The sequence below is a fragment of the Mustelus asterias genome, chromosome 22 (assembly GCF_964213995.1).
Source record: "Mustelus asterias chromosome 22, sMusAst1.hap1.1, whole genome shotgun sequence".
Taxonomy (NCBI): Eukaryota; Metazoa; Chordata; class Chondrichthyes; order Carcharhiniformes; family Triakidae; genus Mustelus; species Mustelus asterias.
In genome coordinates this window covers 61,003,724-61,147,902 of record NC_135822.1, presented here as the reverse complement: position 1 = coordinate 61,147,902, position 144,179 = coordinate 61,003,724, and the positions used below count along the sequence as shown (strand labels likewise).

At 45.3% G+C, this 144,179-nt stretch overlaps 1 protein-coding gene across 1 annotated transcript; it reads left to right on the top strand.

Annotated features, from left to right (window-relative positions):
- The first annotated feature begins 47,257 nt into the window (after positions 1–47,257).
- LOC144509713 (scavenger receptor cysteine-rich domain-containing protein DMBT1-like) lies at positions 47,258–136,738 on the top strand. Its single transcript, XM_078238494.1, has 20 exons — positions 47,258–47,426; positions 89,108–89,140; positions 91,843–92,151; positions 92,634–92,942; positions 102,849–103,157; positions 103,644–103,952; positions 104,435–104,743; positions 105,055–105,297; positions 110,756–111,064; positions 111,547–111,855; positions 112,343–112,651; positions 113,133–113,441; positions 113,925–114,233; positions 114,716–115,024; positions 121,813–122,127; positions 122,448–122,567; positions 132,696–132,842; positions 135,119–135,433; positions 136,223–136,540; positions 136,626–136,738. Exons 1-20 carry the CDS (start codon positions 47,258–47,260, stop codon positions 136,736–136,738), a joined length of 5,172 nt encoding a protein of 1,723 aa, XP_078094620.1.
- Positions 136,739–144,179: the final 7,441 nt, after the last annotated feature.

Here is a 144,179-nt window from a genome sequence, read left to right as displayed (position 1 = left end):
TAACAGCCACATTTATGTCTTAAAAGAAAGCCTAATCTCAATCGTAAAGGTACCAACAGAAGATAGAAGAAAACTAGCAAAGAAGACAGAAGGTCCCGGAAGATGACAAACCTGATTGAAATTTGAGAGTGACTAAAAATTATATATTTTTTGTTAACAAGTGGGAATTGTATCTATGTAAACAGCATTCCATTAGAATAGTGTTTTATTTGGGTTGTTAATAGTTTAGTTAACCTGTTTACTGTTAGTTAGATAAATAAAATGTTACTTGTTGCTTTACAGAGGGAATCTCAGGAACTAAAAGCTGTTGAAATGCAGACAATCCCCCTTCTCACCCACACTTTAACAGATTAGAAGGGAGGTTCTTCTCTGAGTGGTTGAGTTTTAGTTCTCAGAGAAGAGATCGACCCTCTGCTTTGTAATGGGAACTACAACAACGCGACGACAACGGATGAATGAACACCGCTCAACAATCACCAGGCAAGATTGTTCTCTTCCTGTGGGGGAGCACTTCAGCAGTCATGGGCATTCAGCCTTGGATCTTCAGGTAAGCGTTCTCCAAGGCGGCCTTCACGACACATGACAGCGCAGAGTCGCTGAGCAGAAACTGATAGCCAAGTTCCGCACACATGAGGACGGCCTAAACCGGGATGTTGGATTTATGTCACATTATCAGTAACCCCCACAGCTTGCCTCCTGGGCTTGTAGAATCTCACTAGCTGTTCTGTCTGGAGACAATACACATCTCTTTAACCTGTGTTGAACGCTCCCTCCACCCACATTGTCTGTACCTTTAAGACCTGGCTGGTTGGAGAGATTCGCATTCTAATTAGTATTCTGTATTAACTTGATTTCTGTGTCTGTGCACTGTTTGAGAGCAGATATCCACTCCATCTGACGAACGAGCAGTGCTCCAAAAGCTTATGGTATTTGCTACCAAGTAAACCTGTTGGACTTTAACCTGGTGTTGTGAGACTTCTTATTGCAATGGGAAAACAGTGGTCTTTTAAGTCTCTTCCCTATTGGTAGTTGGGTTTGAATCCAATCCAAACGGAAGACTCCTTTCTGATATACAAGCTCTTACTAAGCAACAAGTCAGGTCATTCAGTGCATTTTGCTGCTTGAAACTCTGGCTTCTTGGTACCAGGCTTCTTCGATCCAAGCCCAGAGTGTTAACAAGCTGGAGAAATTAGTGGCCTGTTTGAGGAAAATGACCTCGCTACAATGTACATTAGAAGAACGTCATTTCATACAAGTCTCATGACTCCAAGGAAATCTGTAGAACTGGATGGGGATCCATCTGGCCAGTCTCAGTGCTGCATCCGTTGATTCCTCTCATTCAATCGTTTTCTCCAACAATTTCCACTTTGTTCAGGCATCAACCCTCACTTTGATGGATCCATTCCGTCGTGATGTTCCTGATACATCAGGTAACATTCCAGATGCTGCCCCAGTGGTAGACAGACAACACCCCCACCAGAAGCCTTTGAAACCCATGTCAGTCAGTAGTGAGAGAAGGTCAAGATGATGTTGGAAATGTTGAAAGCTCTCCCTGGTGCTGCGTGCGTGCAATCGCGGAACCAATCACTTGCTTAATCTTGATGACAGTATCTTGGCTGCATGTTTAGAACCAGAGTGCTTTTAATGCTTTTGATATTCAGGTGTTTTATAAATTCAAAAGGATAATGTTTTTGTGAAGAGCTATTTTAATAATAAATTATGGCTACCAGCAATATGCTTGGAACTTATGTCTTGTGATTTTCTGTCTCTGTTGATTTTGGCACACTAAAGGTACAAATCCTCTCCTGTCAAAGGTAGGTGATGGGAAGCAATGGTGGGAATGATTAACATGCTGTTAATAGCGTGTCTCAGTATTTTGATGCAATAAAATTGGAAGTCCTATTTTATTGAATGTATCGTGTTACGCTTGTTGAAAGTGTCCTGAATGGCATCAGGTCTTTGCCAGTGACAGTTCGTATGGGCTAGAATGCTGCCCTTTACGGTCTCATCCTGCAACTTTTGCCAGCAATCTGTTAAACCTACCAAATAACTCTGTCTCAAATAAAATCAGTACGAATGTTAATTTAACTTTTTCTTCTTTGGACAAGAACGCTGAGGCCAGATGGATATCCCAGTTGCAAACTAGCTGCAAATTGGTAAATTCAGCAGAGTCATTGAATTTATCAGAATGTCTGGTCGGTACTTTTTTGGTACTCAGAGCAAGAACTGGCTGAACCTTTAGGCAATTGAATCTATTTTGCAGAACTGTGAAGAATATTGTCAATTAATAGCTCCAATCATTTAGTTTTGTGCGCGGAGTTCTGAAGCAGATTAGGAGACAGATACCCTGGACCACTTGTCTGGTCACTCTCCCTCGCATGGAGAGGTGTTTCCATTTCCAGCCTCTCCCAGTCGCTCCACAAGGAGGGGGTGGAACCTGACGTCAGTTGCTTTTACAAGAAGGATTTCAGCCAGAATTTCAATTGAAGTCTTTTCTTGCTGGGTAAACAGATGAACCGGGGAAGATGGAAAATCTTTTTAAATATCAGGACCGTGGCACTATCTGTGCATGACCGTGACACCATCAGTTATTTATCCGATGGCTCTGATGTTAGTTTGTTATGATCTGGATTTTTTTGATTACTTGGAATGCCTTTGTCCTCTGCCTAAAACAAACCGCTTCTCAAGACAGTAAAACGTGAGAGTGGCAAAAGCTCAGTTACTATCTGAGGGACAATCAGACCAATTCCTGCTTTGGGCAAGGACATTGCAGTATAATGGATAACATAGAAAGCTGACAGACATATCAGTACATAAAGTAAACTGGGTGAGGTGTCTTTTTTATAATATAAAAAACTGAAAATGTTGGAGAAACACTGCAGGGCTGGCAGCATCTGTGGAGAGAGAAATAGTTTTGAATGATACACCGGTAGCATTTTCTTTTTAGTTTCAATTTTTAAAAAGAAATGTTTGTGGGTTGTGGGCATTTGGATACTCATTCATCTGCTGCCCTTGCTTTTTTAGGTAACAGAGGTCGCAGGTTTGATAGGTGCTGCTGAAGGACCTGAGCCTAAGATAACTGCATATCTTCTGGTGAAAAAGATAGGTTAGCAAAGTTTGCGGTCAGATGAAGTGTAATATAAAGAAATGGGAAGTGATATGTTTCAGGAGGATGAATGAGAGGGCATGTGCACTGTATAAAAGAAACATTAAATAGAACACAGAGGGTGAAATTTTATGAGAAACATTCTAAGTGTCCAGCTAGTGTGAAAATGGGAGAGTTGCAGATCCATCTTTACTCCCAATCTTTTGCACTTAGTACATGAAAAAATGGGCTAGACTGTTTCTAACTACCAGAGGCAGTGGGCAGGACTTAATTTTCCAGCCAGTTTGCTCCAGCAGTAGAGGGAGCTATTGCGCATTTGCAGACTTCTGTGGTAGGGCGAGCCAGTAAAATCATGGGGGTTCAAAAATACAAATCTTTAAACCTAGGCATTGTGTCTGGGCTTGATGGTGGCCAGAAAATCAAGGCTCATGACAGATCTCACTCTTTGTTTGGATGCAGAAGTGGCATTTTGACTCCAAGTTAAAGTTCGCAGCCAGTGTGAAATGAGTTTAGGAAGACAGAAGGTTACTTTTTTTTAACTTGACAATAATGTTCTAACATATAAGCATACCCGAAAAATATTCCCTTCAGGCATGTGTCTGGTGGCTCTGCAGTTAGCAAGTTTGGATAGGATCTGAAAGGTACTGGGTTCAAGTCCAAGATTATAGCCGGAGATAGAATAGGATAGATTAATTTAATTGTGGCGTTAGTGAACTTAGTGCTGTGTAAGATCAAGTGCAAACTCAAAGATAACTGTAGGGGTGCCACCAGAGGCTGCTGGTTTTACTGAAATTCACAACAAAAATATTCCAAAACAAATCACTAAATCCCATTCAGCGGCTATTGTGGGATTTGAACACAAGCTAAGTGGCTTTGCAGGTTATTGCTCTACCACTTTACCACCAAACCTTTTACTTGCAAATGTTTCTGGAACATATACTTAACACTTAGTAGCACAGGTGGTTTATCACAAGATGTATATACTCAGAGAGACTCAGAATGCTGCAGGACCCAATGGTCAAATGGGTAGAGCACTTGCAAAATGGTCAGTGGAGTCCTGGCCCCAAAGTCAATGGTTCAAATCTTTGCTTGTTGCAAATAATATTTTGTACTTTTTAATCAATTATAATATTAAATCATTTCAATTATAAATCATTATAATTAAATTGGCAGTTAAAATAATGAGTTACTCCAATTTAGAGTTATGCCTGTTGGAACATTCAATGCTCCAGTTTTTGTGCACGGACATTATCATTGAGTGAATCATGGACATCAGCAGAATATTTGGCCTCACAGGATCAAGATAAAACATTAATGGAGAACTTGACTTACACTGAAGTGAGCTGAAAGCTTCCCATTTCACCAGATGCAATAGGCAAGCATCCACACAATGCTTTTTATTCAATGGGCCAACATCATTTTGGTTATGCCTCTCTCTTTCTCTGGCCAGGGCTCACTGTGGCTATAGTTGGGGATTGGAATGACTCGATGTTCTGTGCTGCTGCCATTCATTCTCATGGCTGTGACACAGGCTCAGCACAATCCTACAATTCTGCTGCTGGCCACATGACGACCGACTGCTGGAGAACTTGTGAGGAGGCATCAGCCATGTTTGCCCTATTTAAAATCCAAGGATGTCTGTGACATGGAGGAGGCCATTCTGCCCCTTGTTCACCTGCTTGAATAAAATGATCAGGTCAATTCCAACAAGGGGACAAGAACTGTAGCTTGGGGCCAAGGTAAAATCAGTGTGGGATTGGCAGAATACAACAGGATAAGACCATTTGGCCCATTCTGCCTGTGCTGGTTCTGTCAAAGATAGCCTTATTAGACCCAAACAATCTCTAAGCTCAGGTAACTTGATCATTTGGCCTGCACACCATCCAAGGCTAAAATATAGGCAATGTTCGTCCCATTTTCTGTTCTTTCCCTACATCCCTGCAAGTTATTCCTCCTTGCATTTAACCAATTTCCCTTTGAAAGAGATGACGGAATCTGGATCCATTCCCCTGTTGGGGAATTCGAAATCCTGAGCCCATGATGTAAAGAATTAGAGGGAGCAGGTTATTCTTTACAATCGGCTTCTGGGTATCTGCTTCTACACAAACATTACAATAAATTGCATGCAAGATAAAACAAAATAAGAAAAAAGAAATCTACAACAGCCTGGGACATGATATCCGGCCAATATTAAGTGCCAAGACATCTACTGGTCAGACAGGCCTGTCTGTGCACCATGAATGCAAGAAAACAATCATCTATCCTCCTGACTGCTGAAGATTGATGGGGAATACGTAGGAGCTCCCAAATCCCATTTCTATTCCACACGCACCCCGGGCATACTCTCTTCCACCTTCTTCCATCAGGAAAAAGATCCATAAGTCTGAGATCACGTCCCAACAGACTCAAGAATCGCTTCTTCCCTGCTGCCATCAGATCTTTGACTGGACTTACCTTATATTAAGCTGATCTTTACACCCTATCTGTGACTGTAACCCTATATCCTGCACCCTCTCCTTTCCTTCCACCTTATGTACTCTATGAACGGTATGTTTTGTCTACATGGCACGCAAGAAACAATACTTTTCACTTCATCCCAATTCACGTGACAAGAATAAATCAAATCAAAATACTGAGTTAGAATGGGTAATCCACTCCAACATGGTGAGATTAACTCAAATGAGAGGAGGTTCATTCAGAGCATATTCACCACCAAGAGCTATTTGCCCTGAATATGAACTCTCCCATGGATGACATATTATTGGCCAACAAGTGCAGTTTTTCCAAAAGGGTCAAGTCCTCCCAGTGTCATGGCAAATATCTTTACAACTAACATTTGCCTCTTTGTGGGACCTTTCTTTGGATAGATGCCATGTCTGCAAACTGTGTCTTTATAAGTTCTGTTTGTGAACAGAATTCTCACTCACCTGAAGAAGGGGCTCAGAGCCTCGAAAGCTTGTGTGGCTTTTGCTACCAAATAAACCTGTTGGACTTTAACCTGGTGTTGTTAAACTTCTTACTGTGCAAACAAAACAACAGTGATAATATTTTCCAAAGACTTCACCAAAAGGCTGACTTTGTATTTCCTGGGACAGTGATAACTAAAAGAATGCTGGTTCATTGACTGACAACAGTATTCCTGCTTGGCTGGACACGCAGTCAACATTAGTTTAGATGTCATTCAATGTATTTTATTCTTACATGCACATTTGTAACATCTTGAAGGCTTTACTGCCTGATAATCATGCAAACTAGTACATGATATTCTCATTCAGCAACAGCAGTCGAAAACTAACACCAAACATGTTACTTTCTAGAGATATCGTAGAATCCCTGCAGTTTAGAAAGAGGCCATTCAGCTCATCGAGTCTATAGCGACCACAATCCCATCCAGGCCCTATCCCCATAACCCATGCATCTACCCTGCTAATCTCCTGACACTAGGGTCAATTTAGCATGACCAATCCACCTAACCTGCGCATCTTTGGAGTATATTGAAATATTTTGAGACATCAGCATTATTCGCACTTCACAACAGGGAAAGAGAAAGGCAAAGCTATTAAAACAATTCTAATCATTCCATCTCTTCATTGCAATGTTAAGTAAGACTCTATTTCCTTATTTTCCGCATTGTCCCTGCATATAATCTGATACAGTTGCGGACCAAGTGTTGTAGCACAAGAACAAAGTTCCCTATAAACTGCCTCTTCGAGCATGCCTTGGTTAGATTCACCACAGGAAAAGACTCAGTCAAGTGTCATGTTATCTCTACCCCAATATTGCATCTTACCTGGCGGGGGTGAAACCATGATCAGGCAGGGAACGAGGCTAGCCCATTGCACTTGGGATGTTGCCTGTTGTGGTGGTTTGCCCAGGCTCGAGTGGAGTAAAGGATCGGTTAAACCGAGACTTTACCTGATGCAATTTTTCAAAACCATCTCGGCCTTTTGGCTAAGATGGAGCATTAGATCAAGCCCGGGATGGGGTGCAATGCCTCATCCCGAGAGCTTGGATCTTGTTTGTCCCTCATGTGGGGGACCAGGATTTAATTTGAATTGGCTTTTTGATTAGAATTAAAATATATGTACATTGCATCTTAGGATCAATCTGGAAAGTATGTATCCAACTAAACAATTTTCCATTTGTGAGAAAATATTTTGAACATGTGTGTGACAGGAAATAAAGAGGGCAAGACCTTGGTGGGATTTGAAAACAAGGATGACAATCTTAAAATGGAGGTATTACTTAATTTCCATATGTCAAGAAGCACAGTGGTGTTGGGTGAAGTAGACAAAGAGATAAGATGCAAGTAAGATTTATTTCGACCTAATCGAGGTATTCAACATCATGAGGGACCCAGACAAAGTAGATGGTGAAAAGCTCTTCCTATTATTGTTTTCACTCTGAATGACTTCATTCAGAGTCCTATAGCGATAGTAAATCATCTTAAACTCCTCTGTGAGTTTGTTTGGCTACTTGGGGGGCGGGGGGTGGGGGCGGTGGGGAAACAATAGTTTTAAATGTAACAAAAAAAACATCGCAAGAGCCCTGTAACAATGTCTACACTTGCACCCAGGTGATTTAGATTCAATGAGGCTCAAACCCAAGACTCAAACCCATGTCTTTCTCCCCCTCTCCCTGATAATATTCCCCCAAAATCACCAATACAGGAGGATGTGACGATTGCGTATGGACACTGGATGAAGTAGGGGACCTTGAAATGAGATATACACACCTCTAGCATTGCTTGTCTTTTGACATAGCTTAGGGAATTGGGCATCATAGTGTGGATTGTGTCAGATATTGTCTGATTTGCTAACATACCAATTCAAATATTACTTTCCTTCCGATAACTCCCAATGCTGCGTGGGCATTAGAATAGGAAATTTCCTTCTTAGAAGACAGGGCGGGAGAGAATGGAGAAAGGATCCAGAAGAATGGATCAGTATTTGCATGGGATCATTTTGAGGAGGAAAGATATATCCCCCCACCTGGTAGGACAGAGTACTTGATGAAGCCAGATCTCCTCTATGTCTGCTTCATACAATATAACGGTGTGTCTGTAAACAGGTCAACAGATTTCCCAAAATGAGAATGATTGCAAACACCATGTGCATGTTAACTGCTGTTGTTCTTAATATACAGATAGATATTGTATTTCGGAAAATGTATCTGGAATTAAGAGTCTACTGATGACCTTGAAACCATTGTCAATTGTCGGAAGAACCCATCTACTTCACTAATGTCCTTTTGGAAAGGAAATCTGTCGTCCTTACCTGGTCTGGCCTACATCTGATTCCAGAGCCACATCAATGTGGTTGACTCTCAAATACCCTGTGGTGACTGGGGATGGGCAATAAATGCTCGTCAGCCAGCGACACTCATGTACCACGAATGAATTTAAAAAAGGAATGGTGGAACAAGCTACAAGGGCTCACTGGCCTATTTTACTGATCCTATTTCTTATGTTCTTGTGCAGTATCATTAACTTGCTAGTGATGTTTTCTGAACCTCAAACAACCATGCCAGCCTGTAAAGAATTCTATCAAACCTCTCCATTTTGACATGCAACTTCCGAACTACAATTTTCTAGCTTATAAACTGGTTTCAAGAAACACAGACTTTACACTCCTCACATTGGCTCTCGATTCTACAGGCACTTGCAATTAAAAACCGTAGCCAACAAGATTTGTCCTCCCTCAGATCACGATCAAAGATTCCAAGATTTGAAAGGGTAAAAATTCTGCATTGTGTTAAATATGAGGGCAAGTGACTGGAAATATCTTGGCTAAATGGGTTAAACAATAAGGATGGGTTTCAGGTGTTTAAGATGATTAAGGTATTTGATAAAGTAGATAAGACCATAAGACATAGGTGCAGAATTAGGTCACTCGGCCCATCGAGTCTTCTCCACCATTCAATCATGGCTGATATTTTTCTCATCCTCATTCTCCTGCCTTATCCCCATAACCCCTGATCCCCTTATTAAACAATACCTTATCTACCTCTGTCTTAAAGACACTCAATGACCTGGCCTCCACAGCCTTCTGTGGCAAAGAGTTCCACAGATTCACCTCTGGCTGAAGAAATTCCTCCTCATCTCTGTTTTAAAAAATCGTCACTTTAGCCTGAGGTTGTGCCCTCTGGTTCTAGTTTTTCCTACTCGTGGAAACATCCTCTCCACATCCACTCTATCTAGGCCTCAGTATCCTGTAAGTTTCAATAAGATTCCCCCTCATCCTTCTAAACTCCAATGAGTACAGACCCAGAGTCCTCTACCGTTCCTCATACGACAAGCTCTTCATTGCAGGGATCATTCTTGTGAACCTCCTCTGGACCTTTTCCAAGGTCAGCACATCCTTCCTTAGATACGGACTCAAAACTGCTCATAATTATCCAAATGGGGTCTGACAAGAGCCTTATACAGCCTCAGAAGTACATCCCTGCTCTTATATTCTAGCCCTCTCGACATGAATGCTGACATTGTATTTGCCTTCCTAACTGCTGACTGAACCTGTATGTTAACCTTACATACTGCCTAAAGCTGCACCTCTTCAAGGGGCTCAGTAGCACAATGGTTAGCACTGCTGCTTCATAGCGCCAGGGACCTGGGTTTGATTCCTGGCTTGGGTCACTGTCTGTGTGGAGTCTGCACGTTCTCCCTGTGTCTGCGTGGGTTTCCTCCGGGTGCTCCGATTTCCTCCCACAGTCTGAAAGACGTGCTGGTTTGGTGCGTTAACCCAAACAGGCGCCGGAGTGTGGCAACTAAGGGAATTTCACAGTAACTTCATTACATTGTTAATGTAAGACTTACTTGTGATGAATAGATAAACTTTACTTCATTACAAACAGAGGATAGAAGTTAGAAGGAAGCACCCAATAAAATAAAGACAGGCTCACATGCGACTTGTGACTCAACTGAGACACGGTTATCAAATTCTGGGAGCACACAGAATCCATTCCAAGTCCTGTTACAGTGACAGCAAATGCAAAGCAATTGTGGAATCTTAGGAAACACTTCCAATTGTCAAAGCTACCAATATTGTGGCAAAGGCCAAGGTGAGATGAATTGCCACATTCTGTGCTGGAAGATTTTGAGAAGGATTCTGGCACAGTAAAATTGCAGTGAGTCACCGATACAGGTTTTTGTAATCCTTGGGTCACATCAATGGGTTTAGAAACTTCTGCTGCAAAGAAATGCACTGAGGAACTGCTTAGAATTCACATTCCAATCTCAAACATGGACTTTTTGGTATACAGAAACTGCAAACAGGCCTCATGAGAGCATGTTGAACTGTAACATAGCGTATTCATCAGAGGACTGAACTCATCAGCCACATTCTGCCCAATGGACCATTTTCATAATTTCTTGATCTATTGACATTCCAATATTGGTGGTTTCTCATTCGACCCTCCGACCTCCCTCGATTGAAAGCCAGGTCATTGGCCATCCCTCCCAAAGCAGCGGCTGCTGAAATCTGTCCCTTGTTGGAAATCCCCTTCTTGGGCTGGTGCCCTGGATTGGATTGAGACTTCCCTGGTGTCTGGGACTCGGATTTTCTTTCACAAGGGTGATATCCTTCAAGTTACCAACAAGGAGGGTCACTGACAAGTTCTATCTCATGATGGAACATCTGAAAGAAAATAAAAAGGTACTCATCAGTTTGAAGTTAAATTAAAACGTTCATTTTTCAGTTCATTTTGATGATCAATTTCCTTTCCAAATTATGTTCCACCAAGAGATACATCAGAGAGACGTTGCTGTCGAAAAGTATCCTGTGTCATTCCCAATAATATATTTTTCCAGATTCATAGAATCCCTACAGTACTGAAGGAGGCCATTTAGCCCATTGAATCTGTACCGATCACAATTCCACCAAGGCCTTATTCCGTAACCCCACACATTTACCCTGCTAATCCCCCTGATACTAAGGGGCAACTTTAGCATAGCCAATGGATCTAACCCACACATCTTTGGACTGTGGGAGGAAACCTGGGCACCCGGAGGAAACTCACGCAGACACGGGGAGAACGTGCAAACTCCACACAGACAGTGACCGAGTCAGGAATTGAACCTGGGTCCCTGGCGCTGTGAGGCAGCAGTGCTAATCACTGTGCCACTGTGCTAGAATTGCTTCTCCATCTCACCTCCCCAAAGAAGCCCAATACTTCATTTTTTTTTGTATCTTGAACCTAGCTTTAGTGCAATAGTAGTGCGGCACGGTGGCACAGTGGTTAGCACTGCTGCCTCACATCGCCAGGGACCCACGTTCAATTCCCGCTTGGGTCACTGTCTGTGCAGTCTGCACATTCTCTCAGTGTCTGTGTGGGTTTCATCCTGTAGCGGGATCCCTCTTTTTAACTCCACTGGGCTTATTTTAGGTTTGGTTCTCCATCACCCAAACCCCACCAATGCCCGAGTGATTCTCTCTCTCGCCGATGGAACAATGGCCACCTTGCGTCTACTTCACTAGAGTAGCGCTCCCAAGAGAGAGAAAAGGAAACTGCTGCCTATCCACTACCTGGCAGCCTTTCCTGAGTGGGCGGTTTTGAAGCACCCAGGGTACCCTCAGTTCTAGACTCCGGAATTATGGTAAGGAATATTTATATTGTGACTTAGTCAGAGATCATTGGTGAGAAATTGAAAAGATCAAAACGGACTCCAACGGAAGTCAAAGATGTATATATGTATATATATATATTAAAACATCAAGGTCAAAGGTCACCAAACACCAGGAAAACAACACACCATGCCTTATGCTCTATAAGACTATAGACGGACACAACGGAATTCTTACTTTATGCAAGTTTACCACGTCTTAAACTATGAAAGGTACATGCAAAAGCCCCCCCCTTTCCCCAAAGCCTCATCCACTATGATGATCTTGGGGAACTTCGTGAATTACCGGAGGGTACTCACAATCCTAGTTTAAATTGCTCAGTGGGCTTCAGGCTGCGTGCTGGAGACGACCGAGAGGCAGGAACAGGAGGAGAGTGGAGAGTGCTGTCATGCTGGTCCAAAGAGAAAAGAGAGAAATGGCCGGCCTGACCATCCTTTTATATTGTAAAACTTGAATTCTTTTCCTGCCAACTCCGCCCCCCTTCCAACCGGCAGTTCCACAGACAAAGGCTTGCTAGTGTTATCTGCAGCTGCGATCTTACAGTCCATAGAGACCAGATGGTCCCATCCCAGGTGATAGGTCTCTTGCTGTCCTTTATTGTTCCATCGGAGATCATTTAATTGTTTTCTCATTAGGGAAATGGGCTTCTCCTCGCTCTGGGACAAGGCCATTATCAGCTGTATTGAGTCCAGACCAGGTGTATTGTCTTGCTGCCGGCCTAGTCTGGTGAGGTCGTCAGGTCCTTTTTGTGCTGCTGATAACCTAATCAGCAGTCTGTCTGGTTTCTGGCTGCTTGCAATTTTTGGACTGGGCCCTTTCACACACACACACACAGGCTGGCTGGGCTCCCTGGGACATTTTTGGTCAAGTCCTGCAGCCAAGTGTGGCCACTTTCACAGTTCTTTAGGGTTCAAGTCCTTTTCCCAGCTCAGAAAAAAAGGCCTGAGTTGCCCGAAAAACTTACATCTCCGGGTGCTCCGGTTCCCTGCCACAGTCGGAAAGACGTGCTGGTTAGGTGCACTGACCGTGCTAAATTCTCCCTCAGTGTATCCAAACAGGAGTGTGGTGACGGGGGGATTTTCTCAGTAACGTCATTGCACTGTTAATATATGCCTGCTTTTGATACTAATAAATAAACTGAAACTTAGTAAGCTCAGTGGATCAGCTTAGCATCTTAAAATTGGGCTCATATTCTGATGTGGAAGATAGCATTAGAGGAGAATGAATCACTGTTGAACTGAGTGTGTGCTCGTTTGATTACCCTGCTATTCACCATTGTTTTCCATCCTACTTAACATGGAGGGCTTTATCTGTTAAAGCAGTCCCAGCCTTTCCTCTGTTTCCAATGTGGACAGTGACTACACCCTATCAGGTTCATTTAGCTCAACATGCCGAGCTTGCAGCCAGAATTTGGGCTGTATCCTGGACCTAAATATTGATCTGATAGTTTGAATGGACTTTCATCGTGTGATATCTGCCTGTACTGCTTAACTGGCAATGTGGAGAAGGGAGGGATTCTGTGCCTCTAAATGGCTACTTTTGCACCAACATGTCAACTGAATTCTCCCATCTCAATTCACATTTTTGCAGAATAATCCAGATTGGCGCAGAGTTCATGTTGTATCTGATTTCAATGTTATAAGTTTGTCATCAGACAAGACTCAGTCTTCAGCAAGGCTGAATCCAGCATCCATCATCAGTTTGCGATGATCTGTGCTCACGGCCGCCCTCCTGTGGCTACCGACGGTATCTGCAGGTTGATTCACCGAAAACTCGAGTTCTGCTTCATCATTTTAAAAACACTCGCTGTCAATGTCCGAAATCCATTTTCATAAACTTAGAACATCTGCATTATTTTCCTTTTAGCACTCTAGAGATTTTCTGTTTCAGGAAATTGATGGCGAGTGTTTGTAAAATAGTGAATCAGAACAAATTATGTCCATCAACCTGCGGTTACCACTATTGTCCACTGGAGGACGACCGTGAGCACAGACCGCCTTTGGCGACGGAGGTTCTGACAATGAAGTCAGCCTTGTTGACTAATCATAGAATCTCTTCAGTGCCGAAGGAGGCCCTTCGGCCCATCGAGTCTGTACCGACCACAATCTCACCCAGGCCCTATTCCCGTAACCCCATGCATTTACTCTGCTAATCCCCCTGACACTAGGGCCAATTTTGCATGGCCAATCAACCTAACCCGCACATCTTTGGAGTGTAGGAGGAAACCAGAGCACCCGGAGGGATCCCACGCAGACACAGGGACAGAATGTGCAAACTCCACACAGACAGTGACCTGAGGCTGGAATTGAACCTGGGACCCTGGCGCTGTGAGGCAGGGTCACCGTGACACCCCTGTTGTTTGATTATACATATATTACACTTCATTAAAAATGACATTAATTCTGCATGAATCAGGATAATAATACAAATATAGTAGAAATGAATGTATTTGGGAGATGCCAATAGACAGTACCGGACCGAGCTAGAGTCCCAGGCTAGCCACACACACACCCACTGACTATGGCAAGGTCTGCACGGCATAACAAGTTATCCCTCCCGATGAGCTCAACGCATTCTATGCCTGTCCCGGAAGCCTCAACCGAACTGGTATTGGAGGTCACCATCGCAGACATCAGATCAACCTCCTTCAAAGTTAACCCACGTAAAGTGACTGACCCGGATGGGGTACCCGGATGAGCACTCAGATCCTGTGTGACCTAGCTAGCGGTAATATTCACACACATCTTTAACCTCTTTTTACATTGAGGGCGGCATGGTGGCACAGTGGTTGGCACAGTGGTTAGCACTGCTGCCTCACAGCACGAGGGACCCAGGTTCAATTCCCGGCTTGGGTCACTGTCTGTGCGGAGTCTGCACGTTCTCCCCATGTCTGCGTGGGTTTCCTCCAGGTGCTCCGGTTTCCTCCTAAAGTCCAAAGATGTGTGGATTAGGTGGATTGGCCATGCTAAATTGCCCCTTAGTGTCAGGGGGACTAGCTGGGGTAAATGCATGGGGTTATGAGGCCTGGGTGAAATTGTGGTCGGTGCAGACTTGATGGGCCGAATGGCCTCCTTCTGCACTCTAGGATTCTATGATGCATTTATCAGAGGTCTCTACGTGCTTCAAGAAGACGACCATCATCCCTGTACCAAAGAAAAATCAGGCAGCGTGCCTTAATGACTATCGTCCGGTGGCTCTGACATCCATCATTATGAAGTGCTTCGAAAGGTTAGTCATGGCACAAATCAATTCCGGCCTCCCAGGTTGCCGGGATTTACTACAGTTCACCGACCGCTGCAACAGGCCCAGAGCAGACGCCGTCTCCCTGGCCCTACATTCAACCCCACCTGGATAACAAAGACACTTATATCAGACTCCTATTTTTATTGACGACAGCTCAGCCTTCAACACCATTCTTCCGACAGAACTCTTCTCCAAACTTCGTCGCCTGGGGCTTGGCTCCTCCCTCTGTGACTGGATCCTAAACTTCCTAAGTCATAGACCACAAGCAGTAAGGATAGGCAACAACACCTTCTGCCAAAACCATCCTCAATTCTGGTCCCGCACAAAGCTGTGTTCTCAGCCCTCTACTATACTCCTTATACACTTAAGACTGTGTAGCTAAATTCCACTGGACTCCATTTTCAAGTTTGCTGATGACACCAACGGAGTGGGTATCATCTTAAATAATGATGAGACAAAGTATAGGAAATAGATAGAGAACCTGGTGAAATGGTTTGATGACAGTAATCTCTCCTTCAATATCAGTAAAATGAAGGAGATAGTCATCAACTTCAGGAAGCCTAGTGGAGGACATCCCCTGTCTACATCAACAGGAATCATAGAATCGTAGAACCCTATGGTGCAGAAGGAGGCCGTTCGGCCATCAGGTCTGCATCTTCTACAATCCTACCCAGGCCCTATCCCCATAACCCCTTGCATTTACCCTAGCTAGTCCCCCTAACACTAAGGGACAACTTAGCAAGGCCAATCCACCTAACCCACACATATTTGGACAGTGGGAGGAAACCAGAACACCAGGAGGAAACCCACGCAGACACGAGGAGAACGTGCAAACTCCACACAGACAGTGACCGAGGCAGGAATTGAACCTGGGTCACTAGCGCTGTGAGGCAGCAGTGCTAATCACTGTGCCACTGTGCTAGAATTGCTTCTCCATCTCACCTCCACAAAAAAGCCCAATACTTAATTTTTTTGAATCTTGAACCTAGCCTTAGTGCAATAGTAGGGTGGCACGGTGGCACAGTGGTTAGCACTGCTGCCTCACATCGCCAGGGACCCACGTTCAATTCTCGGCTTGGGTCACTGTCTGTGCAGAGTCTGCACATTCTCTCAGTGTCTGTGTGGGTTTCCTCCGGGTGCTCCGGTTCACTCCCACAGTCTGAAAGACGTGCTGGTTAGGTGCATTGACCGTGCTAAATTCTCCCTCAGTGTATCCAAACAGGTGCTGGAGTGTGGTGACTGGGGGATTTTCGCAGTAACTTCATTGCACTGTTAATATATGCCTGCTTTTGATACTAATAAATAAACTGAAACTTAGTAAGCTCAGTGGACCAGCTGAGCATCTTAAAATTGGGCTCAAATTCTGATGTGGAAGATAGCATTAGAGGAGAATGAATCACTGTTGAACTGAGTGTGTGCTCGTTTGATTACCCTGCTATTCACCATTGTTTTCCATCCTACTTAACATGGAGGGCTTTATCTGTTAAAGCAGTCCCAGCCTTTCCTCTGTTTCCAATGTGGACAGTGACTACACCCTATCAGGTTCATTTAGCTCAACATACCGAGCTTGCAGCCAGAATTTGGGCTGTATCCTGGACCTAAATATTGATCTGATAGTTTGAATGGACTTTCATCGTGTGATATCTGCCTGTACTGCTTAACTGGCAATGTGGAGAAGGGAGGGATTCTGTGCCTCTAAATGGCTACTTTTGCACCAACATGTCAACTGAATTCTCCCATCTCAATTCACATTTTTGCAGAATAATCCAGATTGGCGCAGAGTTCATGTTGTATCTGATTTCAATGTTATAAGTTTGTCATCAGACAAGACTCAGTCTTCAGCAAGGCTGAATCCAGCATCCATCATCAGTTTGCGATGATCTGTGCTCACGGCCGCCCTCCTGTGGCTACCGACGGTATCTGCAGGTTGATTCACCGAAAACTCGAGTTCTGCTTCATCATTTTAAAAACACTCGCTGTCAATGTCCGAAATCCATTTTCATAAACTTAGAACATCTGCATTATTTTCCTTTTAGCACTCTAGAGATTTTCTGTTTCAGGAAATTGATGGCGAGTGTTTGTAAAATAGTGAATCAGAACAAATTATGTCCATCAACCTGCGGTTACCACTATTGTCCACTGGAGGACGACCGTGAGCACAGACCGCCTTTGGCGACGGAGGTTCTGACAATGAAGTCAGCCTTGTTGACTAATCATAGAATCTCTTCAGTGCCGAAGGAGGCCCTTCGGCCCATCGAGTCTGTACCGACCACAATCTCACCCAGGCCCTATTCCCGTAACCCCATGCATTTACTCTGCTAATCCCCCTGACACTAGGGCCAATTTTGCATGGCCAATCAACCTAACCCGCACATCTTTGGAGTGTAGGAGGAAACCAGAGCACCCGGAGGGATCCCACGCAGACACAGGGACAGAATGTGCAAACTCCACACAGACAGTGACCTGAGGCTGGAATTGAACCTGGGACCCTGGCGCTGTGAGGCAGGGTCACCGTGACACCCCTGTTGTTTGATTATACATATATTACACTTCATTAAAAATGACATTAATTCTGCATGAATCAGGATAATAATACAAATATAGTAGAAATGAATGTATTTGGGAGATGCCAATAGACAGTACCGGACCGAGCTAGAGTCCCAGGCTAGCCACACACACACCCACTGACTATGGCAAGGTCTGCACGGCATAACAAGTTATCCCTCCCGATGAGCTCAACGCATTCTATGCCTGTCCCGGAAGCCTCAACCGAACTGGTATTGGAGGTCACCATCGCAGACATCAGATCAACCTCCTTCAAAGTTAACCCACGTAAAGTGACTGACCCGGATGGGGTACCCGGATGAGCACTCAGATCCTGTGTGACCTAGCTAGCGGTAATATTCACACACATCTTTAACCTCTTTTTACATTGAGGGCGGCATGGTGGCACAGTGGTTGGCACAGTGGTTAGCACTGCTGCCTCACAGCACGAGGGACCCAGGTTCAATTCCCGGCTTGGGTCACTGTCTGTGCGGAGTCTGCACGTTCTCCCCATGTCTGCGTGGGTTTCCTCCAGGTGCTCCGGTTTCCTCCTAAAGTCCAAAGATGTGTGGATTAGGTGGATTGGCCATGCTAAATTGCCCCTTAGTGTCAGGGGGACTAGCTGGGGTAAATGCATGGGGTTATGAGGCCTGGGTGAAATTGTGGTCGGTGCAGACTTGATGGGCCGAATGGCCTCCTTCTGCACTCTAGGATTCTATGATGCATTTATCAGAGGTCTCTACGTGCTTCAAGAAGACGACCATCATCCCTGTACCAAAGAAAAATCAGGCAGCGTGCCTTAATGACTATCGTCCGGTGGCTCTGACATCCATCATTATGAAGTGCTTCGAAAGGTTAGTCATGGCACAAATCAATTCCGGCCTCCCAGGTTGCCGGGATTTACTACAGTTCACCGACCGCTGCAACAGGCCCAGAGCAGACGCCGTCTCCCTGGCCCTACATTCAACCCCACCTGGATAACAAAGACACTTATATCAGACTCCTATTTTTATTGACGACAGCTCAGCCTTCAACACCATTCTTCCGACAGAACTCTTCTCCAAACTTCGTCGCCTGGGGCTTGGCTCCTCCCTCTGTGACTGGATCCTAAACTTCCTAAGTCATAGACCACAAGCAGTAAGGATAGGCAACAACACCTTCTGCCAAAACCATCCTCAATTCTGGTCCCGCACAAAGCTGTGTTCTCAGCCCTCTACTATACTCCTTATACACTTAAGACTGTGTAGCTAAATTCCACTGGACTCCATTTTCAAGTTTGCTGATGACACCAACGGAGTGGGTATCATCTTAAATAATGATGAGACAAAGTATAGGAAATAGATAGAGAACCTGGTGAAATGGTTTGATGACAATAATCTCTCCTTCAATATCAGTAAAATGAAGGAGATAGTCATCAACTTCAGGAAGCCTAGTGGAGGACATCCCCTGTCTACATCAACAGGAATCATAGAATCGTAGAACCCTATGGTGCAGAAGGAGGCCGTTCGGCCATCAGGTCTGCATCTTCTACAATCCTACCCAGGCCCTATCCCCATAACCCCTTGCATTTACCCTAGCTAGTCCCCCTAACACTAAGGGACAACTTAGCAAGGCCAATCCACCTAACCCACACATATTTGGACAGTGGGAGGAAACCAGAACACCAGGAGGAAACCCACGCAGACACGAGGAGAACGTGCAAACTCCACACAGACAGTGACCGAGGCAGGAATTGAACCTGGGTCACTAGCGCTGTGAGGCAGCAGTGCTAATCACTGTGCCACTGTGCTAGAATTGCTTCTCCATCTCACCTCCACAAAAAAGCCCAATACTTAATTTTTTTGAATCTTGAACCTAGCCTTAGTGCAATAGTAGGGTGGCACGGTGGCACAGTGGTTAGCACTGCTGCCTCACATCGCCAGGGACCCACGTTCAATTCTCGGCTTGGGTCACTGTCTGTGCAGAGTCTGCACATTCTCTCAGTGTCTGTGTGGGTTTCCTCCGGGTGCTCCGGTTCACTCCCACAGTCTGAAAGACGTGCTGGTTAGGTGCATTGACCGTGCTAAATTCTCCCTCAGTGTATCCAAACAGGTGCTGGAGCGTGGTGACTGGGGGATTTTCGCAGTAACTTCATTGCACTGTTAATATATGCCTGCTTTTGATACTAATAAATAAACTGAAACTTAGTAAGCTCAGTGGACCAGCTGAGCATCTTAAAATTGGGCTCAAATTCTGATGTGGAAGATAGCATTAGAGGAGAATGAATCACTGTTGAACTGAGTGTGTGCTCGTTTGATTACCCTGCTATTCACCATTGTTTTCCATCCTACTTAACATGGAGGGCTTTATCTGTTAAAGCAGTCCCAGCCTTTCCTCTGTTTCCAATGTGGACAGTGACTACACCCTATCAGGTTCATTTAGCTCAACATGCCGAGCTTGCAGCCAGAATTTGGGCTGTATCCTGTACCTAAATATTGATCTGATAGTTTGAATGGACTTTCATCGTGTGATATCTGCCTGTACTGCTTAACTGGCAATGTGGAGAAGGGTGGGATTCTGTGCCTCTAAATGGCTACTTTTGCACCAACATGTCAACTGAATTCTCCCATCTCAATTCACATTTTTGCAGAATAATCCAGATTGGCGCAGAGTTCATGTTGTATCTGATTTCAATGTTATAAGTTTGTCATCAGACAAGACTCAGTCTTCAGCAAGGCTGAATCCAGCATCCATCATCAGTTTGCGATGACCTGTGCTCACGGCCGCCCCCCTGTGGCTACGGACGGTATCTGCAGGTTGATTCACCGAAAACTCGAGTTCTGCTTCATCATTTTAAAAACACTCACAAAGAACAAACAAAGAACAAAGAACAGTACAGCACAGGAAACAGGCCCTTCGGCCCTCCAAGCCTGTGCCGCTCCTTGGTCCAACTAGACCAATCGTTTGTATCCCTCACTGTCAATGTCCGGAATCCCTTTTTATAAACTTAGAACATCTGCATTATTTTCCTTTTAGCACTCTAGAGATTTTCTGTTTCAGGAAATTGATGGCGAGTGTTTGTAAAATAGTGAATCAGAACAAATTATGTCCATCAACCTGCGGCTACCACTATTGTCCACTGGAGGACAACCGTGAGCACAGACCGCCTTTGGCGACGGAGGTTCTGACAATGAAGTCAGCCTTGTTGACCAATCATAGAATCTCTTCAGTGCCGAAGGAGGCCCTTCGGCCCATCGAGTCTGCACCGACCACAATCTCACCCAGGCCCTATTCCCGTAACCCCATGCATTTACTCTGCTAATCCCCCTGACACTAGGGCCAATTTTGCATGGCCAATCAAGCTAACCCGCACATCTTTGGAGTGTATGAGGGGGAGGTGCCGGATGATTGGAGGGTGGCTCATGTTGTTCCGTTGTTTAAAAAAGGTGCCAAAAGAAATCCGGGAAATTATCGGCCAGTAAGATTGACGTCGGTGGTGGGCAAGTTATTGGAAGGTGTGATAAGGGATAGGATCTACAAATATTTGGATAGACAGGGACTTATTAGGGAGAGTCAACATGGCTTTGTGCGTGGTAGGTCATGTTTGACCAATCTATTAGAGTTTTTCGAGGAGGTTACCAGGAAAGTGGATGAAGGGAAGGCGGTGGATGTTGTCTACCTGGATTTCAGCAAGGCCTTTGACAAGGTCCCTCATGGGAGGTTAGTTAGGAAGGTTCAGTCGCTGGGTATACATGGGGAGGTAGTAAATTGGATAAGACACTGGCTCAATGGAAGAAGCCAGAGAGTGGTTGTGGAGGATTGCTTCTCTGAGTGGAGGCCTGTGACTAGTGGTGTGCCGCAGGGATCGGTGTTGGGTCCATTGTTGTTTGTCATCTATATCAATGATCTGGATGATAATGTGGTCAATTGGATCAGCAAGTTTGCTGATGATACAAAGATTGGAGGTGTAGTGGACAGTGAGGAAGGTTTTCAAAGCTTGCAGAGGGATTTGGACCAACTAGAAAAATGGGCTGAAAAATGGCAAATGGAATTTAACGCAGACAAGTGTGAGATATTGCACTTTGGAAGGACAAACCAAAGAAGAACGTACAGGGTAAATGGTAGGACTCTGAAGAGTGCAGTTGAACAGAGGGATCTGGGAATACAGGTACAGAGTTCCCTAAAAGTGACATCACAGGTGGATAGGGTCGTAAAGAGTGCCTTTGGTACATTGGCCTTTATAAATCGGAGTATCGAGTATAAAAGTTGGAGTGTTATGGTAAGGTTATATAAGGCATTGGTGAGGCCGAATTTGGAGTATTGTGTACAGTTTTGGTCACCTAGTTACAGGAAGGATGTAAATAAGATTGAAAGAGTGCAGAGAAGGTTCACAAGGATGTTGCCAGGACTTGAGAAGCTGAGTTACAGAGAGAGATTGAATAGGTTGGGACTTTATTCCCTGGAGCGTAGAAGATTGAGGGGAGATTTGATAGAGGTGTATAAGATTTTGATGGGTATAGATAGAGTGAATGCGAGCAGGCTTTTTCCGCTGAGGCTAGGGGAGAAAAAAACCAGAGGGCATGGGTTAAGGGTGAAAGGAGAAAAGTTTAAAGGGAATATTAGGGGGGGCTTCTTCACGCAGAGAGTGGTGGGAGTGTGGAATGAGCTGCCGGATAAAGTGGTAAATGCGGGGTCACTTTTAACATTTAAGAAAAACTTGGACGGGTTCATGGATGAGGGGGGTGTGGAGGGATATGGTCCAAGTGCAGGTCAGTGGGACTAGGCATAAAATGGTTCGGCACAGACAAGAAGGGCCAAAAGGCCTGTTTCTGAGCTGTAATTTTCTATGGTTCTATGGTTCTAAACCAGAGCACCCGGAGGGATCCCATGCAGACACAGGGAGAGACTGTGCAAACTCCACACAGACAGTGACCTGAGGCTGGAATTGAACCTGGGACCCTGGCGCTGTGAGGCAGGGTCACCGTGCCACCCCTGTTGTTTGATTATAAATTTATTACACTTCATTAAAAACGACATTAATTCTGCATGAATCAGGATAATAATACAAATATAGTAGAAATGAATTTATTTGGGAGATGCCAATAGACAGTACCGGACCAAGCTAGAGTCCCAGGCTAGCCACACAGACACCCACTGACTATGGCAAGGTCTGCACGGCATAACAGGTTATCCCTCCCGATGAGCTCAATGCATTCTATGCCTGTCCCAGAAGCCTCAACCGAACTGGTATTGGAGGTCACCATCGCAGACATCAGATCAACCTCCTTCAAAGTTAACTCACGTAAAGTGACTGACCCGGATGGGGTACCCGGATGAGCACTCAGATCCTGCATGAACTAGCTAGCGGTAATATTCACACACATCTTTAACCTCTTTTTACATTGAGGGCGGCATGGTGGCACAGTGGTTGGCACAGTGGTTAGCACTGCTGCCTCACAGCACGAGGGACCCAGGTTCAATTCCCGGCTTGGGTCACTGTCTGTGCGGAGTCTGCACGTTCTCCCCATGTCTGCGTGGGTTTCCTCCAGGTGCTCCGGTTTCCTCCTAAAGTCCAAAGATGTGTGGATTAGGTGGATTGGCCATGCTAAATTGCCCCTTAGTGTCAGGGGGAATGAGCTGGGATAAATGCATGGGGTTATGAGGATAGGGCCTGCGTGAGATTGTGGTCGGTGTAGACTCAATGGGCCGAGTGGCCTGTTTCTATGATGCATTTATCAGAGGTCTCTACGTGCTTCAAGAAGACGACCATCATCCCTGTACCAAAGAAAAATCAGGCAGCGTGCCTTAATGACTATCGTCCGGTGGCTCTGACATCCATCATTATGAAGTGCGTCGAAAGGTTAGTCATGGCACAAATCAATTCCGGCCTCCCAGGTTGCCGGGATTTACTACAGTTCGCCGACCGCTGCAACAGGCCCAGAGCAGACGCCATCTCCCTGGCCCTACATTCAACCCCACCTGGATAACAAAGACACTTATATCAGACTCCTATTTTTATTGACGACAGCTCAGCCTTCAACACCATTCTTCTGACAAAACTCTTCTCCAAACTTCGTCGCCTGGGGCTTGGCTCCTCCCTCTGTGACTGGATCCTAAATTTCCTAACTCATAGACCACAATCAGTAAGGATAGGCAACAACACCTTCTGCCAAAACCATCCTCAATTCTGGTCTCGCACAAGGCTGTGTTCTCAGCCCTCTACTATACTCCTTATACACTTAAGACTGTGTAGCTAAATTCCACTGGACTCCATTTTCAAGTTTGCTGATGACACCAACGTAGTGGGTATCATCTTAAATAATGATGAGACAAAGTATAGGAAATAGATAGAGAACCTGGTGAAATGGTTTGATGACAATAATCTCTCCTTCAATATCAGTAAAATGAAGGAGATAGTCATCAACTTCAGGAAGCCTAGTGGAGGACATGCCCCTGTCTACATCAACATGAATCAAAGAATCGTAGAACCCCATGGTGCAGAAGGAGACCGTTCGGCCATCAGGTCTGCATCTTCTACAATCCTACCCAGGCCCTATCCCCATAACCCCCTGCATTTACCCTAGCTAGTCCCCCTAACACTGAGGGACAACTTAGCAAGGCCAATCCACCTAACCCACACATATTTGGACTGTGGGAGGAAACCAGAACACCCGGAGGAAACCCACGCAGACACGGGGAGAACGTGCAATCTCCACACAGACAGTTACCGAGGCAGGAATTGAACCTGGGTCCCTCGCGCTGAGGCAGCAGTGCTAATCACTGTGCCACTGTGCTAGATTTGCTTCTCCATCTCACCTCCACAAAAAAGCCCAATACTTCATTTTTTTGTATCTTGAACCTAGCATAGGGGAATAGTAGGGCGGCACGGCGGCACAGTGGTTAGCACTGCTGCCTCACATCGCCAGGGACCCACGTTCAATTCACGGCTTGGGTCACTGTCTGGGCAGAGTCTGCACATTCTCTCAGTGTCTGTGTGGGTTTCCTCCGGGTGCTCCGGTTCACTCCCACAGTCTGAAAGACGTGCTGGTTAGGTGCATTGACCGTGCTAAATTCTCCCTCAGTGTATCCAAACAGGTGCTGGAGTGTGGTGACTGGGGATTTTCTCAGTAACGTCATTGCACTGTTAATATAAGCCTGCTTTTGATACTAATAAATAAACTGAAACTTAGTAAGCTCAGTGGATCAGCTTAGCATCTTAAAATTGGGCTCAAATTCTGATGTGGAAGATAGCATTAGAGGAGAATGAATCACTGTTGAACTCAGTGTGTGCTCGTTTGATTACCCTGCTATTCACCATTGTTTTCCATCCTACTTAACATGGAGGGCTTTATCTGTTAAAGCAGTCCCAGCCTTTCCTCTGTTTCCAATGTGGACAGTGACTACACCCTATCAGGTTCATTTAGCTCAACATGCCGAGCTTGCAGCCAGAATTTGGGCTGTATCCTGTACCTAAATATTGATCTGATAGTTTGAATGGACTTTCATCGTGTGATATCTGCCTGTACTGCTTAATTGGCAATGTGGAGAAGGGTGGGATTCTGTACCTCTAAATGGCTACTTTTGCACCAACATGTCAACTGAATTCTCCCATCTCAATTCACATTTTTGCAGAATAATCCAGATTGGCGCAGAGTTCATGTTGTATCTGATTTCAATGTTATAAGTTTGTCATCAGACAAGACTCAGTCTTCAGCAAGGCTGAATCCAGCATCCATCATCAGTTTGCGATAATCTGTGCTCACGGCCGCCCTCCTGTGGCTACCGACGGTTTGTGCAGGTTGATTCACCGAAAACTTCAGTTCTGCTTCATCATTTTAAAAACACTCACTGTCAATGTCCGAAATCCCTTTTTATAAACTTAGAACATCTGCATTATTTTCCTTTTAGCACTGTAGAGATTTTCTGTTTCAGGAAATTGATGGCGAGTGTTTGTAAAATAGTGAATCAGCACAAATTATGTCCATCAACCTGCGGTTACCATTATTGCCCACTGGAGGACAACCGTGAGCACAGACCGCCTTTGGCGACGGAGGTTCTGACAATGAAGTCAGCCTTGTTGACTCATCATAGAATCTCTTCAGTGCCGAAGGAGGCCCTTCGGCCCATCGAGTCTGTACCGAACACAATCTCACCCAGGCCCTATTCCCGTAACCCCATGCATTTACTCTGCTAATCCCCCTGACACTAGGGTCAATTTAGCATGGCCAATCAACGTAACCCCGGTCAGTGCAGACTTGATGGGCCGAATGGCCTCCTTCTGCACTATAGGATTCTATGATTCATTTATCAGAGGTCTCTACGTGCTTCAAGAAGACGACCATCATCCCTGTACCAAAGGAAAACCAGGCAGCGTGCCTTAATGACTATCATCCGGTGGCTCTGACATCCATCATTATGAAGTGCTTCGAAAGGTTAGTCATGGCATAAATCAATTCCGGCCTCCCAGGTTGCCGGGGTTTACTACAGTTCGCCGACCGCTGCAACAGGCCCACAGCAGACGCCATCTTCCTGGCCCTACATTCAACACAGTAAGAAGTCTCACAACACCAGGTTAAAGTCCAACAAGTTTATTTGGTAGCAAATGCTATAAGCTTTCGGAGCGCTGCTCCTTAGTCAGATGGAGTGGAAATGTGCTCTCAAACAGTGCACAGAGACACAAAATCAAGTTGCAGAATACTGATTAGAATGCGAATCCCTAAAGCCAGCCAGGTCTTAAAGGTACAGACAATGTGGGTGGACGGAGCATTAAACACAGGTTAAAGAGATGTGTATTGTCTCCAGACAGAACAGCTAGTGAGATTCTGCAAGCCCAGGAGGCAAGCTGTGGGGGTTACTGATAATGTGACATAAATCCAACATCCTGGTTTAGGCCGTCCTCATGTGTGCGGAACTTGGCTATCAGTTTCTGCTCAGCGACTCTGCGCTGTCATGTGTCGTGAAGGCCGCCTTGGAGAACGCTTACCTGAAGATCCAAGGCTGAATGCCCGTGACTGCTGAAGTGCTCCCCCACAGGAAGAGAACAGTCTTGCCTGGTGATTGTCAAGCAGTGTTCATTCATCCGTTGACGTAGCGTCTGCATGGTTTCGCCAATGTACCATGCCTCGGGACATCCTTTCCTGCAGCGTATCAGGTAGACAATGTTGGCCGAGTTGCAAGAATAGGTACCGTGTACCTGGTAGATGGTGTTCTCACGTTCTCCAAGGCGGCCTTCATGACACACGACAGCGCAGAGTCGCTGAGCAGAAACTGATTTGGTAGATCCTAACTTTTATTATTTGTTTAGATCTGTCAATGGTAGCTACTGAACTGTCAGTAGAAGTCAGCTGATGAACTGATAGAAGAATAAAACATTTATTAAACAAGCAAAGATTAACTATATTTACTCTACTCCATCACCTTAACTATACCATTACAGAATATGTATGGGTGGCACGCTGGCACAGCGGTTAGCACTGTTGCCTCACAGCACCAGGGCTCCAGGTTCAATTCTAGCCTTGGGTGACTGTCTGTGTGGAGTTTGCACATTCTTGGGTTTCCTCCGGGTGCTCTGGTTTCCTCCCACACTCCAAAGATGTGCAGGTTAGGTGGATTGGCTATGATAAATTGCCCCTTAGTGTCAGGGAGATTGACAGGGTAAATATGTGGGTTACGAGGATAAGGCCTGGATGGGATTGTTGTCGCTGCAGACTCAATGGGCCCAATGGCCTCTTTTTGCACTGTGGGGATTCTATGATTTGTACAGATTTGTGAGGATAATGCAAGATACAAAATCTTATACTCTTATGTTCTTCGTTAGTACACAATCCATGCAAAGCGAGAGACAACTATAGTCAGACACCCAATACTCTGAAACCAAGTGGCAGATCCCATCCAAACAATTCTATGAATTTCTCAGCAATTCCCCTAGATGTGAGCCAACTAGTCTGACTGAAACGATATCTTCCACACAACAGTTTCCAATCTCCGCCCTTGAAGAATCTTCCCAAGACGATGGTTTCTCCTGGGTGGCTTCACCAAGGATCAATCTTATGCTTTGAAACTTTTCTTCTGGTATTCCTCTGTTCTGGATCACCACGTGCATTCAAACTTTCTTTCCACACAATGTCTCAGATTGAAGTTTTAGCTTAATTTATATTTCTACCGTTGTGTGTTAAGAACAATTCAGTTGTGGTTTCACTTGTAAAAAGTTACTTGCAATTCTGTGGGTTTATTTAGATATCTGCATTTTACAATCAGATTTTACAACCCTAAAGCAAAGGCAGGCTATAAAACTGTCTCAGATACCAGTCTGTGCCAGCAGAACACCACTGGTTCAAAGACCTCTAGTAATATTTCTGGTTTCTCTCAAGCCCACTTCACTTTCCATCTGCTTTCTGCAGCTTTGCCATTTTTGGAGTCTCTCGCTCTCTCCTCCTTCACTGAACAGAACCTTTTCCTCAGATTCCTGTTCCTTGGCTTCACGTCTTCTTGGAACTTCTTTCTGTCCCATTCCCTGGTTTCTGGAACCTCTGTTCTTTAGCTTTACACTTGTTCTTTGCAGTCTGTCTTCATGTCCTTGTTCCAGCAGACTCTGTACAAGGCTCCTTACTTCTTGGTTACTTTCTTTCAATTGAACGCAAACTGCTACTGCTCCCCTGTGGCCTCTCTGTTACTAAGCAACAGCTCAGTTGTTTTATACCTGTGTTTGCTTTAGGGTTTAAAACCCTCATTAAATTGCAAGTATCTAAATAACCCTACTTGCAGGTAACTTTTTAAAAGTGAAACCACAACTGAATTGTTCTTAACGTACAGCTGTAGAAATATAAATTAAGCTGAAACTTCAAGCTATTGGTTATGCCCAATACACATGAATGCAAATAAAAATGACCTAAAACTATTTCTATATCCTAACAATAATTAGAATAGCCACATGATTAGCCTATAGGCTAGATTAAGTAAGCTTGCACAATAGTACAAATTGAGTTTTAAGCTGTAATAGCAATTTCAAAAGGCAATATTATATGTACTTGAAAAGAAGAGGAATTGAAGGAATCAAAAGAGAAAATGCTGGAAAATCTCAGCAGGTCCGGCAGCATCTGTAAGGAGAGAAAAGAGCTGATGTTTCGAGTCCAGGTGACCCTTTGTCAAAGCTAAAATGCATAGAATGTGGGAGATATTAATATTGTAGAGTGAGGGAATAAAAGATGATTCATAGCCACAAAAACAAGGCGGCTGCAAATGGCAGTCCAAATTTCATTTCCTCACCCTACAGTATAGGCATCTCCCATTTTCTATGCATTTTAGCTTTGACAAAGTGTCGTCTGGACTCGAAACATCAGCTCTTTTCTCTCCTTACAGATGCTGCCAGACTGGCTGAGACTTTACAGTATTTTCTCTTTTGGTTTCAGATTTCAGCATCTGCAGTAATTTGCTTTTATCATCCAGGAATTGCAGGACAATGGGAAAAGAGGAGGGAAGAAGAATAGCTCTTGTAAAAAAATGACCCAGCCATGACCGACCTATTGGCTTTCTCTTATGTTGTAAGATTTGATCATAATTGTACCCACATCCCATCCACTCATTAAATAGGTTGTGCTTATTCAATTAAGTTGAATTAGTGCCATAAATACGCAAAGTAGTCATAGGTGCTGTGGTTCTGAATGAGTATTGACCACTAGATGTAAAAACTGGAAAAGCTCAATGGTGCCACTGGCGAATTTCCATTTTTCTGCTCTAACAGTACAACCGGCACTCAGATCCTGTACTAATACTGATTGTGGGGAGGGCGAGACGGCATACACTAAACAGAGTGAAGAAGCCCCGAACAAATCCATCTCCATTCTTCAAGATGCATGTAGATCAATAGGGACGAAGTAGAAAGGGTCAAGAGCTTCATGTTTTTAGGTGTCCAGATCACCAACAACCTGTCCTGATCCCCCCATGCTGACACTATTGTTACGAAAGACCACCAATGCCTCTACTTTCTCAGAAGAGTAAAGAAATTTGGCATGTCAGCTATGACTCTCACCAACTTTGGTACATACCAAGCAGCTTACAACCTGAAGCATTCTTTCTGGTTGTATCACAGCTTGGTATGGCTTCTGCACTGTCCAAGACTGCAAGGAACTACAAAAGGATGTGAATCTAGCCCAATCCATCGCGCAAACCAGCCTCTCATCCATTGACTCTGTCTGCACTTCCCGCTGCCTCGGCAAAGCAGCCAGCATAATTAAGGACCCCATGCACCCCGGACATCTTCCACCTTCTTCCTTCGGGAAAAAGATATAAAAGTCTGAGGTCACGTATCAACTGACTCAAGAACAGCTTCTTCCCTGCTGCTGTCAGACCTTTGAATGGACTTACATTGCATTAAGTTGATCTTTCTCTACACCCTAGCTATGAGTGTAACACTACATTCTGCACTCTCTCATTTCCTCCTCTATGAATGGTATGTTTTGTCTGTATAGTGCGCAAAAAACAATACTTTTCACTGTATGTTAACACATGTGACAATAATAAATCAAATCAAAAAAGATGAAAGATAGAGAATGGGACAGTTTTTTTGTTATATTTCCATTCAGCCAATAGTTTAGTTTTAGAGAAAGACAGCACATGTTACCTCAGATACACCTCACTGAAATTGGTGAAGTCATTACAAATTGAGGCTGCTTGTTTGCAACGGAAAGAATTGGGAAGAAATATAAAACGTAATGGCAAAATGATAAAGATTCTAACAAACAGACTTAACTTGTTCATGGTCTATTTCTGTGCTGTGAATACAACATAATTGGATACAACAGCAAGTCCACTTACTTAGTGAGCAGGACTCAATGAGACCCTCGCCTCTAAGCCAGCACCACCAAATCAAGTCCCATTCCAGGACTGGCTGACCCATGGAACGAGTGTTCATGACGAGGACCAAGCAGCTTAATATTCAGGCGGCTAACTTTTCCTCACTATTCCCCTGTGGGAAGGAAGTGTGTGAAGTACCAAACAAACGTGCAATATATTTGCCTGTTTGAACCCCCTGAATCACAGAAGAAGTAAACAAGAGACATGAAGAACTATATAGCTACCTGGGTACATGAGATCCAAAATTCATAGTCAGTGTGACCTTATTCAATACCAGTTGCGCACACAGCAACAGGAGACCACGAAACCATCACTGCTCTCACTATGAATGCTGAAATCTAAGTGCGTACCTTTTCTTTTTCACACAAAGTTGTGATCTGGAAGTTTCTCAAAAGATTCTAGATGCTGAAATAATTGGAGCTTTCAATGTTGAAATAGAATTTTGCGAGGCAGTGCAATCATTGGGCGAACTAGGCGATTGCCCAGAACAGCAAGATCTGAGGGGGGGGGGTCATAAAATAGAATTAACGATATACAAAGCTTCATAAATAAACAAACAGCAATGGGAATGAAAGGCTTAGATCTATTGATACATGTTGACATATGCCGACACACAGATTTACATGTATTTACATGCCCTCTTTCCCAACATGTCAATTTATATCCTCCTCATTCAGGTTTGACAACAGTTTTACAAATTTGTATGATTACTTGACTATTCCAAAACTACGAACCAGTAAATGATATCAAAGAACGTAATTTAATTAACATAGCCCACACAATGTTAATGATTATGTAAATTGGCCACTAAATGATCTAGTAACTGTTGCAGGAATAAAGAACAAAGAAAATTACAGCACAGGAACAGGCCCTTCAGCCCCCCAAGTCTGTACTGACCATGCTGCTCATCTGAACTAAAACCCCCTACCCTTCTGGGGACCATATGGTACCTGCTTCCACTACCTCCTCTGGCAGCGAGTTCCAGGCACGCAGCACCCTGTTTAAAAAACTTCCTTCGTACATCTCCTTTAAACCTTGCCCCTCGCACCTTAAACCTATGCCCCCTAGTAATTGACTCTCCCACCCTGGGAAAAAGCTTCTGACTAACCACTCTGTCCATGCCCCTCATAATCATGTAGAATTCTATCAGGTCACCCCGCAACCTCTGTTGTTCCAGTGAGAATAAACCAAGTTTCTCCAACCTCTCCTCATAGCTAATGTCTTCCATACTCGGCAACACCCTGGTAAATCTTTTCTGTACCTTCTCCAAAGCCTCCACATCCTTCTGGTAGTGTGGCGACTAGAATTGAACACTATTTTACAAGTGCAGCCAAACTAAGGTTCTATAATGCTGCAGCATGACTTACCAATTTTTAAAGTCAATGTCCCGGCTGCTGAAAGCAAGCATGCCATTTGCCTTCTTGACTACCTTCTCTACCTGCGTTGCCACTTTCAGTGACCTGTGTACCTGTATACCTAGATCCCTCTGCCTATCAATACTCTTAAAGGTTCTGCCATTTACTATATATTTCCCATCCGTATTAGACCTTCCAAAATGCATTGGCACACATTTGTCTGCATTAAACTCCATCTGCCATCTCTCTGCCCAAGTCTCCCACCAATCTATGCCCTGCTGTATCCTCCAATGGTCCTCATCGCTGTCTGCAATTCCACCAACTTTGTGTCGTCAGCAAACATACGAAGCAAATCAGTTACCTTTTCCTTCAAATCATTTACATATATTACAAACTGTAAAGGTCCCAGCACTGATCCCTGACGAATGCCACTAGTCCATTCAGAAATGCACCCTTCCACTGCTACCCTCTGTCTTCTATGACCGAGCCAGTTCTGTATCCATCTTGCCAGCTCACCTCTGATCCCATACGACTTCACCTTCTGTACCACACTGCCATGAGGGATCTTGTCAAAGGCCTGACTGAAGTCAAGGAAGATAACATCCACTGTCCGACCATCATCAATCATCTCAGAGACTTCCTCGAAAAACTCGATTAAGTTAGTGAGACATGATCTCCCCTTCAAAAAACTTTGTTGCCTCTCACTAATATGACCACTTATTTACAAGTGGGAGTAAATCCTGTCTCGAAGAATCCTCTCCAATAATTTCACTGCCATTGACGTAAGGCTCACGGGCTTGTAATTACATGGATAATCCTTGCTACCCTTCTTAAACAAAGGAACAACGTTGGCTATTCTCTAATAGTCTGGGACCTCCCCCGTAGCCAGTGAGGTTACAAAAATTTCTCTCAAGGCCCCAGCAACTTCCTCCCTTGCCTCTCTCAGTATTCTGGGGTATATTGCATCAGGCCCCTGGGGAACTTGCCTACCTTAATGTTCTTCAAGACCCCCAATACATCCTCCTTTTTGATCTCAACATGGCCCAAGCTATCGGCACAGCCTTTCCCAGACTCATCGTTCACCAGCTAACTCTTTTTGATGAATACTGAAGCAAAGTATTTATTTAATACTTCACCCATTCCCTCTGGCTTCATGCATTGATTCCCTCCCCTGTCTTTGAATGTACAAACCCTCTCCCTGGCTATCCTCTTGCTCTTTATATATGTACAAAAAGCCTTGGGATTTTCCTTAATCCTGCTGGCCAATGACTTTTCGTGACTCCTCCTGAGTCCTTGCTTAAGTTTCTTTTGCCTTTCCTTGTATTCCGCACTTGCTTCATGTGTTCCTAAACTCCTAGCCTTGACAAATGCTTCCTTTTTCTCTTCAACTAGGCTCACAATATTTCTCGCTATTCTAGGTTCCAGAAACATGCCATACTTATCATTCATCCTTACAGGAACATGTGGCCCTGAATTCCTATCAATGTACACTTGAAAGCCTCAGTATTACACCATGTGAGCCATATTACTCACTATTAAATGCATTTCTTCCAGTGCGCATTCAGTAACAAGTGTAGGACAATGAGAATACTTCATGTAAAATCATTCTGGAATTATCAATGCAGAACTTTTATTCACACTAAATGCACAATATTCGTTTTCAAAAATTAATAGTAAGTGTATGTGTCGGGGGGGGGGGGGGTGAAGGAAGATGGGCACAAGGCTGGTGGTTCACCTGGGGTGCCCCATGCTCATGTATGAGGGATATGAGACAAGCAAATTGAAGGGAAAAATCAGGATGTAAATCAATGGCAGAGCAAGCTCTGGGGCTTATTCTTATTCCTACGCCCTGAACTGAATGAAAAATTGAACATCTTAAATTGCTAAAAGCCTGCGCCATTTGTCTTCACCCACCTGCTGGCTCTCCGACACCATCTTTTTCCAAGTTGGTCCACTTCCAGACCCGCATTGCGCACGCTCCGACAAGAGCCCACACCGCGCATGCTCTGACAAGGGCCCACACTGCGCATGCTCCGACAAGGGCCCACACTGCGCATGCTCCGACAAGAGCCCACATTGCGCACCTCCGACTAGAGCCCGCACTGCGCATGCACCGAAAGGCGCCCACACTGCGTAGGCTTCGACAAGAGCACACACTGCGCATGCTCCGACGAGAGCCCACGCTGCGTCTGCTCCAAACAAAGTTCGTACTGCTTCTCTCAGCCACACCCGAGCGCGGGGATGCGCCTTTCCGATGGATAGCGCGTATTCTGCCCCTTTTCGATGCTGGGTAACCGCACCTCCATTAATGGCGCTGTTGTTGAATATAAATTCATGTTTTGTGATCCACTTAATGTTCCAGAGATGCATGCCAGACCTAGTGCATGGAACCTGCGGCGTAATTCTATTCTGGATGTGATTAATAGCAGAAAAAGCTCAACGTCAGATGCTAAATAATGGTCTGTAAAATGCTTGCCGAGCTTGAGACAAGCCGTCAGATCTACTTTGCAGTGAAATATGTGTCAAGATTGAACAAATCATGCAGATTTATTGAGACATCCACCTTACACAAAGTTAACAGCAGAAATATCTAACTTCACAACTTATTACATCATACAAGTATAGCTTTCTTCGTTCACAATTACAAATGTCATATTATATAATTACAATGATTTAACAAAAACAAAGTCTACAACTTTAACAAGAATCTATACATGGTAACATTAGCATACTCAATTATTGTGTTTCTTTTTCTTCTGATTTCCAGTTTCGAATTCAGGAAATAATTTAATTTAAGGGTACAGAGCGATTGTCCTTTTTGTCACTTGTAGGCATAGTTCCATTCTCAAGCTCACTTTACAAATTCCCGAAGTAAATTTGCACTTCAATTTACCACAGTCAAAATGTGATTTTTCTTCTCTTGTCAAAATGTATCTTAGTTGTTTCAAGAATATTGTTAAGATGTTTCTGATGTTCACTTAAAATAATACCATACTCTTGCATTGTTTATTCTTTGAATTTTTGTGATCTTGTTGTTTCTCCCAACCCATTTCAAATGAGTTATTTCCCAATTCAGTTTCAGCCGTGTCAATTACTTCCACTCTTTGAGCTTTCATAGTTCGTTCTAATCCTTCAACGTTTTTTCACATAAGTTCAAAACCATCTCAGCCCATTCCTCAGTAGAGTTTAAATGTTCTTTGGCAAACTATTCACTTGTTTTTCTTCCAACTACTACACCTTGTGTAGTATCACCGACAAGCATTTTTAAATGTCTCTGGTCATTGACTCTGAAGAATCACTTTGCAATTTCAGTGCTTATGGTTGACAAATCGTAATTTTCAATTTAGCAAGTGCTTCAATTGTTTCCTCGTTGTCCATTAGTGACTTTGATACATCAGTAATATTACTTGGATCAGTTCTTTGCTCAACTGTATCAGTACTCCACAACGAGTTTTTTATTCCCCGGAACAACTTTCAAAGAACAAAGAAAAGTACAGCACAGGAACAGGCCCTTCGGCCCTCCAAGCCTTTGCCGAAGATGATGCCCTACTGAACTATAAAAGAATCTTCTGCCCTTATTTGGTCTTTATCGCTCTATTCCCTTCCTATTCACGTGCCTATCCAGTTGCCTCTTAAATGTTGCAACCACCTCCTCTGGCAGCGCATTCCAGGCACCCACCACTCTTTGTGTGAAAAACCTCTCCCTACATCTTTCAAATTTCAGTCTGTACCATCCATCTTCTCCTTCATTTTTCCAAGTTTGCTTTGAAGTTCTCTTCACAAAGTTCTACCAGTTCATTAGTTTTGCTTTTTTATTCTGCATTCAACCAATTATTCTGGTTCATCAGAACCTCCTTTTCTTGTTCAAGGCATTTTCGATGACACTTCATAGGTACTTCTGATTCTTGAAGTTCACCAAGTTTTAATTGAAGATCAACACTCAATTTGCTGTTCAAAGTTGATCCCTTAGACAGTTGAAATCCTCAATCAATCAAATGTTCCACTTTTCCTGACTGATTTTCAATTGTTCGCATCAGTTCTCTTTTTTTATAAATACCTCTTTCATAAGTGAAAATTGATTTTCTGTGTTAATCTGGTTTTCTTTCAATTGCGTGTTACCTGCAACAAGTGTCTAATTTTCTCCACAGTAGTCTTCAAAAGTTTAAGATCGTCATGATCAACTGCCTGTTGCAATACAGTTGTCATCACATTACTGTCTCCAGCAAGCCAAATAATTATCTAGGATGAAATCTATTTCTCCAATAGAGAATTTAAGAATATTTCCCACTGTAACAATTCCATTTACAAAATTACTTCTCAAATTAACTTCACAAAAAGAAATAGGTTGATCGCTCCCATTACTAACTTTTATTAACACTTTTTCCTTCATAAACCTTCCTGAAATACAAATCGTATCATCAGCAATCACCAGTGATTCCTCTGCTCCCGTATCTCCCAAAACTTTGGAGTTGGAATTCCCTACTTACTTATTCTGTTGGACAACTAAGGGAAAACTTCTCCCTTTGAAGCAAAACGTTCTGAGTCTTCAATAGCCTGACTTTCTTCACCTATACTCAATAAATTCTCTGAACTATGTTGAGAACTATATCCCTTTCACATTGATTCTGAAAAAATACGTTTTAACTGTACCACTGCTACAGTTTTAACAGCCATTTATTTTTCAGATGCTTCCTTTCCTACTACTACAACTAATCTTCAATGCAATTTACAAGAATCTGCCTTATTGTGTCCCCACTTTGTTTCACAGGAAACACTTGGTCCACCTCCATCCTCAGGAACTTCCTTTTTGATCTGAGGTGAAATTTCCTGACCATTCCCAACTGTTCTATCTTTCTCTTGACTATTTCTTTTCTTTTGCCTCCACCTCTATTCTTCTCATGTTTCAAAGAATTATGGGGAAAGGGTTTGTCTCTATGGACAAGCTAACTCTGCTGCCTGTCTTGCAGTTTTATCTTTGTTCCTCATCTTGCATCCTAATAATCAATGGAAGTGAATCTTTCAATTATTTTTAGAAGGATCAGCTCTCTACATATGTTTTTTCATATGTTTTCATATGTTTTTTCTATCTTTAATGCCTGGATCCAATGGTGAAAATTATATTGCTTCACCCCTCAAATTCAACATGAGTTTGTCCTGGCTGCTTTCTTGAATTACATAATTCTGCCAGTATGCCTCGGGAACCAACCAAGGCTAGATCTTTTTTGCATCAAAATCTACAGATACCTCTTCCAGCAATGATGCATACACCACACTAGCTCTAACTATCAGTCTACTTTGCAAAAGTAATCCAAGTTTCTTTTGGCCATTTCATCTGTTTAGCTACCTTTTCAAAAGAAATAAAGAATATTTCCACATCCTTTCTCTCAAATTTTGGAAGAACTTGTATACATTTAAACACTTCCCCACTAGATTCACATATGGAACTATTTCCTTCATCTACATGTTCTAGTGTCTCTTTAACTGCCAGCATTTTAAGCTGAAATTCTCTCTTTTTCATTCATTGCTAACTTCTCCATTTCCAATTCCCTCTGAAAAGCTCTCACTTCGTCTCTTTGCTCTCTTTCCCTTTCTTTTTGCTTTTCTTGCATCTCTACTTCAAGATTTTTCACTTCTATTTCTTTTGCTTTTTCTTTTCCCTGCATTTGTAATTATTTCATTCGTAATTGAATTTTAGCTCATTCAATTTCCTCACTTTTTGGAGTACCCACTCTATCTGGCATCTCTAGCATTTTTAAAAATGTTTCGCTATGCTTCCAGTAATGTCAGCTTTCCTTAACCCTGCAGGTAATCCCAACTCCAATTCATCTGCCAATTCAGCTCACTTATTTATTTCCTGCAAACCAGTCAAAGTTGCATCTTCCATCTTTAGGAAACTCCTCACAATTTCCCCTGGCATTTTGGATGACAACCTGTGCAATATACCTCACAGTAACTCCAATGCCTTTGTCCAGTACCTCAGTACCCACTTACTCTTTTTTAATGATTCACAGATACCACTATTTAACAATAAATCTGCGAACAAGATTTATTATTCAGTATCCAGTAACTTGCTTTCCATGGTTCTCCACACCAGTGGTGTTCCGCAGGGCTCTGTACTGGGACCTCTGCTATTTGTGATATATATAAATGATTTGGAAGAAGGTGTAACTGGTGTAATCAGCAAGTTTGCGGATGACATGAAGATGGCTGGACTTGCGGATAGCGAAGAACATTGTCGGGCAATACAGCAGGATATAAATAGGCTGGAAAATTGGGCGGAGAGGTGGCAGATGGAGTTTTATCCGGATAAATGCGAAGTGATGCATTTTGGAAGAAATAATGTAGGGAGGAGTTATACAATAAATGGCAGAGTCATCAGGAGTATAGAAACACAGAGGGACCTAGGTGTGCAAGTCCACAAATCCGTGAAGGTGGCAACACAGGTGGAGAAGGTGGTGAAGAAGGCATATGGTATGCTTGCCTTTATAGGACGGGGTAGAGAGTATAAAAGCTGGAGTCTGATGATGCAGCTGTATAGAATGCTGGTTAAGCCACATTTGGAGTACTGCGTCCAGTTCTGGTCGCCGCACTACCAGAAGGACGTGGAGGCGTTAGAGAAAGTGCAGAGAAGGTTTACCAGGATGTTGCCTGGTATGGAGGGTCTTAGCTATGAGGAGAGATTGGGTAGACTGGGGTTGTTCTCCTTGGAAAGACGGAGAATGAGGGGAGATCTAATAGAGGTGTACAAGATTATGAAGGGTATAGATAGGGTGAACAGTGGGAAGCTTTTTCCCAGGTCGGAGGTGACGATCACGAGGGGTCACGGGCTCAAGCTGAGAGGGGCGAAGTATAACTCAGATATCAGAGGGACGTTTTTTACACAGAGGGCGGTGGGGGCCTGGAATGCGCTGCCAAGTAGGGTGATGGAGGCAGGCACGCTGACATCGTTTAAGACTTACCTGGATAGTCACATGAGCAGCCTGGGAATGGAGGGATACAAACGATTGGTCTAGTTGGACCAAGGAGCGGCACAGGCTTGGAGGGCCGAAGGGCCTGTTTCCTGTGCTGTACTGTTCTTTGTTCTTTGTTCTAAGTATCCCAACACATTATTACTAGCCAGTATCCAATAACCCTTTCTCCATGCTCTGAAATCCCACAAGAGCCTAGACTTTTGTTATGATCCCAGTTGATGTTGTAACTGGACAGGAAGGTCAAAGAGTGGAACCATGGCTCAAAAGACTGTAACTCTTAACATGGAGGAACAGAGTCACAGGACTGCTAATTATTTTTAACAACAAGGAGAAAAGCATTTATTAAACATGAAAAGTTGGATTATTATATAATGGGGGGAAGGGGAACAGAACATTGAATTCAATGATCAGCCATGATCAAGATGAATGGCGGAGCAGGCTCGAAGGACCAAAAGGCCTATTCCTGCTTCTAGTTTCTATGCATCTATATTTAATGTTATTATACAATACTACTTTACTCCCCCTTAGCTATTCTGTGTAAAAGGAGTCAAAATCTCCATAGGCATCTCTATCAAGGAATGTCGGTCTGGATGATCTACAAAAAGTATGGGAAAGAAAAAAAGGAAGACTAGGCAATGGGCACACAAATATATGAAGGTATGAATTCGGAGCAGGAGTAGGCCACTCGGCCCCTTGAGTCTCCACCACCATTCAATAAGTCCGGGTTTATCTGGATATAACTTCAATCCCAGAGTCCTGGATACCCCTGAAGTTTTCAGCCTTTGTTAATCAAGAATCTATCTTAGCTCTGCCTTAAAAAGATTTAAAGACTCTGCTTCCACTGCCTTTTAAGGAAGAGTTCCAGACAGTCATGACCCTCTGAGAGAAACAATAATTCTCCTCATCCCTATCTTAAATAAGTGACTCTTTATTTTTAAACAGTGACCACTAATCTAGATCCTCTGACAAGAGGAAACATCCTGTCCACATTCACCCTGTCAGTACCCTTTAGGATATTAAAGGTTTTGATCAAGTCACCTCTTCTAAACTCCAGTGGATAAAACTCTAACCTCTCTAACCCTTCCTCATGAGGTAACCCAACCATTCCTGGTATTAGTCTAGTAAGCCTTCACTGAAATGGTTCTAAAGCATTTTCATCTTGTCTTAAATAAGTAGATAAATACTATATATAGGACTCCAAATGTGGCCTTATCAGTGCCCTGAACAACTGAAGCACAATATCTCTGCTCTTGTATTCAATTCCTCTCACAATAAATGAAAACATTCTATCAGCTTTCCTAATTACTTGCTGTAGCTGTGTACTAGACTTATATGATTCATGTGCTAAAATAACCAAATCCCTCTGCACATCAGAGCTTTGTAATCTCCCACCATTTATAAAATAAACTTTTTCATTCTTCCTGTCAAAATACATAATTTCACATTTGCCCACATTATACTCCATTTGCCAGAATTTTGCCCACTCACTTAGCCTATCTGTGTCACTTTATAACCTCCTTATGACCTCTTCACAAATTATTTTCCTACTGCTCTTTGTGTCATCAACAAAGCTGGCAACCATACCTTCGGTCCATTCGTCCAAGCCATTTGTAAAAGATTGAGGCCGCAGCACTGACCCCTGTGACACACCACTCATCAAATCCTGCAAACCAGAACAATATCCATTTATGCCAGCTCTCTGTTATCTGATAGCTAGCCAATCCTCAATTCATGTCAATATGTTATCCCTTACACCATGAGCATGTATGTGTGCGTATTTGTGTCCATGTTTGTGTGTGTGAGAGAGATTGTTTGTGTGTGCGCATATGAGTGTTTGATTGCGTATGTTTGTATATGTGTAAAGGTGTGTGTTTGTGAGTGCACATATGAGTGTGTGTGTGTGTGCGAGAGAGGGATAGAGAGAGAGAGAGAAGAGAGAAAGAGAGAGATTTTCCAGTCCCTGGAATGGGAAATGCATTTTATTCTTCCCATCAAAATACATAATTTCACATTTGCCCACACTATACTCCATTTGTCAGAATTTTGCCCACTCACTTAACTTAGCTGTGTCCTATTCACAACTTATTTTCCTACCTATCTTTGTCCCATCAGCAAATTTAGCAACCGTACCTTCAGTTCCTTCAACCATGCATGTGTACGTGCGTGTGTATGTGTGTGTATGTATGTATGTGTGTGTGTGTTTGTGTGAGAGAGAGAGAGAGATTTTTTACAGAAAGTCCCTGGAATGAGAAATGTATTTTTAAAATTCATTCCAAAGACATGGGGTTTGCTGGCTGGTCAGCATTTATTGCATCAAAGGATGACTACCATTTTCACAGGGTTCATAGAGTGTCACTGTATTTATATAGTTTATTGCCAATATTGATAGGTATATCGTGTGATTCCATTAAGGTTGGCAGGACGATTGGGATGTACAAATGGTGGTGGGTAATTCTGGAGTCTGTCAGTTTCTTAAAAGCATTTTCTTAGTAAGACAGTGTACTTAGAGGGACCCTCAGAATTATTATACTTGTGGAATGATTTCGGGAATGTATTTTTAGCTGGTAACAAATGGAATGAACCAAGGTTTGCAATTAACCTTGGGAAATGTCTCATGGCTTACAGGGAAGTTACTATTATTTCAAAAATGTTACTGAATGGTTTTCAGTAAATACTGAATGTTTCAACGTTAGTATCAGTATGTATAGAAAGTTTGTTTAGTAACTCACCATTATTACAGAATGTACATGATTGGGATTTCAGTATTGCTGTGGGTTTCTGAGTGAATTTTATTAACGTGGGTTCTCCAAGAAATTCTGAGGATTCCCCGAGTGTGTGCCAATAATCTGTAATGTTCCTGAGGTAGTGAGAATGCAGAAATGTTCCTGTTTTCAGTTGTTACTTGTTTGCGAATTAACTGTTACTATTTATTGGACTAAATGAGTGTCCCAACATTACAGATTTCTCAGTGTGTCTTATTCAACATGATGTTCCTGGGGTGGGTGTCACAGAAAGGTTTCTTTTTGCTGTATATAAGAGACTCCCTCAATAGCCCATATTTTCAGTTGGAGTATTTAGTACTAGCAGGGATTACCAGCTCCACAGTGAAGACAATACTGGATCGGACGCTGACATCAATTAATTGGAGTCTCCCAAAAATGGATCTGCAATTGGGTGCAATAGAATGGAATAACACAGCAATGTACTTTCGCAATCAACAATCAGCAGATTTGTGGACACTAACAGTGCTTCATAACATTCAAAAGATTTATTATCCGCTCCTCGCTGCCATTTGTGTCATTGGTATGTCTCTACATCCTGCTCTCAATTCGATAAACCTTATTTAACTGCATTATTGTTTGTCTTTCATACTTACATCCATAAAGCTATTGGGCTTTTGGGCAAATCTCAAGTAATTATACAATTTATGTTTCTCTGTAATATTGTTATTTGCTGCCATTTGGATAGCTGGAATGGGACTTACATGCATTTGTCCTGAAAATGGATAATGTCGGATTAGTGATTCTGCTGAATACCCTGTGGAGTGAGATACATTGGCAGAGAATGCCAAAGAACATGAATATACGTTCACCAGTCACCCTGGGATGGAATACATATTTAAAATTCTCCTGGAGACATTTAACAGACAGTCGCTGAAATCGGAAATGCATTGACAAGGCATGACTGGAAAGTAAGATATATTTACAGGCAGTCCTGGAATGTGAAAAAAATATCAAAAGGGATCAATAAGACAGGCGATATATGAATCAGATCGGGAGATGCATTGATTGTGATCACTATCAAGGAGATGGGGTAACATGGGATGCTACATGGGGAAATCAAACTAATTTGCAGTTAGATGCTGCAAATGTGAAAGAAGCGAGAATTTCTGGTAAAACACAGGAGATCTCGCAACCATTGGTTGACAGGGAAACATTCAATGGAACTGGAAAAAGCTGAAGAAGGCAATAGGGTTGAAGCAAGTATATCGACAGGGAAAGAGGAGGGTGGATTAAATGAAAGGAGAAGTCGATGCTAGTATGGAAGGAAGAAAGTTTCTGACAAAAGGTGCTGGTAGTGGGACATGTAAAGAGACAAAGATGGAGCCCAGAGGAGGTCTAAAGAGAAATCCTACCTGCAGTTACCTGCAGTTCTAAAATAATAAAAAATGGGAATTGTGGATAGGATCTGAAATTTTTGAAGTTGATCTTGAGTCCAGAAGACTGTCCTGGTCTTGGACAAAAGATATGGTGCTGAACCTTGACAGTTAGCCAAACTTCACTGGAACAATTTAGGAGGCCACGATCAGTGAGTTTGATGTAGGAGTGCAGTGGATAATGAAAATCTAGATGATCCACAGTTTAGGGAAACATTTGTGCACTGAATGTATTCTTCCAGATTGAATCTAAATTACACCTTTTCATATTCCAGCCCTTTAGGTAAGATCGGTATTGCATTAACATTTAAATTGACTTTTGTAAGTCACATCTTACTTATGAGTTCAGTATTTGATTTTCCAAATCTCAAAGCTCATTCACTATTTCTGATTTGTCAGGAGAGAGAAAACAGTTTCAATCTGTGCCTGGCTTCGAGCATAGAATTGTCTCTACGAGAAATTCAGACACTCCAAATGCTTGAGGCAGATTCAAACACAAAACCTATATAGGCACTGGCAGCGACATGCTGCATCAAAAGTCATAGCGAGCGCCGGACATGGATTGTGTTTGCAAAGAGCAAATCAATAACTATATTAGATCTAAATAATGTATTAATGATTGCAAGGGAATTCAGAGTTCTTGTCTAAAAGAGAAATCCAAGAATCCTACAAACATTTACAAAAAGGTATGGAATACGACACCAAAACCTATAGGGGTATAAAATATTTACCCGGTGATCTCATTAAGGGGCAGCACTGTGGCATAGTGGTTAATACGGCTGCCTCACAGTGCCAGCGACCCAAGTTCAATTCCGGCCTTGGGTAAACTGTCTGTGTGGAGTTTGCATGTTCTCCACGTGTCTATGTGGGTTTTCTCTCAGAGCTCTGGTTTCCGCCCACACTTCAAAGATCTGTGGGTTACGTTGATTGGCTATGGTAAGTTTTCCCTTAATGTTGGGGGATTAGTAGGATAAATACGTGGGATTACGGAGATAGGGCCTGGGTGGGATTGTTGTCAGTGCAGGTTTGATGGGCTAAATGACCTCCTTCTGTACTGTAGGAATTCTATCTAATAATGATGGTTGTGAACCCATTGTCAATTATTGTAAAAACCTGGCTGGTTCACTGATGTCCTTTAGGGAAAAAAATCTGCCATCCTTACCTGATCTGGCCTACATGTGACTCCAGATGCACAGCAATGAGGTTGACTCTCAAATGCCCACTGAAATGGAGGGCAGTTAGGGATGGGCAATAAATGCTGACCCAGCCAGCGATGCCTACATCCTGTAAAATGAATTGAAAAATTACCATCCCAGTATTAGTGATGTTTAATTTCATCCCTTTCCAGATGATTCTTTTGGTTTTGACTTACATATTTTCTCAAACGAAAACCCTCTGTCATGGGTATAATAATTGAATCCCAACATTGAATGTAGCAATTAAGCCATAAATTTGAAAAGAAGCTATCAAACCACTTGCTTTTCTCCAAGGCTGATGTATATTTTCCCTGTTTATTTTCCTTCCAAACAGGTAATTTACTGGTGATTTTGATGCTGTATCGGGAAAAGTGTGGTCTCTCCAAACATATCAGTCGGTACCTGATGGCTATGACAGTGGCAGATTTACTGGTAATTTTCTCTGATCTGATATTAAGGCATATTCCTACACATTATGAGAGTCAATTTAGTTTCATGTACTCCATCCCCCTGTGTAACAACCATGCCATACTGCTTAATGCAGCCACAGATTGTTCTGTCTGGTTCACAGTCGCTTTTATTTTTGATCAATTTGTGACCATTGGTTGGCAGAATCTGAAAACGGAATATTGCACTGATAAAACAGCGGTTCTGGTTTTAGGAGCAATGGTTTCACTGTTTAGCTTGTTGAACACCATCTGGTATTTTATGTTGGCCGATACTTATCAATTTCGGAATGTGCCTTTGTTTTGTGATGAAAGGGACGCAGCTTTGGATTCAACCGTGTGGGGTGCAGTTGTAATTATTCATTATATTCTGTCACCCGGAATCCCATTTGTTCTGATCCTGTTGCTCAATGCTTTAACCATCAGACATATTATCTTGACCAACAGAGAATCGCAGAATGCCAGCATTGAGGAGCATCCAAGGGATCATGAGATCGAAAGTCAAAGAAAAAGCATTAATTTTCTGTTTGCTTTGTCAGGGAATTTTATGCTGCTGTGGTTCATGTATATGTTGTATTCTATATGGAACCAGATTTCTTGGTTGGGAAATATGCCAAGATATCTCCCTCGGTTTGTTAGGGAAATAGGCTTCATGCTTCAGCTCCTGAGTTACTGCACAAAGATCTGCATTTATATTGTAATTCTGGATAAGTTCAGAGAAGACATGATATATGTGACTAAATATCCGTTTACTGTAATTGTTCAATTCTTTAATGACCAGAAGAACTGAAGATTTTCAGCATCACACTTCAGTTCCAACTTACGTTCAATCCAACTTAGTCTCACTCCAGAGTCGGTCTACTTTTAAACTAAACTCCAAAGCATGAAACATGTCAAATATAAACAAACACCCACCCACTACCAATTTGCTAGCCTACAAGATACCCAAGTCAACATGACCTGTGAAATATAGAGAAATGAAGAAAACTGCAACACAAAACACATTAGATATGATTCTCAAATATTACAACATTCCTAAAGAGCTCTAATAAGAATGTTTATGTAATCTAATGTAAGCACAGACATAGTGCAAGGTAAACCCTTTCATTATTAAAAGTCTCTTCACGATCTTCGGCAGTCAGCTTGTGAGCCACCATTATCTTTGTGCGACCAACGAAGGACAATTTCACACCTATCTTTGGGGCAATTTCAACAGAAAGGAAATAGATATGAACTGCTGGGCGATTAAGATTCCATCGGCGCTGAAGGCTGATAAATGAAAAAGAATCTGCCAGAGGAAACTCTGTCAAATGTTATTGGATAATGAGATATAAATACTTCAAACTAGCCTTCAAAATCAAATTACTCTTGATTTAATGGCTGGGGTGAGATGATGCGGTAGATATTACATGTTCTGTAATAATTAATAATCTGTGTGTACCAATGTTAAGTGCACCTGGCAGAATATGAAGCTGGGAATAGCTACAAGCCTTGGGTTGTATATTTAACTTTGGTACCAAATATATTTGTGAGCTGACATTGTGACAATAACTGATCCTGTGTTATATGGTTAAGGAAACAATTAATAACATTCCTTTTTGACAATTCATTGATCAACTTGTTTAATTTTGTTGTTATTATCCCTTCACAGCAAACTGTTGAGTTATTATTTCAGCAGAAACCCGTGTCTGAGAAATATCCCCTATCATACATATACAGAAATTAGTATTTAGACTGGTGCATTCAGATTAATATCAAATTCTTGCCTGCCTAGAATTGTTAGTTCTCTCACTCGAGCGTTCCAGCTAAAAAAAGGACCATTTATCAAACGATTTTCTGAGACCCCAAATAAATGCAACACTATCTAAGTGTTCACTCCTCCACACTGAATGAGCGTCCTAAATGACATCTTATTGAGGAAGTATCTCAGTTCACAAAAAGGCCCAATCTGAATCCACAAACAGCAAGAACAATTAAAAATAATCCCATCGGCTCAAAGGGACTCGGGACCGCATCCACTTCAACATAGTAAATAAAAAGAATCTCCAAAGAGAGGAAGCTGCAAAAAGCAACGTGAATCCTATGCACCTGACATTGGGAGAATTAAGAATCATATTCATTGATATACCAAATTAACCAAATACAAATCTGACGCTCTCCAGAGTCTTTCAAAACTAATGGCTTATTATTGAACAGAGTTCATGGTTTTATTCATTTATGGGATGTGGGAGTCACTGGCTGGACTCACATTTATTGCCCATCTCTAACTGCCCTCCATTTCATAGAGCATTTGAGAGATAACCAACATGGCTGTGACTCTGGGGTCACATATAGGCCTGACTAGGTAAGCACGGTAGATATCCTTCCCTCAAGAACATTGGCGAATCATATGGGTTTTTGCGACAATGGTTTCATGGTCATGATTAGACTTTTAATTCCAGATTTTTATTGTATTCAAATATCACCATCTGCCATGCTTGGATTTGAACACAGATCCCCAGATCTTGTCTGGGTGATAATACCGCGATGCCACTGCCTCCCCTGACACAGCTCATGAACAGACAAGGCAGTCGAGGGAGCACTTGACCACAAGTGGCAGAAAGCCAGAACTCAGTGACCCAATCCTCGAACTAAATTGGCAATATCCACGGCCTCAAACTAACCTTCACGCCTGGGAAGCACCACAGGCTCATTCAATATAAGATCATCCAGAGGTTGAACGGCAATAACTCAGAAAGCATCACAAGCCAATGCAGCACCTATAGTTGCTCAGTTCCTCATCGAAACAATGGGGGCGATTCTCCCATCCCAACGTGCACGTTATTTTGGCGTGGGATGGGAAAGTCACGTGTCAGCCATTGTGCAGGATACGTGCATGCGTTCCCAATGCATGCATGTCTCCCACAGCCAGAAAATAGGCGCAGTCAGGACCGCGCTGGAAACCGGTGAGAAGAGAAGTAAGTCATTTAAATCTTTTTAAAATATATTTTAAATGGCATGGAATTCTCCGGGCCAAATAGCATCTCCCACCCCGCTTGGAGTATTTCACTCTGGTGGAGCTTAGAGAAGCTCCCCTCTTGCGGGGAATTAGCGGGAGACACTGCTGGAGTGAAGGGGCGGCAATCGGGGCTCCCCAGGGGGCCGGGCAGTGGGGGGGTGGTGCCTCTAGGCATGGGCACCCTGGCAGTGCCAGCTTGTGCCCCCTCGCACTGCCCAAGGGGCAAAGTGCCCATGCCCAGGGGGCACCTAGGCACTGCCCACCAGGTATTGGGCGGTGCCAAGGGGGCGGGGCCAAGGGAGTGGGATGTAGGGCCTGGATCTGGGAAGGGGGCGGGGCCAAGGGGCCGAGGGGCCAAGGGTGGGGGGGGGGGGGTTCTGCTCCCACTCTGCACTGGGATCGGTCGGGGCTGGAGGGAGGCCAGCGATTCGGATGGGCTGGGCGGGTGGTCAGCCGGGTGGGGGGGTCTGCCTCACGGGGGGTGGTCTGCCGGGGAGGGTCTGCCTCTTGGGGGGGGGGGGGAGTCAGCAGGGGGCATCTGCCGGGATGGGGGGGGGCGGGTATGGGGATCGCCACTGCTGGGGGCAGGCTGGAGATCGGGCGCTCCGGGACGGAGAGGGGGTCGGGGCTGGCCCGGGAAATGCTTATGCGCAGTGATCGGGCCGTGTGGGGTGGGTGGGGGAGGGGGGTGGGGGGGAGGGGGAGGAAGGTGGGGGGCTGGTTGGCCAGCAGTGTGAAGGTCCTGGGCTGACCAGCGAGCGAGTTGGCCAGCAAACGGCGGGACTGACAGATCAGGGCCATTGCACATACGCAGAGGCCCGGAACTGTCAGACTTCAATGTGAATAGACCCTACCCCCTCGAGCTTTTAATGATATTCATGATTGTCACCTCTGCATTGCAGAGTGGGGAGATTCGGGTCTGATGTTGAGCTGAAAAAACAGTCATGATGTACACCAGTTTTCTCGCCAATTCTGCACATTTGGGAGAATCGCCTCCAACATTTCCAACGTATATCACTCTCCCTTACTCAAGTAGCATTCCCAAACCTGACTATCCCGACCCAACTGACCTTCAGTGTATCACAGCACCTCGTTATAAATCCAATGAACATAACTCAACACCAAACACCAATCTAAATTACCATCCAGAAACTCGATCACAGAAGAAACCGGGATCAAAATTTCCAAATATCTGCTACATAAAACAACAGCTGGCGAGTCAACCAATGCGCACACATTATCCAACACCCTGTAAGGAAACCTGACCTCCTCCCCTGTTCAATGCTTGCAAAGTGACGCACTGTGCTTAAAATTGTCCAAGATCCATAAACTGACCTCTTGCTAATAAAGTGATGCAGCACTTGCAGGCGAGTCCGACACCCACAAACTGATCTAGTCCATATGCAACGTTCCAGAATCCTGAAGCTAACACTTGTAAAAGGGCAAGGTGACCATCATCTGATATAACGACTGAAAACCAATCGCATATTTTCCAGTCGAGCCATCAGCCATGATAAGACTCCACAACCAACATTATTCATCGGCTATACACTGAACTAACAGAAAAGGGTGTTAATTGCCAACCTTATTCACCGATTAAGCGCTGAATTAGCTCCAACAAATAGTGCAGTGTGCCCGGTAAATGAACTTAAAATAAAAATTGGACTCAGTGTCCAACAACAACTTAAAATTGCATAGCATCTTTAATATACTAAAACATTCCGTTGCGCTCACACATGAACAATGAATGATAAATTGACAGAAAGCCATAGAAGGAGGCAGTAGGATAGGTTGCGAAAAACTTGGTCAGATATAGGTTTTAAGCAGTGCCCCGAAGAAGGAGACAAATGTGGAGGCGATGAGATCGAAGGATGGAACTTCAAATCTTATGGCTAAACAGGTGAGGCGACTGGCATCAAAGATGGCCCAAAGGAAATCAGGGATGCAGAAGACACCAGAATTGGAGGAACGCAGAGTTATAGGATGTAATAGGACTATGAGAAGTCAGTGCATGGTCTGACCACCATGCTAATACATAGAGACGAATCGTCCAAATAGATCAAACAAACAAGAAGAACAATAAACTAACTGCCATTCATAAACTGAATCCAGAACTGCACACTGATTCTACTTCCATAACTCACAGTATCCATCACCTACAAGCTGGACCCTGGACCACCTATACCTACAGTCCAACTCATTTCACAGAAAATGTTCCACTATCTAATAATTGGCTACCTAATAGAAAACGCCCATACTGGAATTACTGCTTCCCAGTCTTGGGGAGACTTAATTCATGAATGGCCTGCAGACCACAACGTCCGGAAGATCAGAGGAAACACATCGGACCATAGACATTTCTCCTCGTGTCTGCAAGGGTTTCCTCTGGGGGACCCAGTTTCCTCTCACACTCCAAAGATATGCAAGTTAGGTTGATTGGCCATTCGAAATTGCCTCTGAGTGTTAGGGGGACTAACAGGATATTGATGGGGTTAAGGGGATAGGGCCTGGATGGAATTGTGGTGGGTGCAGACTTAAAGGGCCATATGGCCTCCTTCTAAACTGAAGGGATTCTATGATTCTATGAGAAAGAGAAAGAAAGGGCAGCTTAGTGGCATGGCTGGTAGTACTGCTGCCTCACAGCTCTAGGGAATTGGGTTGGATTCCTGACTTGGGCCACTGTCTGTGCGGAGTTTGCACATTCTCCCCGTGTCTGTGTGGGTTTTGTCCAGGTCCTCTGGTTTCCTCACACACTCTGAAGATGTGCGGGATAGGTTGATTGACCGTGCTAAATTATCCCTTAGCGTCCAGGGATGCGTAGGTTAGAGGGATTAGTGGGGTAGATATGTGGGGTTACGGGGATAAGGCCTGGGTGGGATTGTTGTCGGTGCAGAATCGAAGGGCCGAATAGCCTCTTTCTGCACTGTAGGGATTCTATGATTCTATGATTTGAAAAGTGGCAGAGGATTAAGTCCGTTTCATGCTTATCAAAAAAGCTTTGTATCCTGCACACTATCACTCTGCACCCTATCACATGAACCAGCCAGTCTTGGTTCACGCCGCCATTCTGTAAACGCCATAAAACATATTTTCTATAAAAAACAGAGCTGAATTAACATAAATAGAGATCAATTTGGATTCCAGTCGGAAAGAGTGAGCATGTAAATTGTAACTATTGTTTCCAGAAGTAAATTCACTTGGTGAAATGTACTTTAGTTTATGACGCTCCTGCCTTAAATAAATCAACATTGCTTCTGAATGTATTATGTTACCGCAATGTTGAACCCTACCCCCACCCCACACACCTAATAAAAATCAAAGCTAAGAGTTGTGAAACTTTGACAATGCTCATAGAAATTGTCTTAAGGAAATTAACTGTCACCGGGATGATACAGTAACACCTGATGCATGAACTGACACCGTGATTACACACTAAAGCAGTGACCATAAAATAATGGGACACTTCAAAACGAACCGATCAAATGATCCACAGCCTGAATCCCTACAGAAATATAGTGAATTGGCGCAACTGAACAAAAATTGAGATGTTACCCTGGTCTCAAATTGATTGAGCATCCAGAAATTGTCACTCTACTAATAAACTGTTCCAACGATACATCCAATGATGTTAAAATGGTTGATTACCTCCAAACTGACACAGAGCCCATAAACTACCCTTTAGCTAACCCACCAACCATAAATTACCTCACTCCCTTAAACTAACCCAATGACTATAAACTAACCCACTGCCTTTAAAATAACCTATCAATAATAAACTACTTCACTAGTCCAAAGATGCGCGGGTTAGATGCATTTGCTGTGCTAAGTTGCCCCTTAGCGTCCTGGGATGTGAAGGTTAGAGGGACTAGTGGGGTTATGGGGATAGGGCCGAGGTGGGATTGTTGTTGGTGCAGACTCAATGGGCCAAATAGCCTCCATCTGCACTGTAGGGTTTCTATGAACTACCCTTTAACTAACCAACCAACCATAAAGTATCCCATTGCCTTAACCTAACCCAATGACCATAAACTGACGCTCCCCTTAAGTTAATCTACCAACCATAAACTATCGTCCTCCCTTAATAGGACGGGGCATAGAGTATAAAAGTTGGGGTCTGATGTTGCAGATGTATAGAACGTTGGTTCGGCCGCATTTGGAATACTGCATCCAGTTCTGGTCGCCACACTACCAGAAGGACGTGGAGGCTTTGGAGAGAGTACAGAGGAGGTTTACCAGGATGTTGCCTGGTATGGAGGGGCTTAGTTCTGAGGAGAGATTGGGTAAACTGGGGTTGTTCTCCCTGGAAAGACGGAGAATGAGGGGAGACTTAATAGAGGTGTATAAAATTATGAAAGGCATAGATAGGGTGAACGGTGGGAAGCTTTTCCCCAGGTCGGTGGTGACGTTCACGAGGGGTCATAGGTTCAAGGTGAAGGGGGGGAGGTTTTACACAGATATCAGAAGGACATATTTTACACAGAGGGTGGTGGGGGCCTGGAATGCTGCCAGGCAAGGTGGTGGAGGTGGACACACTGGGAACGTTTAAGACTTATCTAGACAGCCATATGAACGGAGTGGGAATGAAGGGATACAAAAGAATGGTCTAGTTTGGACCAGGGAGCGGCACGGGCTTGGAGGGCCCAAGGGCCTGTTCCTGTGCTGTATTGTTCTTTGTTCTTTGTTCTTAAACTAACCCACCAGAATTAACTACCTCACTACCCTGAAACTAACCCACTACCCATAAAGTACCCCATTATCCTTAAATTAACCCAGTGACCATAAACTAACCCAGTACCCTTAAATTAACTTACCAACAATAATTTACCTCATTACCCTGAAAATGCCAACCATATCCTAACCATTAATCCACCATCATACAGCCACCAACTACCTTTAAACTACCCCACAATCCTTAAACTAATCCACCAGCCCTCAATTATGTCACCACCTTAAACAACCTTCCAAACATACAGTAACCCATTTCCCTTAAACTCAGCAATCAGCCACAAACTAACGCACTACCATTCAATAAACCCATTACCCACAAACTAATCCACCAACCATGCATTAACCCATTACCCTTAAGCTAAATCACTAACCATTAACTAACCCACTACATTTAAACCACTCCACTATCCTTGAATTAACCCACAACCTGTACACTAATCCACTATCATTAATCTAACCCATCCTCACTGAAATGTAATTCTGTTTGAGATCCAGAAAGGGAGGCGAGTCTATCAAATTGAGAGAGTATTGGATATATCTGTAGCGACTAAGGGGTGGTTGTCAGTGACCTGAAGGGCATTATCCTGTTTCAATCTATTTCCTGTCCGTTCACAATACATTTTATGGAATTCTTCAGTGAAAAGTGCATTTATTGCACGTTTCGTAGCATTTTTGGTACCTTTCGGTAATTTCATTCGAATAAAAAAAGCCAAATTCAAATTAAGTCCAATCATTGTCCCCACATGAGGGAAAAACTGGATTCAAGCTGACAAGACATTGCACCCCATCTTGGACTTGATCAAACCAGATCCAAGGATGAGGCACTTCACCCCTTCACGGGCTTGATTCACTCCTTCATCTTGGCCAAAAGGCCCAGATCGCTTTAAATAATTGAATCAGGTAAAGTCTCGATTTAACCTCATTGGTTACCCTGACCCTTTACTCTCCCCGAGCCTGGGCAAAAAAACCATAGCAGGTGTCAGCACACACCAAGTGCAATGGACTAACCTCGTCCCCTGCCTGATCATGGTTTCACTCTTGTCAGGTAATCGGGACATGAATCTTTTGAAGGCTTTGAACTCCCGGTAACTTTATAGTGGCACCTCAGCAGTTTATTGATCTTTATTAAATCCTCAGACCCATGTATTTCTCCAGATTTACTTATACTGCGGGAAAAATCAGGCTGCCAGTAACATTTACTTGTTCTGGCACAGTGGGCAAAGTATGGGGCCAACAAGCTGTCTTCAGACCCTGCCTTCAGGCGGAATCACAGGAAGTTAACTGGCAGATTCAGGGTGTGATTGAATAACAGCGAGTTAGCCATTTATATTCAGACAGACTCACTCCTCCTAATTTTCTATCTGATTCCGTACCGATTGATTACATTAAGGGCAACACGATGGCACAGTGGTTAGCACAGCTGTCTCACAGCGCCAGGGAGTCGAGTTCAATTCCGGCGTTGGGTCATCCTGTCTGCGTGGGTTTCCTCCGGGTGCTGGGGTATCATCCAAAGATGTGCAGGTTAGGTGGATTGGCCAAGCTAAATTGTCCCCCAGTGTCCAAAAATGGGTAAGTTAGGTGGATTAGCCATGGCAAATGCAATGGGCTACGGTGACAGGGGGATGGCCCTGGGTGGGATGCTCTTTCGGAGAGTCAATGCAGACTTCATGGGCGGGACTTTACGTTCGCGCGCCGGTGAGACCAGAAATTCTGGTCCGAGGTCAACGGAGATTTCCGTCGTCGGACCCTCGCCCGCGCCGATTCCTTGGCGGGCGCGGCGGTAGAGTTCCAGCCAAACCGAATGGCCTCCTTCTGCACTGTCGGGATTCTTTTCTAGATACAGAAACGACGTGGCTTATTTCACTTCACTTTGAAAGGACATGGAGAATTGATGTGTCATTGATTTTGCCGATTGATTTGGACTCAGAGACTTGGGTTCTGGCCTGTTGATAATTTTTGTTACATATGCGGCAAAGTATAGACAGATGATGGTAATTTTGTCCTGTGACTCAGTCCTTGTTGTCAAGCACAAGTTTATTTGCAAGCGGTAAACTTTCATATATTTGCAGTGATATTAATGATATTGCCCAAATATATTATGCTACATTTGTTGCTACATTTGTTGCTAGAGATGTTGCTACATTTCCCTGCTGCATTTTAGGCCACCGGATTTCACAATCCAAAATGAAATATCCAGCAACATCACACTAATATTATGGGTGAGCTGCCATCAAAACAAGAAACTGGAAATCCCCACAGCGCCAGATGTTTCCTGTTCGGTCAACAGAACACTAAAACACGCAGTGACTGTTCTGAGGCTCTGCAGACTGTGAGCTGGTTTTCATGTATTCGAATTCATGGGAGTCTTTCTTGATTCCAAGCGATAGCCTCCTATAAACCGTGCTCCTGGATGTAAACAAGGGACACAGCAACTCTCTAATTCCGGGTTAAACACGGCGAAAATTAATGTGGCTGTGCGGCTTGCTTCTCACTGAGTGTTCACATGTTTGGCAAGCTGCTCTAAAAAGTGACGTAGCGCAGAAATGTTCTGCAATTCCGCAGCAGTTCTGACAGTCCCGGTTCTGACAGTCCGCTGCTCGACAATGGACAATGAAGAAAAACGGGGCTACTCAATCAGTGGTCCTGGATTACGGGTAATGTTGACAATGGTGACTGGCCTCACAGCAGCGTCTGAACACGTCTGCCACCAAGGGGTGGGGGGTGCTCTCCTGATTTCAGCATGATCCCAGTTGCCAGTATCTCCACAGCTCTACACACATTTGGTCTATTCACCATCAATTGCATATCACTTCTTTATTTATCGACCATAATGCATTCTTTAAAAGGCAAAATACTGTGGATTCTGGAATATCAGCAGACAATACCAGAACTACTTAGCAGACCAGGCAGCATGTATAGAGAGATTAATAGTCCAGCGATCATACTACGAGGCGATGGATTAATCCAGAAATTCAGCTAATGTTCTGGGGACGTGGGTTTCTTTTAAAAAACCAATCAGATTCACTAATGTCCTTTAGGGAAGGAAAGCTGCTGTCCTTACCTGGTCTGGCCTACAAGTGACTCCGGAGCCTTAGCAATGTGGTTGACTCTCAACTGCCCTCTGAAATGGCCTAGCAAGCCACTCAGTTCAAGGACACCTAGGGATGGCAATAAATGCTGGCCAGCCAGCGACACCGATTGTCCCATGAATGTATAAAAACATAGAAAAGGAATACCATTTCAGGCCATTTCGTGAGATTTGGGGAAAATGATCCACGGTATTTAAGTCAGAATTTAGGCAGTGGAAGGGAAAAGGGGGAAGGGGTGAAATAGTAAATAGGAACTCTGTGATAAGTCTGCCACAGTAAGAAGTTTAACAACACCAGGTTAAAGTCCAACAGGTTTATTTGGTAGCAAAAGCCACACAAGCTTTCGGAGCTCTAAGCCCCTTCTTCAGGTGAGTGGGAATTCTGTTCACAAACAGAGCATATAAAGACACAGACTCAATTTACATGAATAATGGTTGGAATGCGAATACTTACAACTAATCAAGTCTTTAAGAAACAAAACAATGTGAGTGGAGAGAGCATCAAGACAGGCTAAAAAGATGTGTATTCTCTCCAGACAAGACAGCCAGTGAAACTCTGCAGGTCCACGCAACTGTGGGGGTTACAAATAGTGTGACATGAACCCAATATCCCGGTTGAGGCCGTCCTCGTGTGTGCGGAACTTGGCTATCAGTTTCTGCTCAGCGACTCTGCGCTGTCGTGTGTCGCGAAGGCCGCCTTGGAGAACGCTTACCCGAATATCAGAGGCCGAATGCCTGTGACCGCTGAAGTGCTCCCCAACAGGAAGAGAACAGTCTTGCCTGGTGATTGTCGAGCGGTGTTCATTCATCCGTTGTCGCAGCGTCTGCATAGTTTCCCCAATGTAACATGCCTCGGGACATCCTTTCTTGCAGCGTATCAGGTAGACAACGTTGGCCGAATTGCAAGAGTATGTACCGTGTACCTGGTGGATGGTGTTCTCACGTGAGATGATGGCATCTGTGTTGATGATCCGGCACGTCTTGCAGAGGTTGCTGTGGCAGGGTTGTGTGGTGTCATGGTCACTGTTCTCCTGAAGGCTGGGTAGTTTGCTGCGGACAATGGTCTGTTTGAGGTTGTGCGGTTGTTTGAAGGCAAGAAGTGGGGGTGTGGGGATGGCCTTGGCGAGATGTTCGTCTTCATCAATGACATGTTGAAGGCTCCGGAGGAGATGCCGTAGCTTCTCCGCTCCGGGGAAGTACTGGACGACGAAGGGTACTCTGTCCACTGTGTCCCGTGTTTGTCGTCTGAGGAGGTCGGTGCGGTTTTTCACTGTGGCGCATTGGAACTGTTGATCAATGAGTCAAGCGCCATATCCTGTTCTTATGAGGGCATCTTTCAGCGTCTGGAGGTGTCTGTTGCGATCCTCCTCATCCGAGCAGATCCTGTGTATACGGAGGGCTTGTCTGTAGGGGATGGCTTCTTTAACGTGTTTAGGGTGGAAGCTGGAGAAGTGGAGCATCGTGAGGTTATCCGTGGGCTTGCGGTACAGTGAGGTGCTGAGGTGACCGTCCTTAATGGAGATGCGTGTGTCCAAGAATGCAACCGATTCCGGAGAGTAGTCTATGGTGAGTCTGATGGTGGGATGGAACTTGTTGATGTCATCATAGAGTTGTTTCAGTGATTGTTCACCATGAGTCCAAAGGAAGAAAATGTAATCGATGTATCTAGTGTATAGCATCAGTTGAAGGTCCCGGGCGGTGAAGAAGTCTTGTTCGAACCTGTGCATGAAGATGTTGGCATATTGAGGTGCGAATCTGGTCCCCATGGCTGTTCCGTGTGTCTGGATCAAGAACTGGTTGTTGAAGGTGAAGATATTGTGGTCTAGGATGAAGCGGATGAGATGTAAAATTGCATCTGGAAACTGCCAGTTTCCAGATGCAATTTTACATCTCATCCGCTTCATCCTAGACCACAATATCTTCACCTTCAACAACCAGTTCTTGATCCAGACACACGGAACAGCCATGGGGACCAGATTCGCACCTCAATATGCCAACATCTTCATGCACAGGTTCGAACAAGACTTCTTCACCGCCCGGGACCTTCAACTGATGCTATACACTAGATACATCGATTACATTTTCTTCCTTTGGACTCATGGTGAACAATCACTGAAACAACTCTATGATGACATCAACAAGTTCCATCCCACCATCAGACTCACCATAGACTACTCTCCGGAATCGGTTGCATTCTTGGACACACGCATCTCCATTAAGGACGGTCACCTCAGCACCTCACTGTACCGCAAGCCCACGGATAACCTCACGATGCTCCACTTCTCCAGCTTCCACCCTAAACACGTTAAAGAAGCCATCCCCTACAGACAAGCCCTCCATATACACAGGATCTGCTCGGATGAGGAGGATCGCAACAGACACCTCCAGACGCTGAAAGATGCCCTCATAAGAACAGGATATGGCGCTCGACTCATTGATCAACAGTTCCAATGCGCCACAGTGAAAAACCGCACCGACCTCCTCAGACGACAAACACGGGACACAGTGGACAGAGTACCCTTCGTCGTCCAGTACTTCCCCGGAGCGGAGAAGCTACGGCATCTCCTCCGGAGCCTTCAACATGTCATTGATGAAGACGAACATCTCGCCAAGGCCATCCCCACACCCCCACTTCTTGCCTTCAAACAACCGCACAACCTCAAACAGACCATTGTCCGCAGCAAACTACCCAGCCTTCAGGAGAACAGTGACCATGACACCACACAACCCTGCCACAGCAACCTCTGCAAGACGTGCCGGATCATCAACACAGATGCCATCATCTCACGTGAGAACACCATCCACCAGGTACACGGTACATACTCTTGCAATTCGGCCAACGTTGTCTACCTGATACGCTGCAAGAAAGGATGTCCCGAGGCATGTTACATTGGGGAAACTATGCAGACGCTGCGACAACGGATGAATGAACACCGCTCGACAATCACCAGGCAAGACTGTTCTCTTCCTGTTGGGGAGCACTTCAGCGGTCACAGGCATTCGGCCTCTGATATTCGGGTAAGCGTTCTCCAAGGCGGCCTTCGCGACACACGACAGCGCAGAGTCGCTGAGCAGAAACTGATAGCCAAGTTCCGCACACACGAGGACGGCCTCAACCGGGATATTGGGTTCATGTCACACTATTTGTAACCCCCACAGTTGCGTGGACCTGCAGAGTTTCACTGGCTGTCTTGTCTGGAGAGAATACACATCTTTTTAGCCTGTCTTGATGCTCTCTCCACTCACATTGTTTTGTTTCTTAAAGACTTGATTAGTTGTAAGTATTCGCATTCCAACCATTATTCATGTAAATTGAGTCTGTGTCTTTATATGCTCTGTTTGTGAACAGAATTCCCACTCACCTGAAGAAGGGGCTTAGAGCTCCGAAAGCTTGTGTGGCTTTTGCAACCAAATAAACCTGTTGGACTTTAACCTGGTGTTGTTAAACTTCTTACTGTGTTTACCCCAGTCCAACGTCGGCATCTCCACATCATAAGTCTGCCAGTCAGAAGTGCATTCCAGCAGCAATAAAATGGACGGAGTCATGAGGACCTCATTCCTTTGAAGTAGACTGAATTCCAAAATTAGTAAACTGTCTAATTGGAAGATGAGGCGCTATTCCTCGACCTTCATCTGAGCTGAATTGTAACAGTGCCGGAGATCGAGAGAGACACATCAGGGTGGGAGAGGGACAGAGAATGGGATGAAAAACTGACTGAAAGTTAGGACCTCGTTTGCAACTTTGAGGGAGGCGCTCAGCAAAGCAATGGTGGAGAAGTGCGTCAAGACTAGTTGTGGGGAATTGTACCTTGAAATTCTATAAAGGGAGAGCAGGAGTGAAGATATCGATTAGGAATATGGTACTGTAGGTGATGGGAATGGTAGAATTTGATTCCTTGAAGGTGAAGGCTGGTGGCAGTGGATATTGGTGAGAAGGGAATCCATATTATAGTTAGCAGAGGAATGGGAAGGTGTTAAACTTGAAATGTGTGCAATGGGATAGATATGCTCGAGGGCTCCCAGCAACCATGGTGCAAACGGATTCTAAATTGAGGCAAAGGAAAGTAGATCAGTGGAAGGCAGGGTTGTCCGAATGGAAATCACAGAGATACAGAATCGAAGAGAATGGAATAGAGTCCGTAGAAGTGTCAGGATGTGAGAAAGTATAACTAAGGGAACTATAGGAATCAAAGTTCTTGGAGGATAATTGATTGACATGGTTAACATTGATTAGAATGAGTCACTATTTCTGAGGCCCAGACTCTTGATTTATATTTGGGAGAATGAACAATTGTTTGAAACTGAGTTTCAATCATACTCATCTCTAGGTCAATATTTTATAACTAGTTTTCAGTACTTATTTTCAGTCAGGTCGATGACAAGTCGAGGAAATGCAATCAGAAACAATGTCCAGGCACTGAACAGGTTCGGCTGTTCAGGGAGGCACAACAATTGCAGAGGTTAGTTGTTATAAGGGCTTCGATTTTCTGGAGAGTTGAAGCCCTTCCTGCAGTCACAGTAGTGGGAGTAAGGCATATTCCTGAGTGGATTAAGGACATTCTATGAAGGAAAGGGAAAAAATCCAGAAGACATGGTTCAGAGGCAAATAAATTGTCTGTTAAAGTCAGGTCAAACTGGCAAAGTTTCAGGAACTAAGATAAAGATGAAAGAAGATTGCTTTGTATTATAGAAACAAGAAGACAGTGCAGGTGAATATCTGCTTGAAGAAGCGATGGAGGAGGGATGCCATCAGATTCATGAGACATTGAGACAAGGTCTGGGGAAAGAGGAATGTGCATAAACCATATGGGTTCCACCAGACGAGGAGTAGGGCCGATTTCCACAGCGGGGGCTGGAAGTAGAATTGTTGGGGAGAGTGCTAAACATCTGACACAGTTGGGAGACCAGAGGCCACAGACAGAGAAAAGAAACCGCAATATGGCAAAGGGTAGAGCCCCAAGAACAGCAGGTTAACCACAAAATATTCAAGCCAATTTGAATGATATGGAGTGAAGGAATGCTCCAAATCAGATTGACGAGTTGCAAGTGGAAATTGTTGCCTGAAATTCTGATGAACTAGAAACTAATGGAAACTGATCATTTCCATCTGCCATGTATTTGGAAGAGATGGAGAAGGGAAAGAGAGAAAATGTGAGGCAGCATTGAGCAGGGACAATATTGAAATTGTACGGAGGAATGATGAACATTGATGTTCAGCCTTTTAATAGAACACAACTTTACCCTTCAAGTAACCAGATCAAGCCACGGAGCTCTCTTAAACAGATGTTTTAATGCGAGCTATATTACGAGCTCACTGGCAAGTCACAGGTCAGTGCCGGTAACTAGCAAGACTGCAGAACTTAGGAATACACGACGAGTTATAGTTTCAAATTCGATTATGTGATGTGTTGTTCCTGCATGATGTGGGAGCTGGTGGACCCACTGTGGTTCCCAGTGAGCATGTCTGCAGCAAGTGTTGGTTGCTTGAGGAACTCCGGCTCAGGTTTGATGACCTGGATTCTGAGCTTCGGACACTCCGACACATCAGGGAGGGGGAGAGATACCAGGACGCTGTGTTTCAGGAGGCAGTCACATCGATTATACTAACCAGCTTGAATTCAGCCAGTGGTCAGGGACAAGAGGGTGTGGCTGTGAGTGAGGCAGGTAGCGGGACCCAGGAGGTAGAGTTCCAGGAGCCTCAGTCCCTGAACCTGTCCAACAGGTTCGAAATTCTTGCTCCCTGTGTGGACGGGAACGGGGACTGCAGGGAGGATGAGTAAACTCACCACAACACCGTGGTACAGGGAGCCGTTCTTAGTGGGGGGAGAAAAAAGAAATGTAGTCGTAATTAGGGATAGTATAGTTAGGGGCATTGACACTGTTCTCTGTGACCAGGATCGAGAATCCCGAAGGTTGTGTTGCCTGCCTGGTGCGCGGGTTCAAGTTATCTCATCTGGGCTGCAGAGGAACTTGGAGTGGGAGGGCATAAATCCAGTTGTTCTGGTCCACGTAGGTACCAACGACATAGGTAGGACAGAAACAGAGGTTCTGCTAAGGGAATATGAAAAGCTAGGAGCTAAATTAAAAAGCAGAACCAAAAATGTAATAATCTCTGGATTACTACCTGAGCCACGAGCGAATTGGTACAGGGTCAATAAGATTAAGGAGGTAAATGCGTGGCTCAAAGATTGGTGTGGGAGGAATGGGTTTGAATTCATGGGACATTGGCACCAGTATTGGGGAAGAGGGGACCTGTTCCAATGGGATGGTCTTCACCTTAATCGTGCTGGGACCAGAGTCCTGGCGAATCGTACAACTAGGGCTGTAGATTGGGCTTTAAACTAAATAGTGAGGGGGAGGATTCAGTTGTATGGAGAATTAGAAAGGCAAGGGTAAAGGAGAGGGTAGGAGTGCAGGTTAATGATGAGGACTTTCAACTAGTTAAAGGAGCCGAGGGCTCAGGAGAGGTTAGTAAAGTTTCCAGACCACGTAATAGAACAGAGAGTATGGCAGGAATCTAACCTCAGGCAGAGTAAAAAAGGTGACAAGCATGAGAAGGGAGGTGGTCAACACAGTGCAAGGAGATGGTCTGGGGAAGAATAACCAGTCTGTGACAGGAAGGGATAGAGCATGCAAACAAATGAATGCACTAACAAATCGGGTCCAGGTAAGAAAGACACTTTACCTGAATGCACAGAGCATTCGAAACAAAGTGAATGAGTTGACGGCACAAATCAGTACAAATGGGTATGATCTAGTGGCCATTACAGGAACGTGGTTGCAGGGTGACCAGGACTGGGAACTAAATATCCAGGGGTATCAGACAATTCGGAAGGATAGACAGGAAGGAAAAGGAGGTGGGGTAGCTCTGTTAATTAAAGATAACATCAGGGCGGTAGTGAGAGACGATATAGGCTCTAAGGAGCAAAATGTGGAATCAATGTGGGTGGAGATAAGGAATAGTAAGGGGGAAAAGTCACTGGTGGGCGTAGTCTATAGGTCCCCAAATAATAACTTCAAGGTGGGGCGGGCTATAAACAAACAAATAACAGATGCATGTAAAAATGGAACAGCAATAATCATGGGGGTTTTAACCTCCATATTGATTGGTCAACTCAAGTCGGACACGGTGGACTTGAGGAAGAATTCTTAGAATGCTGTCACGATAGTTTCATTGAACAGTATGTTACAGAACCTACGAGGGAGCAAGCTATCTTGGATATGGTCCTGTGTAATGAGACAAGCAAAATTAATGATCTCCTTCTGAGGGATCCTCTTGGAATGAGTGATCACAATATGGTTGAATTTCTCATACAGGTGGAGGGTGAGAAAGTAGGGTCCCAAACCAGTGTCGTCTGCTTGAACAAAAGGGATTACAATAGGATGAGGGCGGAGTTGGCTAGTGTAGACGGGGAACACAGACTAATTGGTGGGACGGTTGAGGAACAGTGGAGGATTTTTAAGGAGATTTTTCTCAGTACCCAGCAAAAATATATTCCAGTGATAAGGAAGGAATGTAAGAAAAGGGATAACCAGCCATGGATAACTAAGGAAATAAAGGACAGTATCAAATTAAAAACCAATGCATACAGAGTGGCCAAAATTAGTGGGGAATTAGAAGATTGGGAAGGCTTTAAAGAACAACAAAGAACTACGAAGAAAGCAATTAAGAAAGGAAAGATAGATTATGAAAGTAAACTAGCACAAAATATAAAAACTGATTGTAAAGGTTTTTACAAATATATAAAACGGAAAAGAGTGGCTAAAGTAAATGTTGATCCCGAAGAAGATGAAAAGGGGGATTTAATAATAGGAACCGAGGAAATGGCCGAGGTCTTAAACAAGTTTTTTGTGTCGGTCTTCACAATGGAGGACACAGACAGCATACCAATAATTGACGGTCATGGGACTGTAGGGGATGAGGACCTTAAAACGATCACAATTACTAAAAAGAGGTAGTGCTGGGTAGGCTAATGGGACTAAAGGTAGACAAGTCCCCTGGTCCAGATGGAATGCATCCCAGGGTTCTAAAAGAAACGGCAGAAGAAATAGCAAATGCATTAGTTGTAATTTATCAAAATTCACTGGACTCTGGGGAGGTGCCAGCTGATTGGAAAACAGCAAATGTAACACCACTGTTTAAAAAAGGAGGTAGACAAAAGTAACTACAGGCCGGTTAGCTTAACATCCGTCATTGGGAAAATGCTCGAATCTATCATTAAGGAAGAAATAGCGGGACACCTGGAAAAGAATGGTTCAATCAAGCAGACGCAGCATGGATTCATGAAGAGAAAGTCATGTTTGACTAACTTACTGGAATTTTTTGAGGATATAATGACTGCGGTTGACAGAGGGGAACTGGTGGATGTGGTGTATTTAGATTTCCACAAGGCATTCGATACAGTGCCTCACAAAAGGTTGCTGCATAAGATAAAGGTACACGGAGTTGGGGGTAAAGTGTTAGCGTTGATTGAGGATTGGCTTTCAAACAGAAAGCAGTCAGAATAAATGGGTGCTTTTCCAGTTGGCAATCAGTGACTAGTGGCGTGCCGCAGGGATCGGTGCTGGGGCCTCAACTATTTACCATATACATAGACGATCTGGAGGAGGGGACCGAGTGTAGGGTAACAAAGTTTGCGGATGACACAAAGATAAGTGGGAAAGCAAATTGCGTGGAGGACACAGAGAGTCTACAGAGAGATTTGGATAGGCTAAGTGAGTGGGCAAGGATCTGGCAGATGGAGTATAACGTTGGCAAGTATGAGGTTATCCACTTTGGAAGGAATAAAAAGTAAAATGGACTATTATTTAAACGGTGAAAAATTACAACATGCTACTGTGCAGACGGACCTGGGGGTCCTTGTGCACGAATCAGAAAAACTCAGTTTGCAGGTGCAGCAGGTAATCAAGAAGGCAAATGGAATGTTGGCCTTTATCACGAGAGGGATGGAGTATAAAAGCAGGGAGGTCATGCTGCAACTGTACACGGTACAGGTGAGGCCGCACCTAGACTACTGTGTACAATTTTGGTCCCCTTATTTAAGAAAGGATATATTAGCTTTGGAGGGGGTACAGAGAAGGTTCATCAGTGTGATTCCGGAGATGAGGGGGTTAGCTTATGAGGAGAGATTGTGTAGACTGGGTCTGTACTCATTGGAGTTTAGAAGGTTGAGGGGAGATCTTATAGAGACATATAAGATAATGAAGGGGCTAGACAGGGTAGAAGCAGCGAGGTTATTTCCACTTACAATGGAAACAAGAACGAGGGGGCATAGCCTGAAAATACGGGGGAGTCAATTTAGAACGGAGTTGAGGAGAAACTTCTTCTCCGAGAGGGTAGTGAATCTTTGGAATTCTCTGCCCAATGAAGCAGTAGATGCTACCTCGTTAAATGTGTTTAAGTCACAGATAGATAGATTTTCAACCATTAAGGGAATTAAGGGTTATGGGGAGCTGGCGGGTAAGTGGAACTGAACCCACTATCAGATCAGCCATGATCTTATTGAATGGCAGAGCAGGCTTGAGGGGCTAGATGGCCTACTCCTGCTCCTATTTCTTATGTTTTTATGTTCTTATGATTATGCGTAATTAGCTTATAGCAATCAAGGAATAGAAGTTATGTCTACCCACTCAGTCACTGATAAAGGATACATCATGCATAACGCACAGTTATTAAAACCAATCACAATCACCTTAAGCTTGCTAAATTATAAAATTCAATCAGCATGAAGATTTAATCATGTTAACTGAACTAATTCATCTTTGTTACCAGTTATCATTGATGTCCCAGTTTGTGCCTGTTAGCATCCCAGTTCCAAATGTCTGATTTAATGAATTCACTCAGACTAGAGGCCTTGGTGCTTATCTGTGCAGACATTTAAAAAGACCATTGCTCTTTTCTCATCGCAGCTTATGTTAATTTCAAACTTGTGTGACTATTAACCCTATCAAAATGCAACAACTACATCAAATTGGAAAAACGATATGTTAAAGGGCTCGAAGTATAACAGAGAGCCCCAAATACTGAATTGTAGATTATGAAGTTAATCTAGCAGATTCATCAGAAAAATGCATAAATAATAGAGCAGCGATGTTGGGTATTTTCAACGACCCTAATTTAGACTGGGGATCGTAAAAGGCAAGGAGGGTGAAGGATTCCTAAATTGTATAGACTGGAATTTTCTAATGTAATATGTTTGCAGTCCAAAGAGGAATGAAGCAGTGTTCGAGGTAGTTCCAGGGAATGAAATAGGAAGACTGTTTCAGGGGGAAGGAAATATAAGTCTATGAGTCATAATATCATTCCGTATAAAGAAATTAGGAAGACAAGAAGAAAATTCAAAGAGGATTTCTTTTTACAGGAAGTGAGGCATTTTCAATTGTTGAAGAGAAGAAGTTGAGTGATGGTAACGTTTAAAGTACTGTGCACAGTTCTGAACACTGCACTGTCGGTTGAACCCTGGAGAGGGCACGGAGTTGGTTTAGCAGGAAGTTACCAGGGCAAAGGAATACCGTTATATGGAGGACCTTGTGTTGATCAAGTTGGAGCAGGAAGGCTGAGCGGAAATTCAACACAGTTATTTAGAATTATGAGAGGCTTTGATAGAGCAAGGAGAGGGAAATGATTTGCTCCTGCAAGCGAATCGAGAACCATAGTTGGTAAATGGAACACTAATTATGAGAATAACCAGAGGTAATGATGGAAATCAATTCACACAGAGGGTTATTCAAATTTTCAAAGCACGAGCTGAAAGAGCAATAATATCAGATTCGAGAGGAACTTTTTAAAGGCAATTGAAGGTGCTTTTGGAGAGATCAGTATGTTGGGATCTCGGGAAAAGCTGCGTCCATGAGAATACTTCACACAGCTATTTCGAAGAAACTGAACCGAGCAACCTCCTTCCGTGTTTGTTTAAATCTATGGGCTGGATGGAAGACCGTTGACTCATTTTCATTTCAGACTGTTAGCCGTCATTAGTCTCTGAGGATAAGCTAGTGCTTGGAACCTGGGCTCAGCACATACCTCTCATTGGTTCATTTGGCCAGACTGCAACTGACGGTTTTCACATGTTAAATTCCATTGGTAACTTGAAAGGAAACATTGGTTTCTCTACACGCTGTTACAAAGGAGTTAACTTCCAGAACAGTCAGAGAGTTAAAAGGTGCTGAAAGACCGCTCGGCATCTGCGAATAGCATTGGGTCAATCTTAAGATGTTATCCCTGTAATTGACAGCCCGAATGATGTTGTGGTCTTGCCTGACCTTAATTCTGCTGCAGCTTTTGAACTGTAAGTGATTGAAGGTATTCACTTCTCTAATAATGCATTGAGCATAACTGAAATGTGTGCATTATTGATACAGAGACCATTCCTGAAATTGATACATTTACCATGACCGAAATGTGTGCATTGTTGATACATTGCTCATTACTGAAATGTGTGCATTATTGATACATTGGTCAGGACTGAAATGTGCGCATTATTGATACATTGGCCATGACTGAAATGTGTGCATTATTGGTACATTGACCATTGCTGAGATATCTGCATTAATATAATAACTGCCTTCACTAACAGAATGTAATGAGCTGAAGTGCAAAGTAAATAATAATATTTTCTTCTGTTTTAATTTTGTTGTGGGTAATTTAATGAGATATCAAAAATTGTTGCTGTCGCAAGTTCCATTTGCGACTTTGGTGCAGAGCGCAGACTGGAGTTAAAAATCTTATTGGTTTATTGAAACTGCGTCTGTCATACATAGAGTGCAGTCACTTCGACAACAGGTGCCTCGGGCCATTTTACAGAAAACCATACAAATCTGCCGTTTATTGCGATTGAGTGAAGTGGATATTGAAATAGTTTAGTTAATTTGCAGAACTTCATCTGATACATCTTGTGGATTGATTGGTTCACATTTAAATTCCATCAACTGCAATTGAGGAAATATCTTTCTTTTCTGTAAAAAACTAAATGCTGGCATTAATATCGCCTTTTAGACTTCAGGATATGCCAAAGAACTTTACTGTCAAATAGACGCGTTGCTCAAATATATTCAAGTAACCGTATATATTTGAGCAGACGAGGAAACGAGACAATTACATTGGTTTAATTTAATTATTAGTACACAAGCAGGCTTACATTAACACTGCGATTAGTTTACTGTGAAAATGTCCCAGTCGACACACTACAGCCCCTTTTCGGGTACACTGAGGGAGAATTTATCATGGCCAATGCACCTAACACATCTTTTAAACTGGGGGAGGAAACCGGAGTACCAGGAGAAAATCCATGCAGATAGGTGAGAGCGTGCAGACACAATGACCCAAAGCCGGGTATCGAACTCGTGGCCCTGGTCCTGTGAGGCAGCAGTGATAACCACTATGTTGCTCCAGGTACAGCAAGGTGCAACCAACAAGAACGTGATAATAACCAGATTCATTTATTTGTGATGTTGGTTGAAAGGTTAATATTGGCGAGAAGAAGCTGCCTGGCACTTCTTCGAAATCTTGCACCTGAGAGGGCAGTCGGCGCCCGATTAGCGCCTCATTCAGTCGAGAGCATCTCTGATAGTTTGGCACATCCCCAGTGGAGTTACAGACCAGGCTTTAGGCTCAAGTCTTTGAAGAGCACTCGAACACAGGACCTTTTCACCTACGGGGAAAAATTGAGCTTGGGCTGACAAGTAACACCATTTCGGCGAAACTTTTGAGTTTCGAATATTTCACAACTAATTGTAATGCATATTTATACTGACGGGTAAGAGTTGTGTCAAACTTAGATTTGAAAGCGAAAGCAAATGCAAGTGTCACAGCAGTCTGCTGTATTTTGTCCGCTGTCGCTCTGCGCAGAAACAACAGTCTAGAAATGAAATTCTAACTTAATATTTGAAGCGAGCATTCGAGAGGTAGTGTCCGGTTTTTGTTAGATCAGATTGTATTTCAGCCTGGCTGTAAGTTAACACACTGAGTGCAGAACACCAGGCAGAACGGTACGGACTACCGACTGATCCGACACAGGCGATTCTATCATAGTTATTTCTCAGCACCAGTGATGTCTGAACACCCTGTGGGACATTTAATCCAATTAAAGTATTTGCGCATTTTGTGCAGCCTTGAAGCGTTGCAAAATGGCAGCTCAGCTAGAGATGCAACTTTTTATTCAAAACCGTATTTAATATTTCTACCAAAGCAAATCACTGCGGTTGGTGGAATCTGAAACCTAAAGAGGAAATGCTGGAAAATCTCAGCAGGTCTGGCAGCATCTGTAAGGAGAGGAAAGAGCTGACGTTCCGAGTCCAGATGATCCTTTATCATCTAGACTCCGTTTGATGACTTTTAATGTTGTTTAATATATTATATTTCATTTATTTATACTTACAGTGCCTTGTGTTAATTTAAACTTCCTCAATCGTTCATATTTTCCACATGTATATTTATACATTATCACGTGTTGAATTACAGGGAAACTTGTTCTTATTAATATTCAACCGTCTCAATGTGTCTTATTGAGTTGCTCAGTGCGTTTCCGATTCAGGTCCTCACTGCTGCCAATGTGTGCACATTGAACCAATGTGTTTGGTTACGTTTGTTGATTTTTATATTATAAAACATGCTGGTATGCCAAGAGGGACGTTTTCTGCCACGTCTTCCTGATACTTTGTGCAGTTAGTGAACATTGGATGCTAAGATCCGAAATATATGGTTTATTTAAAGTACATTAACCTCGAGTGCCATTTCAGTATCTCCCTCGGTTTGAGATTGCAACCCTATTGCTGAATATTGCGATAGAAAGGCGTTCTTGAGTTCAGTCGGCAGGAGGTATAGCTTGGACTGGTGTACATTCACGGGGGTTAACTAACACCGCAGGCTCTTATATCCCTGGAGTAGCCACTTCGAGCATGTTGGGTCTAAATAGTCTGCTTAGAATTTCGTTTTCTGTCTGCTTTGTCTTTGCAAGAGCCGCGGAGGACCAAGTAACGCAAATCGCAGCGGCATTGATGTTCAAGTTTTGTTTAAATATCAAATTGGGAGATTAAAATGCTTGTTAATCAGATATAAGGTGAATCAGAAATGTTAAATTAACAACGCAGTGTATGTATCAAAATGAAATAGAATATATTGAACAATATTAAAGGTGACCATTTTGAAGATCACCGCTAACTAATCACAAACTCAGAGTTAATCTCAGATAGGTTTATCACAGAAACATAAAAACATAGAAAAACTACAGCACAAACAGGCCCTTCGGCCCACAAGTTGTGCCGAACACATCCCTACCTTCTAGACCTACCTATAACCCTCCACCATACTAAGCTCCATGTACTCATCCAGGAGTCTCTTAAAAGACCCTATTGAGTTCGCCTCTACCACCCCTGACAGCAGCCGATTCCACTCGCCCACCCCCCTCTGTGAGAAAAACTTACCCCGAACATCTCCCCTGTACCTACCCCCCAGCACCTTAAACCTGTGTCCTCTCGTAGCAGATATTTCCACCCTGGGAAAAAGCCTCTGAGAGTCCACCCGATCTATGCCTCTCAACATCTTATACACCTCTATTAGGTCTCCTCTCATCCTTCGTCACTCCAAGGAGAACAGACCGAGCTCCCTCAGCTTATCCTCATAAGGCATGCCACTCAATCCAGGCAACATCCTTGTAAATCTCCTCTGCACCCTTTCAATCTTTTCCACATCCTTCCTATAGTGAGGCGACCAGAACTGAGCACAGTACTCCAGGTGGGGTCTGACGAGGGTCTTATATAGTTGCATCATTATCCCCGGACTCCGAAACTCAATCCCTCGATTGATGAAGGCCAGCACACCATACGCCTTCTTAACCACCTCCTCCACATGTGGGGCCGATTTCAGAGTCCTATGGACCCGGACCCCAAGGTTCTTCTGATCCTCTACCGTACTAAAAGTCTTTCCCTTTATATTGTACTCCTTCATCCCATTTGTCCTACCAAAATGGACCACGACGCATTTATCTGGGTTGAATCCATCTGCCACTTGTCCGCCCAGTCTTGCATCCTATCTATGTCCCTCTGTGACTTCTGACATCCCTCCAGACTATCCACAACCCCACCAACCTTCGTTTCATCGGCAAACTTACCAACCCATCCCTCCGCTTCCTCATCCAGGTCATTTATGAAAATGACAAACAGCAAGGGTCCCAGAACAGATCCCTGGGGCACACCACTGATGACCAACCTCCATTTAGAAAAAGACCCATCTATACCCACTCCCTGCCTCTTTTGGGCAAGCCAGTTCTGGATCCACCGGGCAGCAGCCGCTTGGATCCTATGCCCTCTCACTTTTTCTAGAAGCCTTGCATGGGGGACCTTATCGAACGCCTTGCTAAAATCCATACAAACCACATCTACTGCCTTCCCTTCGTCAATGTATTTAGTCACATTTTCGAAGAACTCCACCAGGCTCGTAAGGCACGATCTGCCCTTGACAAAGCCATGCTGAGTATTCTTGAGCATACTAAACCTCTCTAAATGCTCATATGCCCTGTCCTTCAGGATCTTCTCCATCAGTTTACCAACCACTGAGGTTAGACTCACCGGTCAGTAATTACCTGGGCTATCCGTATTCCCCTTCTTGAAAATAGGAACCACATCCGCAATCTTCCAATCCTCCGGCACCTCTCCCATCTCCATCGACGATGCAAAGATCATCGCCAGAGGCTCTGCAATCTCCTCCCTCGCCTCCCACAGTAACCTGGGGTACATTCCATCCGGACCCGGCGACTTATCTATCTTGATGCCATTCAAAGATTCCAGCACAACCTCTTTCTTAAAGTCCACATACTCAATCCTTTCAGTCCACCGCACGCCCGCAGTACATCCACCCAGGTCCTTCTCCTCTGTGAAAACCGAGGCAAAATAGTCATTGAGCACCTCTGCCATTTCTACTGGTTCCGTACAGACTTTCCCGCCTTCACCTTTTATAGGCCCTATTCCGTCACGTCTCATCCTTTTACTCTTCACATAGTTATAGAACGTCTTAGGGTTCTCCTTAATCCTACCTGCCAGGGCCTTCTCGTGACCCCTTCTGGCTCTCCTAATTTCCTTCTTTAGTCCCTTCCTGCAAGCCGTATACTCTTCTAAATCCCTATCTTCGCCAAGCTCTCTGAGCCTTTTGTACGCTTTCCTTTTCTTCTCGCCTCAGTCCCGCACAGCTTCCGTGCACCACGGTTCCTTTCACCGACCAACACCTTCCTGTCTCCTCGGAACGTTGTCCTGTAGAACTCTAGACAGACATTCCTTGAAAAACTGCCACCTCTCTTCAGTACATTTCCCCGAGAATACCTCCTTCCAATTTACTCCTCTAATTTGCTGTCTAATGTCTTCATATTTCCCCTTACTCCATATAAACATTTTCCTAGCTTGCCTGATCCTCTCTTTTTCCAATGCAAGCCTAAAGGAGATAGAGTTATGATCGCTATCCCCAAGATGCTCTCACACTGAGAGATCTGACACCTGTCCAGGTTCATTGGTCAGTATCAGATCAAGTACAGCCTCTCCTCTTGTAGGCTTGTCCACATGCGGTGTCAGGAAACCCTCCTGAACACACCTAACGAACTCCTCCCCATCCAATCCCCTCACCCGAGGGATATTCCAATCTATGTTTGGGAAATTAAAGTCTCCCATCACAACAACTCTGCTATTACTGCATCTCTCCAGGATCTGTTTCCCTATCTGCTCCTCCACCTCCCTGTTACTATTGGGCGGCCTATAGAAAACTCCCAGCAAAGTGACCGGCCCCTTCCCACTCCGAACTTCCACCCACAGACTCGGTGGACAATCCCTCCACAGCATACACCTTCTCTACAGCTGTGATACTATCCCTGATCAGCAGTGCCACTCCACCCCCTCTCTTGCCTCCCTCCCTGTCCTTCCTGAAACATCTGAATCCCGGCACCTGGAGTATCCAGTCCTGTCCCTGAGACATCCAAGTCTCCATAATGGCCACCACATCACACTTCCAGGCATCGATCCACGCTCTGCGCTCATCCCCTTTATTCACTATACTCCTGGCATTAAAGTAAACACATCTCAAGCCTTTGGTCTGAGCTCTCCCCTTCTCTATTCCCTGTCCATCCGCACTCTTGCACTGCCTATAACCCTTCTCTGTTTGCGAGCTACCTTTCTCACTCTCAGTCACCTCATTTTGATCCCCTCCCCCCAACCTATCGAGTTTAAATTCTCCCCAGTAGCCTTAGCCAACCTTCCTGCCAGGATATTGGTCCCCCTGGGATTCAAGTGCCACCCGTCTTTTGTGTACAGGTCACAGCTGCCCCTGAAGAGGTCCCGATGGTCCAGGAACCTGAATCCCTGCCCCCTGCACCAGTCCCTCAGCCACACATTCATCCTCCACCTCACTCCATTCCTGTCCTCACCTTCCCGTGGCACAGGCAGCAATCCTGAGATTATTACCTTTGCTTTCCTCCTTCTCAGCTGTCTCCCTAATTCCCTCTACTCGCTTTTCATGACCCCTTCCCCCTTCCTACCCACATCAGCGGTACCAATATGTACCACTACCTCCGGCTCCTCTCCCTCCCACCTTAGGATTTCTTGGACTCGCCCAGCGACATACTGGATCCCAGCCCCAGGGAGGCAGACCACCATGCGAGACTCCTGCCTGCCTCTGCAAAATCGCCTGTCCGTCCCCCTGACTGTCGAGTCCCCGATTAATACTGCCTTCCCCCTCTTTTCTTTAGCCCTCTGAGTTCCAGGGCCGGACTCCACCCCGGAGACACGGCCACTGCTGCTTCCCCCAGATGGGCTGTCCCCCACAGCAGTACTCAGGCAGGAGTACTTGTTGTGTAGGGGCACACCCACAGGGGTGCTCTCAATCACCCGAGCTTTACCCTTCCTGGCCGTCACCCACTTGGCCTCCTCCCGTGGCCCTGGTGTGACCACCTGATGATAGCTCTTGTCTATCACCACCTCATTCTCCCTTAACAGCCTAAGATCCTCGAGCTGCTGTTCCAGCTTCCTAATGCGGTCCCTCAGGAACCGCAGCTCGACACACCCCTCACAGATGTGGATGTCCGGGAGGCCAGGTGCCTCCAGGACCTCCCACATACTGCACTGTGAACAACACACTGGCTTAACTCTCATATTTCACCCTTTCTAACAAGGTACACAGAGAAAAGTAAATTAGAAAAAGAAAAAAAAAGCTCACCCCTGCTCGCCCTTTTCCCCGAAGCCCTGTGAGCCAAAGCCCTTACAACTCACACTCTACTCCCTGCCCTCTCTGCTGCCCGCTCATTCAACACATGTTCGATGCTATTTTATATTTAAGTGCATCAAATTCAAAAAAGACAATCGTTCTTCATTTCTGCCACGGTCCGTAAAAACGTGCATTATAGTTGAGGTAACTGAATTTGCCCTTGAGATTTTCGTCATGTTTAGATTTCTTATTGAAAATAATGCCGCAGCGGTTTCTCTTCTTTTGCCTCCAATAGCTTTGTATAGACGAAACAAGCTGGAGTTAAAATATCAAGAGGCGGCTTGAGCCGAGTCTGCTAGTTGTTGGGAGTGGTCAGTGTTGGAATAGAGGGTATCGGAGTCAGAAATATTCGGGATATTAGATCAGCAAGGACATTATTGAACCATGGAGCAACTGCACCGACTGCCGACTCAACCCGCATTGAGATTTCTGTCCCCGGAGTTTCGCAGTGCAAGTTCAGTGTGATACAAAGAAGGCACTAACAGAGTATAAATAGTTTGCACAGATTGGAAAAACGCGATAAATATTGTATTGTATTCACCGGGAAAACAACATCGTTTCATTGATTTTAATTATTAGTGGAGTTGGAATCAATGACATGACCCAAAAGTATTCCATTGATCTGATAGATTTGCTGTTTGTGTCTGCCTTTTACATCAAATTAACTTTGGATGTCATGCACAGTGTCTTGAGATAATTCGTGCATTTGGTCTCTTAAGATCAAAGTGTGTTCGTCGTCTATTGGGAGAGGTAGGGCTACAATGAAGATTTGGGACAGTGGACCAGCAAGCACATTATTGAACCATGCGGCAAGCTTGACGGGCCCTACGGTCTATTCCTGGTCCAGTTTATGTTATTTAATCTCCTTTCAAATGGTCTATGTTCTGGTCACTTTGTTAACAAATGCTTTTGCATATTTACTTTCGACAGATTGTGACCAGAACAATTAGCATGGGTCCTGTAAAATTTTGATTTGTGTTTGGTTATATTCTGACAATGATAACGTTTATTCAGGCACATGCACAGGAATTTGGAGATAGATATTTGGAAGCTACTGATCGCCCTATTGATTTGAATTAATTTTATATTGGCACATGTGTTAGTATACAAGCAAAATATTTTTCCTCGCGCGCTCTGCAGACAGAACAGACAATTCATAGAGTACACAGGGGAGAAGGAAAGGAGAGGGTGCAGAATAGAGTATTGCCGCCTCTGGGGTGTAGAGAAGGATCAACTTAATATAAGGTACGCCCATTCAAAATAGAGATATTTGTCTGGATTCTTCGGAGTGAGTTCTTCATGTCTGCTGTTTTAATGGCGTATTGAAGGATAATTATCATATTGCGAAAAAATAATCTGCTTTCTACATCCTGCTCAGCTACGGAATTTGTTCAAATCGGACATGAAGCTGTTTAATATAAAATAATAATTTCAATTCTTCACGCAGCTAATAATGTGCTCGAGGAACATGATCTGGTAAACATTATTCACTGCATTTTGTAATCTTAAAATCGCCCATGTAAAATAGAGTTTCCAAACCATGTAATAGAACAGAGAGTATAGAAGGTGGCAGGAATCTAACCTCAGGCAGAGTAAAAAAGGTAACAGGTATGAGAAGGGAGGCGGTCAATGCAGAACTGAGGATGTTGTACCTGAATGCGCGCAGTATACGGAAAATGATAAATGAGCTTGTTGCGCACATTGAAATTGGCCGGCACATGTTGTGGGCATCACAGAGACGTGGCTGCAAGGGGATCAGGGCTGGAATCTAAATATCCAAGGATATGTGTCCCATCGAAAGGACAGGCATATGCGCAAAGGGGGCGGGGTTGCTTTGTTGGTAAGGAATGAAGTTAAATCGATTGCAAGACGGGATATAGGATCAGAAGGCATGGAATCTCTGTGGGTAGCGATAAAGAATGGCAAAGGTAAAAAGACCCTAATGGGAATTCTGCACAGGCTCTCTCGCAGTGGTCAATGTGGGGCAGAAAATCAATCAAGAGGCAGAAAAGTCATATTATTAAACGCAATATTACAATAATCATGGGGGACTTCAATATGCAAGTGGACTGGGAAAATGAGGTAGGCAATGGATCCCAAGAAATTAAATTTGTGGAATTTCTAAGAGATGGTTTATTGGAGCAGCTTGTGACAGAGCCTACTAGGGAACAGGCAATTCTGGATTTGGTGATGTGGAATGGGGCAGACCTGATTAGGGAACTTAAGGTGAAGGAACCCTTTCGGAGCAGTGACCACAATATGATGGAATTTCCCTGCAGTTTGAGAGGGGGAAGCTGGAATCAGATTGAACGGTATTACAGTTAAATAAAGGTAACTACAAGGCCATGGGGAGGAGCTGGCCAGAGATGATTAGAAAGGCAGCCTTGCAGGGAAGACAGTGGAACAGCAATGGCAGGAATTTTGGGGGGTTATTCAGGAGGCACAACAAAAATTCAGACTAAGGGGGAGGAAAAATGCAAAGGGGAGGACGAGGCATCCATGGCTGATGAGTGAAGTCAAGGCCAGCATAAAAGAAAAAGACAACGCATACATAGAGGCGAGGATTAGTGGGAAGCCAAACGATGGAGAAGACTTTAAAAGTGAGCAGAGGAGAATTAAATAAGCAATATGGTGGGAGAAGATGAAATATGAGTGTAAGCAACTGGTAACATAAAAGAAGATAGGAAGAGTATTTTTCAATATGCAAAAGGTCAGAGAGGCAAAAATAGACATTGGCCTACTGGAAAATTAAGCTGGAGAGGTAATAATAAAGGAAACAAAGAAATGGCAGAGTTAAACAAAAAGTTCAGCATGGACAAGTTGGGCCGTAGGATCTGTTTCCATGCTGTAAACCTCTATGACTCTGTGATTCTATCACTCAAGAACTGAATAGTTACCTTCCATCAGTCTTCATGATGGGAGACACCAGTGGGATGACAGAGCTCCAGGAGAATCAGGGGGCATAGGTTAATGTAGTGGGCATCACGAAGGAGAGGATTCTGGGGAAACTGAAAGGTCTGAAGGTGGATATATCACCTGGACCGGGTGAACTATACCCCAGGGTTTTACAATTGATAGCCGAGGAAATTGTGGAGGGATTGGCAGTGATCTTTCAGAAATCACTGGAGGCAGGAAGGGTCCCAGAGGACTGAAAAGTCCCGAATGTAACACCACTGTCTAAGGCAGGAGGGAGACAGCAGAAATTATAGGCTGGTTAGCCTGACTTCAGTCATTTGCAAGATTTTGGAGTCCATTATTAACGATACAATTGCAGAGTACTTGGAAGTGCATGATAAAATGGGACTGAGTCAGCATGGTTTTGTCAAGGGGGCGGGGAGGGGGGGGGGGGGAGTCATGTCTGACGAATCTGTTCGAGTCCTTTGAGGAGGTAACCAGGAAGTTAGATATAGGAGAACCAGTTGACATGATTTATTTAGATTTCCAGAAGGCCTTTGACAAGGTGCTGCATAGGAGACGGTTAAAAAAATTAAGTGCCCATGGTGTTAAGGGTAAGATCCCGGCATAGATAGAGGATTGGCTGACTGGCAGAAGGCAGAGAGTGGGGATAAAGGGGTACTTTTCAGGCTGGCAGCCAGTGACTAGTGGTGTGCCTCAGGCATCGGTGCTGGGACCACAACTTTTCACAATATAAATTAACGATTTGGAAGAAGGAACTGAAGGCACTTCTGTTAAATTTGCAGATGATACGAAGATATGAAGAGGGCCAGGTACTATTGAGGAAGCGGGGTTGGGGGGAAGTGGGGGGGAGGGGAAGCGGGGGGGAGGTGCTGCAGAAGGAATTGGACGGGCTAGGGAGTGGGCAAAGAAGTGGCAGATGCAATACAATGTGGAAAAGTGCGAGGTTATACACTTTGGAAGGAGGAATGGAGATATAGACTATTTTCCTAAATTGGGAAATGCTTAGGAAATCAGAAGCACAAAGGTACTTGGGAGTCATTGTTCAAGACTCTCTTAAGGTTAACGTGCAGGTTTCATCGGCAGTTAGGAAGGCAAATGCAATATTTGCATTCATGTCGAGGGGGCTAGAATACAAGAGCAGGGCTGTACTTCTGAGGCTGTATAAGGCACTGGTCAGACCCCGTTTCGAGTATTGTGAGCAGTTTTGGACCCCGTATCTAAGGAAGGATGTGCTGGCCTTGGGAAAGGTGCAGAGGAGATTCACAAGAATGACCCCTGAAATGAAGAGCTTGTCGTATGAGGAACTGTTGAGGACTCTGGATCTGTACTCATTGGAGTTCAGAAGGATGAGGGGGAATCTAATTGAAACTTACAGGAAAGTGCGAGGCCTGGACAGAGTGGACGTGGAGAAGATGTTTCCACTAGTAGGAAAAGGTAGAACCAGAGGGCACAACCCCAGACTAAAGGAATGATCCTTTGAAGCAGAGATGTGGAGGAATTTCTTTAGCCAGAGAGTGATGAATCTGTGGAACTCTTTGCCGCACAAGGCTGTGGAGGCCAGGTCATTGAGTGTCTTTAAGACAGAGATAGATAGGTCTTGATTAATAATAATATCACGTGTTATGGGAAAAAGGCAGGAGAATGAGAAAAATATCAGGCATGATTGAATGGTGGAGCATACTCGATGGGCCGAGTGGCCTAATTCTGCTCCGATGTCTTATGGTCTTATGTAGTTAATTTCCAAGCTGAAATGTCAGTGTTTTAGGTCTCAATCAGCAAGTGAAATTGCAGACAACGAAATTCCTTATTTTATTCTGTTTTAGCTTGCGTCCTTTGAGTTTCATGTTATTTATACTAATATTTCCGATTGGTTGTTTGTCTTAAGAAGTTGTGGTTAACTGACGTGCAAAGTTTTAAAATAACTTTCAAATTTTGGCATCAAGCAGTGGTGCCACGAGTGAAATGTGCAGTGTTCTGGAGTGCAGCTGCTGTAGGTCAGTGAAGCAGATTAGTTGGGTGAATGGTACGTGTGCGACAGGATATCTGCCGCAGGATTTACAATCAGCTGTAGTTTAAAGAGTTTGTCAGCTGACCAGGAGATGGTAGAAATCGTGAGTTTTAAGTTTTTCAGTTTATTGATGAATGTCACAAGTGGTTTGCATTAACACTGCAATGAAATTACTGTGAAAATCCCCTGGTCGCCAAACTCCGGCGCTGTTCCGGTGCACATACAATTTAGCATGGCCAATGAACCTAATCAGCACATCTTTGGGACTGTGGGATGAAACTGGAGCACCCGGAGGAAACCCACACAGACATGGGAGAACCGTGCAGTCTCCGCACAGATAGTGACCCAAGCCAGGAATTGAATCCGTGTTCCTGGCGTTGTGAGGCAGCAGTACCATCATGCCACCCACATTTAATTTAACCTCTGTGCATTTGTTTAACATCTACGCATATATGGGTGATTTGGACAAATAAATACATTCAACATTGAACCAAACCAGCGGATCAGACACTATGACAAGAAAATTGATTCGTGCAGATAAATGGCGAAGCAGTAATGCCTGAGAAAGGAAAATGAATGATCATTTATGTGAGTTAATGAGAACAAGTCCAAAGGAATGAGCACAAATGGGAATCACGCGTGCAGATGGTTGCTTTTCACTTTCGCGTCTTGGCCAGCCCTAGATATCTAGATAAGCTGGATAAAGGTCTGCGTCTTGAAACATTCCGTGATTAGAACAGAATGACATGTAAAACATAAGAGCAATTCATCAGCACAATGACGGGCTGAAATGATATAAACAGGAAGAATATGGGGGGAAAACTGAATGGATTGAAGCAGATTCATCCAGTCTTCACCGATACTTCACTGAAACGTTGAGATTGTGAACGTTTTTGGGACAACTGGTGAAAGATTATTCCCTCTGGTCTTTCAGTGGATTGTAGGAGAGGGGGAATTTCAGGATGCTGGCTATTATCAGACAGAGTTGGCGAAGACAGTTGAGGCTGCAGAATCAGAGCATGTGACACACTTTATTATCCAATCCTAATCACCTTTGGAGGGCAGTTAAGTCAACTACATTGCTGTGGCTCTGGAGTCACATGTAGGCCAGACTGGGTGAGGACGGCATATTTCCTTCCCTTAAGGACGTTTGTGAACCACATGGGTGTTTCCGACAATCGACAATGGTTGCATGGTCGTAGATTCTAAATTCCAGATATTTTCTTATTGAATTCAAATTACACCACCTGCCGTGGCGGAATTCGAACCCAGGTCCCCAGAGTGTTAGCTAAGTTTCTGGATTGATCGTCCAGCGATAACACCACTAAGCCACCGCCTCCGCTGTAAAAACTAATGTATCAATTACACGACAGAAGCGAGAACAGAAAGAGACAAGTGGTTGGGGCATTGAAGGGTTAAATACATGGCTTGAAGACTGGTATGAGAAAATAGGTTTTGCTTCATAGAACATAGAACAGTACAGCACAGAAACGGCCCTTCGGCCCACAATGTTGTGCCGAGCTTTATCTGAAACCAAGATCAAGCTATCCCACTCCCTATCATCCTGGTGTGCTCCATGTGCCTATCCAATAAGCGCTTGAATGTCCCTAAAGTGTCTGACTCAACGATCACTGCAGGCAGTCCATTCCACACCCCAACCACTCTGAGTAAAGAACCTACCTCGGACATCCTTCCTATATCTCCCACCATGAACCCTATAGTTATGCCCCCTCGTAATAGCTCCACCCACCCGAGGAAATAGTCTTTGAACGTTCACTCTATCTATCCCCTTCATCATTTTATAAACCTCTATTAAGTCTCTCCTCAACCTCCTCCGCTCCAGAGAGAACAGCCCTAGCTCCTTCAATCCTTCCTCATAAGACCTACCTTCCAAACCAGGGAGCATCCTGGTAAATCTCCTTTGCATTCTTTCCAGCGCTTCCACATCCTTCTCATAGTGAGGTGACCAGAACTGCACACAATATTCCAAATGTGGTCTCACCAAGGTCCTGTACAGTTGCAGCATAACCCCACGGCTCTTAAACTCCAAGCCCCTGTTAATAAAAGCTAACACACTATAGGCTTTCTTCACAGCTCTATGCACTTGAGTGGCCACCTTTAGAGATCTGTGGATATGGACCCCAAGATCTCTCTGTTCCTCCACAGTCTTCAGAACCCTACCTTTGACCCTGTAATCCATATTTAAATTAGTCCTGCCAAAATGAATCACCTCACATTTATCAGGGTTAAACTCCATTTGCCATTTTTCAGCCCAGCTTTGCATCCTATCTATGTCTCTTTGTAGCCTACAACAGCCCTCCACCTCATCCACTACTCCACCAATCTTGGTGTCATCAGCAAATTTACTGATCCACTCTTCAGCCCCCTCCTCTAAGTCATTAATGAAAATCACACACAGCAGAGGACCAAGCACTGATCCCTGTGGCACTCCGCGAGCAACCTGCCTCCAATCCGAAAATTTTCCATCCACCACCACCCTCTGTCTTCGATCAGATAGCCAGTTGCCTATCCAATCGGCCAACTTTCCCTCTATCCCACACCTCCTTACTTTCTTGATAAGCTGACCAAAGGGGACCTTATCAAACGCCTTACTAAAATCCATGTATATGACATCAACTGCCCTACCTTCATCAACACACTTAGTTACTTCCTCAAAATATTCAATCAAATTTGTGAGGCACGACTTGCCCTTCACAAATCTGTGCTGACTATCCCAGATTAATCCGCATCTTTCTAAATGGTCGTAAATCCAATCCCTAAGGACCTTTTCCATCAATTTACCAACCACCGAAGTAAGACTAACCGGTCTATAATTACCAGGGTCATTTCTATTCCCTTTCTTAAACAGAGGAACAACATTCGCCACTCTCCAGTCGTCTGGCACCATCCCCATGGGCAGTGTGGACCCAAAGATCAAAGCCAAAGGCTCTGCAATCTCATCCCTTGCCTCCCAAAGAATCCTAGGATATATTTCATCAGGCCCAGGGGACTAATCGACCTTCAGTTTATCCGAAACTGCCAGTATATCCTCCCTCCGAACAACTGTTTCCTCCAGCCTATTAGCCTGTAACACCTTCTCTTCCTCAAAAACATGGCCCCTCTCCTTGGTGAACACTGAAGAAAAGTATTCATTCATCACCTCGCCTATCTCTACTGACTCCATACACAGGTTCCCACTACTGTCCTTGGCCGGCCCTAACCTCACCCTGGTCATTCTTTTATCCCTCACATAAGAGTAAAAAGCCTTGGGGTTTTCCTTGATCCGACCCACCAAGGACTTCTCATGTCCCCTTCTAGCTCTCGTAAGCCCCTTTTTCAGCTCATTTCTTGCTAACTTGTAACCCTCAATCGAGCCATCGGAACCTTGTTTTCTCATCCCTACATAAGCTTCCCTCTTCCTTTTCACAAGACATTCCACCTCTTTCGTGAACCATGGTTCCCTCACTCGGCCTTTTCCTCCCTGCCTGACAGGGCCGTACCTATCAAGGACACCCAGTATTTGTTCCTTGAAAAAGTTCCACTTTTCATTAGTGCTTTTCCCTGACAGCTTCTGTTCCCATCTTATGCCCTCTAATTCTTGCCTCATGACATCATATTTACCTGTCCCCCAATTGTAAACCTTGCCCTGTCGTACGGCCCGATCCCTCTCCATTGCAATAACAAAAGACACCGAATTGTGGTCACTATCTCCAAAGTGCTCTCCCACAACCAAATCTAACACTTGGCCCAGTTCATTTCCCAGTACCAAATCCAATGTGGCCTCACCTCTTGTCGGCCTATCCACATATTGTGTCAGGAGACCCTCCTGCACACACTGCGCAAAAACTGCCCCATCCGAACTATTGGACCTACAAAGGTTCCAATCAATATTTGGAAAGTTAAAGTCCCCCATGACAACTACCCTGTGACCCCCACACATATTCATAATCTGCTTGGAATTTCTTCCTCCACATCTCTATTACTATTTGGGGGCCTATAGTAAATTCCTAACAACGTGACCGCTCCTTTTCTATTTCTAACTTCAGCCCATATTACCTCAGTTTGCAGATCCCCCTCGAATGCCTTTCTGCAGCCGTTAGACTATCCTTGATTAACAATGCCACTCCTCCACCTCTTTTACCAGCTTCCCTACACTTACTGAAACATCTATACCCCGGAACGTCCAACAACCATTCCTGTCCTTGTTCTACCCACGTCTCCGTAATGGCCACAACATCGTAGTCCCAAGTACCAATCCACGCCCCAAGTTCATCTACCTTGTTCCGGATGCTCCTTGCATTGAAGTAGACACACTTCAACCCACCGTCCCGTCTACCGGTACCCACCCTTGACCTTGATACATTCCCCAATACCTCACCACCCTCAGCACTTACTTCTGGACTACAACTCCTTTTCCCACTCCCCTGACAAATTAGTATAAACCCCCCTGAAGAGCCATATCAAATTTCCCTCCCAGGATATTGGTGCCCCTCTGGTTCAGGTGCACCCCGTCCTGTTTGTACAGGTCCCACCTTCCCCAGAATGTGTTCCAATTATCCACGTATCTGAAACCCTGCCTCCTGCACCATCCCTGCAACCACATGTTTAACTGCACTCTCTCCCTGTTCCTCAACTCGCTATCACGTGGCACCGGTAACGTACCAGAGATGACCACATGTTTTGTCTTGGCTCTCAGCTTCCAGCCCAGCTCCCGAAATTCCTGTTTTAAATCCCCGTCCCTTCTCTTACCTATGTTGTTGGTACCAATGTGTACTACGACTTGTGACTGTTTCCCCTCCCCCTTAAGAATCCGGAAGACACGGTCCGAGATGTCACGGACCCTGGCATCCGGTAGGCAACACACCATCCGCGAGTCTCTTTTGCTGCCACAGAACCTCCTATCTATCCCTCAAACTAACGAGTCTCCAATAACTATTGCACTTCCGCTCTCCCCCTTACCCTCCCGAGCCACAGAGACGGACTCAGTGCTGGAGGTCCTCTCACTGCGGCTCACCACTGGCATGTCGTCCCCGTCGACCGCATCCAAAGCAGAATACTTGTTGCTAAGGGGAACGACCACAGGGGATCCCTGCACTGACTGCTTTCTCCCAGCCCCTCTCACCGTCATCCATCTATTTTCATTCCTCGGAGTAACTGTATCCCTGAAGCTTCTGTCTATGGCCTCCTCTGCGTCCCTAATGATCCTAAGTTCATCCAACTCCAGCTCCAGTTCCCTAACACGATTTTGGAGGAGCTGCAGATGGGTGCACTTCCCACAGGTGTAATCAGCAGGGACACTCATGTCATCCCTCACCTCAAACATAGTGCAAGAGGAACATTGCACTGCCTGCACACCCATCCCCTCCAGATACCTTGCCAGTACCAGGTAGAAACAGCAAAAATGAATTAAACTCACCCCTGCTCGCCCGTTCCCCCGAAGCCCTGTGAGCCAAAGCCCTTACAGCTTCACTCAGCTTCCCACTCACTCCACAGCCCGCTCCCGACGCTGCCCGCTGTATAGAGTGACTTTTATACTAAAAAACACAATCTCCCAGAATCCCCCGCAGCCTACTCCCACTTGCTCAGAGTTTCAACCCTTGAAAAATGCCCGCGAAAAAACGGATTAAATAAATAAATGAATTACAGCACTTTACTCACCCTCAGTACTCCTGCTGAGAATCTCTCCCTCTGTCTTGCACCACTTCGAACAAATGAGGCCAGACCCCCCCCCAGGTAACTGACTTTTATACTAAAAAACACAATCTCCCAAAATCACCTACCGCCTACTCCCACTTCCGCAGAGTTTAAACCCTTGAAAAAATCCCGCGAAAAAACGGATTAAATAAATAAATGAATTACAGCACTTTACTCACCCTCAGTACTCCTGCTGAGAATCTCTCCCTCTGTCTTGCACCACTTCGAACAAATGAGGCCAGACCCCCCCCCCCCCAGGTAACTGACTTTTATACTAAAAAACACAATCTCCCAAAATCCCCTACCGCCTACTCCCACTTCCGCAGAGTTTAAACCCTTGAAAAAATCCCGCGAAAAAACGGATTAAATAAATAAATAAATAAATTACAGCACTTTACTCACCCTCAGTACTCCTGCTGAGAATCTCTCCCTCTGTCTTGCACCACTTCGAGCAAATCAGGCCAGAGCCCCAGGTAACTGACTTTTATACTAAAAAACACAATCTCCCAGAATCCCCTGCAGCCGACTCCCACTTCCTCAGTGGACCCCAAGATCTCTCTGTTTCTCCACAGTCTTCAGAACCCTACCTTTGACCCTGTAATCCACATTTAAATTTGTCCTACAAAAATAATCACCTCACATTTATCAGGGTTAAACTCTATCTGCCATTTTTCAGCCCAGCTTTGCATCCTATCTATGACTCTTTGCAGTCTACAACAGCCCTCCACCTCATCCACTACTCCACCAATCTTGGTGTCATCAGCAAATTTACTGATCCACCCTTCAGCCCCCTCCTCTAAGTCATTAATGAAAATCACAAATAGCAGAGGACCAAGCACTGATCCCTGTGGCACTCCGCGAGCAACCTGCCTCCAGTCCGAAAATTTTCCATCCACCACCACCCTCTGTCTTCGATCAGATAGCCAGTTACCCATCCAATCAGCCAACTTTCCCTCTATCCCACACCTCCTTACTTTCATCATAAGCCGACCATGGGGGACCTGATCAACTGCCCTACCTTCATCAACACACTTAGTTACTTCCTCAAAGAATTCAATCAAATTTGTGGGGCACGACTTGCCCTTCACGAATCCGTGCTGACTATCCCGGAATAATCCGCATCTTTCTAAATGGTCGTAAGTCCCATCCCTAAGGATCCTTTCCATCAACATTCCCACCACTGAAGCAAGACTAACCGGCCTATAATTACCAGGGTCATTTCTATTCCCGTTCTTAAACAGAGGAACAAGATTCGCCATTCTCCAGTCCTCTGGCACCATCCCCATGGACAGTGAGGACCCAAAGATCAAAACCAAAGGCTCTGCAATCTCGTCCCTTGCCTTCCAAAGAATCCTAGGATATATTTCATCAGGCCCAGGGGGCTTATCGACCTTCAGTTTATTCAAAACTGCTAGTACATCCTCCCTCCGAACATCTACTTCCTCCAGTCTATTAGCCTGTAACACCTTCTCTTCCTCAAAAACATGGCCCCTCTCCTTGGTGAACACTGAAGAAAAGTATTCATTCATCACCTCGCCTATCTCTGCTGACTCCATACACAAGTTCCCACTACTGTCCTTGACCGGCCCTAACCTCACACTGGTCATACTTTTATTCCTCACATAAGAGTACAAAGCTTTGGGGGTTTCCTTGATCCGACCCGCCAAGGACTTCTCATGCTCTCCTAGCTCTCCTGAGCCCCTTTTTCAGCTCATTTCTTGCTAACTTGTAACCCTCAATCGAGCCATCTGAACCTTGTTTCATCATCCCGACATAAGCTTCCCTCTTCCTTTTTACAAGACATTCCACCTCTTTTGTGAACTGTGGTTCCCTCACTCGGCCATTTCCTCCCTGCCTGACAGGGACATACCTTTCAAGGACACACAGTATTTGTTCTTGAAAAGGTTCCACTTTCCATTAGTGCCTTTCCCTGACAGTTTCTGTTCCCATCTTATGCCCCCTAATTCTTGCCTAATCGCATCATAATTACCTGTCCCCCAATTATAAACCTTGCCCTGCTGTACAACCCTATCCCTCTCCATTGCAATAACAAAAGACACCGAATTGTAGTCACTGTCTCCAAAGTGCTCTCCCACAACCAAATCTAACACTTGGCCCCGTTCATTTCCCAGTACCAAATCCAATGTGGCCCCACCTCTTGTCGGCCTATCCACATATTGTGTCAGGAAATCCTCCTGCACACATTGCACAAAAACTGCCCCATCCGAACTATTCGACCTACAAAGGTTCCAATTAATATTTGGAAAGTTAAAGTCCCCTTTCATGGGACACTCGCAGCTGCATTGCAGAAAGCGAGTGTTGTACGATTGGGGCACTTTTCAACTGACCTGTGCTGGACCTGTGTTCTGGTGAGTTGTATAACCAGAGTGGTGGCGAGGACTTGAAAAGAAATACTGGGGGCAAGGGATAATGTAAGAGGACATGTAGTAAATCAAAGGGAAACAACAAGGTAACAGAGTGGTGATTTAGTTAATGAGTGGGACAGGAAGGGACAGAGAAATCAAGTTTAAGTGTGTCCCAGCAGATGAGTCCGGAAACTGCAGAAATAGTAACAAGACGGAAATACAGAGAGGCTTGCAGCACTCAAAAACATAGACGCACAGATACAAATAACTATGCCTGACTTGAGATTCAGTATAAGGAGGCCGAGGCTGAGACCTATATCTTAAAAAGTACTTGACATTTTCAAGTGACAGAGAGCGAGGAAAAGGGAATGAAATCACTCTGTTAATAAAGGACATCATTGTTACAGTAACCAGAGAGCAGACGTAGAATCCGTTTGAATAGAGATGAGAAACAGTAACGGTGAAATATCATACGTTGGAGTGGTACAGAGGGCCCCGAACAGGGGGTAGAAAAGGGTGCACATAAACATCAATGGGACTCGAAAAAAAAGTGCTGCAATAATTATGAGTGAGTGAAATCTACACGTAGCTTGGGCGAATCATATCATCAAATGTAGCCTGGAACATAAGTTCATGGAGTGTTTATTCTAAAAGAACGAGGCGACATCTGGAGTCCTGCGCAGAATGTTGGCTTTCTATGAAAAATATATAACAGTTCGGAGAATGTTCACTCATTCCTGGGATGAGGGGCCTATCGAATGAAAGAAGCTTGGATATTTTAGGCCTATATCCATTTGAATTTAGAAGAATGAGATGATCTTGGGAGGATTTGATAGATTAGATACCGGGAAGATATTCACTTAGATTCTACCAAGGGGACATGGTTTAAGAATAATAAGTCTATGTGCTGAGGCGGAGATGAAGCGAATTCTTTTCCTCTCAGAGGATCGTCACTCTGCAGAATTCTCACCCAGAACGCAGTGGAGTCTCTGTTATTGAATCTAATTAGGACGGATTTAGGCAGATTTCGGATTGACAAGGCAGTGAAGGATTGTGGGTGGAGGGGGTTGCAGACACCAAAATGAAGTTGAAACCACAATCATAACAGCCACAGACTTATTGAATGGCAGAGTAGGTTCGAAAGACTGAATGGTTTACTCCTGCTGTTAAGTACAATGTTCCTATGCAACATACTAACAGCATTCTGAAATTGCAGCAAACTGCAATCATTAAAGAATGATGATCAAACATCATTAGCATGTTGAAGAGTAGGGCAGGTCAGTGGAAGATAGGTTACAAGAGCAACCTGACAGTTGGAATTAATAGGCGGGATTTTATATCTTCGCTCGAGCGAGACCAGAACCTTCCAGCCGAGAGTAACAGACATTTCCACCACTCGCCCACTTCGAATCTGTGGCGGGTGAGGCAGTAGAATTTCGGCGAATGATTGCAACCAGCGGAAAGGGAGTAGGGGTGGTGAGTAGGGTCCGCTGCCACTCTGCCTGAGATCAATGGGGGGGGGGGGGGGGGCGGGAAAAGGAGGGCGGGGCCTGCGGTCGGACTGGGTGGCGGGGGCGTGGGGGATAAGGGGGTCAATAATGTTGTGGGGTGGGGCAATTTCTGTGGGAACCAGAGTAGGTATTATCCGGTCCAGGGTGGATGCGGCAGGGCAGCGGCAGTATATCATTTTCTGTGCATGCACAGTTGGATGCGCCGATTGGAGCTGCACGGTTTCGGTCGCATTAAGCCCCGCCCACTGGCTTCTGCAGCGCAATCACTGATATTTTTGCAGGCAAAGTGCGTATGGGGGCGCCTGAGAACGAGACTAAAAGTCAGGTCTGAAACACTCCCTATTTCAAGTCCGCCCAACACTTTGAATGAAAATGGTAAAATAGGGCCTATGAGTTCCAAGTGGAAACTTGCTTGCATCAAACTTTTTTTAAAGTCAAAAGTTACCAGACAAAGACAGAACATTTAGTTTAATTTAAATCATATTTCCATCCCTTCATGAAATTAGGATCGGTTTGCTCCAATTGGCATTCACCAATGACCACAGGGACGTAGGACTTAGGAGCGGAAATTGGTAATTCAACCCTTCGAGCCTGCTCCGCCATGCAATCAGATCATGGCTGATCTTCCCCTGGTCTCAAATCCACCTCCCTACCTGAAACCCATATCCGCTTATCTTTTTTGTTAGAGAAGTTACTGAGATTGCCATCACCATGGACACTGCACCGCGTTTAAAATGTATTCTTACTTTTCCATGTTATTGGGCCGACCGAGATGGTAATACAGGGCCGATCACTGGAAGATTCCAGAAGGAACAGAGCATTGCCCACCAGGACAGAAAGTACTCAGACGTCATTGTGTATATGTGATATCAATTTGATTACATTATGGCATGTTGTCAATGTTGGATTGCCGTATAAATTTTATTTGTGCTTTCTTAATATAGGGAATGCGAAGCTGATGCCATCATAGATCCCGATATCATTTCTTCCGTAAAGTATCGGGAATTCATACCCCACAGTTTGTTACATTTGGATTTTCCTTTCCTTTCCTGTCTCAGTGAATTTTAATTCTGATCTTCTTATTTCAGGCAGACCTGGGGACAATCAGACTATCCAACCAGGTAATCACTCTTTATGTTATCTGCTATCTCTGTTATTACTCCATCCCCTTAAATATGAAGGCTCGGTCACAATCCGAATGCCCTTTTGATCATAGATTTATCTGCAGTCTGGTTATCAATGGTGGGGACTGTGTTCCGTGCACCCTTCTTAATGACTTTTCATTCCAACTCACAGACTGCTGCTGTCTCCATACAGATAGATAAAAAATGAGGCTCATTGAAGAGCAGAATGTGCAGGATCAGCTTCACTCACACTGCTGCCGGTTCCAAAGGGGCTCCCACTTTCCACCTCACCAATCAGCATTGAAGTCGAGATCCCATGAACATTTGAGACAGGGGAGATTCAGAAAGAATGTCTCCGTTTGTGCGGGAGTCCAGAACTAGGGGTCAGAGTTTGAGGATAAGGGGTAAATCTTTTAGGACTGAGATGAGGAGAAATTTCTTCACCCAGGAAGTAGTGAGTCTGTGGAATTCACGACCACAGAAATTAGTTGAGGCCAACATGTTGTGGGATTTCAAGAAGAAATTGGATACAGCTCTTGGGGTGAATGGGATCAAGGGATATGGGGGGAAGGTGTGATCAGGATATTGAATTTGATGATCAGCCATGATCACAATGAATGGCAGAATAGACTCGAAGGGCTGAATGGCCTACTCCTGCTTCTAGTTTCTATGGTTCCAAGTATGTTTCTGTAATGGATAGAGGAGCATTTTCCCTCGATCTTTCCTCGGGAATCACACAGCTGTTGTTCCAGTCAGTACTGAGCACAACAGACAATTGATCATTTCTCCCCGTCCATCTCCCAACCACTGGAAATTCAAATATATTCTGAATCCGTTACCAGCTCGATCACACTGGAGCAGCTGTGATGGTAGAATGTAAACTCTGAATCCAGTTTCCCTGCTCTCATACACCGAACAGTCACATACCCCTCCCCTTCTTTACCAGGTTTAATATTCACTCCGGGTTCTTTTTTTGGAGCGGTTGTGGTTGTGTCTGGACACAGTCCAATGTTCTCATTGATTCCTCTGCCTCGTGAATGGGATCGGAACGTGCGCTGGGACATCCACCATAACTCGTGACATTATGGGCCCGATTTTACCATTTTCATTCTAAGTGCCGAATCTGGGCATAGTGCAGTTCCGACTTAGAAATCGGCTTTCAGGCGCCTCCATACGCTCTCAGCCATCTCCAGTCCGATCCGCGCTGTGGGTGGGGCATAGTGCTGCCGGAACAATCAGAACTCTGAACTGTGCATGCGCAGTTCAAAAAAAGAATTGAAGTCGAGATCCCATGAAAGTGGAGAAAGCAGTTCAGGAGCGAAAAGCTGGAGCGAGGGTATATCTCGGGGGGCGGGGGGGGGGGGATGGGTGGGGTGGGCAGAATGGGTTCCAGATGGATCTCTGATGGGTGGTGCAAATGGATCTCTGGTGGGGGGCGGCAGATGGATCTCTGGTGGGGGGGCAGATGGATCTCTGGTGGGGGGGTCAGATGGATCTTTCGGGGCGGCAGATGGATCTCTGGTGGGGGGGGGGCAAGGGGGCCAGCTGCCACTCTGTGGGCGATTGGTGGGGCGGAGGGGGGCAGGGGTGGTGATTGCTCTGGGTAGCGGGGGGTGGTGGATGAGGGGAACAGAGATGTGTGTGTGCCCCCCTTATTCACCCCCCCACTTCCCAGACCGATCACCACCCCTGCCCCCCTCCCCCCAGCAATCGCCCACAGAGTGGCAGCAGACCCCCCTACCCCCCCACCAGGGATCCATCTGCCCTCCCCCACCAGAGATCCATCTGCCCCCCACTCCCTGAGCTACATCTTACCCGCCTCCCTCCTCCCTCCCCAAGACAACGATCTGGCCTCACTCCCTCCCCCCCTAAGACAACGATCCGGCCTCTCTCCCTCCCCCACCCCCCCGTCCCCCAAGACAATGATGCGGCCTCACTCCCAAACCCCCCCCCCACCCCCCAAGACAACGATCTGACCTCACTCCCTCCCCCCCCACAGAGAATGGTCTGGCCTTACTTCCCCGACCCCCCCAGACAACGAACTTGCCTCACACCCCCCCCCCCAGAGAATGGTCTGGCCTCACTCCCTTCCCCTCCAGAGGAACATCTGACCCGCCTCCCCCCCCACACCTGACAACAATCAGCCCTCCCCCCCACCTCCAGACAGCGATCGGCCCTCCCCCCCCTAGAGATACATCTGACCCACCTCCTCCTCCTCCCACCCCCCCAACCAGACAATGATCTGACCTCACTCCCCTCCTCCCCCCTCCAGCCAGAGAATGATCTGACCCACCTCCCTCCTCCCCACCCCCACCACTGATCTGAGTCAGAGAGCCGTTGGAAGCACTGAACGTGTTCTTCAGAGGCTGGAGCACCCGACTCAGACTTTTATTTAGCAGTTCCCTAAAGCGCCGTTCCGGATCGGCAAACGCGGTGGTAAAGGGGGAAATGCTTATAGAGTTGGGCGGGCAGTTCATTAATTCAGTTTAAATACATGCAAATGCATTTAAATCGCCGTGGCGCCCGATTTGGGCGCGGAACGGATCACCACCATTTGCGGGTCTCGGGAAAGTGGCGATCTGCGCGGATGCGGGTGCAGATCGCGATAAAGGCCTCACACCCGACTTTACCGCGATTTCGCGCCCGAAAACAGGCGCAAATTGTGGGTAAAATCGGGCCTTATGTCTGATATTTTACAGAGGAGCCTGTGCTGAGACTGGTGAATGGGAGCAATCCATGCGCTGGGAGAGTGGAGATTCACTCCATGGGTCAGCGGGAGCCTGTTCCGGATTATCGATGGGACTTGCGGGAAGCCGCTGTTGTGTGTCGGCATCTGGGCTGCGGGACGGCGATCTCCGCATCGGGCAAGTCTCAATTTGGAAAAGGATCTGGATTAATGCTGCAAAGGAGTGCAGAGTGCAGCGGCCATGAGGTCTCCTTCTGGGATTGTGCTCGGTTTGACTACGCCCCAACTTCACACTCCAAAGCTGCCGGTGTCATCTGCTCAGGTAAAAATCCCACTGCAGTCTCTCGTTTCCCGCCAGTTTCCTGAAAAGGCGGAGGTAAAATAATCTTGGATTATTATTAATTGGGAACGGGAAGGTGTCTTAGCCTTTAGCACTGCTGCCTCACAGCGCCAGGGACTAGGTTTTGATTCCCGGCTTGGGCCAATGTCCGAGCACAGACGTTTTGATAGTAAAACAGACCAGACCAGTAAACTGTTTAATAAATACATAAAATCCTCTGGAGCTTCCTGGAATCTGACCCATAGTCTTCTTCTGGTCACCATCACTCGCATACCCCTCCCCTTCTTCACCAGGTTTAATATTCACTCCGGGTTCTTTTTTTGGAGCGGGCGTGGGGGTTGTGTCTGGACACAGTCCAATGTTCTCATTGATTCCCCTGCCCGGTGAACGGGATCGGAATGTGCGCTGGAGCACTGCAGGTTTAATCCACCGTAACTCGTGACATTATTTCTGACATTTTGCAGGGCAGCAGACGCTGAGACTGGTGAATGGGAGCAATCCATGCGCTGGGAGAGTGGAGATTCACTCCATGGGTCAGCGGGAGACTGTGCCGGATTATCGATGGGACTTGCGGGAAGCCGCTGTTGTGTGTCAGCATCTGGACTGTGGGACGGTAATCTCCGCACCGGGCAAGGCTCACTTCGGAAAAGGATCTGGATTAATGCTGCAAAAGAGTGCTGAGTGCAGCGGCCTTGAGTCCTCCTTCTGGGATTGTGCTCGGTTTGACTACACGCCAACTTCACACTCCAAAGCTGCCGGTGTCATCTGCTCAGGTAAAAATCCAACTGCAGTTCCTCGTTTCCCGCCAGTTTCCTGAAAAGGCGGATGTAAAATAATCTTGGATTATTATTAATTGAGAACGGGAGGGTGGCATAGAATTTAGCACTGCTGCCTCACAGCGCCAGGGACCAGATTTTGATTCCCGGCTTGGGCCACTGTCCGTGCAGAGACATTTTGATAGTAAAACAGACCAGACGAGTACACTGTTTAATAAATACACAAAATCCGATGTCGATCCCTGGAATCTGACCCATAGTTTTCTTCTGGTCACCATCATTCGCATTCCCCTCCCCTTCTTCACCAGGTTTAATATTCACTCCGGTTTCTTTTTTTGGCACGGGCGTGGGGATTGTATCTGGAGACAGTCCAATGTTCTCATTGATTCCTCTGCTCGGTGAACGGGATCGGAACGTGCGCTGGGACACTGCAGGTTTAATCCACCGTAACTCGTGACATTATTTCTGACATTTTACAGGGCAGCCGACGCTGAGAATGGTGAATGGGAGCAGTCCATGCGCTGGGAGGGTGGAGGTTCACTACATGGGTCAGCGGGGGATTGTGTCGGATTATCTCTGGGGACTTGCGGGAAGCCGCTGTTGTGAGTCGGCATCTGGGCTGCGGGACGGCGATCTCCGCAACGGGCAAGGCTCACTTTGGAGAAGGATCTGGATTAATTCTGCAACATAGTGTTGAGTGCAGCGGCCATGAGTCCTCCTTCTGGTATTGTGCTGGGTCTGGCTTTAACTCAAATTCAGACTCCAAAGGTGCCGGCGTCATCTGCTCAGGTAAAAATCCTACTGCTGTTTCTCGTTTCCCGCCAGTTTCCTGAAAAGGCGGAGGTAACATAATTTGGGATTGTAATCATTAATTTGAGGCGGCACGACGGCGCAGCGTTTCGCACTGCTGCCTCAGAGCGCCAGCGAATTGGGTTCGATTCCCGGCTTGGGCTACTGTCCGTGCGGAAACATTTTGATATTAAAACAGCAAGAACAAAATCTCAGACCTGACCAATAAACTGTTTACTAAATACAAAATCTGATGGAGCTCATGGAATCTGACCCATAGTTTTCTTCTGGTCACCATCACAACTGACTAAGTCATTTTAATTAATGAAGTAATTTTACACAATTTTCTGTTTGTCAGATTTTGCTGTGAGTATCTTGGAAATCTGGTAAAAATGTTAGTTTTAAGTCTTGAGAATAGATGTTCATTTTCTGACGCACTATTCCAGAACAATTCTGCCTCTAAGTGAGGGCATGTGGAGGCATCGACCCACTTGTGTTATCACTATACCATTCAGAAACTCAGCTAATGTTCTGGGGATCCGGGTTTGAATCCCGCCACGGCAGATGGTGGAAGTTGAATTCAATAAAAATAGATATATGGAATTAAGAATCTAGTGGCGACCATGAAACTATTGTCGATTGTCGGGAAACCCCATCTGGTTGACTAACGTGCTTTAGGGAAGGAAATCTGCCGTTCTTACCTGGTTTGGCCTACATGTGACTCCAGAACCACAGCAATGTGGTTGGCTCTCAACTGCCCTCGGGTAACTAGTGATGGGCAAGAAATGCTGGCCAGTCAGCGACTCCCATGTCCCAAGAATTAAAAAAAACACATATTAAGGATTGAAATAATGTCTCATTGCTTCCATGGGAGTTTCCTCAACTTTTTCACCATATTCCCACTGAGTTTGCAGAAACTGATGACTTTGTGTCTCATGAGCAGTTGATAATTTGTTTTCCATCTCTGTGCTTAAGTTAAACGCCTAAACTTTCCACAGGAAACAGATATGTCATTGTTTGTGAGATTTTAATTTCAGCTCATTACATTCATCCAGGTCACAGTGACCCAGTGGTTAGCACTGCTGCCTCACAGCGCCAGGGACCTGGGTTCGATTCCCGGTTTTGGTCACTTCTGTGTTGTGTTTGCACATTGTCCCAGGTCTGGGTGGGTTTCCTCCACGTGCTGCGGTTTCCTCCCACAGTCCAAAGATGTGCTGGTTAGGTGGGTTGGCTATGCAAAATTGCCCCTTAGTGTCAGAGGAGCCAGCTATGGTAAATACATGGGGCTGTGGAGATAGGGCCTGGTTGGTATTATGGTTGGTGCAGACTCGATGAGCCAAATGGCTTCCTTCTGCACTGTAGGCTTCTATGATCCTTCTCAGTACAAACTGTGTTGTAGTAACTAGATTTTCAAATCAAACTCAAAAGATAAACTGGACGATTTTGATCAAAATATTTAAAATGTACCTGACCAGATAAAGGTGGCATGGTGGCACAGTGTCTAGCACTACTGCGTCACAGCAATAGGGACCTGGGCTTGGGTCACTGCAAGTGTCGAATCTGCATGCTCTCTCTGTGTCTGCGTGGGTTTCCTCAGGGTGCTTCAGTTTCTTCCACAGTCTGAAAGATGTACTTTTTACGTGTATTGGCTGTGCTAAATTCTCCCTCAGCGGACTCGAACAGGCGCCCGTGTGTGGCGCCGAGTGGATTTTCACAGTAACCGCATTGCAGTGCTCATGTAAACCTACTTGTATCACTAATAAATAAACTTTAAAAAAATGAGTAGGCACAGTGTCATCTGCCTGGCCCATGATATGATTGATGAGATTATAGAAACTCTCCTAAACATTTTATTAGATATAAAGCACCTTATGATCCTCACTGCCCATTGAAATATAATTCTCAGGAAGTGCGAAGGCCAGACTGGTGAATGGAAGCAGTCCCTGTGCAGGAAGAGTCGAGCTTTATTGGAGTGGAACCTGGGCCACACTTTGCCGTGATAACTCCTCCTGGTTGTTGGAGGATGCAGAACATTTTTGTCAGCAGTTGCACTGTGGCTCTGCGGTAGCAGCGCCACTGAATTCTCACTTTGGAGAAGGATTGGGGCCTGTAATCGGACCGCCTGACTGTGGACACCAGCAGGACGCTGGAGTTAACTGTTCAGGTAGAAACTCACAAATTCCATGAACAAACCAGTTTTATCCGCAAAATTGTCTGGACAAATAGAAATAGATTAGATAGGTTTTCATCTTGATAAAGAGGAAGCGTTATTCAGGGGGTCTTAGCAAATGTAGTAGATGGCACTGTGTTCTGACGCGTGTACATGTGGACAAGCGTCCCTGATTGTTTGTAGGGACAGAGATCTTGCTGAACTTTTCTTCCTGCCGCTTCTGCTCAGCGCCAATTGTGCTACCGTAAATATCACACTGCCTTCAACTAACTGACTCAACACTGACAGGGGATTGAAATTCTGACCACCCACCAAAGGTGGAGCGAAACAGAATAGATTGTTGTGGATCCATTTGGAATGGGGATTTTGCACAAGTTTCCAATTGAGGCCGCTGGGCTGGACAGAGGAAGGCAGTGGGGGTAATTTTAATAATTTTGTGCACTAGTGTACCCTGGGTGACAGCAGACTTTCAATGGGCATCACTCCAAACCATTTGTGGCGAAGTGGTTTCAAAGGCTGTGTCAAGTGTTTGAGACTGTCTCGAGCGGAAATAGAGAACAACATATGTTTTTGGGACAGGTTTAATTGGATTTACAAGCTGTGGAATCCATTTTCTGAGAAATCTGGTAGTTTCCCGTGGGAAAAGAGAGCTAAATGGGAGATTACATTTCCGCCTGTTGCCACAACGGAGCCAGGGACACTTGGTAAAATGGTATGTGTCTGTGTGTATGATTTGACAGAGAATTAAAGAAAGCATGAACGAGGATGGTATGTTGCCTACCGGATGCCAGGGTCCGTGACGTCTCGGACCGTGTTTTCCGGATTCTTAAGGGGGAGGGGCAACAGTCACAAGTCGTGGTACACATTGGTACCAACGACATAGGTAAGAGAAGGGACGGGGATTTAAAACAGGAATTTCGGGAGCTGGGCTGGAAGCTGAGAGCCAAGACAAAACATGTGGTCATCTCTGGTACGTTACGGTGCCACGTGATAGCGAGTTGAGGAACAGGGAGAGAGTGCAGTTAAACATGTGGTTGCAGGGATGGTGCAGGGAGGGAGGTTTTCAGATACGTGGATAATTGGAACACATTCTGGGGAAGGTGGGACCTGTAAAAACAGGACGGGGTGCACCTGAACCAGAGGGGCACCAATATCCTGGGAGGGAAATTTGATACGGCTCTTCAGGGGGGTATAAACTAATTTGTCAGGGGAGTGGGAAAAGGAGTTGTAGTCCAGAAGTCAGTGTTGAGGGTGGTTAGGTATTGGGGAAGGTATCAAGGTCAAGGGTGGGTACCGGTAGACAGGAAGGTGGGTTGACGTGTGTCTACTTCAATGCAAGGAGCATCCGGAACAAGGTAGGTGAACTTGGGGAGTGGATTGGGACTTGGGACTACGATGTTGTGGCCATTACGGAGACGTGGGTAAAACAAGGACAGGAATGGTTGTTGGACGTTCCGGGGTATAGATGTTTCAGTAAGTGTAGGGAAGCTGTTAAAAGAGGTGGAGGAGTAGCATTCTTAATCAAGGACAGTTTAACGGCTGCGGAAAGGCACTTCGAGGGGGATCTGCACACTGAGGTAATATAGGCTGAGGTTAGAAATAGGAAAGGAGCAGTCACGTTGTTAGGAGTTTACTATGGGCCCCCAAATAGTAATAGAGATGGGGAGGAAGAAATTGCTAAGCAGATTATGGATATGTGTGGGGGTCACAGGGTAGTTGTCATGGGGGACTTTAACTTTCCAAATATTGATTGGAACCTTTGTAGGTCAAACAGTTCGGATGGGGCAGTTTTTGTGCAGTGTGTGCAGGAGGGTTTCCTGACACAATATGTGGATAGGCCGACAAGAGGTGAGGCCACATTGGATTTGGTACTGGGAAATGAACCGGGCCAAGTGTTAGATTTGGTTGTGGGAGAGCACTTTGGAGGTAGTGACCACAATTCGGTGTCTTTTGTTATTGCAATGGAGAGGGATAGGGCCGTATGGCAGGGCAAGGTTTACAATTGGGGGAGAGGTAATTATGATGCGATTAGGCAAGAATTAGGGGGCATAAGATGGGAACAGAAACTGTCAGGGAAAGGCACAAATGAAAAGTGGAACTTTTTCAAGGAACAAATACTGGGTGTCTTTGATAGGTATGTACCTGTCAGGCAGGGAGGAAATGGCCGAGTGAGGGAACCATGGTTCATGAAAGAGGTGGAATGTCTTGTGAAAAGGAAGAGGGAAGCTTATGTAGGGATGATGAAACGAGGTTCAGATGGCTCGATTGAGGGTTACAAGTTAGCAAGGAATGAGCTGAAAAAGGGGCTTAGGAGAGCTAGGAGGGGACATGAGAAGTCCTTGGCGGCTCGGATCAAGGAAAACCCCAAGGCTTTTTACTCTTATGTGAGGAATAAAAGAATGACCAGGGTGAGGTTAGGGCCGGTCAAGGACAATAGTGGGAACTTGTGCATGGAGTCAGTAGAGATAGGCGAGGTGATGAATGAATACTTTTCTTCAGTGTTCACCAAGGAGAGGGGCCATGTTTTTCAGGAAGAGAAGGTGTTACAAGCTAATAGCATGGAGGAAATAGATGTTCGGAGGGAGGATGTACTGGCAGTTTTGAATAAACTGAAGGTCGATACGTCCCCTGGGCCTGATGAAATATATCCTAGGATTCTTTGGGAAGCAAGGGATGAGATTGCAGAGCCTTTGGCTCTGATCTTCGGGTCCTCACTGTCCACGGGGATGGTGCCAGAGGACTGGAGAGTGGCGAATCTTGTTCCTCTGTTTAAGAACGGGAATAGAAATGACCCTGGTAATTATAGACCGGTTAGCCTTACTTCGGTGGTTGGTAAATTGATGGAAAAGGTCCTTAGGGATTGGATTTACGACCATTTAGAAAGATGTGGATTAATCCGGGATAGTCAGCACGGATTCGTGAAGGGCAAGTCGTGCCTCACAAATTTGATTGAATTTTTTGAGGAGGTAACTAAGTGTGTTGATGAAGGTAGGGCAGTTGATGTCATATACATGGATTTTAGTAAGCCGTTTGATAAGATCCCCCATGGTCGGCTTATGACGAAAGTGAGGAGGTGTGGGATAGAGGGAAAGTTGGCCGATTGGATAGGTAACTGGCTATCTGATCCGAAGGCAGAGGGTGGTGGTGGATGGAAAACGTTCGGACTGGAGGCAGGTTGCTAGCGGAGTGCCACAGGGATCAGTGCTTGGTCCTCTGCTCTTTGTGATTTTCATTATTGACTTAGAGGAGGGGGCTGAAGGGTGGATCAGTAAATTTGCTAATGACACCAAGATTGGTGGAGTAGTGGATGAGGTGGAGGGCTGTTGTAGGCTGCAAAGAGACATAGATAGGATGCAAAGCTGGACTGAAAAATGGCAAATGGAGTTTAACCCTGATAAATGTGAGGTGATTCGTTTTGGTAGGACTAATTTAAATGTGGATTACAGCGTCAAATGTAGCGACTGTGGAGGAACAGAGAGATCTTGGGGTCCATATCCACAGATCTCTAAAGGTTGCCACTCAAGTGGATAGAGCTGTGAAGAAGGCCTATAGTGTGTTAGCTTTTATTAACAGGGAGTTGGAGTTTAAGAGCCGTGAGGTTATGCTGCAACTGTACAGGACCTTGGTGAGACCACATTTAGAATATTGTGTGCAGTTCTGGTCACATCACTATGAGAAGGATGTGGAAGCGCTGGAAAGAGTGCAGAGGAGATTTACCAGGATGTTGCCTGGTTTGGAAGGTAGGTCTTATGAGGAAAGGTTGAGGGAGCGAGGGCTGTTCTCTCTGGAGCGGAGGAGGCTGAGGGGAGACTTAATAGAGGTTTATAAAATGATGAAGGGGATCGATAGAGTGAACGTTGAAAGACTATTTCCTCGGGTGGATGGAGCTATTACAAGGGGGCATAACTATAGGGTTCACGGTGGGAGATATGGGAAGGATATCAGAGGTAGGTTCTTTACGCAGAGAGTGGTTGGGGTGTGGAATGGACTGCCTGCAGTGATAGTGGAGTCAGACACTTTAGGAACATTTAAGCGGTTATTGGATAGGAACATGGAGCACACCAGGATGATAGGGAATGGGATAGCTTGATCTTGGTTTCAGATAAAGCTCGGCACAACATCGTGGGCCGAAGGGCCTGTTCTGTGCTGTACTGTTCTATGTTCTATGAACCAAAGTGTTCTTGATATTCAAGCTATTGTGCCTGTGGGAAAGGGCCAGTGTGCAGAGATTCTTCCAAAGTTTATATTGTTGATGACAATTGTATCTGCAGATCTCGGTTGGTGTAGGCTGCTTGAAGATCAGATCCTGTTCAAGGAAGAACGCTGCCAAATGTGAGGTTATTCACTTTGGAAGAAACAATAGCAAATTGGATCATTATCTAAATGGAAAGAAATTACGACATGCTGCTATGCAGCGGGACCTGGGGGTCCTTGTGCATGAGACGCAAAAACCCAATCTGCAGGTGCAACAGGTGATCAAGAAGGCAAATGGGATGTTGGCCTATATCGCAAGGGGGATAGAATATAAAAGCAGAGATGTCTTGCTGAATCTGCACAGGGCATTGGCGAGGCCGCAGCTGGAATACTGTGTGCAGTAATGGTCCCCTTATTTGCGAAAGGATATATTGGCGTTGGAGGGAGTGCAGAGAAGGTTCACCAGGTTGATACCAGAGATGAGGGGTGTTGATTATGAGGAGAGACTGAGCAGATTGGGTATGTACTCGTTGGAATTTAGAAGGCTGAAGGGGGATCTTAGATAGACCGATAAGATAATGAAGGGGCTGGATAGGGTAGAGGTAGAGAGATTCTTTCCTCTTAGAAAGGAAACTGGAACTAGAGGGCACAGCCTCAAAATAAAGGGGGTCAGTTTAGGACAGAGTTGAGGAGGAACTTCTTCTCTAAGAGGGTGGTGAATCTCTGGAATTCTCTGCCCACTGAAGTGGTGGAGGCTGCCTCATTGAATATATTTAAATCACGGATAGATGGATTTCTGATCGGTGAGGGAATTAGGGGTTATAGGGATCAGGCGGGTAAGTGGAACTGATCCACTTCAAGTCAGCCATGATCTTATTGAATGGCGGGGCAGGCTCGAGGGGCTAGATGGCCTAATCCTGCTCCTATTTCTTATGTTCTTATGTTCTTATGTTTTTATGTTCTTCTGTTAAGAGTAGTTGAACTCCATTGAATTGAATTGATTTATTATTATCACATGTATTAGGATGAAGTGGAGAGGATTGTTTTTTGCGCGCTGGACAGACACAACATAACATTCATGGAGTACAGAGGAGAAAATGAAAAGAGAGGGTGCAGAATGTCATGTTGCAGTCATAGCTAGGGTGGAGAGAAAGATCACCATAATACATGATTGGACCTTTCAAAAGTCTGATGGCAGCAGGGAAGGTGCAGTTGTTGAGTGAAGGATGATAGCGTTCTAAATAAACAATGTGCTGAAAGTGTTGTCTGAGAAATCTGTGATGTGTCAGCTATTTAAATTGTAATTTATAGTTGCGATGGAATACAATTTGCCAGCGGTTTCGTGTTCAGGTATTGTTGATTTTGGAATGATAGTTACAGTTTAAGGTTTCAAAGATGAGAGCTTCTCCAACAATTTCTTCCATTGTGTTTATTTGGAAAGTTTGTTTCTCTGCGGTTATTGGTGTCTGTAGCGAAAATCAGGGCTGTCCAGGATCGAGGAAGGTTGAACAGGACTTTGAGAATGTTAACAATGTGATTCTGGTGGAAGAATTCAAAATGAGTGCCCCTTTGGTCATAATGACACATTGGGAGAACAGAACGTTCGTCGAATAGAAGACGATTTAAGATAGAATCGCAGACTTATTGCTCTTAGGTCTCACATTGGAAACTCAGCGCGGAACTGGAGAGATAAGTTTGATGGGGCAAATAAATCTGCCTCAGCAGAGAAAGATGGCAAAGGAAAATACCCAGATTCTCCCCGGGTTAGTAACAAAGTGCAGAGAACAAACTTGTTTCGAGGGGACGGATCTCTTATTTTTGTCACAAATAGGGAACTGCGAAGGCAGATTGTTGGAACTCGAACAACAAGTCTACAGCATTTGGACAATCACATGGTGTCGCTCCAGTACAACACAGTCAATGCAATTGTAGTGTGAGAATAACAATAGCAATAATAATCGTAATGGTCGTAATTGTGACTGTGCTAATTGTAGTTATGCAAATAGTGTTAGGCCGGTGTCATCTGCTCAGGTAAAAATCCCACTGCAGTCTCTCGTTTCCCGCCAGTTTCCTGAAAAGGAGGAGGTAAAATAATCTTGGATTATTATGAATTGGGAATTTCTTCAGCCAGAGAGTGGTGGGTCTGTGGAATTCATTGCCACAGAGGGCTGTGGAGGCCGAGACGTTGAGCGTCTTCAAGACAGAAATTGATAAATTCTTGATTTCTCGAGGAATTAAGGGCTATGGGGAGAGAGTGGGTGAATGGAGTTGAAATCAACCATGATTGAATGGTGGAGTGGACTCGATGGGCCGAATGGCCTTACTTCCGCTCCTATGTCTTATGGTCTTATGGGAACGGGAAGGTGGCGTAGCCTTTAGCACTGCTGCTTCACAGCGCCAGGGACCAGGTTTTGATTCCCGGCCTGGGCCATTGTCCGTGCAGAGACATTTTCATAGTAAAACAGACCAGACGAGTACACTGTTTAATAAACACACACAATCCTATGGAGATTCCTGAAATCTGACCCATAGTTTTCTGCTGGTCGCCATCATTCGCATTCCCCTCCCCTTCTTTATCCGGTTTAATATTCACTCCGGTTTCTTTTTTTGGAGCGGGCGTGGGGGTTGTGTCTGGACACAGTCCAATGTTCAAATTGATTCTTCTGCCCGGTGAACGGGATCGGAACGTGCGCTGGAATACAGCGGGTTTAATACACTGAAACGCGTGATATAATTTCTGACATTTACAGGGCAGCAGACGCTGAGACTGGTGAATGGGAGCAATCCATGCGCTGGGAGAGTGGAGATTCACTACATGGGTCATCCGTGGACTGTCCCGGATTATCTCTGGGACGTGCAGGAAGCCGCTGTTGTGTGTCAGCATCTGGGCTGCGGGACGGCGATCTCCGCACCGGGCAAGGCCCACTTTGGAAAAGGATCTGGATTAATTCTGCCACAGAATGCTGAGTGCAGCGGCCATGAGTCCTCCTTCTGGGATTGTCCTCGGTTTGACTACACCCCAACTTCACACTCCGAAGCTGCCGGTGTCATCTGCTCAGGTAAAAATCCCACTGCAGTCTCTCGTTTTCTGCCAGTTTCCTGAAAAGGCGGAGGTAAAATAATCTTGGATTATTATTAATTGGGGACGGGACGGTGGCATAGCCTTTAGCACTGCTGCCTCACAGCGCCATTTACCAGGTTTTCACTCCCGGGTGGGCCACTGTCCGAGCACAGACATTTTGAAAGTAAAACAGATCAGACCAGTGAACTGTTTAATAAATGCATACAATCCTCTGGAGGTTCTTGGAATCTGACCCATAGTTTTCTTTTAGTCACTACCATTCGCATACCCCTCCCTTTTTTTATTAACCAGGTTTTATATTCACTCCGGTTTCTTTTTTTTTGGAGTGGGCGTGGGGTTGTGTCTGGACACAGTCCAATGTTCTCATTGATTCCTCTGCCCGGTGAACGGGATCGGGACGTGCGCTGGAACACTGCAGGTTTAATCCACTTTAACACGTGACATTATTTCTGACATTTTACAGGGCAGCCGACGCTGAGACTGATGAATGGGAGCAATCCATGCGCTGGGAGGGTGGAGGTTCACTCCATGGGTCAGCGGGAGACTGTGCCGGATTATCGATGGGACTTGCGGGAAGCCGCTGTTGTGTGTCGGCATCTGGGCTGCGGGACGGCGATCTCCGCACCGGGCAAGGCTCACTTTGGAAAAGGATCTGGATTAATGCTGCAAAGGAGTGCTGAGTGCAGCGGCCATGAGTCCTCCTTCTGGGATTGTCCTCGGTTTGACTACACCCCAACTTCACACTCCGAAGCTGCCAGTGTCATCTGCTCAGGTAAAAATCCCACTGCAGTCTCTCGTTTGCCGCCAGTTTCCTGAAAAGGCGGAGGTAAAATAATCTTGGGTTATTATTAATTGGGGACGGGACGGTGGCGTAGCCTTGAGCAATGCTGCCTCACAGCGCCAGGGTCCAGGTTCTCACTCCCGGCTTTGGCCACTGTCCGAGCACAGACATTTTGATAGTAAAACAGACCAGACCAGTAAACTGCTTAATAAATACATACAATGCTCTGGAAGTTTCTGGAATCTGACCCATAGTTTTCTTCTGGTCACCACTATTCGCATACCCGTCCCCTTCTTTACCAGGTTTAATATTCACTCCGGTTTCTTTCTGTGGAGCGGGCGTCGGGATTGTGTCTGGACACAGTCCAATGTTCTCATTGATTCCACTGTCCGGTGAACGGGATCGGGACGTGCGCTGGGACACTGCGGGTTTAATCCACTGTAACGCGTGACATTATTTTTGACATTTTGCAGGGCAGCTGACGCTGAGACTGGTGAATGGGAGCAGTCCATGCGCTGGGAGAGTTGAGAGTCACTACATGGGTCATCGGTGGACTGTCCCGGATTACCTCTGGGCCGTGCGGGAAGCTGCTGTTGTGTGTCGGCATCTGGGCTGCGGGACGGCGATCTCCGCACCGGGCAAGGCTCACTTTGGGGAAGGATCTGGATTAATTCTACCAAATAGTTTTGAGTGCGGCGGGCATGAATCCTCCTTGTGGAATTGTGCCTGGCTTGATTATACTCCAAACTCACACTCCAAAGCTGCCGGTGTCATCTGCTCAGGTAAAAATTCTACTGCAGTCTCTCGTTTCCCGTCAGTTTCCTGAAAAGGCGGAGGTAAAATAATCTTGGATTATTATTAATTGGGGACGGGACGGTGGCGTAGCCTTTATCACTGCTGCCTCACAGCGCCAGGGACCAGGTTTTGATTCCAGGCTTGGGCCACTTTCCGTGCAGAGACATTTTTATAGTAAAACAGACCAGACGAGTACACTGTTTAATAAATACACAAAACCCGATGGAGATTCCTGGAATCTGACCCATAGTTATTTTTTTGTCAAAATCATTCGCATTCCCCACCCCTTCTTCGCCAGGTTTAATATTCACTCCAGGTTCTATTTCTGCAACGGGCGTGGGGGTTGTGTCTGTTGTGCGTCGGCATCTGGGCTGCGGAACGGCGACCTCCGCACCGGGCAATGCTCACTTTGGAGAAGGATCTGAATTAATTCTGCAACAGAGTTTTGAGTGCAGCGGCCATGAGCCCTCCTTCTGGTCTTGTGCTGGGTCTGGCTTTAACTCAACTTCATACTCCAAAGGTGCCGGCGTCATTTGCTCAGGTAAAAATTCTCCTGCTGCGTCTCGTTTCCCGCCAGTTTCCTGAAAAGGCAGAGGTAACATAATCTGAATTGTTATCATTACTTTGAGGCGGCACGGCGGCGCAGCGTTTCTCACTGCTGCCTCAGACCGCCAACGAACAGGGTTCGATTCCCGGCTTGGGCTACTGTCCGTGCGGAAACATTTTGATATTAAAACAGCAAGAACAAAATCTCAGACCTGACCAATAAACTGTTTACTAAATACAAAATCTGATGGAGCTCATGGAATCTGACCCATAGTTTTCTTCTGGTAATCATCACAACTGACTGAGTCATTTTAATTAATGAAGTAATTTTACACAATTTTCTGTTTGTCAGATTTTGCTGTGAGTATCTTGAAAATCTGGTAAAAATGTTAGTTTTAAGTCTTGAGAACAGATGTTCATTTTCTGACGCACTATTCCAGAACAATTCTGCCTCTAAGTGAGGACATGTGGAGGCATCGACCCACTTGTGTTATCACTAGACTATTCAGAAACTCAGCTAATGTTCTGGGGACCGGGATTGAATCCCGCCACGGCAGATGGTGGAAGTTGAATTCAATAAAAATAGATATATGGAATTAAGAATCTACTGGCGACCATGAAACTATTGTCGATTGTCGGGAAACCCCATCTGGTTGACTAACGTGCTTTCGGGAAGGAAATCTGCCGTTCTTACCTGGTCTGGCCTACATGTGACTCCAGAACCACAGCAATGTGGTTGACTCTCAACTGTCCTCGGGTAACTAGTGATGGGCAAGAAATGCTGGCCAGTCAGCGACTCCCATGTCCCAAGAATAAAAAAAACACATATTAAGGATTGAAATAATGTCTCATTGCTTCCATGGGAGTTTCCTCAGCTCTTTCACCATATTCCCACTGAGTTTGCAGAAACTGGTGACTTTGTGTCTCATTAGCAGTTGATAATTTGTTTTCCATCTCTGTGCTTAAGTTAAACGCCTAAACTTTCCACAGGAAACAGATATGTCATTGTTTGTGAGATTTTAATTTCAGCTCATTACATTCATCCAGGTCACAGTGACCCAGTGGTTAGCACTGCTGCCTCACAGCGCCAGGGACCTGGGTTCAATTCTCGGTTTTCGTACTTCTGTGTCGTGTTTGCACATTGTCCCAGGTCTGGGTGGGTTTCCTCCACGTGCTGCGGTTTCCTCCCACAGTCCAAAGATGTGCTGGTTAGGTGGATTGGCTATGCAAAATTGCCCCTTATTGTCAGAGGAGCCAGCTAGTGTAAATACATGGGGCTGTGGAGATAGGGTCTGGTTGGTATTATGGTTGGTGCAGACTCGATGAGCCAAATGGCTTCCTTCTGCACTGTAGGCTTCTATGATCCTTCTCAGTACAAACTGTGTTGTAGTAACTAGATTTTCAAATCAAACTCAAAAGATAAACTGGACTATTTTGACCAAAATGTTTAAAATGTACCTGACCAGATAAAGGTGGCATGGTGGCACAGTGTCTAGCACTACTGCGTCACAGCAATAGGGACCTGGGCTTGGGTCACTGCAAGTGTCGAATCTGCATGCACTCTCTGTGTCTGCGTGGGTTTCCTCAGGGTGCTTCAGTTTCTCCCACAGTCTGAAAGATGTGCTTGTCACGTGTATTGGCTGTGCTATATTCTCCCTCAGCGGACTCGAACAGGCGCCCGAGTGTGGCGCCGAGTGGATTTTCACAGTAACCTCATTGTAGTGCTCATATAAACCTACTTGTGTCACTAATAAATAAACTTTAAAAAAATGAGTAGGCACAGTGTCACCTGCCTGGCCCATGATATGATTGATGAGATTATAGGAACTCTCCTAAACATTTTATTAGATATAAAGCACCTTATGATCCTCACTGCCTATTGAAATATAATTCTCAGGAAGTGCGAAGGCCAGACTGGTGAATGGAAGCAGTCCCTGTGCAGGAAGAGTCGAGCTTTATTGGAGTGGAACCTGGGCCACACTTTGCCGTGATAACTCCTCCTGGTTGTTGGAGGATGCAGAACATTTTTGTCAGCAGTTGCACTGTGGCTCTGCGGTAGCAGCGCCACTGAACTCGCACTTTGGAGAAGGATTGGGGCCTGTAATCGGACCGCCTGACTGTGGACACCAGCAGGACGCTGGAGTTATCTGTTCAGGTAGAAACTCACAAATTCCATGAACAAACCAGTTTTATCCGCAAAATTGTCTGGACAAATAGAAATAGATTAGATAGGTTTTCATCTTGATAAAGAGGAAGCGTTATTCAGGGGGTCTTAGCAAACGTAGTAGATGGCACTGTGTTCTGACGCGTGTACATGTGGACAAGCGCCCCTGATTGTTTGTAGGTACAGATACCTTGCTGAACTTTTCTTCCTGCCGCTTCTGCTCAACGCCTATTGTGCTGCCGTAAATATCACACTGCCTTCAACTAACTGACTCAACACTGACAGGGGAGTGAAATTCTGACCACCCACCAAAGGTGGAGAGAAACAGAATAGATTGTTGTGGATCCATTTGGAATGGGGATTTTGCACAAGCTTCCAATTGAGGCCGCTGGGCTGGAGAGAGGAAGGCAGTGGGGGTAATTTTAATAATTTTGTGCACTAATGTACCCTGGGTGACAGAAGATTTTCAATGGGCATCACTCCAAACCATTTGTGGCGAAGTGGTTTCAAAGGCTGTGTCAAGTTTTTGAGACTGTCTCGAGCGGAAATAGAGAACAACATATGTTTTTGGGATAGGTTTAATTGGACTTACAAACTGTGGAATCCATTTTCTGAGAAATCTGGTAGTTTCCCGTGGGAAAAGAGAGCTAAATGGGAGATTACATTTCCGCCTGTTGCCACAACGGAGACAGAGACACTTGGCAAAATAGTATGTGTCTGTGTGTGCTTTGACAGAGAATTAAACAAAGCATGAACCAAAGTGTTCTTGAATGTTCAAGCTGTTGCGCCTGTGGGAAAGGACCAGTGTGCAGAGATTCCTCCGAAGTTTATAATGTTGATGATAATTGTATCTGCAGATCTCGGTTGGTGGAGGCTGCTTGAAGATCTGATCCTGTTCAATGAAAAACGTTGACAAATGTGAGGTTATTCACTTTGGAAGAAATAATAGCAAATTGGATTATTATCTAAATGGAAAGAAATTACAACATGCTGCTGTGCAGAGGGACCTGGGGGTCCTTGTGCATGAGACGCAAAAACCCAGTCTGCAGGTGCAACAGGTGATCAAGAAGGCAAATGGGATGTTGGCCCATATCGCAAGGGGGATAGAATATAAAAGCAGAGATGTGTTGCTGCATCTGTACAGGGCATTGGTAAGGCCGCAGCTGGAATACTGTGTGCAGTGTTGAGTCCCCTTATTTGCGGAAGGATATATTGGCGTTGGAGGGAGTGCAGAGAAGGTTCACCAGGTTGATACCAGAGATGAGGGGTGTTGATTATGAGGAGAGACTGAGCAGATTGGGTTTCTACTCGTTGGAATTTAGAAGGCTGAGGGGGGATCTTATAGAGACCTATAATATAATGCAGGGGCTGGATAGGGTAGAGGTGGAGAGATTCTTTCCACTTAGAAAGGAATCTGGAACTAGAGGGCACAGCCTCAAAATAAAGGGGGGTCAGTTTAGGACAGAGTTGAGGAGGAACTTCTTCTCTAAGCGGGTAGTGAATCTCGGAACTCTCTGCCCACTGAAGTGGTGGAGGATACCTCGTTGAATATGTTTAAATCACGGATCGATGGATTCCTGATCGGTAAGGGAATTAGGGGTTATAGGGATCAGGCGGGTAAATGGAACTGATCCACTTCAGATCAGCCATGATCTTATTGAATGGCGGGGCAGGCTCTAGGGGCTAGATGGCCTACTCCTGCTCCTATTTCTTATGTTCTTATGTTTTTATTTTATTATGTTAAGAGTAGTTGAACTCCATTGAATTGAATTGATTTATTATTATCACATGTATTAGGATGAAGTGGAGAGGATTGTTTTTTGCGCGCTATACAGACAAAACATACCATTCATGGAGTACAGAGGAGAAAATGAAAAGAGAGGGTGCAGAATGTTATGTTACAGTCATAGCTAGGGTGGAGAGGAAGATCACTATAATACATGATAGGACCTTTCAAAAGCCTGACGGCAGCAGGGAAGGTGCAGTTGTTGAGTGAAGGATGATAGCTTTCCAAGAAAACAATGTGCTGAAAGTGTTGCCTGAGAAATCTGTGATGTGTCAGCTATTTAAATTGTAATTTATAGTTGCGATGGAATACCATTTGCCAGCGGCTTCGTGTTCAGGTATTGTTGATTTTGGAATGATAGTTACAGTTTAAGGTTTCAAAGATGAGAGCTTCTCCAACAATTTCTTCCATTGTGTTTATTTGGAAAGTTTGTTTCTCTGCGGTTATTGGTGTCTGTAGCGAAAATCAGGGCTGTCCAGGATCGAGGAAGGTTGAACAGGACTTTGAGAATGTTAACAATGTGATTCTGGTGGAAGAATTCAAAATGAGTGCCCTTTTGGTCATAATGACACATTGGGAGAACATAACGTTCGTCGAATAGAAGACGATTTAAGATAGAATCGCAGACTTATTGCTCTTAGGCCTCACATTGGAAACTCAGCGCGGAACTGGAGAGATAAGTTTGACGGGGCAAATAAATCTGCCTCAGCAGAGAAAGATGGCAAAGGAAAATACCCAGATTCTCCCCGGGTTAGTAACAAAGTGCAGAGAACAAACTTGTTTCGAGGGGACGGATCTCTTATTTTTGTCACAAATAGGGAACTGCGAAGGCAGATTGTTGGAACTCGAACAACAAGTCTACAGCATTTGGACAATCACATGGTGTCGCTCCAGTACAACACAGTCAATGCAACAGTCGTGTGAGAATAACATTAGCAATAATAATCGTAATGGTCGTAATTGTGACTGTGCTAATTGTAGTTATGCAAATAGTGTTAGGCCGGTGTCATCTGCTCAGGTAAAAATCCCACTGCAGTCTCTCGTTTCCCGCCAGTTTCCTGAAAAGGAGGAGGTAAAATAATCTTGGATTATTGTTAATTGGGAACGGGAAGGTGGCGTAGCCTTTAGCACTGCTGCTTCACAGCGCCAGGGACCAGGTTTTGATTCCCGGCCTGGGCCATTGTCCGTGCAGAGACATGTTGACAGTAAAACAGACCAGACCAGTAAACTGTTTAGCAAATACATACAATCCCCGGGAAGTTCCTGGAATCTGACCCATAGTTTTCTTTTAGTCACCACCATTCGCATACCCCTCTCCTTTTTTTACCGGGCTTTATATTCACTCCGGTTTCTTTATTTTTGGAGCGGGCGTGGGGGTTGTGTCTGGACACAGTCCAATTTTCTCATTGATTCCTCTGCCCGGTGAACGGGATCGGAACGTGAGGTGGAACACTGCAGGTTTAATCCACCGTAACTCGTGACATTATTTCTGACATTTTACAGGGCAGCAGACGCTGAGACTGGTGAATGGGAGCAATCCATGCGCTGGGAGAGTGGAGATTCACTCCATGGGTCAGCGGGAGACTGTGCCGGATTATCTCTGGGACTTGCGGGAAGCCGCTGTTGTGTGTCGGCATCTGGGCTGCGGGACGGCGATCTCCGCACCGGGCAAGGCCCACTTTGGAAAAGGATCTGGATTAATTCTGCCACAGAATGCTGAGTGCAGCGGCCACGAGTCCTCCTTCTGGGATTGTCCTCGGTTTGACTACACCCCAACTTCACACTCCGAAGCTGCCGGTGTCATCTGCTCAGGTAAAAATCCCACTGCAGTCTCTCGTTTGCCGCCAGTTTCCTGAAAAGGCGGAGGTAAAATAATTTTGTATTGTTATTCATTGGGAACGGGAAGGTGGCTTAGCCTTTAGCACTGCTGCTTCACAGCGCCAGGGACCAGGTTTTGATTCCCGGCCTGGGCCATTGTCCGTGCAGAGACATTTTCATAGTAAAACAGACCAGACGAGTACACTGTTTAATAAACACACACAATCCTCTGGAGATTCCTGGAATCTGACCCATAGTTTTCTTCAGGTCACCATCATTCGCATTCCCCTCCCCTTCTTTACCAGGTTTAATATTCACTCCGGGTTCTTTTTTTGGAGCGGGCGTGGGGCTTGTGTCTGGACACAGTCCAATGTTCTCATTGATCCTTCTGCCCGGTGAACGGGATCGGGACGTGCGCTGGAATACAGCGGGTTTAATCCACTGAAACGCGTGATATAATTTCTGACATTTTACAGGGCAGCAGACGCTGCGACTGGTGAATGGGAGCAGTCCATGCGCTGGGAGAGTTGAGATTCTCTACATGGGTCATCAGTGGACTGTCCCGGATTATCTCTGGGACGTGCGGGAAGCCGCTGTTGTGTGTCAGCATCTGGGCTGCGGGACGGCGATCTCCGCACCGGGCAAGGCTCACTTTGGAAAAGGATCTGGATTAATTCTGCCACAGAATGCTGAGTGCAGCGGCCATGAGTCCTCCTTCTGGGATTGTCCACGGTTTGACTACACCCCAACTTCACACTCCGAAGCTGCCGGTGTCATCTGCTCAGGTAAAAATCCCACTGCAGTCTCTCGTTTTCTGCCAGTTTCCTGAAAAGGCGGAGGTAAAATAAGCTTGGATGATTATTAATTGGGGACGGGACGGTGGCATAGCCTTTAGCATTGCTGCCTCACAGCGCCACGTACCAGGTTTTGACTCCCGTCTTGGGCCACTGTCCGAGCAGACATTTTGATAGTAAAACAGACCAGACCAGTGAACTGTTTAATAAATACATACAATCCTCTGGAGGTTCCTGGAATCTGACCCATAGGTTTCTTCTGGTCACCACCATTCGCATACCCCTCCCCTTTTTTATTTACCAGGTTTTATATTCACTCCGGTTTCTTTTTTTTTTGGAGCGGACGTGGGGGTTGTGTCTGGACACAGTCCAATTTTCTCATTGATTCCTCTGCCCGGTGAACGGGATCGGAACGTGCCCTGGAACACTGCAGGTTTAATCCACTGAAACGCGTGATATTATTTCTGACATTTTACAGGGCAGCAGACGCTGAGACTGGTGAATGGGAGCAATCCATGCGCTGGGAGGGTGGAGATTCACTCCATGGGTCAGCGGGAGGCTGTGCCGGATTATCTCTGGGACTTGCGGGAAGCCGCTGTTGTGTGTCGGCATCTGGGCTGCGGGACGGCGATCTCCGCACCGGGCAAAGTTCACGTTGGAAAAGGATCTGGATTAATGCTGCAAAGGAGTGTTGAGTGCAGCGGCCATGAGTCCTCCTTCTGGGATTGTGCTCGGTTTGACTACACCCCAACTTCACACTCCGAAGCTGCCGGTGTCATCTGCTCAGGTAAAAATCCCACTGCAGTCTCTCGTTTTCTGCCAGTTTCCTGAAAAGGCGGAGGTAAAATAATCTTGGATTATTATTAATTGGGAACGGGAAGGTGGTGTAGCCTTTTGCACTGCTGCTTCACAGCGCCAGGGACCAGGTTTTGATTCCCGGCCTGGGCCACTGTCCGTGCCGAGACATTTTGATACTAAAACAGACCAGACGAGGACACTGTTAATAAACACACACAATCCTCTGGAGATTCCTGGAATCTGACCCATAGGTTTCTTCTGGTCACCATCATTCGCATTCCCCTCCCCTTCTTTACCAGGTTTAATATTCACTCCGGGTTCTTTTTTTGGAGCGGGCGTGGGGGTTGTGTCTGGACACAGTCCAATGTTCTCATTGATTCTTCTGCCCGGTGAACGGGATCGGAACGTGCGCTGGAATACAGCGGGTTTTATCCACTGAAACGCGTGATATTATTTCTGACATTTTACAGGGCAGCAGACGCTGAGACTGGTGAATGGGAGCAATCCATGCGCTGGGAGAGTTGAGATTCACTACATGGGTCATCGGTGGACTGTCCCGGATTATCTCTGGGACGTGCGGGAAGCCGCTGTTGTGTGTCAGCATCTGGGCTGCGGGACGGCGATCTCCGCACCGGGCAAGGCTCACTTTGGGGAAGGATCTGGATTAATTCTGCCACAGAATGCTGAGTGCAGCGGCCATGAGTCCTCCTTCTGGGATTGTCCTCGGTTTGACTACACCCCAACTTCACACTCCGAAGCTGCCGGTGTCATCTGCTCAGGTAAAGGTCCTACTGCAGCCTCTCGTTTTCGGCCAGTTTCCTGAAAAGGCGGAGGTAAAATAAGCTTGGATTATTATTAATTGGGGACGGGACGGTGGCATCGCCTTTAGCACTGCTGCCTCACAGCGCCGGGTACCAGGATTTGACTCCCGGCTTGGGCCACTGTTCGAGCACAGACATTTTAACAGGAAAACAGGCCAGACCAGTGATCTGATTAATAAATACATGCAATCTTCTGGAGGTTCTTGGAATCTGACCCATAGTTTTCTTCTGGTCACCACCATTCGCATACCCCTCCACTTCTTTACAAGGTTTAATATTGACTCCGGTTTCTTTTTTTGGAGGGGGCGTGGGGGTTGTGTCTGGACACAGTTTCGATGTTCTCACTGATTCCACTGTCCGGTGAACGGGATCGGGACGTGCGCTGGGGCACTGCGGGTTTAATCCACTGTAACGCGTGACATTATTTCTGACATTTTGCAGGGCAGCCGATGGTGAGACTGGTGAATGGGAGCGGTTCATGCGCTGGGAGAGTGGAGATTCACTCCATGGGTCAGCGGGAGACTGTGCCGGATTATCTCTGGGACTTGCGGGAAGCCGCTGTTGTGTGTCGGCATCTGGGCTGCGGGACGGCGATCTCCGCACCGGGCAAGGCTCACTTTGGAAAAGGATCTGGATTAATTCTGCCACAGAATGCTGAGTGCAGCGGCCATGAGTCCTCCTTCTGGGATTGTCCTCGGTTTGACTACACCCCAACTTCACACTCCGAAGCTGCCGGTGTCATCTGCTCAGGTAAAGATCCTACTGCAGTCTCTCGTTTGCCGCCAGTTTCCTAAAAAGATGGAGGTAAAATAATCTTGGATTATTATTAATTGGGGACGGGACGGTGGCGTAGCCTTTAGCACTGCTGCTTCAGAGCCCCAGGGACCAGGTTCTCACTCCCGGCTTTGGCCACTGTCCGAGCACAGACATTTTGATCGTAAAACGGACCAGACCATTAAACTGTTTAATAAATACATACAATGCTCTGGAAGTTCCTGGAATCTGACCCATAGTTTTCTTCTGGTCACCACTATTCGCATACCCGTCCCCTTCTTTACCAGGTTTAATATTCACTCCGGTTTCTTTTCTTGGAGCGGGCGTCGGGGTTGTGTCTGGACACAGTCCGATGTTCTCACTGATTCCACTGTCCGGTGAACGGGATCGGGACGTGCGCTGGGACACTGCGTGTTTAATCCACTGTAACGCGTGACATTATTTCTGACTTTTTGCAGGGCAGCTGACGCTGAGACTGGTGAATGGGAGCAGTCCATGCGCTGGGAGAGTTGAGAGTCACTACATGGGTCATCGGTGGACTGTCCCGGATTATCTCTGGGACGTGCCGGAAGCCGCTGTTGTGTGTCGGCATCTGGGCTGCGGGACGGCGATCTCCGCACCGGGCAAGGCTCACTTTGGGGAAGGATCTGGATTAATTCTACCAAATAGTATTGAGTGCGGCGGGCATGAGTCCTCCTTGTGGAATTGTGCCTGGCTTGACTATACCCCAAATTCACATTCCAAAGCTGCCGGTGTCATCTGCTCAGGTAAAACTTCTACTGCAGGCTCTCGTTTCCCGTAAATTTCCTGAGAAGGCGGAGGTAAAATAATCTTGGATTATTATTGAATACTTTGATTATTGAATACTTTTCTTCAGTGTTCACCAAGGAGAGGGGCCATGTTTTTGAGGAAGAGAAGGTGTTACAGGCTAATAGGCGGGAGGAAATAGATGTTCGGAGGGAGGATGTCCTGGCAGTTTTGAATAAACTGAAGGTCGATAAGTCCCCTGGGCCTGATGAAATGTATCCTAGGATTCTTTGGGAGGCAAGTGATGAGATTGCAGAGCCTTTGGCTTTGATCTTTGGGTCCTCGCTGTCCACGGGGATGGTGCCAGAAGACTGGAGAGTGGCGAATGTTGTTCCTCTGTTTAAGAAAGGGAATAGAAATGACCCTGGTAATTATAGACCGGTTAGTCTTACTTCGGTGGTTGGTAAATTGATGGAAAAGGTCCTTAGAGATGGGATTTACGACCATTTAGAAAGATGCGGATTAATCCGGGATAGACAGCACGGATTCGTGAAGGGCAAGCCGTGCCTCACAAATTTGATAGAATTTTTTGAGGAGGTAACTAAGTGTGTTGATGAAGGTAGGGCAGTTGATGTCATATACATGGATTTTAGTAAGGCGTTTGATCAGGTCCCCCATGGTCGGCTTATAATGAAATGATGAGGTGTGGGATAGAGGGAAAGTTGGCCGATTGGATAGGTAACTGGCTGTCTGATCGAAGACAGAGGGTGGTGGTCGATGGAAAATTTTCGGATTGGAGGCAGGTTGCTCACAGAGTGCCGCACGGATCAGTGCTTGGTCCTCTGCTCTTTGATGATTTTTATTAATGACTTAGAGGAGGGGGCTGAAGGGTGGATCAGTAAATTTGCTGATGACACCAAGATTGGTGGAGTAGTGGATGAGGTGGAGGGCTGTTGTAGGCTGCAAAGAGACATAGATAGGATGCAAAGCTGGGCTGAAAAATGGCAAATGGAGTTTAACCCTGATAAATGTGAGGTGATTCATTTTGGTCGGACTAATTTAAATATGGATTACAGGGTCAAAGGTAGGGTTCTGAAGACTGTGGAGGAACAGAGAGATCTTGGGGCTCATAGGCACAGATCTCTAAAGGCTGCCACTCAAGTGGACAGAGCTGTGAAGAAGGCCTATAGTGTGTTAGCTTTTATTAACAGGGGGTTGGAGTTTAAGAGCCGTGGGGTTATGCTGCAACTGTACAGGACCTTGGTGAGACCACATTTGGAATATTGTGTGCAGTTCTGTTCACCTCACTATAAGAAGGATGTGGAAGCGCTGGAAAGAGTGCAGAGGAGATTTACCAGGATGCTGCCTGGTTTGGAGGGTAGGTCTTATGAGGAAAGGTTGAGGGAGCTTGGGCTGTTCTCTCTGGAGCGGAGGAGGCTGAGGGGAGACTTAATAGTGGTTTATAAAATTATGAAGGGGATAGATAGAGTGAACGTTCAAAGACTATTTCCTCGGGTGGATGGAGCTATTACAAGGGGGCATAACTATAGGGTTCGTGGTGGGAGATACAGGAAGGATATCAGAGGTCGGTTCTTTACGCAGAGAGTGGTTGGGGTGTGGAATGGACCGCCTGCAGTGATAGTGGAGTCAGACACTTTCGGAACATTTAAGCGGTTATTGGATCGGCACATGGAGCACACCAGGATGATAGGGAGTGGGATAGCTTGATCTTGGTTTCAGATAAAGCTCGGCACAACATGGTGGGCCGAAGGGCCTGTTCTGTGCTGAACTGTTCGATGTTCTATGTTGTATTATTATTAATTGGGGACGGGACGGTGGCGTAGCCTTTAGCACTGCTGCCTCACAGCGCCAGGGACTAGGTTTTGATTCCCGGCTTGGGCTATTGTCCGTGCAGAGACATTTTTATAGTAAAACAGACTAGACGAGTACACTGTTTAATAAATACACAAAACCCGATGGAGATATCTGGAATCTGACCCATAGTTATTTTTTTGTCAAAATCATTCGCATTCCCCATCCCTTCTTCGCCAGGTTTAATATTCACTCCAGGTTCTATTTCTGCAAGGGGCGTGAGGATTGCGTCTGGACACAGTCCAATGTTCTCATTGATTCCTCTGCCCGGTGAACGGGACCAGAACGTGCGCTGGAACACTGCAGGTTTAATCCACCGTAATTCGTGACATTATTTCTCACATTTGACAGAGCAGCCGACGCTGAGACTGGTGAATGGGAGCAGTCCATGCGCTGGGAGGGTGGAGGTTCACTACATGGGTCAGCGGGGGATTGTGCCGGATTATCTCTGGGACTTGCGGGAAGCATCTGGGCTGCGGAACGGCGACCTCCGCACCGGGCAATGCTCACTTTGGAGAAGGATCTGAATTAATTCTGCAACAGAGTTTTGAGTGCAGCGGCCATGAGTCCTCTTTCTGGTCTTGTGCTGGGTCTGGCTTTAACTCAACTTCACACTCCAAAGGTGCCGGCGTCATTTGCTCAGGTAAAAATTCTCCTGCTCCGTCTCGTTTCCCGCCAGTTTCCTGAAAAGGCAGAGGTAACATCATCTGGGATTGTAATCATTAATTTGAGGCGGCACGGCGGCGCAGCGTTTCGCACTGCTGCCTCAGACTGCCAACGAACAGGGTTCGATTCCCGGCTTGGGCGACTGTCCGTGCGGAAACATTTTGGTATTAAAACAGCAAGAACAAAATCTCAGACCCGACCAATAAACTGTTTACTAAATACAAAATCTGATGGAGCTCATGGAATCTGACCCATAGTTTTCTTCTGGTCACCATCACAACTGACTAAGTCATTTTAATTAATAAAGTAATTTTACACAATTTTATGTTTGTCAGATTTTGCTGTGAGTATCTTGAAAATCTGCTAAAAATGTTAGTTTTAAGTCTTGAGAATAGATGTTCATTTCCTGACGCACTATTCTAGAACAATTCTGCCTCTCAATGAGGACATGTGGAGGCATCGACCCACTTGTGTTATCACTATCCCATTCAGAAACTCAGCTAATGTTCTGAGGATCCAGGATTGAATCCCGTCACGGCAGATGGTGGAATTTGAATTCAATAAAAATAGATATATGGAATTAAGAATCTACTGGCGACCATGAAACTATTGTCGATTGTCGGGAAACCCCATCTGGTTTGCTAACGTGCTTTAGGGAAGGAAATCTGCCGTCCTTACCTGGTCTGGCCTACATGTGACTCCAGAACCACAGCAATGTGGTTGGCTCTCAACTGCCCTCGGGTAACTGGTGATGGGCAAGAAATGCTGGCCAGTCAGCGACTCCCATGTCCCATGAATAAAAAAAAACACATATTAAGGATTGAAATAATGTCTCATTGCTTCCATGGGAGTTTCCTCAGCTCTTTCACCATATTCCCACTGAGTTTGCAGAAACTGGTGACTTTGTGTCTCATGAGCAGTTGATAATTTGTTTTCCATCTCTGTGCTTAAGTTAAACGCCTAAACTTTCCACAGGAAACAGATATGTCATTGTTTGTGACATTTTAATTTCAGTTGATTACATTCATCCAGGTCACAGTGACCCAGTGGTTAGCACTGCTGACTCACAGCGCCAGGGACCTGGGTCCGATTCCCGGTTTTGGTCACTTCTGTGTCGAGTTTGCACATTGTCCCAGGTCTGGGTGGGTTTCCTCCACGTGCTGCGGTTTCCTCCCACAGTCCAAAGATGTGCTGGTTAGGTGGATTGGCTGTGCAAAATTGCCTCTTAGTGTCAGAGGAGCCAGCTCGGGTAAATACATGGGGCTGTGGAGATAGGACCTGGTTGGTATTATGGTTGGTGCAGACTCGATGAGCCAAATGGCTTCCTTCTGCACTGTAGGCTTCTATGATCCTTCTCAGTACAAACTGTGTTGTCGTAACTAGATTTTCAAATCAAACTCAAAAGATAAACTGGACTATTTTGACCAAAATGTTTAAAATGTACCTGACCAGATAAAGGTGGCACAGTGTCTAGCCCTACTGCCTCACAGCAATAGGGACCTGGGCTTGGGTCACTGCATGTGTCGAATCTGCATGCTCTCTCTGTGTCTGCGTGGGTTTCCTCAGGGTGCTTCAGTTTCTTCCACAGTCTGAAAGATGTGCTTGTCACGTGTATTGGCTGTGCTATATTCTCCCTCAGCGGACTCGAACAGGCGCCCGTGTGTGGCGCCGAGTGGATTTTCACAGTAACCTCATTGCAGTGCTCATGTAAACCTACTTGTGTCACTAATAAATAAACTTTAAAAAAATCAGGAGGCACAGCGTCACCTGCCTGAGACATGAGATGATTGATGAGATTATAGAAACTCTCCTAAACATTTTATTAGATATAAAGCACCTTATGATCCTCACTGCCTATTGAAATATAATTCTCAGAAAGTGCGAAGGCCAGACTGGTGAATGGAAGCAGTCCCTGTGCAGGAAGAGTCGAGCTTTATTGGAGTGGAACCTGGGCCACACTTTGCCGTGATAACTCCTCCTGGTTGTTGGAGGATGCAGAACATTTTTGTCAGCAGTTGCACTGTGGCTCTGCGGTAGCAGCGCCACTGAACTCGCACTTTGGAGAAGGATTAGGGCCTGTAATCGGACCGCCTGACTGTGGACACCAGCAGGACGCTGGAGTTATCTGTTTAGGTACAAACTCACAAATTCCATGAACAATCCAGTTTTATCCTCAAATTTGTCTGGACAAATAGAAATAGATTAGATAGGTTTTCATCTTGATAAAGAGGAAGCGTTATTCAGGGGGTCTTAGCAAATGTAGTAGATGGCACTATGTTCTGACGCGTGTACATGTGGACAAGCGTCCCTGATTGTTTGTAGGTACAGATACCTTGCTGAACTTTTCTTCCTGCCGCTTCTGCTCAACGCCAATTGTGCTGCCGTAAATATCACACTGCCTTCAACGAACTGATTCAACACTGACAGGGGATTGAAATTCTGACCACCCGCCAAAGGTGGAGAGAAACAGAATAGATTGTTGTGGATCCATTTGGAATGGGGATTTTGCACAAGTTTCCAATTGAGGTCGCTGGGCTGGAGAGAGGAAGGCAGTGGGGGTAATTTTAATAATTTTGTGCACTAGTGTACCCTGGGTGACAGAAGATTTTCAATGGGCATCACTCCAAACCATTGTGGCGAAGTGGTTTCAAAGGCTGTGTCAAGTTTTTGAGACTGTCTCGAGCGGAAAAAGAGAACAACATATGTTTTTGGGACAGGTTTAATTGGATTTACAAGCTGTGGAATCTATTTTCTGAGAAATCTGGTAGGTCCCCGTGGGAAAAGAGAGCTAATTGGGAGATTGCATTTCAGCCTGTTGTCACAACGGAGACAGGGACACTTGGTAAAACAGTATGTGTGTGTCTCCGTGTGTGTGTGCGAGTGCGCGTGTGTGTGTGTGTGTGTGTGTGTGTGTGCTTTGACAGAGAATTAAACAAAGCATGAACCAAAGTGTTCTTGAATGTTCAAGCTGTTGTGCCTGTGGGAAAGGACCAGTGTGCAGAGATTCTTCCGAAGTTTATATTGTTGATGACTATTGTATCTGCAGATCTCGGTTGGTGTAGGCTGCTTGAAGATCAGATCCAGTTCAAGGAAGAATAGTTGAACTCCATTGAATTGAATTGATTTATTATTATCTCATGTATGAGGATAAAGTGGAAACGATTGTTTTTTGCGCGCTATACAGACAAAACATACCATTCATAGAGGAGAAAATGAAAAGAGAGGGTGCAGAATGTCATGTTAGTCATAGCTAGGGTGGAGAGAAAGATCACCATAATACACGATTGGACCTTTCAAAAGTCTGACGGCAGCAGGGAAGATGCAGTTGTTGAGTGAAGGATGATAGCGTTCTAAGAAAACAATGTGCTAAAAGTGTTGCCTGAGAAATCTGTGCTGTGTCAGCTATTTAAATTGTAATTTATAGTTGCGATGGAATACAATTTGCCAGCGGTTTCGTGTTCAGGTATTGTTGATTTTGGTATGATCGTTGCAGTATAAATTTTAAAAGATGAGAGATTCTCCCAATTTCTTCCATTGTGTTTATTTGGAAAGTTTGTTTCTCTGCGGTTATTGGTGTCTGTAGCGAAAATCAGGGCTGTCCAGGATCGAGGAAGGTTGAACAGGACTTTGAGAATGTTAACAATGTGATTCTGGTGGAAGAATTCAAAATGAATGCCCCTTTGGTCATAATGACACATTGGGAGAACAAAAAGTTCGTCGAAGAAATGACGATTTGAGATAGAATCGCAGACTTATTGCTATCAGGTCTCAGTTTGGAAACTCAGCGCGGAACTGGAGAGATAAGTTTGATGGGGCAAATAAATCTGCCTCAGCAGAGAAAGATGGCAAAGGAAAATACCCAGATTCTCCCCGGGTTAGTAACAAAATGTAGAGAACAAACTTGTTTCAAGGGGACGGATCTCTTATTTTTGTCACAAGTAGGGAACTGTGAAGGCAGATTGTTGGAACTCGAACAACAAGTCTCCAGCATTTGGACAATCACATAGTGTCGCTCCAGTACAACACAGTCAATGCAATAGTAGTGTAAGAATAACAATAGCATTAATACTCGCAATGGTCGTAATTGTGACTGTGCTAATTGTAGTAATGCAAATAGTGATAGGCATGATTGTGATCATAAATGCTGATGTTTCTTTAGAGCTGTAAAGAGATCAATGGTGAATCGGCTTTATTTTTTGTTCAGCTATGGAAATTGTGGACATTATTGGCATTTGTTAATATTCTCATTGTTGTGAATATAATTATTCAGACCACAAAGATCTCAGACTGGTATCTGGGGATGGCCGATGTTCCGGGCGGCTTGAAGTACAAGAAGGAGTGCAGTGGGGGACGTTGTGTGATGATTACTTTGGTTTCAAAGAAGCCAGTGTGACTTGCGACCAACTTCGCTGCGGAGCAGCAACTGCGATACCGGGGGGATCTCACTTCGGAAACGGAACCGGCCCAGTGTGGAAAAAAAACTACAAATGCCGGGGGAACGAGACCAGCCTCTGGGATTGTTCTGTTTCATTCATGGAACAGTTTAGCTGCTCACGTGAAAATTCTGCCAGTGTTATCTGCTCGTGTGAGTCCTAAAAATCTATTAACCTGAATACACCAGCTTTTGATATAACTTGCTATCTTATTTGGATTTTCAGAAAACATTTAATACGGTGCCACATTGTCGGCAAATTAGATATGTTTGGAATTGATATATACTGGGCAGCATGGATTAGAAGTTGGCTGAGAGATTTGCAACAGACGTTACGTATCGATGGGCATTTCTCAGACTGGAGACACGTTGAAAGTGGTGATCCCAGGGATCGGTGTTGGGACCCTTGCTTTCTCTGATTTGTATAAATGATTTAGAGACGGGTGTTGAGGGAAAAATCTCTAAATTTGCAGATGATACCAAGCTAGGGACAATAGCGAATTGTGGGGATGATGCTGAGCTCCTTCAGAGCGACATTGACAAGTTATCCAAATGGACAGATACTTGGCAGATGAATTTCAATGTCGTGAAATGTGAGCTCATGTATTTTGGTAGAAGAAATGCGGGGAGACAAAACTGGCTCATTGTTACAACCTTAAAGGGAGGAGAGAAGCAAAGAGCCTCGGGGTTCAAGTGCATAATTCTCTGAAGCTGCCCTCGCAAGTTGAAAGGTGAAAGAAGACTTATAGCATCCTTGGGTTTCTTCACAGAGGCATAGAATATAAAAACAAGAAAATGATGCTGCACCTCTACAAATCAGAGCAAATTTGGAATATTATGTTCAGTTCTGGGGGCCTTATTTAAGGAAGGAATTTAAAGCCCAAGAGAGAGTGCAAAGGAGATTTCCGAGAATGATGGAAGAAATTAGGCATGTTAGATATAAGGAAAGATTAGCGAAATTGGGTTTATTCCCCTTGTAGCAGAATAGAAGGTGACCTTATTGAGGTGTTCAAAATTATGAACGAATTTGACAGGGCAAAGAAGCCTATTTTATTTCTGTATGTCAGTCACTGGACGCGGGGGGGGGGGGGGGGGGGGGGTGGGGGGGAGGGGCGGGCGTAGAGACAATCTCAACATGGTCAGCAAGAGAGTTAGGAGTGAGATGAGGAGAAACCTCTTCCCTCAGTTCTAATTTTTATTGCGCTGCCTTGGAGAGCGGACGAGGTGTATTCCATAGGAATCAAACGAGGGCTGGATCCAGATTTGACAGTAATTAATTTGGAGGACCACAGGTATAGGGTTGGAGAATGGGAGTAGCTGGGTAGCTCTTTCGGGAGCCAGTGGGCCGATTGGCCATCTCCTGTGCTGTAAAATTCTATAATTCTATGACTCTATGGTTAATCTTGGCTGGGTTGCGTTTGTCTGCTAATGATTCTCATTCGACTGAGTAATGAAGTAAATTTATTTATTGTAGCACATTGTTAACAAGAACAAAGAACAAAGAACAATACAGCACAGGAACAGGCCCTTCGGCCCTCCAAGGCCGCGCCGCTCCCCGGTCCAGGATTGAATCCTGAATCCAGGATCCCCGCCCAATTTTCCAGTCTATCTACATACCAATATCCTATCCACCGAGCTGTCCCTCACAGCTACGATGCTTTGTTCATCACAACCTATTAACTCACCCCCACCCCCCCATTCCAGACCATGTGATCTCCAGGGAGAGGCGAAAACCCAGAGTGAAAACCCCAGGGCCAATATGGGGAAACAAATTTCTGGGAAATTCCTCTCCGACCCCCTGAGGCGATCGAAACGAGTCCAGGAGATCACACTGGCCCTGATCGGAAAATGCTTCCCAACCCTAGTCATTTCCACTTCCACGAACACCATATGAATTCCCTGCCCCCGAGACAGGTTCCCAACTATCCGCAGTCTCGCTCTGTACTGGCACCAGCAAGATGATCATAGAATGAAGCCTTGAAACGAGAAACAAGGAACAATTAGCCCGCGCCGCTCCCTGGTCCAAACTAGGCCACTCTTTTGTATCCCTCCATTCCCACTCCGTTCATATAGCTGTCTAGATAAGTCTTAAACGTTCCCAGTGTGTCCGCCTCCACCACCTTGCCCGGCAACACATTCCAGGCCCCCACGACCCTCTGTGTAAAATATGTCCTTCTGATATCTGTGTTAAACCTCCCCCCCTTCACCTTGAACCTATGACCCCTCGTGAACGTCACCACCGACCCGGGGAAAAGCTTCCCACCGTTCACCCTATCTATGCCTTTCATAATTTTATACACCTCTATTAAGTCTCCCCTCATCCTCCGTCTTTCCAAGGAGAACAACCCCAGTTTCCCCAATCTCTCCTCATAACCAAGCCCCTCCATACCAGGCAACATCCTGGTAAACCTCCTCTGTACTCTCTCCAAAGCCTCCACGTCCTTCTGGTAGTGTGGCGACCAGAACTGGACGCAGTATTCCAAATGCGGCCGAACCAACGTTCTATACATCTGCAACATCAGACCCCAACTCTTATACTCTATGCCCCGTCCTATAAAGGCAAGCATGCCATATGCCTTCTTCACCACCTTCTCCACCTGTGACGTCACCTTCAAAGATCTGTGGACTTGCACACCCAGGTCCCTCTGCGTCTCTACACCCTTTATGGTTCTTCCATTTATCGTGTAGCTCCTCCCTACATTATTCCCACCAAAATGCATCACTTCGCATTTATCAGGATTGAACTCCATCTGCCATTTCCTTGCCCAAATTCCCAGCCTATCTATATCCTTCTGTAGCCTCTGACAATGTTCCTCACTATCTGCAAGTCCTGCCAGTTTTGTGTCGTCCGCAAACTTACTGATCACCCCAGTTACTCCTTCTTCCAGATCATTTATATAAATCACAAACAGCAGAGGTCCCAATACAGAGCCCTGCGGTACACCACTAGTCACAGGCCTCCAGCCGGAAAAAGACCCTTCCACTACCACCCTCTGTCTTCTATGACCAAGCCAGTTCTCCACCCATCTAGCCACCTCCCCCTTTATCCCATGGGATCCAACCTTTTTCACTAGCCTACAAATGAATACCTGATCTTATGTTGATTATCCCTATCTGGCTGAATACAAAAAACTATTCAGAATTCAGAGACAGGTTCAAACTGCACCATGGGGGCCATGTTATACAATAGAAATGCTATTCATTCAGTTCCGGGATATGGATGGAGCTGGCAAGAAAACCTTTTTTTGCGTCCCCAGTTTCTCTTGAGAATGCAATGGTCAGCCACCTCATTAAATGGCTGCAGTCCATGTGGTTGTTCTCCATCCACAGTGCTTTTCCGAGGGGAATTGTCCAATTTTGATCCATCAATGATGAACGAACAATGATGCAGTGAGATGGTTTGAAATTCCTGGGAAATTGGAAATGGTGTTCCCATTCCCTTCGTCCTTCTGTCAGATGCTTTCGAAGAAGTCTGAGCGACTGGGTTTTTTTTTTGTCTAATTTTCGGGAGGTTTTTTGTAATTAACGGAAACCGGAAGGCCGCATCGCGAAGCCTGCCGGTAGCTGTAGTTTTCTTTTTTTCTCTCACTTACCTTATAAGTACTCGCCTCGGGGTATCGGCCTCAGTGTTCCTCTGGGAGCGGACCTGCGGGGTGGAGACTGTGAGCGGTGAGAGAGAGAGCGCGGACTGTGAGTAAATTCTAGGTTTTTTTTTTGTCTAATTTTCGGGAGGTTTTTTGTAATTAACGGAAACCGGAAGGCCGCATCGCGAAGCCTGCCGGTAGCTGTAGTTTTTTTTCTCTCGGGCCCCTAGCCCTATAAATTGGTGCAGAGGAGATACCCGATCCTCTACACTGGTAGAGGATCCCACCCTTCCATCCTCCTCTAACCTAATTATAAGTGTGGGGAAGTTTTTTGTTTTCTTTTTTTCTTGCTGGTAATGGCTTCAGGGATGGCAGTTCAGGCAGTATGCTGCATCTCCTGTGGGATGTATGTGGTGAGGAAATCCAGTAGTGTTTCAGGAGATTTTAGTTGTAAGAAGTGCATTAGATTGCAGCTTCTGGAGGAGCGTGTAAAGGAGATGGAGGGGGAGTTAGAGGAACTCCGCATAATTCGGGAGGCGGAGGTGGAAGTTGATAGGAGTTATAGAGAAATAGTAACTCCTAGAAATGAGGCTTGGGTCAATGCCAGGAGGAGGGGTAAGAAGCAATCGGGAAGACAATCCCCTGGGGCGGTTCTCCTCCATAATAGGTTTTCGGTGCTGGAGGCTACAGTTGAGGAGGAATCAACTGAGCATAGAGAGCAGATCTCTGGGGGTGAGCCGAGTGAGAAAGCTCAGGTGGTTAGGGGCTGTAAAAGACTGGGCCTTGTGATTGGGGACTCCACAATTAAGGGGACAGATAGGAGGGTCGGAACTAAAGGTAGGGACTCAGGGTTGGTGTGTTGCCTACCAGGGGCTGGGGTCCGGGATGTGTCTGACAGGGTATTCAGGACTCTTAGGGGGGAGGGAGATAAACCACAAGTTATTGTACATGTGGGGACACACGACATAGGGACGATAGGGGAAGGGGATATTAGGCAGGGATTTATGGAGTTGGGGTGGAAACTAAAGGCCAAGACTGACAGAGTGGTTATCTCTGGACTCTTGCCTGTACCACGGGATAGTTTAGAGAGGAATAGGGAGAGGGAAGGTTTGAATTCATGGCTGAGGGGATGGTGCAGGAGGGAGGGGTTCAGGTACTTAAGCAATTGGGGCTCATACTGGGGAAGGTGTGACCTCTATGAGAAGGATGGTCTACACCTTAATCAGAAGTGGACCAATATCCTGGGGGGTAAATTTGCTAAGGCCATGCAGGGAGGTTTAAACTGATTCGGGGGGGGGGGAGGGATCCTGAGTAGTGGGGCTGAAAGTGAGGGATGCATGGATGGGGACTGCAATGCACGGCATTGCAGAGGTGGGGTGGAGCAGGGTTTGAAATGTGTATACTTCAATGCCAGGAGTATTCGCAATAAAGTGGGTGAACTTGCAGCGTGGATCAGTACCTGGGACTTCGATGTTGTGGCTATTTCAGAGACATGGATAGAGCAGGGGCAGGAATGGATGCTGCAGGTCCCGGGGTTCAAATGTTTTAGTCGAAGTAGGGAAGGAGGTAGAAGAGGGGGAGGGGTAGCATTATTGGTCAGAGATTGTATCACAGTGTCAGAGAGGAGGTTTGATGAGGACTTATCTGTTGAGGTAGTATGGGCGGAGATTAGAAATAGGAGAGGAGAGGTCACCCTGTTGGGAGTCTTTTATAGACCTCCTAAAAGTTCTAGAGAGGTTGAGGAAAGGATTGCGGAGTCAATCCTGCTTAGGAGTGAAAGTAATAGGGCAATTGTTATGGGGGATTTTAACTTGACTAATATTGACTGGAATTGTTATAGCTCTAGCTCGTTAGAGGGGTCAGTTTTTGTTCAAAGCGTGCAGGAAGGTTTTTTGACTCAGTATGTAGACAGGCCAACTAGAGATCTGCTCTCTATGCTCAGTTGATTCCTCCTCAACTGTAGCCTATATTGGATCTGGTGCTGGGAAATGAGCCAGACCAGGTGCTAGACTTGGAAGTTGGTGTGCATTTTGGTGATAGTGACCACAATTCGGTTACGTTCACCTTAGTGATGGAAAGGGATAGGCATGAACCTCGGGCCAGTGGTTTTAGCTGGGGGAAGGGTAATTATGAGGCTATTAGGAGAGAATTAGGAAACATAGGTTGGACTAGGAGATTACAGGGACTGGGAACGTCCGACATGTGGAGTTTTTTCAAGGAGCAGCTACTGCGAGTCTGTGATAGGTATGTCCCTGTCAGGCAAGGAGGAATTGGTAGGGCTAGGGAACCGTGGTGCACCAAAAAAGTTTCTTTGTTGGTTAAAAAGAAAAAGGAGGCTTATGTTCGGATGAGACGTGAGCACTCGGGTAGTGCACTAGAAAGCTTTAGATTGGCTAAGAGGGAGTTGAAGAGCGAGCTTAGAAGGGCTAAAAGGGGACATGAGAAGACTTTGGCGGATAGGGTTAAAGAGAATCCTAAGGCGTTCTATAGGTATGTCAAGAACAGAAGGTTGGTTAGGGCAAGTTTAGGGCCAGTTATAGATGGCAGAGGGAAGTTATGTGTGGAACCGGAGGAGATTGGTGAAGCATTGAACCAATATTTCTCTTCGGTGTTCACGCAAGGGGACATGAATATAGCTGAGGAGGACACTGGGTTGCAGGGGAGTAGAATAGACAGTATTACAGTTGATAAGGAGGATGTGCAGGATATTCTGGAGGGTCTGAAAATAGATAAATCCCCTGGTCCGGATGGGATTTATCCAAGGATTCTCTGGGAGGCAAGAGAAGTGATTGCAGAGCCTCTGGCTCTGATCTTCAGGTCGTCGTTGGCCTCTGGTATAGTACCAGAAGATTGGAGGTTAGCGAATGTTGTCCCATTGTTTAAGAAGGGGAACAGAGACTTCCCCGGGAATTATAGACCGGTGAGTCTCACTTCTGTTGTCGGCAAGATGTTGGAAAAAATTATAAGGGATAGGATTTATAGTTATTTGGAGAGTAATGAATTGATAGGTGATAGTCAGCATGGTTTTGTGGCAGGTAGGTCGTGCCTTACTAACCTTATTGAGTTTTTTGAGAAAGTGACCAAGGAGGTGGATGGGGGCAAGGCAGTGGACGTGGTATATATGGATTTTAGTAAGGCGTTTGATAAGGTTCACCATGGTAGGCTTCTGCAGAAAATGCAGATGTATGGGATTGGGGGTGATCTAGGAAATTGGATCAGGAATTGGCTAGCGGATAGGAAACAGAGGGTGGTGGTTGATAGTAAATATTCATCATGGAGTGCGGTTACAAGTGGTGTACCTCAGGGATCTGTTTTGGGGCCACTGCTGTTTGTAATATTTATTAATGATCTGGATGAGGGTATAGTTGGGTGGATTAGCAAATTTGCTGATGACACCAAAGTCGGTGGTGCGGTAGACAGTGAGGAAGGGTGTCGTAGTTTGCAGGAAGACTTAGACAGGTTGCAAAGTTGGGCCGAGAGGTGGCGGATGGAGTTTAATGCGGAGAAGTGTGAGGTAATTCACTTTGGTAGGAATAACAGATGTGTTGAGTATAGGGCTAACGGGAGGACTTTGAATAGTGTGGAGGAGCAGAGGGATCTAGGTGTATGTGTGCATAGATCCCTGAAAGTTGGGAATCAAGTAGATAAGGTTGTTAAGAAGGCATATGGTGTCTTGGCGTTTATTGGTAGGGGGATTGAATTTAGGAGTCGTAGCGTTATGTTGCAACTGTACACAACTCTGGTGCGGCCGCACTTGGAGTACTGTGTGCAGTTCTGGTCCCCACATTACAGGAAGGATGTGGAGGCTTTGGAGAGGGTGCAGAGGAGGTTTACCAGGATGTTGCCTGGTATGGAGGGGAGATCCTATGAGGAGAGGCTGAGGGATTTGGGATTGTTTTCGCTGGAAAGGCGGCGGCTAAGAGGGGATCTTATTGAAACATATAAGATGATTAGAGGTTTAGATAGGGTGGATAGTGATAGCCTTTTTCCTCTGATGGAGAAATCCAGCACGAGGGGGCATGGCTTTAAATTGAGGGGGGGTAGTTATAGAACCGATGTCAGGGGTAGGTTCTTTACCCAGAGGGTGGTGAGGGATTGGAATGCCCTGCCAGCATCAGTTGTAAATGCGCCTAGTTTGGGGGCGTTTAAGAGATCCGTAGATAGGTTCATGGACGAAAAGAAATTGGTTTAGGTTGGAGGGTCACAGTTTTTTTTTTTAACTGGTCGGTGCAACATCGTGGGCCGAAGGGCCTGTTCTGCGCTGTAATGTTCTATGTTCTATGTTCTATGTTCTACTTGTTTCACCACATCTTATAGAGTGGATGTGTTACATCGACACTGTGTCAGTGATAGAGAGAGTGTGTGACTGAATGTTAAAGGATGGCTTTCAAGTGGATTTATTGATCCTGAGTGGAATCCAGTTTATTATGGATATTGAAGTTGCATCCATTTAAACATGACTTGTATCAGAGGAGGCACAGTTTCGAAATAAGGGGCGGAATTTTCCCCCAAAAAGCAAATTGTCACCACAGCCAGAATAGCGGAGAGACCCACACCGGTCTCCCAGGTACACTGCACACAGCAATCATGCCGCACTCATTCATTTCAATGGAGAATGATGAGTTGTGCCCTGGTACGAAGAACGGGCCTGAACACGCTGGTGATCCCAGTTTCAGAGAGCTGATCTCACAGTGCCCTGGGGGAACTCTCTCTCGCCTCCCCGCCATGGATATTAAACCCCCCTTCATTGGCGGCATGTTCCCCAACCCCATTCCCCAACATGGCCCACAGGCATCAGGGCACTGAGGCATTCCAGGTGGGTCCTCCAGCATGATGCTTTACATGCAGCCCATCATGACCTGCGACATGCACCCCCCCCACCCCCAGTCATGACCCACTGCACGGTCCCTCCTTGATAGCGCCCCCCAACATCATAGCCTCCCTGCATAGCATCCCCCTGCCCCCTCCCTCGCCATAGCCCTCACCCAGACCCCACCCCCTTGGCACTGCCCCTGACACACTGGTGGTGCCTAGCTGGCACTGCTGGGGTAGTTGAGTGGCCACTGCCGGTATGTCCAGATGCCAATGCCAGTGTGCCTGTTGGACACTGTCAGTGTGCCAGGTGTACTCTGCCTGGTGGGCACTGCGGGCCATGCCCTTGAGCACCCGAGTCTTCAATGACATAGAACATAACATAGAACAGTACAGCACAGAACAGGCCCTTCGGCCCACGATGTTGTGCCGAGCTTTATCTGAAACCAAGATCAAGCTATCCCACTCCCTATCATCCTGGTATGCTCCATGTGCCTGTCCAATAACCGCTTAAATGTTTCTAAAGTGTCTGACTCCACTATCACTGCAGGCAGTCCATTCCACACCCCAACCACTCTCTGCGTAAAGAACCTACCTCTGATATCCGTCCTGTATCTCCCACCACGAACCCTATAGTTATGCCCCCTTGTAATAGCTCCATCCACCCGAGGAAATAGTCTTTGAACGTTCACTCTATCTATCCCCTTCATCATTTTATACACCTCTATTAAGTCTCCCCTCAGCCTCCTCCGCTCCAGAGAGAACAGCCCTAGCTCCCTCAACCTTTCCTCATATGACCTACCCTCCAAACCAGGCAGCATCCTGGTAAATCTCCTCTGCACTCCTTCCAGCGCTTCCACATCCTTCCTATAGTGAGGTGACCAGAACTGCACACAATATTCCAAATGTGGTCTCACCAAGGTCCTGTACAGTTGCAGCATAACCCCACGGCTCTTAAACTCCAACCCCCTGTTAATAAAAGCTAACACACTATAGGCCTTCTTCACAGCTCTATCCACTTGAGTGGCAACCTTTAGAGATCTGTGGATATGGACCCCAAGATCTCTCTGTTCCTCCACAGTCTTCAGAACCCTACCTTTGACCCTGTAATCCACATTTAAATTTGTCCTACCAAAATGAATCACCTCACATTTATCAGGGTTAAACTCCATTTGCCATTTTTCAGCCCAGCTTTGCATCCTATCTATGTCTCTTTGCAGCCTACAACAGCCCTCCACCCCATCCACTACTCCACCAATCTTGGTGTCATCAGCAAATTTACTGATCCACCCTTCAGCCCCCTCCTCTAAGTCATTAATAAAAATCACAAAGAGCAGAGGACCAAGCACTGATCCCTGCGGCACACCGCTAGCAACCTGCCTCCAATCCGAAAATTTTCCATCGACCACCACCCTCTGTCTTCGGTCAGACAGCCAGTTGCCTATCCAATCGGCCAACTTTCCCTCTATCCCACACCTCCTCACTTTCATCATACGCCGACCATGGGGGACCTTATCAAACGCCTTACTAAAATCCATGTATATGACATCAACTGCCCTACCTTCATCAACACACTTAGTTACCTCCTCAAAAAATTCTATCAAATTTGTGAGGCACGACTTGCCCTTCACGAATCCGTGCTGACTATCTCGGATTAATCCGCATCTTTCTAAATGGTCGTAAATCCCATCCCTAAGGACCCTTTCCATCAATTTACCAACCACCGAAGTAAGACTAACCGGTCTATAATTACCAGGGTCATTTCTATTCCCTTTCTTAAACAGAGGAACAACATTCGCCATTCTCCAGTCCTCTGGCACCATCCCCGTGGACAGCGAGGACCCAAAGATCAACGCCAAAGGCTCTGCAATCTCATCCCTTGCCTCCCAAAGAATCCTAGGATACATTTCATCAGGCCCAGGGGACTGCTTGCCTCTCAGCATCATCATTACACCAGGTCTCTGCTAGTTAAGACAAATAGTGATTCACACCCAGTGTGACCTCCCGCCACAGAGATGGGAACAGTCCAGGACGGGGGACAATTATATGCTGGACACACTAATGAGATTGAAATTAAGTGAATCTCTTGCTCATCAGCCTTGCGCTACTCCTTGTGTATGATCTGATTTATGCAGGTAGAAAGGCACCGGAACGATTGCAAACTCTTCACCAGAGGGCACTGAATTTTAGGCTTGCATACTATTTTCCAGGATTGGCACGATCATTGGGGAAGAATCGCCCTCAGTGTGTCGGCATTTTAAGATGCAGTAAATAGGATACTGTGGCTTACGTTTAATCGTTGTCTCAATGTGCTTCACTTTGTAGATGAAAATTGGTTGCTGAGACTGACTGACGGAGAAAGCCGGTGTGATGGGCGAGTGGAGATTTACTACAATGGAGCCTGGGGCAGAGTGCAGGACAACCTCTGGGACCTGAGCGATGCTCACGTAGTCTGCAGACAGCTGGGCTGCGGTAACGGGATAGGCGCTTACAATTCTTCAATGAGAGAAGAGAGTGTCAGATCAGTTTGGATAACTGATATCCAGTGTAATGGAAATGAAGCGCATCTCCGGAACTGCAGCTCATTACCATTCAATTCATCTCTCAGTGACAGCACGGGAGTAGGAGTTATGTGTTCAGGTGAAAAAAAAAGTTCTCTCTTCCAGAGCCAATGTCGGGAAGTTTCTAATTTGCTGGTATTTTGGTCCTCAGTATTTCAGGATACTAAGAGATATAAGAGTTTCCGTTTTAAGATGTTTATTTATGTAAGTTTAGTCACAAGGAAGATTTACATCAACACTGCAATGAAGTTACTGTGAAATTCCCCGAGCCGCCACACTACGGCGCCTGTTCGGGTCAATGCACTTAAGCAGCACGTCTTTCAGACTGTGGGAGGAAACCGGAGCACCGGAAGGAAACCCACACAGACACGGGGAGAACGTGCAGACTCCAGACAGACAGTGACCCAGGCCGGAAATCGAACCCGGATCCCTGGCGCTGTGTGGCAACAGTAGTGACCACTGTGCACTGTTCTGCCCCGTTAGAGTCGATCAGCGAGCATAAGAGGTGTTGTTCAGTTGGCCTCGCTGCCGTTCAGGCAACAGTGTTTGGAGAATGTTATCCATACCATTGCAAGATGGTAATGAGAAGGGTGTTTGTACTCTAAGTGGGTGATTCTAACGTGGAATTCCCTTTCCCAGGAAGCAGTGGCGGCTGGCTCATTGCATTTATTTAAGGATGATCTCGGCAGGTTGTTAAGAGAGTCAGTGGGTGTGGAGTGTGTCGGGAAGGGAATTTGGCAAGACACGAAAGTGGAGTTGAAACTACAGCCAGAGCAGTCATGATCTGAATGCGCAGCAGAGCAGACTCGAATGGCCGAATTGCCTACTCCCGTTCCTCTCTCCAGCTGATAGTAGTTATTCAGCCTCGGGACCGCGAGGGGCGGGAGGGTAAAGCCAAAGGACAAAGACAGACGGGAACTAGACGGGGTTTTGAAATTTTATAGCACTTTTAAAGAAGGCAAAAGTAAAATAGAACTGCGTAGGAGTGCAATTGGAAAGGAAACGGAGATATCAAGGAGCAGAAAACATATGATGAAAACTTCCTCATTGGACCAGCAGAAAATTAACCATCGGTGGCAAGAAAGAGATGTTTAGTGAGGCATTTCCATTCTTGGTGATAGGGCAACTAAAGATACGGGTAAAAGCAAAATACTGCGGATGTTGGAATCTGAAATCAAAAGAGAAAATGCTGGAAAATCTCAGCAGGTCTGGCAGCATCTGTAAGGAGAGAACTGAGATGACGTTTCGATTCCAGATGACCCTTTGTCAAAGCCTCTCCTTACAGATGCTGCTTGGCCTGCCGAGATTTTCCAACATTTTCTCTTTTGGGAACTAAAGAAATGGCCTGGCTGATGGAGGAAATACCAGAAATGGGAAAAGCCGAAGCCTCCAAATGATGGGCCTGGTGGTGTTTATCCCCAGAGGATGACCGTGCGAGCCGGGGGGGGTGGGGGGGTGGGGGGGGGGGGGGGCGGAGGGGTTGCCTGGAATATTCATGTCTTTGTACTTGATGATACTTCCAAACCGCAGGAATTGACAGAAGGGCAAGCAATGTCGATCAGCGAGCACTGAGGTGTTGCCGAGTGGGCCTCGCTGCCGTTCAGGCAGCAGTGCTTTGGAGTGTGTGATCTATACTATTGCAAGTGTAGTTGTGCAGCATGTAAACTGAAACCCGTCGTTCTGAGGCTGAAACCGTCTAAGCTCCATTGGCAGTGCGGAACTCGCGGCAGATGTGTTTGTTGTATGCGTGGACTGATATCCCATGTAAGAACAGCTACACACGTAAATATACTGGAAATTATATCAGTTCCGACAGGATGAGGGGAAGATTAAATCGGGAAAAACTCAAGTGGCAGCACACAATGTACCCAGCATTCAGCACAAAAATTGGGGCGGGGGCGGAGGGCGGCGGGGGGGGGGGGGGGGGGGGGGCGGGGGGGGGGGGGGGGGGCGGGGGGCGGCTTGGAATCCAGAAACCATGTCCTCAGATGTTGGAATATGTGAAACATTCATGCACGGTGTCTTCTTTGTAAAAGTGGAGGCTTTGTCATATTGACTAATGTAATATGTCACAGGCACGGTATAAATAAAGATTTCCGTTCTCCTTCAGAGTATTCAATGGGAAGAAGAGAGCGATGAGCTGAAAATCTATTAGAAATATAACTCGCCTGTATTACTGTCCAACAGAACACATGCAGATAAGACTGTCTGGCGGTGAAAGCCCGTGCGCTGGCCGTGTGGAGATTTATTACAATCAGAGTTGGGGCACAGTTTGTGATGATTCCTGGGATTTAACCGACGCTAACGTGGTTTGCAAACAGCTGGGCTGTGGAACTGCATTGGAGATGTCATTTCCTGCTTCTTGTGAACCGGGCTCAGGCCCAATTTGGGTGGATGATCTAAAGTGTTCCGGTAACGAGTCATTTCTCTGGGAATGTCCCTCAGCATCATGGGGTAACCACGACTGTAGCCATAAAGAAGATGTGAGGATCATGTGCTCAGGTAAGGATGCTGTCAATGTGCGGAATCCATGAGGCTTCACACGGATGATATTACACTGAATTACACAGAACCCAGGGCATAGAATCAGACCTTTTCACTCAACTAGCCTGTGTGGTATTTGTACTGAATTCGAGAATCATTCTGCAATACTCCCTTCAACTCTATCTGCCTATGCTGACATTCCTTTCCCTCCTGTACTCATCTAGTTTCACCTTGAAGACATTGGCACTATTCCACTCAACGATTGTAATTGGTCTGAGTTCCACCACCTCACCAGTCTCTGGGACAAGAAATGCAGATTCTTCTGACTGACCTGCTTGCATATTTCGGATCCCAAGAATAGACTCCACCACTTTCTAATTCATTAGAACGTCTATATCATCAGATCTCTTGGCCCTTTCGAAACTCCACGTACATTTCAGATGTATCTTTCTGCAACTCCTGAAACAAATGCACCAAATTTCTTAAGTATGACATTCCCATTCGAAATCTCTGTTGATTTTTGGATCTAATAGTCTTCTGTTACATTTCTGAAATAATTATTGCCAATCAGTTGCCATAACCAGGACACTATGTACACCCAGTTGGCTGGACAGCTGGCTTGTGATAGAGAGCGATGTCAACAGCGCGGGGTCAATCCCCGTAACAGCTGAGGTTATTCATGAATCTCGCCCTTACCTTGACGTGTGGAGATCATCAGGTTAAATCAGCTGTGGTCATCCTGGATTATGGCAACTTTCTCTTTTTTTGTGAAGATATAAATTCGGATATTTCTTACTTCATTGACAGAGCACAAGGAATTAAGACTGGTGAACGGAGATCACCGCTGCGAGGGCAGAGTGGAAATCTTCTATAGTGGCACCTGGGGCACAGTGTGTTCGGACATACTGCGTGCAGACGATGCTAAAGTGATCTGTAAACAGTTGGAGTGTGGCAGCGTCGAATCAATGCACTATGAAGCTGGGAAGTTCGGAGAGGGATCTGGACCTGTCAGACTCAGTGAGCTGGGGTGTACTCCATTCGAGTCGACCATTTGGCAGTGTGAGTCAGACTCGGAGGGTGTCAAAGACTGCAGCCACCATTATGATGCGGGTGTCGTTTGTTCAGGTAACACACACCAAAACTCTCAATGTGCTGCTGTCATTGCAAACATTGCCACCCAAAGCGCTCAGCAAATGTCTGTTCTTAACAGGGACCACCGGGACGAAGGAGCAGCCCCACAGTTCAATGGAAGGCAGTCGAGAATCAGGTACATGCTGCTATACGAAACATCTGATGCATTCCCGGCTCCTGCTAGATCAATAATAACAATTGCTTCTCTTGGATGGATTTAGGACGGCGTTTGCGCCTGGTGGGAGGAGTCACGAACTGCTCTGGGAGAGTGGAGATATTGTACAATAACCGTTGGGGCACGGTTTGTGATGATTCCTGGGATCTGGCCGATGCTAATGTTGTGTGCAGGCAGTTGGCTTGCGGTTCCGCTCTGTTGGCCCAAGGAGGGTCCCCTTTGCCCCAGGGTAACGGTGACACCTGGCTGGATGAGGTGAAATGCACCGGAAGTGAATGGTTTCTGTCCGACTGTCCCTCCGCATCAGCAGCCCAGTCTGATTGTGACCACAAGGAAGATGCCAGGGTGATTTGTTCTGGTAAGGGCCGCTCAGTTTGTGGACATGATCAATTTCGAAAAATTAGGAAAACGAATTTGGCCTTCTAAAGTAAATCACCAACATTTGAAGATCATTAATGTTTGTCCAATATATCCCACAGGGCTCCATTTGTCATCGAATTCTCCTCAGGCCACACCTTCAGGTATTTCGTCTGTTTAACTTATTAGAATTAGTGTTGATGTTACAGTTCTTCCCAATGATACTGGTATTATTTACAATGACACACTTTTGCTAATTTCTGAATAAGGGGTGGTTTCCGATTGATGGAAACATTAAAAGGATGCAAGGGGGCACTGTATCTCTGTTAAATCGTTCTGTCATCTTATTATGACGAGCAGATGCCATTCCCATACCCCTGGTCGCCTGCATGACCCTCGGAGTGCTGTTAATCTTGGAACTGATCACACTGCTGGCGATAATACTGAGAAAGTTCAAAATAAAAGGTGAGTCTCCAATCTTCCCGTCCAACTAACATTGAAATACTGATATTGATTCATATCCTGGGGCTGCAGTTTATTACACCTTTCCAAAGAACGTCACTTGAACTTACGGAAAATAATTCTGAAACCCTGTTTTCAATTCCCATCCGCATTTGTAACTGTGAAACTAATTACAGAATCCACATAGCGCGCAAGAAACAATACTTTTCACTGTATACTAATACATGTGACAATAATAAATCAAATCAAAATCATTCACTACCAAATTCATCTGAGACTCCAGAAAGACTCACTTGTTTTAATAATGGAACAGAAAGTTTAATTGAACTGTTTCTTAAATATTTATCGGTAAATATTCCTTTCTCAGCTGTGCATCTGTTTCCCTCTCATTATCATCAGCCTCATGTCTAATCGCGAACTCTTTTGACCAGATTCTGTGCAATATTCTGAGGTGATTTGCTGCATTCTTCAGTAATTCTACATCCGAACACAAATATTTCACACATAGTCCACCGCTGATCTCCAGGTCACTTCTCCCTTATGAACAATAACCTGCTCAGTACCGCCTCCAAACTGATGTGACCACCGCAAAGGTCAGTCAACTTTCTGCCTCGCTCCAATTCAGTTGAAATCTCCACGTGGGCTGTCAGGAATGGTCTGTTGGGATTCATTTTGTCTGACACTCTACACGACCCTACCCATATTCCCCCATCCCTCCCCAAACACCTCCTTCCGTCTTTTCCGACTTTCTTGCAAATGGGTTCTCTTCTGCTGAAGGTGAACAAACGCTTATTACAAACACAAAAATGCACACTCAGCGATGCACCGATTCGTACAGATAGCAGAGCACATCCACATTCAAACTAACTGGCTTTATCTTTAGGATCTCACCACATCTGTGGTTTGCTTTTCAGCCTCAGACATTTTACTGTTAACCGCCCTCGTAATGCAACAACATACTGATCGCCTTGCCCTCCCTTTAACAGGTCCTGTCGCTCACCACTTGGCTTCGCCTTCTGTTTTCTATCAAAGAATTTATGCAGAGATGGAGAATATTGAATCTGACCGCAATTCCGTTCATTCAGGGGGTTCAGGTTTGTATTTCCACTTTTCTTTTCCTCAGTCTTCACAGACCAAATGTAGCTTCTACTTAAATTCCCATTCCAAGTGGTTCCCCACTAAATGGAGCACTGGGCAGCCCACTCACTTTCCAGTGTGAAATAGCCTCGTCATATTGCAGTTGTTTCTGCTCGTGAAATTATTCATTGGTCTGGGAAGACTCGCTGTGCTCTTTATTTCTCAGAGAATGTGTATACTTGAAAACAGCGTGTATATCTCCATTTTCAGATATTTCCAGATATTTCTAGTATCTGAGCTAGTGAGCAACAATCTCACCAGCGGAGGGCTGTCATGTGGAAAGCACCCATTTCTAATCCAGCAGGGAAGACGTGCAACAGGCGAGGATTCACAACTGGATCTTGACAGAGAGAATGGACCAGAGGAGAAAGAGGAGAAAATAGGGGAGCAACTAGGCAATAGCGATCTTAATGTAACACAGTTAATGATAATAACTCAGAACAGATGGGAGAAGTGCTGAATTTCAGAAACTGATAATAAACTTGGAAATATTTAATAGACCACGTTGGCAAACAATGATGTATATCAACAATGGGTAATAATGCAACAGGTTAAAGCAAATGAGAAACAATGGGTGGAATGAGACACCATGAAGGAAAAAGGGAGAAGTAAAAGTAGGCAATGCACAATGAAGCAAGAATATTAGTTTTTGTGATTTTTATCAATGACTTGGAGGAGTGAGTGAAGGGTGGGTCAGTAAATTTGCTGATGACACCAAGATTGGTGGAGTAGTGGATGAGACGGAGGGCTGTTGTAGGCTGCAAAGAGACATTGATAGGATGAAGAGCTGGGCCGAAAAATGGCAGATGCAGTTTAACTCTAATGAGTGCGAGGTGATTCATTTTGGGAGGACAAATTTGAATGCGGATTACAGGGTCAACAGCAGGGTTCTGAGGAATGTGGAGGAACAGAGAGATCTTGGGGTTCACATCCACAGATCTCTAAAGGTTGCCACTCAAGTGGATAGAGCCGTGAAGAATGCCTATAGTGTGTTAGCGTTTATTAACAGGGGGTTTGAGTTTAAGAGCTGTGGGGTTATGCTGCAACTGTACAGTACTTTGGTGAGACCACATTTGGAATATTGTATGCAGTTCTAGTCACCTCACTATAAGAAGGATGTGGAAGCATTGGAAAGAGTGCAAAGGAGATTCACCAGGATGCTGCCTGGTTTGGAGGGTTGGTCTTATGAGTAAAGGTTGAGCGAGCTGGGGCTTTTCTCTTTAGAGCGGAGGAGGATGAGAGGCTACTTAATAGAGGTTTATAAGATGATGAGGGGGATTAATAGAGTGGACGTTCAGAGACTATTTCCTCGGGTGGATGTAGCTGTTACTAGGGGGCATAACTATAAGGTACATGGTGGGAGATATAGGAGGGATGTCCGAGGTAGGTTCTTTACTCAGAGAGTGGTTGGCGTGTGGAATGGACTGCCTGCTGTGATAGTGGAGTCGGACAGTTTAGGAACTTTCAAGCGGTTATTGGATAGGCGCATGGAGCACACCAGGTTGATAGGGAGTGGGATAGCTTGATCTTGGTTTCGGGCAAAGCTCGGCACAACATCGAGGGCCGAAGGGCCTGTACTGTGCTGTACTGTTCTATCTTCTATGTTCAATATGGAAAAGCAGAGATGGGGGTGGGGGTGGGGGGGGGGGGGGGGGGGGAGCGGCGGTGAATAACATGGACGGGTTGTGCAGAGATGTCAAACAATTGTAATTCAATGAGATGACATTTTTAAGGAGCATCTCATAAAATAGCTTAATGTTCTATTCGAATGAGAAAAACAGTGCTGAAAAGAAATATGACCAATTATTGAAGAACACGATAAAATCATAAGATGTGCGCCATTCCATAAACGAATGGCTGATCTGATTGTGGCCTTCCCTTTCCTGTGCCTGTCACACGACAGTTAATTCATTACAGATCCAAAATCTATCTCAAACAGCCCAGAAATCATTCAATGAGCCTCTAACTGCTCTCTGTCAAAGAAAATTGCAAAAATAAAAGACCCTTTCAGAGAGAAAAATCCTCAGAATTTCCAGCTTCAGTGAAGACTCAATACTTTTAAACTATCCCATGAATAAATAACAAGCAATAAAATTGAAATGATCGAAATATTAAAGAATTGTTTCATTATTAATCCTGCCTAAAAATAGGCGAATATGACATTGAAATTGAGATTGATCTAATTACATAAAATTAATACAAATTCAAATGTTGAATGAATAAAGCTGTGAGAATGCATCTTCTGGTCTGGAAGGAATTCAACCATGTATTTTAAATGAATCTGACGAGATATTTGATTGGAAATTAGTAGACTGTCTGTTTTCTTGCAGATAGCTATTTTTAAAATTACATGTAAAAAGGAACTGTGGTCTATCCAGCTTAACATTCATGGGGGGGGGGGGGGGCGGCGGCGGGGGGGGGGGGGGGGGGAGGGGGGGGGGGGTGGGGGTGGGAAGGAGGGATTGGGGGGAATTAATAGAACAAATGCTGAAGGAGGAAAAAAAATCAATGAATGAATAGAAACAAACAAACAATAATGTGTAGTCAGCCTTCAAAATGCAATGGCTTGCTTAACCAACATCATCAAAATCCCTGCTGAAGTAGCTTGGTAGATAAAGAAAATGGTGAAGATCCAATTTATCGTGATTTCCGAAAGGTCCTTGATAAGGCACCATAGATTAGGCAAATAGAAAATGTGAGTGAATCTACGCCAACTGTGGCTTAGATTGTAGCATTCTAACTTCAATGTCCAAAATTTGGGTTGCAAGTCCCACTCCAGAAGTAAAACATAACAATGATGGCTGCTATTCCAATGCAGTGCCGAGGGTTTGCTCCACAGCCAGATGTTCCAACTTGGAACGAGGGGTCAAAGTTTGAGGATAAGGGGTAAACTTTTTCGGATTGAGGTGAGGAGAAATTTCTTCATCCAGAGTGGTGAATGTCTGGAATTCAGGATCACAAAACGTAGTTCGAGACAAATCATTGTGTCATTTCAAGAAGAAATTAGATAAAGCTCTTGGGGCTAAATGAATCAATGGACATGGGGCAAGGCGGGATCAGGATATTGAATTTGATGATCATCCATGATCTAAGTGAATGGCGGAGCAGTCTCGGATGGCCGAATGTCCTACTCCTCCTTCTATTTTCTATGTTTGGGTAAGACATTAAAGCGAGGATCTCTGTGCCTTCTCATGTGAACAGAAACATCCCATGGTACCATCTCAAAGAAATGCCGTGAGTAATTCATTGTGTCCTGGGTAATATCACAAGAACAGACAATTTGATGATAATCACATTTGTTTGCGGGAACTTACTGTGTGGAAAAGGTTCCTGGTTGTTACATTGCAACATCGACTACACCTCAAAAGTACTTAGATAGCTAGGAAATCTCTTTGAGACTTCTGATAATCGTGAGATACATGGAGGCAGAAGGCAAGTAATCACATGACTAACTAGAGGCAAGAAAGCAGAAAGCACAGACCAGGGGAAAGTCTGGTTGCTTGGAGTGGCAGAAAAAGGAAAATGATGTGCTGCAACAACTGGTGCATAATCATAATTGACTTTTGAGCCAAAAGTTAAATTTTCTAAATTTGTCAAAACCACCAAATTGTGAGGGAGATGAGGACGGATTTGGAAGAGTTTAGTCAATATTGAGGAGGACTGAAACAAATTACTCGAAAACATTAATAGAAATTCAAAAGCAGTTGTGAAGAATTATATACTGTGAAGAAAATTAAGGAGACGATAGATTATTTGGAATAAGAAACCATGTGGGATCTTTGAGCAAAGTGGCCTGAGAAGAAAAAACACAAGAAACAATAAAAATATGGATGCAGGTTATTAAAGCCATGAGAAAGCACTGGCGACTATATCTGAGAATTGGGATCGGAAAGTAAAGGACTTGTTGCAAATCTTTTTTTTGAAAAATCTTGGTGAGATCACATTTGGTGTAGAGTTTACCTTTCCTTTCAGCATATCATCAAAAGGATACTGAAGCGCAAGAGATTGTGCAAAAAATATACCAGAGTTATGGGGTTATAATTAAGCAGAAAGACTGAACATGCTGGATCAGTTTCCCGAGAAAAGTGATTCAAGACAAAAGCAGTTCCAGTTTCTGCAATTGCTGTTGTCTGATTGTAAGTTTCTGGGAGCTGGGATGATGATTCTGGATCAGAGATTTTCGCTCACTGCGTGCAAAGTAACTGGATATATTATACCGTATTTAAGTTTATTCAATAGTCACAAGTAGGCTTACATTAACATTGCTATTAAGTTACTGTGATAATTCTCTCGTCGCTACACGTCGGTGGCTGATCGGGTACACTGAGGGAGAATTTAGCATGGCAAATCCACCTAACCAGCACATCGTTGGATTCTGGGGAGACAGCAGATCACACGGAGGATACCCATGCCGACACGGAGAGAACATACAAACTCCACACAGAGACCCAAGCCGAGAATCGAACCTGGGTCTGTGGCGCTGTGAGGCAGGCGTGCTAACCACTATGCCACATACCCCTCCCCACCGCCCCCCCCCCACCCCCCACCACTACTCCAATATATGAGATATTACCAATAATAATGAGTTAAGACTGGGGATTATTGTACCTGTCGAGGGCAGGATCAACATCTATTGTTGCCCTGATCGGGGTGATTGTGGGGTAACTCTTTCTTTCTCTTTGAGCCATTTGTGCGCTTCGTGAATGTCCTCCCACAATCGTGGCAGGTAATAAATTCTAAGGCATTGTAACAGGCACGAGTAAGGTATTAAGCTCTCGGGTCCGACATTCCAAACAATCTCTCCAATAACTACCCATTTTTGTCTTTGACAGTTTCCATTCACTCCCTCAATCAGATGGACTATTACACCAATCGTAGTTTGAGTGAACCTGGATCAGAAAATCCTGAAGGGATATTCTCCGGAATTCAATGTGGGTACAATTTCATTTGCCGCCATCGCGCTTTTTGAACTTCACCCCCTTTGGTAAAAACCCACATCACCCTGACTTGGGAAAATATCACTGTTCCTTCACAATCCTGGAACTCTCTCCCGAACCGCATTGTGGGTGTACTTTCACCACGTGGGGTGCAGCATTTTAAGAATGCAGGTCACCACCGCCTTATCAAGGGCATTTGGGAATATCAGCAAATGGCCCAGACAGCGACACTCAGATTCCAAGAAAGATTTTATAAGCTTATTTACAAAAAATCCCGAACAGAAAGAAAACATGGCACTGTGAAATAACTCGAGCAAGGATCCATAGTATTTTAGAGTAGATTTATCATCGAAAAGGATTGAAATACTTCTGATTTGAAAGCCAGTAATATCGATGGTACTCGCTGGGACAAAGCAATGAAAATTCCATCCATTGTGTCTTCTCACAGAGCTTTCTTTACAGACAGTGAAATGGGTCTTGTTCGGATGGGAGGGGGGGGGGCGGGGTGGAGGTTGAATGAGATTTCAAAACTGGGATTAAGCTAACCCAACATGACATGGTCCAG

Coding starts and splice junctions, on each gene's coding strand:
- LOC144509713 (XM_078238494.1), top strand. CDS start 47,258: ATGGGGGCGATTCTCCCATCCCAACGTGCACGTTATTTTGGCGTGGGA. Junction 111,856..112,342: donor TGCCGGTGTCATCTGCTCAG/GTAAAAATCCCA, acceptor GACATTTTACAG/GGCAGCAGACGCTGAGACTG. Junction 132,843..135,118: donor CTGCAGACAGCTGGGCTGCG/GTAACGGGATAG, acceptor ACTGTCCAACAG/AACACATGCAGATAAGACTG.